Raw genomic sequence first — 144,179 nt, forward strand, 5'->3', positions numbered from 1 at the left:
ATCCCTCTCCGCCCTTACCCCCCGGGAACCATAAGTTTATTTTCTACATCTGTAACTCTACTTCTGCTTTGTAGATAAGTTCATCTGCACTGCGGTTACTGTGTGCATGTCTGTCTCCCCTACATGACCAGACAGAAGACGACCCCAGCGTTTCCACTGCTGTCAACACAGAGTCCAACTGAGAGATGCACACACAGCCCCGGCGCTGAGGGTCTCACACCACGCACCAAAACAGCTGTTAGACTCACACGTACCCGCATGCACGCCAGCAGGACTGTTCTTAGAGCTGTTTGGATTTTGTAATGACCAGGTATAATGATGACCAGTAGGGGCGAAATCCCCAAGGCTGGAGTGAGAAGGAGGAGCAGGTCTGAGCTCCCCTTCCAGAAGCTTCTTCCTGCAGGCACTTCGTTTATGATAACATCTTGAGCATTTGGCTCATGTGACAGGTCGGCCTCCTCTTTCCTCGCGACCCTGAATGCCCTCCAGGTCACTCCCTGCCCTGTATCGTGTACTCTGTTTATTCTCTGTGAAAACAGCCTTGCTGAACATAACGAACCTTCAGACGATTCTGGCAACTCTCACAGTCAGGCACGCATTTACCATTAGACCTGCAGACCTTGGCATCTGCTCTGTCCTTCTGTTGGGGTCACATCCAGTGACTCTGAGGTCAAGTTGGGGTGTATTTCCAGGCCACAGCTCAACGTTTTGCATAGTCGTATACAGCAGAGCAGACACAGCAACAATGAATTTTAACTCAGTGCCTCTAAAAACGGGAAACTGCCAAGTGGTGGCCCGAGTTGACTTGGTAGCAGCGTATGAAACCTGTAAATCTGAATGCCCGTAAGATGGACATTCCCCCCTCCATACCCCAAGCCCTAGCAGTCCCTCCCCTGGCCTTGCTCACCTATGAAACCTGCCAGGCCTTGAAGGTATGTGTGTCCACGAGGCCACCCACCCCACATACTGAAGGAGTTCCAAACAGATATGGGGGCTGGGACTGAGGGTAGGTCTCTGATGCATCACGGTGGCTGCTTTGGCTGCTTTGAAAGGACACCTTTCCTCCGCACTGTCCCATTCTGTCCACTTTGAAGGGTGGGGACCCCAGGGCCCAGAAGCCTAGGAAGGCGTGAGCCTCACTGTCACGGCGATTACAGGAGGGCGAGGCCTGAGAGCCCCATGCTGGTGAAGCTCTTCTCTGAAAAGCAAAAATTAATTTGGGGTGGGGTTGGAGTAGCAACTTCTGCCAAACAAGGGAATCACAGAGCCCCAGCGAGACCCAGCAGCTGTTCTTATATTTTCACAGCAGCTGAGAATGGCTGTCGCAGCGAAGCCTGCTTCACCCCGCCTGCTATTTTTAGCCCTCTCTCTGCCACGCTGGCGAGGCCGTGCTGCCACATGGCAGGGAATGGGATCCATGTGTGCAGACTGGACCACTTCCAGCGGCCGAGTGTTCCCTTAAAAGGCATGAGAATGTCAAATCCGACGGCTACAGGGGCAGGAGCGCGGACTCCAAGCGGACGGTGAATTTCCATCCTAGAGAGCTCTTTGGGGACCAGCAAACTAACAAGAGCCTGCGTGCGAGTGTCCTTTCAGCGAGGACGGCTTTTCATTTTGAAACTGAAATAAGGATGAGGATTTGAGCGGATATATGTTGCATTCTGGTCGTCCAAGGAAAGACTATCCCTGTGTGATTCATTTGTGGCAGGGACTTGAGAGCCGCTCATATAAATTCCCTTCAGACATTTACTTTACAAATCAAAGCTGTTGGGCCATTTGGTTAGAGTTTGATGCTAAACAGACCCAGTCTCAGCTCAAGCCTTTCCCAGGGCAATCCCACAGAAGGAAACAGTTTTCTGAATATATTCTATTATAGAATAAAATGAATAGAGTAAAGTAGAAGACAATAGAACAGAATTAGAATATATTCTAATTTAGGACCTTTATTCTGAATAGTATAAAGCGTGCATAAGTTTTTGTTTCTGGAAATGGTTAATACTTATTTTTATTATCCTGAGGTTGTGTCTTATCATGAGTAGCATAAATTCCCTTGATGAGGTGGGAAATCTAACAAACTATTTATTGTGTATAAATAAGGACCAAACACTCTAACACCGAATCCCTCTTTTGCCCCACTGAAGTAGAGAAAAACAAAGATGGAGAAATGTTTGAAGTCTTTTTTCACCTACTGTTTTCCAAGCATTACCATGGGTCACAAGCATTAGGTCTGGCGCAGGGATGAGTTAAGGCCACCAAAAAAATTCAGAAGGTGGGGAATTAGGCGTGGGCTGGAGTGTCGGGCACGGACCACTGACATCCACGTTGAGAGATGCAGTGAAGCAGCTGCCTTGCTGATACAGTTAAGTTGACAGTCATGACTTTTCCTGGGCCACAGTGAGGGAACCACAATAGACAGGAAATGTCAGTCAGCGCCATTAGTTCAAGTGCTTTCTTTAACGAAAACTATATAGCTTTGTTTCTGCTGTTCTATTTTGCTTTGGAAAATATCAAGAGTTAATTTAGAAGAATAAAGCTTACAGCACTGGGTGAAGTGCACACGGTTTGTTAAATGGTACATCGCTATGTCATGGACGCACACACACAAACCTATGCACGCACAGCAATGAATACACTCAGCCCCCATCCCCCTGACCACAGCCCCACTGACCTTCACATCCTGGGCCTAAGGGAGGTGGGCTTGTTTGTCTGGGAGTAATGTCAGTCATCTTGCAAATGATTGGCTCAGGGAAGGCCACCTCAGCCAATTCTAAACATTGGAATTCGGGGGGGCGGGGGCGTCTACTGGGGAGCTGCTGGGAAACACACTGTCACTCCCGAGAGAGCCACAGAAAGAGATGGTCTTCCTTTTCCATCAAATATTGCCGCATCCAAGGGAGGACCATCTCATTACCAACCTGAGGGTGGAGCCCACACTGAAAATAACACAGAGAGATGAAGAGAACCTGGTCTTTGATGACATCATTCAACCATCTAATTGACCGACCCTACAGCCCATGCTCTGGATTTCCTGTGGGGTGGGGATAAAAAATATCTTTATAGGCAAAGCTAATATGCTATGGGGATACTGTTCCTGGCTGCTGAGGCCACCTAATACACATGTCAACATCTGCACGAATCTTCTCGAGATTTCCCCTGCCTTCATTTCAGTAGCACTCAACACAGCTGAACATGCTTATTTTCTTGAAATAGTTTCTTTTCATACTCTCCAAGATACCATTCTCTCCTGGTTCTCTTCTATTTGCTGCAGAGGTTCCTTCTCAGACTCTGCCTGGGCCCATCTCCTCGGCTCACCGTCTAACTGTCAGTGTGCTGAGAGGTCTATTCTACCCTCCTTTCCCTTCTCTACCTATGCTCGCAAACTGGGTTATCTCCTTTGGACCCGTGGCTTCGAATATCATATGCTCTCCCAAAGTGCCAGCTCTATACTCTTAGTCCCAGTCACTGCCCTGAACTTCAACTGCCTTCTTGACATTTTGACTCAAAAGTTCCGCTGGGGCTTCCCTGGTGGCGCAGTGGTTGAGAATCTGCCTGCCAATGCAGGGGACACGGGTTCGAGCCCTGGTCTGGGAGGATCCCACATGCCGCGGAGCAACTAGGCCCGTGAGCCACAACTACTGAGCCTGCGCATCTGGAGCCTGTGCTCCGCAACAGGAGAGGCCGCGATAGTGAGAGGCCCGCGCACCGCGATGAGGAGTGGTCCCCACTTGCCACAACTGGAGAGGGCCCTCGCGCAGAGACGAAGACCCAACACAGCCAAAGATAAATAAATAAATAAATAAATTTAAAAAAAGATAACTCTTGTTTCATTCGAGTTTAAAAAAAAAAAAAAAAAAAAAAAGTTCCGCTGGCATCCCAAATTACGACGCACGGAAGGGAATTCTTGACTTTTACCACCCGTTTCTAAACAGAAGCAAATGGCACACCAAAAACACCATTTCTCCCTCATTTGCCCTCATCACAGTAAAAGGCATCTCATCAACCATTTACCTCCCTTTCCTTCCCTGTCTGTCTAATTCGTAAGTAACTCTTATTGACTCTGCTCCCAAAATAAGTCCAAACCCACCCTCTCTTCTCCATGTCCTCTGTCTTCTCCAACCAGGACTGCAATTCCGAACCACCCCTCCCCGGTCTGCTCCAGCCCCACTAGCCATCTTGCTCGTTCGCCAACATGCCAGACTCAACGTGTCAGACTCAGAAGACCCAGCTCTACTCCCAGCCCAGAATCCTCCTCCCTCAGGTCTCCCTGTGCCTGGCTCCCTCTTGCCTTTGGGGTTTTAACTTATAAATCAACTCTTCAGGGGGCGGAGTCAAGAGGGCGTACTAGGAGGATGTGGAATTCACGTCTCCTCGCAACTAAGGCACGTACCAGGCACCAGTGGGGGACCACGGACACCTAAGGGGATGGGATGAACCCCCAGCGACCAGCTTGTGAGATCTTGGTTCCCAGGCTGGAGGTCGGGCCCAAGCTCCTGTGGTGGGAGCTCCGAGTCTAAACCACTGGACTAACAGAGAACCTCAGACCCCAGAGAATATCAATCAGAATGAGGCATCCCAGAGGTCCTCATCTCAGCACCAAGACCCAGCTCTATCCAACTGCCTGTAAACTCCAGTGATGGACATCTCAGGCCAAACAACGAGTAACACAGGAATATAGCACCACCCATCAAAAAAAAAACATGAACCAACAAAAAAATATATTACAGACGAAGGAGCAAGGTAAAAATCTACAAGACCAAATAAATGAAGTTGAAATAGGCAACCTGCCTGAAAAAGAATTCAGAGTAATGATAGTAAAGATGATCCAAAATCTCAGAAACAGAATGGAGAAAATACAAGAAACATTTAACAAGGATCTAGAAGAACTAAAGAGCAAACAAACAGTGATGAACAACACAATTACTGAAATTAAAAATACTCTAGAAGGAATTAATAACAGAATAACTGAGGCAGAAGAATGGGTAAGAGAGCTGGAAGATAATATGGTGGATATAACTGCCAGGGAGCAGAATAAAGAAAAAAGAATGAAAAGAATTCAGGACAGTCTCAGAGACCTCTGGGACAATATTAAATGCACCAACATTCGAATTATAGGGGTCCCTGAAGAAGAAGAGAAAAGGAAAGGGTCTGAGAAAATATTTGAAGAGATTATAGTCAAAAACCTCCCTAACATGGGAAAGGAAATAGTCAAGTCCAGGAACCACAGAGAGTACCATACAGGATAAATCCAAAGAGAAACATGTCGAGACACATATTAATCAAACTATCAAAAATTAAATACAAAGAAAAAATATTAAAAGCAGCAAGGGAAAAGCAACAAATAACATACAAGGGAATCCCCATAAGGTTAACAGCTGATTTTTCAGCAGAAACTCTGCAAGCTAGAAGGGAGTGGCAGGACATATTTAAAGTGATGCAAGGGAAGAACCTACAACCAAGATTACTCCACCCAGCAAGGATCTCATTCAGATTTGGTGGAGATTACAACCTTTACAGATAAGCAAAAGTTAAGAGAATTCAGCACCACCAAACCAGCTTTACAACAAACGCTGAAGGAACTTCTCTGGCAGGAAACACAAGAGAAGGAAAAGACCTACAATAACAAACACAAAACAATTAAGAAAATGATAATAGGAACATACATATTGATAATTACCTTAAATGTAAATGGATTAAATGCTCCAACCCAAAGACATAGACTGGCTGAATGGACACAAAAACAAGACCCATACATATGCTGTCTACAAGAGACCCACTTCAGACCTAGGGACACATACAGATTGAAAGTGAGGGGATGGAAAAAGATATTCCATGCAAATGGATATCGAAAGAAAGCTGCAGTAGCAATTCTCATATCAGACAAAATAGACTTTCAAATAAAGACTATTACAAGAGACAAGGAAGGACACTACATAGTGATCAAGGGATCAATCCAAGAAGAAGATATAACAATTGTAAATATTTATGCACCCAACATAGGAGCACCTCAATACATAAGGCAAATGCTAACAGCCATAAAATGGGAAATAAACAGTAACACAATAATAGTAGGGGACTTTAACACCCCACTTTCATCAATGGACAGATCATCCAAAATGAAAATAAATATGTAAACACAAGCCTTAAATGACACATTAAACAAGATGGACTTATGATATTTAGAGAACATTCCATCTTAAAACAACAGAATACATTTTCTTCTCAAGTGCTCATGGAACATTCTCCAGGATAGACCATATCTTGGGTCACAAATCAAACCTTGGTAAATTTAAGACAATTGAAATCATATCAAGTATCTTTTCCAACCACAACGCTATGAGACTAGATATCAAATACAGAAAAAAAACTGTAAAAAATACAAACACATGGAGGCTACACAATACACTACTAAATAACAAGAGATCACTGAAGAAATCAAAGAGGAAATCAAAAAATACCTAGGAACAAATGACAATGAAATCACAATGACCCAAAACCTATGGGATGCAGCAAAAGCAGTTCTAAGAAGGAAGTTTATAGCAATACAATCCTACCTCAAGAAACAAGAAAAATCTCAAATAAACAACCTAACCTTACACCTAAAGCAATTAGAGAAAGAAGAACAAAAGAACCCAAAAGTCAGCAGAAGGAAAGAAATCATAAACATCAGAGCAGAAATAAATGAAAAAGAAATGAAAGAAGCAATAGCAAACATCAATAAAACTAAAAGCTTGTTCTTTGAGAAGATAAACAAAATTGATAAACCATTAGCCAGACTCATCAAGAAAAAAAGGGAGAAGACTCAAATCAATAGAATTGAAATTCATTTCTAATAGAAATGAAAAAGGAGAAGTAACAACTGACACAGCAGAAATACAAAGGATCATGAGAGATTACTACAAGCAACTAAATGCCAATAAGATGGACAACCTGGAAGAAATGGACAAATTCTTAGAAAAGCACAACGTTCTGAGACTGAACCAGGAAGAAATAGAAAATATAAACAGACCAATCACAAGCACTGAAATTGAAACTGTGATTTAAAATCTTCCAACAAACAAAAACCCAGGACCAGATGGCTTCACAGGCAAATTCTATCAAACATTTAGAGAAGAGCTAACACCTATCCTTCTCAAACTCTTCCAAAATATAGCAGAGGAAGGAACACACCCAAACTCATTCTACAAAGCCACCATCACCCTGATACCAGACAAAGATGTCTCAAAAAAAGTAAACTACTGGCCAAGATCACTGATGAACATAGATGAAAACTCGTCAACAAAATACTAACAAACAGAATCCAACAGCACATTAAAAGGATCATACACCATGATCAAGTGGGGTTTATCCCAGGAATGCAAGAATTCTTCAATATACGCAAATCAATCAATGTGATAAACCATATTAACAAACTGAAGGAGAAAAACCATATGATCATCTCAATAGATGCAGAAAAAGATTTCAACAAAATTCAACACCCATTTATGACAAAAACCCTCCAGAAAGTAGGCATAGAGGGAACTTACCTCAGCATAATAAAGGCCTTATATGACAAACCCACAGCCAACATTGTTCTCAGTGGTGAAAAACTGAAACCATTTCCTCTACGATCAGGAACAAGACAAGGTTGTCCACTCTCACCACTATTATTCAACATAGTTTTGGAAGTTTTAGCCACAGCAATCAGAGAAGAAAAATAAATAAAAGGAATCCAAATTGGAAAAGAAGAAATAAAGCTGTCACTGTTTGCAGATGATATGATACTATACATAGAGAATCCTAAAGATGCTACCAGAAAACGACTAGAACTAATCAATGAATTTGGTAAAGTAGCAGGATACAAAATTAATGCACAGAAATCTCTTGCATTCCTATACACTAACGATGAAAAATCTGAAAGATAAATTAAGGAAACCCTCCCATTTACCACTGCAACAAAAAGAATAAAATACCTAGGAATAAACCTACCTAAGGAGAAAAAAGACCTGTATGCAGAAAACTATAAGACACTGATGAAAGGAATTAAAGATGATACAAACAGATGGAGAGATATACCATGTTCTTGGATTGGAAGAATCAGCATTGTGAAAATGACTATACTACCCAAAGCAATCTACAGATTCAATGCAATCCCTATCAAACTACCAGTGGCACAGAACTAGAACAAAAAATTTTTCACAGAACTAGAACAAAAAATTTCACAATTTGTATGGAAACACAAAAGATCCTGAATAGCCAAAGTAATCTTGAGAAAGAAAAACGGAGCTGGAGGAATCAGGCTCCTTGACTTCAGACTATACTACAAAGCTACAAGAATCAAGACAGTATGGTATGGTATGGTACTGGCACAAAAACAGAAATATAGATCAATGGAACAGGATAGAAAACCCAGAGATAAACCCACACAAATATGGTCACCTTATCTTTGATAAAGGAGGCAAGAATATACAATGGAGAAAAGACAACCTCTTCAATAAGTGGTGCTGGGAAAACTGGACAGCTACATGTAAAAGAATGAAATTAGAACACTCCCTAACACCATACCCAAACATAAACTCAAAATGATTAAAGACCTAAATGTAAGACCAGACACTATCAAACTCTTAGAGGAAAACATAGGCAGAACACCCTTTGACATAAATCACAGCAAGATCCTTTTTGACCCACCTCCTAGAGAAATGGAAATAAAAACAAAAATAAACAAATGGGACCTAATGAAACTTAAAAGCTTTTGCACAGCAAAGGAAACCATAAACAAGACGAAAAGACAACCCTCAGAATGGGAGAAAATATTTGTAAATGAAGTAACTGACAAAGGGTTAATCTCCAAAATTTACAAGCACCTCATGCAGCTCAATATCAAAAAAACAAACAATCAAATCCAAAAATGGGCATAAGACCTAAATAGACATTTCTCCAAAGAAGATATACAGATTGCCAACAAACAAATGAAAGGATGCTCAATGTCACTAATCATTAGAGAAATGCAAATCAAAACTACAATGAGGTATCACCTCACAGCGGTCAGAATGGCCATCATCAGAAAATCTACAGACAATAAGTGCTGGAGAGGGTGTGGAGAAAAGGGAACCCTCTTGCACTCTTGGTGGGAATGTAAATTGATACAGCCACTATGGAGAACAGTATGAAGGTTCCTTAAAAAACTAAAAATAGAACTACCACACTGCCCAGCAATCCCACTACTGGGCATACATCTTGAGAAAACCTTAATTCAAAAAGAGTCATGTACCACAGTGTTCATTGCAGTACTATTTACAATAGCCAGGACATGGAAGCAACCTAAGTGTCCATCAACAGATGAATGGATAAAGAAGATGTGGCGCATATATACAATGGAATATTACTCAGCCATAAAAAGAAGTGAAACTGAGTTATTTGTAGTGAGGTGGATGGACCTAGAGTCTGTCATACAGAGTGAAGTAAGTCAGAAAGAGAAAAATAAATACCGTATGCTAACACATATATATGGAATCTAAAAACAACCAAAAAAAATGGTTTTGAAGAACCTAGGGGCAGGAGAGGAATAAAGACACACATGTAGAGAATGGACTTGAGGACACGGGGAGGGGGAAGGGTAAGCTGGGACGAAGTGAGAGAGTGGCACAGACTTATATACACTGCCAAAAGTAACATAGATAGCTAGTGGGAAGCAGCCGCATAGCACAGGGAGATCAGCTGGGTGCTTTGTGACCAGCTAGAGGGGTGGGATAGGGAGGGTGGGAGGGAGACGCAAGAGGGAGGAGATATGGGGATATATGTATATGTTTAGCTGATTCACTTTGTTATAAAGCAGAAACTAACACACCATTGTAAATCAATTATACTCCAATAAAGATGTTTAAAAAAAAACTTGTTTGAACTAATAAATAAATAAATAAGTAGACTTTTTTTTTCCCTCGAATATATAGAGGCTCCACCCGTTTTTTTGTATTGTCTCACTATTTCTTTGTCTAACCTCTCCTGGAAAATTTGTGCAGATACTGGAACTTCGGCATTCCTCTTGAATTCAAACATGCTTGGCTGGTTCTCTCTGCAGCTCCCCGAATCCCTTCCACTAGATGACTTTTTGTACCAGTAGCCTGAAGGTTTTCATAGACACCTCTGATTTAAGGCAGGAAAATCCTATGTACTTTCCAGGTTGAGTCTTACTTGGAAACTGTCACCCTTATGCACAGAGACCCTTCCTTCTTTGTTTCCCATTACCCTCTACCAGGTGTCTTTGGGCTGGAACAACTGGATTTTTAAACACTCCTTCTTCAGTGTTTCACTCTTGGGCAATTTTATGCCCGCCACGTGAGTCGCAGAATCAGGAATAGTGTGAAAAGGGATCTCTGAACTGGTTCATGCTGGGCCCCAGGACCTCTGGAGGACTGTCCAGCTCTGAAGTCCTGACTCCAAACAAACAGGAAGACCCCCTGGGAATCCGATGGCACTGAGAATAGCACTTCAGCACCAGGGAGAGACAGGAGGCACACGCAGCATCAAAGGTCAGAACCCTGAACTAAAATCGGAGAAGGAGCAGACCCCTGGGCAGCCCCTGGACCGGGGCCTAGCAGCTCAGCACCATCAGCAGACCCCAATTTCTCCAGAAGCCACACCCAGAAGGCTGGACTCCGAGAACCTGACCAACAGCCAGGTCCAGCTGGAAATCTGACAGCGAGGGAAATTTGGCAGCGAAATCTGAACCATTCCCTAAAAATGAATCACCTTGGGGTAGAAATATCAAACTGATCTTGAGGGTTCAGGATATTGGCTTCCTATAGAAAGACTGGCTCCTATTCACACTCCTTATGATTTTTTTTAATTATGTAGAAAGTTGTAAAGGGGGTGGGTGTGGGGGGGAGGAGTAGAAAGCACTTATATTCACAAATCCAGCAAAGCTGATGAAAGGATCGAAATGTGCTAATAGTACAGTCCAAACAGATGTCTCAATGACCTGGCCTCGGAGAACCAGGCACAAGCCCAGAATGGCTAGCTTTTCTAAGTCCTCCCCTGAGCAGCTCCGGATAATGAAAAAGAGATGGGAAAACTGTCGTTAAAGGAAAAGGAAAGGAGAGAGGGACTTTCTGCCCGCTGAGAGTTTCAGAAGGTCTTAGAAAGGGACTGGGTAGGGCGTGCTTTGTGCTGCAAGAAGATACGGAGCTTGAGATTAGATCCAACTTCCAGGGAAACAGCCCCTGGGGAACAGCAGTGAGGGTCCCACGGGAACCAGTACACATTTGGGAGCTCAGGGAGAGCTTCTGGGTCATGGTGACTTTCTCAGATACAGCCTCCATTAGGTCATAACTGGGTGAACTGGACCACTCTGACCCTCTGTTTCATCATCTAAAGAACTAGTATAGTGACCGCTACCAGACAGCACTGCCTGAGATAATGTGGGTGAAGCAGCTAGTACAGTGCCTGACACACAACTGCTACTGGGTAGAGGTAAATTGTGTTAAGATTCCACCATCTTCTAGAACAGCCCAAAACCTCAGTGCATTACCCCAGTGGAAGTTTAGTTCTTGCTCACAAAATTCAAAACAGGTGTTCTTTTCTGGCAAGCTACTTCCATGCACACAGCCAGGCTGGAAGCTGTCCGAGGTTGCCCCATAAAGCACCGGGTGGACCCTCGGGTCAGGGGCATGCCACAGTGCAGGCAAGGACGTGGAGACAGTGGCATCGTCTGACAAAGAACAGGTCTCAGAAAGAGGTCCACAGCTGTCTCAGGTCAGGAGTGCACTCAGACCACGCTTTGCTGAACACAAAGTCAGGACAGATGACCTAACATCTGTTTGGTTCTAGTTCCTTTGTGGAAATAATGTGTAAAAAACTGTACACAGATGTTACATCAATTCTTGCACATTTTAGACCAAAATGTACCCAGAGTCCACACTTCATTTCCTTTGCTGTTGCTCTGGTCTTGGTCACCATCGCCTCTCGCCTGAATTTCTTCCATGGCCTCACCACTGATGTCACCACCCCATCACTGGTGTCACCGCCTCATTGCTCTGAGGTCTTGTCCACACAGAGCAGCTAGTGGATCCTGTAGAGTTCAAGGACGTTCCTGTCGGTCCCTTGATGGAGCTGCTGAACGATGGCTCCATGTCACTGAGTAAAAGCCGGTAGATCGACCCGGGCCACCAACGACCCCTGGGTCCCCGCTCTCACTTGACAGAACCCAGCCCATGGCCTTCTTCTCCATCTGATGAACATTCTTTGCTGTAGGGGTCCCATCTGCCCTGAGCTCTCTCCTCAGTTTCCCTCTTGGCTCCTCCCTCACCATCTTCAGGTGTTTTTCAAACACTCCTTCTCAGCGAGGCCCACGGTGATCGCGCTACTGAAACGTGGTGGCTGGCCCAGCACAGCACTGCCTGCCCCCTGCCCCGCCTTCCCTGCCCCGCCTCCCCTACCCCACCTTCCCTGCCCCAGAGCCTCGCCGCCTCCTGCAAAAGCACGTCCACCATTTGCTGCTTCTTCACGGTCCTTGCATTCTCTCTGTCTCCCATCAGCAGAATGTAAGCCCCTCGGGGGCAGGGATCCTGTCTGGTTTGTTCAACACTTTATCCTAAAGGCCCAGAGGAACACATACAATGTGTTCAGGTGTCAAATGAATTAGTGTAACCAATTGTGTCCATTGAACAAGGCAGAATTATGTGGAAATGGGATCTTAGTGTGAGATGCAAAATCAGCCTGATTTTGCAGGGGTGGAATGAACCCATTAATGACTCCTCCACTCTATTTTATAACTAACATTGGGGTAAAATGCAACTTCAAGATTAGGGTCTAGACACTGGCAAGGGAAAGTGCTGTAGCTGGGTAGGGGACATGTCTGGTGGCCAAATGGGGTTTCTAGGACCACAGCCCTCCCTCCAGTGGTGTTTGATTCTGCACATCTGAGCATCCCTGTGTGTGGATGTAAGCTGTGGCCACAGGTGATGTGTGTGCCCTCAAGCTCCCCTGAAGTCCACGTTTTCTCTTCCTGGGGACCAGCACATGCTAACTGCACAAGGGCAGGGTAAGAAACCGAGGGAACTGGAAAGGCAGCTGCGGTTATTTTTCTCCTCAGCTCTCCCCACGTCTTCATGCTTTATAGATGCTTTTGTGTTGTCTGGTTCCCCCAGTAGGTCAGTTCCAGCAGAACTGCATTTCCAGTGCCTAGACCTGGATCTAGCACATGACACATGTTCAGTAAACACTTGTGGAACAAAGGAAGGAAGGAAGGAAGGACGGATGAGTGGTTAAGTACATCCACACAACACGGATTATAAAACAATTAAAATTTATGAATAGTGCAATTCGTATATAAAAATATCTTCAAGTTGAAAATAACTGTTTGATAAGGGTAATACACAGGTTTATTTTAGAAAACAAATTTAAGTGTAGGAACATTGAAAGAACGTTTAAATCACCACGCCAGAAACAACCACTGCTTAAATTTTGTTGTATTTGCTTTTGTTATTTTCCTTCACAAAAGGGAAATATATGTGTGTGCATGTGCACATATATATGAAACTATCATATTAAATATACAGATTTGTATCTTTTTAACATCATATCATATATATCAACTGATTAATGGCATCGACCATTTACCAGCATCATGATGTATTTTTTAATTAAATTTTATTGGAGTATAATTGCTTTACAATTTTGTGTTAGTTTCTGCTGTACAACAAAGTGAATCAGCTATCTGTATACATATATCCCCTCTTTTTTAGTTTTCCTTCCCATTTAGGTCACCACAGAGCACTGAGCAGAGTTCCCTGTGCTATACAGTAGGTTCTCATTAGTTATCTGTTTTATACATAGTAGTGTATATATGTCAATCACATTAACGGCTATGTTTTTCTTTTGTTGGTGAAGCAGGATATATGTAAGCATCCTTTTCTTGTTGGCCATTCTGATGATCTCACATTCATTTTTGTCATTGCAAATAAAGCCATATCCTTAAACATAAATTTCTGTGCATCTCCGATTGTTTCCTTAGGATACATTTACTGGGAGAAAAGTCATGATAACTTTAAATGCTGTTCATTTGCGCACACTGCTGGCTGGGGTTATGGGAATGATGACCATCATGAGTGTGGTGAGGGTTCTGTGCGTGTATTCATTTGTCAAAACTCATCAAGCAGCACACAGAAGTGGATGCATTTTACTGTACGTAAAGTAAATGTGATGGGGTGAACCGACCCCACGTGAACAGTGCAGGAAGCAAGATGCCCACCATTCCACCCTCTCTCGGGCTTTGGTTTTCCCAGTCGAAGTGCCCCCACCGGGGGGAAGACCTGAAAACTGCTGCCAGGATGGAGGGAATCTTAAGCAGCAGGGGGAAGGAAGAGGAGGGGAGACTTGAGGTCGCAGTTGGGGGAGAGGAACTTTGGGGCTGAGACAGCTTGTTAAAGGGTGTGTGTATGAAGTCAAACCGTGGACATGTGATGAGCCTTCTCCCCCATCCCTTCGAGGAGCCTTCAGTCACTAACTTGTGGTGAGGCAGACTCACACACACTAGTGGGGTGCCTTGGGGTGCCGAGGCTCACTTCTAAGAAATCGAGGGGCAGGAGGAAAAGCAGTGTTCAGCCTGCACTAGAGATCTGGGGCTCAGAGCTGTCACTCATCAAGTTCCTACACGAGGCTGGTGGCGGGTGCCTGGTGGGTCCTGTTTTCCCAGAGTTGACGGCCAAGGGCCCCAGCTTAGAGCACAGTAACCACTAATGAGGTAGGACAGGGCCAAGGGAGATGTTGCGGGGGTCTTTCGAGAGCTTATGAAGAGACCATGCTCTTCCCTCACCTCCTGGCGGGGGTGGGGAGGAAGGGATTCACTCCCTGCGGCGTCAGGAAGGGGCGTCCACTGGACCCTGTCCCTGAAGACAAAGAAACACTCAAGAGTTGGAGATGATGGTCTGAATCATTCCTTCCCACCACCACCAAGTCAGGGGCTGGAGACCAGCTCTCAACTGACCATGTTCCTGACCCCTGAACCCGCAGGACCCCTGACCCCTGGTTGAGTGGAAAGAGGGATGTGACAATTGATGTGGCAAGGTCATGAGCGTTTCCTATGGATTAAGTGACCCGAGAAGGTGGCTGGACTTGGGCCAACTGGCTTACACTGCTCTCCAAGAGGATGCTCTCCTGCGCAAAGACACCAGCCCCGAGGGTCTGCGAGGAGGACGACCTCCAGTAGGGGGCTGTGAGGGGAGGAAGAGGTGCACAGAACTGCCAGGCTCGGGCCCCCCAGGTTCCGCCAGAGAACCGACATACACCCCAAGAGAGTCAGCATGGGACCCTGCCACGGAAAGGAGTCAAGGAGAGAACAGAAACCAACAGAAAGTCAGCTCCAAGTTCACCTCTGGAGCCTGGGAAGTAGCTCCAGCCCAGAACTCCACAGGCTTGGGGAGTAAAAAGGAAGGTGGGAGGGAACAAGCCATGGGCTTCTCCACTCTAATCATCCAGTACCTGTGCTGGTCTCCAGGGAAAAGGCTCTGCACAGCATCTGGGATTTAAGTTTTGAAATGAATAGGACCCAGCCTGAAGATCCAGTAGTGATGGTTTCAATAACCAATGCCAACGAGGAAGTGACAGCATTCAGTTGAAATCTCTTAACTACAGCTGCTACCTTGCTGTTAACAGTGGATCGACAGATCAGAGTTTGGAACTGGTATTGGAAACCCTAAGACTGTGTTATGGGTTGAATTGTGCCCCTCCCCCCCAAAAGATATGCTGAAGTCTTAACCCCCAGGACCTCAGGATGTGACCTTATTTGGAAATAGGGTCGTTGCAGATATAGTTAGATAAGATGAGGTTATACCAGAGCAGGGTGGGTCCCTAATCCAGTTTGACTGGTGTCCTTATAAGAAGATGACCATGTGAAGACAGGCAGAGATTGCAATCACATGCCTACAAGTCAAGGAATCATGAGAAAGTAGGAAGAAGCAAGGAAGGATTGCCCTACGGGTTTCCGAGGCAGCATGGCACTGCCAACACCTTGATTTTGGACTTCCAGCCTCCTGAGCTGTGAGAGAATAAATTTCTATTGTTTTAAGCCACCTGGATTGTGGCACTTGGTTATGGCAGCCCCAGGACAAATGCACACAGACTGTCCCATCCACTACACCAGTGAAGCTGCCTTTCCCAATCCCCCTGCAAATGTTTCTCTGCTCCAGTGGGATGGGATGCACTTGGCTTGACCACCCACAGCCTGAGGGGAGGCACGCAGGCCTGTTTCTGTGGAAGGGGGCTGTTCCTGTGGGGCTGGAGAGAAAAATCTCTAAGAAAGTCACAGAAGGCACATTTCCCACCCAGGCTGAGTACCTGTTTGAAAGGAATTCATGACCATCACAGGGCTCTTGGTAGTTCCATTGGCTTGGCCTCATGCTAAAAAGGGGGCCTTTCAAAGGTGGGGAGGCAGTCAGCATGACCTAGAGGGCAGACGTGGTCCAGGAGCCCCCTGACTGTGAGAGCTTCTCAGGAGTCCTCAAAGCCATGCAATCTACCCCGGGCTGCCCTGATATTCAACCAGGCTCTCTCCATCCCGACAAGGTGCCGGTAAACTCAAATCCCCAACGTCTTGGATTGTGAAGTGCTGAGTCCTCCCCCAGATTCCTGCAGATTCCAGCAGAGGGGTCCTTTGCCCACAGCATCTTCCTTCCATCTCTGCCTTTGGCTACATTCTCTGACACACCGACTCAGGGACAAAGCTCAGTTCTTCCTCCAATTGCTATGCAGATGTGCTCGCTTTGAGCGCATTTGTGAATTTAGAAATTGCACCCAAAGATCTGGGTGGAAATCACAAGGAGTGGTCTCTGTGACTACCCAGCCTCTCCCCACCCATCTCCATGGCTCTACACACCCTCTCCCTCCTCCTCCCTCCCTCTGATCAATAGATTGACTGACAGATCCTTCCCCATCTTATGTAAAACGGTTCTGTCCACGCCCAAGGTCCCTAGAGCTCGGCCAGAAGCACTTGTCAGAGTAGATGTGTTTTATCAACAAATTCAGTTTCCTTCCCAAGTGGAATTCAGGTACCACCTAAATATGTATTTATTTGTTTCTTGTGTTATTCCTGAAGACAGGAGCAAAAGGGTCTTTAAAGAAAAAAGAAACTTTATGCTTCATCTTTGAGACTCCAGAAAGGGGACTGGGGAGTCCTTGGCCAATGACATCCCACCTCTCAGCCACTGTAGGCAAGAGCAAAGGGAACCCCAAGGAAACAATTATCTTAAAGAGGCAGGGAAGGAGGCCACATCTCTGGGACACAGCTAGAAGTTAAAGGAGAGCATGAAAGCCAGCCTGGTTCTTAAGACTAGGAAGACTCCAGGGGCCCTAAGCAAGGCACGTGACCCACCCGGCCATGGAGAGCTGGATCCACTGGGTTTCCCACTGTCGATAGAGCGCCCTTGCCCCTTCACTGGAAATCAAAGGGTGGTACCCAAGACTGTGGGCCTGAACGGACTCCAATTCCCCTGTCCTGGGGTGATTCTGACAACAGTTGCTAGGGAAACGACACAGCCAAGAACACCAAACCCACGACACTTTCAATATACTTTATTAAAAAGTTTCTTTGTATAAATTTCCTAAAAATTTTAAAATTAAAATTAACCCCCCCCCCAAAAAAACAACACAGACACAACATTAGAGGAATGCCAAAAAAATCTTCTCTATTGTGACTTTCTTTTCATTCTTTAATTAAGGCATTGGTCCCACAACAGTGCACAAAGATTAGGGGATTTTGCTTCCTTCTAACTAGATTGTTTGTTAGAAGCTCTAGAAAAAGGAAATTAGCTCAAAACCTAATCCAGGAAATTGGGGGGGAAATGGAAAAGTTAGACTCTTGTTTTTTCTCCATACATAGGCTTTCCATCTAAAGTCATGCTTAATTAACAGGGGAAAAAAATGAACCAAGCAGAAGTATATAGAGTAGCTGTGAAATCGGGGGTTATTTTCTAGATCTTACACTTGCCTGTAACAGGCATAACATGAAACTCCAGAGGGAATTTGAATTTATAGGAATGTTCACATAAACACCAGCAGTGGATAACTATTACACAACGTTCAAAGTATACGATGTAATTGCCCGGAGACAAAGAGGGTTGACTCCACAGACACATTTAGCACCATATTGATAGGTCATGCAGCAGACGTTTCCTCCCAAGTTCGAGTGTAAATCAAAGCATGAAATGGTACAGTGCAAGGGAATCTATACCCAGAGCTTCTACAAAGATGACTGGCGATGGCTGACTCCTTCTTCTTCAAGAGGTATGTGTCACTGGTCGGCCACGCTTAGGTCCCAATCGCAGCAATGACTCCGGGCTTGATAAGCACTGGGAGGCGGGTGAGGGTGGAAAGGAAGAGGAGGGGGAAAGTCACATTACTGACCCAAAAGGACACTGTATTTCTCATGAAAATACCCATGGCCTCTGGCTTCCATCACCAATCTCACTTTTCAGTTCACTTCCTTCAGTGGCTCCCCTGGAGCTTCTTGGCCTGGGGTTTGGGGCTCTCTGTGCCATCTGAGCCCTTTCTCTCCCCTGGCATCACTTGCCTGGCCTTTAAGCAAACCCAGGGCTCCCATTCTGCACTGGCCCCAGACTCTCTGTATAGCTGCTCTGATTTTATTACCAATCACGTTGCCCAGCATAATGGAGTTATTGCATGGCCTGGCGGTCAACATTATTATTTAGAGGAAGCAAGATTATTTAAAGATGAATAGACTATATAGCAGTTATTATTAATTGTTCATTATATTATTTTCCTAATAACCATGTCTGTTACAATATTTTATGAATAACAGAAACTTAGTAATATTTCTGAAGGGTGAGGAGTGGTCCACCATATGTTTCTTCATTGGCAAAAATACAAGTATACAAGTATGTTTTTAGGAAACCATAATAACTCAGAAAATTAACCCCACGTGTTTTATTTGTACACTTTCCTCATCTGAAAATCCAATTTATCTTCTTTTTCAAATCTATCATCATCATTATCATTCAAATATCTTTAAAAGGTGAATTATTGGCCTGGATCCCTTACCTGCAAAAACCACCAACACAAAAGAAGAATCACTTACCAGGAGGGCAAACCTTTTCACATTCATCTTGCGAATCAAATCTGTTTTCATTTCCACCACAACCTCCGTACCAGAATCTGGCGCAGCTTTCAGTAACGGAATCATAGTACCATTTTAATATAAAGTCCCTGCAAGTTCCTTCTTCTTTTGGCAACTTACATATATCTTGAAGAACAAGATGGGGAAAGAGGGTTAATGAGAATGTGTAAGTTACTGTGCTCCCAGAGTGAGGGGCTGAAGGTCTCATCACAGTGCTGTCAGAGAGAGAAAACAGAAGAGTTTCCAGGAGGAAAACTTCCTTTACCTCCCCAAGCTTCAGTTTCCTTACTGTCAAATGGACATAATAATAATCACCTACAGATCTGAGAGCAATAAATACAATCTTATCGATGAAAGGACTTCATAAACTACACTTGGAATCCCAAATGTTGGTAATTATTATTGGATGATTTCAGATTAAATGAACGGTGTTTTCCCCTTTCCAGTCACTGGGTCACTTAGTCTCCAGTTCTTTCAATGCTCAACCCCCGGAGAAGAAACCTAATTTTAAAACCTTGGAGTTTTCTACTCCTTGGCAAAATAGCAATTAAGTTCTGTCAGAATGTCATTCAAAAACAAGACTCTCCATTTCACTACAAGCCAGGTAGATTAAAAACAAAAGTCAAAGTGCAAAAAGAAAATCCTTTATGAATATGTGTGTAGGGACTTCCCTGCAGGCACAGTGGTCAAGAATCCACCTGCCAATGCAGGGGACACGGGTTCAAGCCCTGGTCTGGGAAGATCCCACATGCCGCGGAGCAACTAAGCCCGTGCGCCACATCTACTGAGCCTGCGCTCTAGAGCCCGCGAGCCACAACTACTGAGCCCACGTGCCACAACTACTGAAGCCCGAGTGCCTAGAGCCCACGCACCACAGCGAAGAGTAGCCCCCGCTTGTCGCAACTAGAGAAAGCCCGCACACAGCAACGAAGGCCCAATGCAGCCAAAAATAAATAAATAAATAAAATTTTTAAAATGTGTGTATATGCACACATGTGTTGTGTCTGTGTGTGTGCAGCTACTACCTTTGTGACCAGTCAAATTTAACAAGCCAGAAGAAGTGCTAACACTGATGCAAAATTCACAGAAGCAAAAATGTCACATAGCAAAGCTATTTTGAAGACAGAGAAGCATTATTTTTCCAGTTAAGGAAGTTTATGTTTTAAATGCATGCTTCTGATGCAGCCCAGCTGCAGAGTAAAAGCTACGTTCTCCACCACGCCTGGAGAGAAAGAAAAGTTTACAGTTCACACACAGTAAAACTTCTGTTTACAGTGTTTTCTGGCAAACTTTAGATCTGGCTGGAAAAGAGAAACATTAATATCAACTGTTATCTGAAAGTTTGAAAAACGTAAAACAAACCCCTGGAGTGGACAATGTTACATGTCTACGTGCGTAACTAACACCCGTGAATCACTGGCCCTCCCCACACAGGGCTGACATTTCCTGGGGCCTTTCCCCCAGCTCCATGGATGGCAGGGGTGGTAGGCATCTTCAGGGATGGTTGGTACCAAGAAGTAAAAGGAAAATCTAGGTCTTCAGGTCGAAAACCAAAGCTCAGGTCAACCATAATGGACCAGACTTCCAGGCACAGGACTGAGGCTCAGAATTGGTCTAAGACGCTACCTGGTGGCTCTGGGGAGGCTGTCACCCCCGCCTCCAGGAGGAAGGTGACCCCACACCTACAGCATCTCCGAGTTGCAGACACTTTCAGAGGCCCAGAAGGCCAGCAGTGCTACCAAGAGCTTTTGAAGACCCAAATGAGGCCAGGATAAAATGATGACAACTTACAAAAACAACTTTCTTCCTCTCAGATGTGCCAACGCTAGAGGAGAAGGCCTGGTGTGAAGGAACGAGGGGACTGAGCAAGGCAAGATCATTCAAGCACCAACACACATCCCTTGTTTACCGGTGGGGCCCCTGTCAGCACGGGAACCTGGCCAAATGGTCGCCTCATCCCCTCCCCTTTCTTCCCCAGAGCATCCCCCAGTGGCCCAGGTTGCTTCCACTTTGTTCCAGGTGCACCCAGTCCTGGCCATCTCTGTTTAGCGCTTTGGGTCCTACTCCCCTGTGCTCTTCTGAAGCAACAGAAGTCTCCCCAGACCCAAGGATACCCAGCCTGGAGGCAGCCCAGCAGCAGGACACTGCTCCCTGACCAACTGGCTTTTCCAACTTCCCTTGACTTTCACCTTCAGCCTCCGGTACCAAACTACGGCTCTTGCATTCTACCTCCTTTATTCCAGCAGGAGTCACTGCCAAGACCTTTAAGGTTCACTAATGCAATATAAGGACGCTACTACTCTGGACACGTAAATTCTTGGAGAACCAAGAGAAATATGTTAATGTGGGCCTCAACTTTATGCAAAGACAAAAGCCTGGGGTTCTCCATTTTATTTTATTTTATTTTATTTTATTTTATTTATTTATTTATTTATTTATTTATGGCTGTGTTGGGTCTCCGTTTCTGTGTGAGGGCTTTCTCTAGTTGCGGCAAGCGGGGGCCACTCTTCATCACGGTGCGCGGGCCTCTCACTATCGTGGCCTCTCTTGTTGCGGAGCACAGGCTCCAGACGCGCAGGCTCAGTAGTTGTGGCTCACGGGCCCAGTTGCTCCATGGCATGTGGGATCTTCCCAGACCAGGGCTCGAACCCGCGTCGCCTGCATTGGCAGGCAGACTCTCAACCACTGCGCCACCAGGGAAGCCCCTCCATTTTTAAAGCATCAAAATGGGAGGTTTTATGTTCTTAAGAAGAGAAAGTTTTAAACTCCCATCATTTGATTTCTGAGACCCATGCAGGCTGGGCTCACCCAAGCTATGCCTACATATGCTAAAACAACGGTTTCAAAGTCTACAAAATTAAAATGTCCTATAGTCCGAAGAAGGATGGTTGGAGCTCATTGAGTTTTTCCGTAGAACAAGTCTTTTTACATGACAGCTATTTATGTTTCCCTCCAGAAAGAGTTTTCCCCTTGGGGCCCAGCCCTGGGGGAGCCTGGGGTCCTTGATCCAAGAGACGTGTCTGGCTACACATTCATTGATTTTCTCCTCCTCATACTGAGAACCCAACCAGAGCCTAAGAGACCATGGGGAGTGAAAATTATCACCAACCTTTCCTGGTTCACTTTTGCCTAGAATAACAATGTAAATAAGTTTCATTTTATTTATTTTTTATTTTTTTATTTTTTTAATAAGTTTCAGTTTAGGGCTTCCCTGGTGGCGCAGTGGTTAAGAACCTGCCTGCCAACGCAGGGGACACTGGTTCGAGCCCTGGTCCAGGGAGATCCCATATGCCGCGGAGCAACTAAGCCGGTGCGCCACAACTACTGAAGCCCGCGTTCCTAGAGCCAGTGCTCCAAAACAACAGAAGCCACTGCAATGAGAAGCCCGCACACTGCAACAAAGAGTAGCCCCCGCTCGCCGCAACTAGAGAAAGCCCGCGCGCAGCAACGAAGACCCAACGCAGCCAAAAATAAATAAGTAAATTTATAAATAATAATAATAATAAGTTTCATTTTAAAAGAGAGACTTGAAAGGCTGCCTGATTCAGATCCCCATCTGGTGAAACTTCCTGGTGAAATAGTCAACGGTTACTGGTCTTCAGTGAGCTTCCAAATATGAGAGGAAACTACTGTAAGTGTGATGTCTGGAAAAGCCCTGTCCAAGGAATCCCATGTTCACAGAAACCACAGGAGCCAACCTACATTCTGGAACAACAGCCATGGGGTGGAAGGCACCCAAAGAAACACAGCCTACTTTTGTAATAAAGACATGTGTGTGTGCACATGTAATATTCATGGGAAAAAAACAGGAAAGATATGCATTGGATCATTAAATGGTGGTCATAAATGGCCATCAATACTTTGATTATGGGAATCATATTTTTCTTACATTTTTCTATATGTTCTGAATTCTTCACAATGAATATCTATTATTTTATTACTAGAAAAAGTGTTTGAAACCAAAAACATGTTGAAATGGAAAATCTTGCCTTTTTTATCAGTTGAGATTTGTATAGTGTCTAAAAGCAGCATATTTTTTTTAGTTCTGTGATTCTAAAATTATCATTCATTATTTATTTCTTTAAACTTCTTTTTTTAATTGGGGTATAGTAGTTTTACAACGTTGTGTTAGTTTCTACTGTACAGCGAAGTGGAGTTCCCTGTGCTATGTAGTAGGTTCTCAATGTTATCTATTTTACACATATTAGTTAGTGTATATATGTCAATCCCAATCTCCCAGTTCATCCCACCCACCCCCTTTCCCCCCTTGGTGTCCATACGTTTATTCTCTATGTCTGTGTCTCTGTTTCAAAGCAGCATTTTTAAAGGCATCAATTTGACATTTTCCAAACCAGCAAGTTATCAGTATTTAAGTTCTTTCTTAAGCAAAATCGTGGGAGCTGAGAAGAGAGGAAAGAGTTTAGGCTGCAGTTGTGAATATGTGTAAATATGTTCCTCATTAGTTTAATGGTTTCAAAACAAGAAGAAGGTTTAATTGCCTTAGGATCAGACATTGTTGACATGATATAAAGTGCTTCCAAACCTCTGAAGCAGATACAATTGGCAGGAATGAATAAAACTTTCCTATGTCTACATTTTGAGTGTGGATTGGCTCAAAAGATACCAAAGAAACTTTTTTTGTACTTTTAACTTTATTTTAAATGTAGCTGTAGTTGCATTTTAAATGTAGTTTCAGGTCTTGACCAATAGAGTTTTATTTCATAAGACTTTTATACTTCACAGTAAAAAAATACCAAATGCCCTTGGAGACCCGTCATAACCCAAACATGGTAGCTGACTTAGCTACATTCTCATGCAGCAATAAACACACAGCCTTGAAGATGGCTATGTCTCTTCAAAGTAGAGAAAACATTTGTAGCCATTTAATGTACCTCAACTTGTGGGGTTAAGTTAGTTCTTTAAATTATTATCAACATGAAGTCATATATTTGCCCCATCACATCATTTTGTGGCAGCCAATGCTGTATATTCATGGTGGAACACAGCCAAGCAAATACTGGATTTCATCAAATCTAAGATATCTTAATTTTATAATGTACTATTGTTTTATAATCCACTAAGTAAGAGAAAATGCTGCCAATAAGCCATGACATGTCATCAACTTCAAGTCACATTTCAATTTCAGAGGTACTACAATGGGGAAAATTGTACATCTTAGAATCGATAAAGTAAGTAAAACATTGGTGAACTTATTTCCTTCCGAGCTGTGTAACTGACCCAGGAATGACTGATCAGACAAAATATGGTCATTTCTACAGATTGCTAATTTCTAGGGTAAGTAAAAAAGAATGTTACACGTTGTGTTAGTTATTTTTATTCTCTTCTGCATTGAAACATTTCTTCACACATGGGTGGGCCAATAATTTAGGATTCATTCTTTAATATTGTAAAAAGTAAATTTTCTGAGTTAGTTTTTTTGTTTTTTTTTTGTTTGTTTTTTTTGCTGTTTAGAAACTTCAGAGTCTTAGCTTTACTAATCATATGCATGTAAAATATTCATCCAAGTCTTCTTTGGCCAAAAATGAGAAGGAGGATGAGAGAGATGGTAACAAAAACCTAAAACCAACATTAGCAACAACACAACATCCTCAAAACTAGCAGTCACAAAACATACTGCAAAAATGCCTAGCACAGTCAATGCACAGTGATAAGCACTGAAAGATTTGTTTAATTGCTGCTAACTGCCATTTTCAGGCAGCAAATGTATCTCAGAAAAGTGGGTGTGATTCCCTTAGGTGCTGAGGAAAGCAAAAAGTGGGGTGGGATTTTTCTTTTTGCAGGGCTTGTTTTGTTGAGGAAAATACAAGTATTAACCATTTAAAATGGAATCATGTAGTATTGCAAAGTCTGGAATCCTGAATGGTTAGTAATGATGCTATTGGTTTGCTGTTGTAATCAACCTTTATCTCAAGCTGAGGCCTTACTGCCACACCTCACACTCCGTGTGACACAGGGCCAGGCCTCAGCTGGGGGACAAAGAATCCCCTCACTAGGCTAGCCTCCCATTACATGCCTGTGTCAAATTTCTGGTAAAGAAGTACCTATTAAATGTGAATTTCAAAAGGGGCAAATATTAACATATGAAAACTCAAATATTAGTACTGCTCAATCTTCTCCCCCCTCATTGGATGCCATGAACCAAAGACCTTTTCATTTCACAGGATTTTTGCCCACAAATTCCTGCATAGATTCAAACACTGGTCACCATGTTTCCTAAACCCCAAGTGGTAAACTATGACAAAATTCAGTTCCTAAAGACAGAATCAAAATCCAGTAAATCTTTTATTCATAGAGGTAAAAAAGCAAAGAGAAGTGTCTAGGGAATTTCCTGGCAGTCCAGTGGTTAGGACTCGGCGCTTTCACTGCTGTGGGTCCAGGTTCAATCCCTGGTTGGGGGACTAAGATCCCGCAAGCCGCGTGCCGAGGCCAAAAAACAAAAATAGTATCTAGCATTTAAAACTAAGAAAGGAACACATCTCTGTAAGCACAAACAGTGTTTGTGCTTACAGAGATGAACTGTAATGAACTGGTGCTGGAATTAAACTGCATTCACATCCACATATAAAAGCTAGTTTTAAAACTTATTTTTGCCTGAATTGTCTAGAAAATACATCTTTGGAGAAATAATGCATATTGTGGCAATTGATATTTAGATGTGAAATATACATGAAACTACTGAGGAATAATATCGTTAGTATATTTTTTAAAGTTTCTTATAAACAATGATTTGTTGTTACTCCTTTTTCTATCTGCAAAAATATGACTATATTAAAATGTTTCACCCCCTGGAAAAAATTTCTAAGATGTCTTGATTATATGGGGGAGGGGTTGGGAGGGAAGAGGGGAAACAAGCTTTCATCTCCTAATTCTGTTTACCCATTTTCAATTTATACATTTTAAAGTAAATATCCAATTAATTTCATTCAAGAAGAGCTTTCAAAATGGTGTGTGTGTGTACACCTACATATGTTCATTTAGCAAATGTTTATTAAGCGACTTCTCTAGGCAAAGTGCTGGGTTTTTCTTTTTTTCAAAGCGCTGTTTTGTTACTTGAAGGCTAGAGATGAATTATGCAGAAACTTGTTCTTAAGAAGAGCAAGTAAGGGACTTCCCTGGTGGTCCAGTGGTTAAGAATCCACCTTCCACAGGTTTGATCCCTGGTCGGGGAACTAAGATCCCACGTGCCGCCACAATTACTGAGCCCACACGCCTCAACTAGAGAGAAGCCCCCGTGCCACAACTAAGACCCGACGCAGCCAAAAATAAAAATAAATTAATTAATTAAATAAACAAAAATTAAAAAAAAAAGAAGAGCAAGTAATTTATATTTTCAGGCTGACTTGAATCACTAGGGGGGAAATACACACACGTGTGTGCGCACACACAGGTGAAAGGGTGAAAGAACATTCAAGTCCTGGGTTTGAGGGCTCTGTACTGATCAGAAGGAAGGAGAAAGGTTTTGGACTCATTTGTATCTAACTACCACCCATCGCCTTGAAGGACACAAAAGCCCCAGTCTCAAAATCTCTTTTCTGTCTGTCACATGAAGAGAGGAGACCTAAGTGTTGAAGGTCTAGATTGAAAACACCTTCGTACGTCTGAATCTGTGACTCAGTCTTAAAAAACAAGACAGCCCAGCCAGATTCTTGTTCAAAGATTGTGTTGTTTATATTAACTCAACACTGTTTATATATTCTTATCCCCTCTGGACCATACATAAGAGAACCAAAAACATCCCCAAATCTCACTGTGTAATTTATTCCTAATCATTTTCTCTCAGTGAAGCACTGAATTTGCTAGAAGTTTTACTTTTCCCACACTCTGTGAGGGGTGAAGTTACCAGCAAGTGGCAAATAATATGCACAGATTTCAGGGACTTTGAAGTCAGAATGTCATCTGTCCTGACCCATATCTTTGGTGGACCTAGTAGGTCCATTGTGGCTTCTCTGAGCTCAAGCATCATGTTGGGAGGTGACTCAGGAAGGTAGCTGGGGTGCGCTAGGGCCTGCAGGGAACCCCCAGTGCAGGGGACAAAGGCGTATCCATTGTCCCTTGATTATGAGCAGAAATCAAAGGAGTTGAGAAAACTCTAATTAGAAAAGATACATGCACCCATGTTCATAGCAGCACTATTTACAATAGCCAAGACATGGAAGCAACCTAAGTGTCCATCAACAGAAGAATAGATAAGGAAGATGTGGTACATATATATAATGGAATACTACTCAGCCATAAAAAAGAATGAAATAATGCCATGTGCAGCAACATGGATGGACCTGGAGATTATCGTACTAAGTGAAGTAAGTCAGAGAAATACAAATACCCTATGATATCACTTATATGTGGAATCTAAAATATGACACAAATGAACTTATTTACAAAACAGAAACAGACTCACTGACAGACATAGAAAACAAACCTACGGGTACCAAAGGGGAAAACGGGCAGGGGAGGGATAAATTAGGAGTTTGGGATTAGCAGATACAAACTACTATATACAAAATAGATAAACAGCGAAGTCCTTCTGTATAGCACAGGGAACTATATTCAATATCCTGTAATAACCCATAATGGAAAAGAATATGAAAATATATATATATATATGTATAACTGAGTCACTTTGCTGTACACCAGAAACTAACACAACATTGTAAATTGACTATACTTAAATTAAAAAAAAAAGAAATTAAAGGGGTTGAGACTTGTTTTCTTCTCCATCCCAAACCACCATGCCACATCCTTACTGCCATTTTTTTAGTTTGAGTTACAAATCATAGCATTAAAAGTTTTTATAAAATCTTTTTATACAACTCTTAAGTTAAAACTTAATTACCCAATCTACCACGAATTCTTGAATTGTTCCCATAAATTTATGTCAAGAGGAGAGAATTTCTTGTTTTTCTGTCAATCTTTCCATTGGAAAGGCAAAAGGAGTCTGAAAAACACATGGCTGTCTCTAACAAAGACCAATTCTTAAACTTGTTTCTAAAAGTAAACTATTTTAAAAAATAAAAAAATAAAAAAATAAAAGTAAACTATTTTAAAACATTTTGCAGCTCTATAAGTAGTTGGTTTTTTGACCCTTATCACACATCTCTGTACGTAATAGTTTCAAAATTCCTGCATTGACTCATCGTCTTCTTTCTAGTAACTCCTGATGCCACATGTCAGTATGGGTTGTGGATGAATAAAGAGATGATAGATAGATAGATAAATAGATAGATAGATAGATAGATAGATAGATAAATGTAGATGTACAGATATAGATATACCATGTATACACGGACACAGGGAAAGTCCATCAATGGAATAAAATACTATTCCAGACACTATGGAGAACAGTATGGAGGTTCCTTAAAAAACTAAAAATAGAACTACCAGATGACCCAGCAATCCCACTACTGGGCATATACCCTGAGAAAACCATAATTGAAAAACAGTCATGTACCACAATGTTCATTGCAACACTATTCACAATAGCCAGGACATGGAAGCAACCTAAGTGTCCATCGACAGATGAATGGATAAAGAAGATGTGGCACATGTATACAATGGAATATTACTCAGCCATAAAAAGAAACGAAATTGAGTTATTTGTAGTGAGGTGGATGGACCTAGAGTCTGTCATACAGAGTGAAGTAAGTCAGAAAGAGAAAAACAAATATCGTATGCTAACACATATATATGGAATCTAAAAAAAAAAAACTGTTCTGATGAACCTAGGGGCTGGACAGCAATACAGACGCAGATATAGGGAATGGACTTGAGGACACGGGAAGGGGGAAGGTTAAGCTGGAACAAAGTGAGAGAGTGGCATTGACACATACACACTACCAAATGTAAAATAGATAGCTAGTTGGAAGCAGCAGCATAGCACAGGGAGATCAGCTTGGTGCTTTGTGACCACCTAGAGGGGTGGGATAAGGAGGGTGGGAGGGAGACGCAAGAGGGAGGGGATATGGGGATATATGTATATGTATAGCTGATTCACTTTGTTATACAGCAGCAACTAACACAACATTGTAAAGCAATTATACTCCAGTAAAGATGTTAAAAAAAATACTATTCTAGTAATAGAGAAGATTCCCTCTAGAAACAACTAAAAGAATCGAGAGCCCTGTATTTCCAAGTGGCCCCAAAGAGATGGGTGTGTGGAGTCGGAAACCACCCAATTTCATTTAAACACAGATGAGATACGATGCAAACTCTACAAAAAGGATGAGGTGGAGAAACAAGGGTCACTTTAAAACTTAAACTGGAAAGAGTAAAACAGGGAATCCTTGCCAACAGCTCAAAAAATAACTTGTTGCTGCTTCTGACAATGCAGGGCATATTGAGAAAGCACAGCTGCTTTTAAATCTAGCACTGTAGGAAAGCAGCTGGGCACCCGATATATGGCTTTTGTCATAATCCGTTACAGAAATTAACAATGTAAAGAGATATGCCTTCCTTCTCCTGACTGTGGCCAATATATCAAAAACTAATGAACTGTCCCTATAATTAGTGGAAACCCTTTGCTTTGGGGTCTGTGAACCAATAAGACATCTAAATACCCTTGACTGTGGAATTAGTACCAATATCTTTTGCAGAATTCCTCTTAAGCAAAGCATATCGGCTATTTCAATAACCAGTTTCCCACAGATGAACAATCATAGCACATGTTCCCCTGAAGGAGAGTTTACGGGTCCCCCAGAGTTCCACTGCCCAGGACAAAAGCAAGTCATAGCTGTCACTTCCAGAAACACGTCTAACTCATCATGGATTTCGCATAAAATGTGCACATGCTTGGGCTCAGACACATAGAGAATGGCAGGCTAGACTAAGCCAGGGTGTGTGCTTAGGAAATTGGGACCAGAACATTGATCCCATGGGTCACTTCCAAACCCATTTATTTCATGGATTCCAGTCTGAATTGTCTTGTATTCTTCTAAGCAGTTTTTTATTAGATTAAATCACCAAGTGGATGAAATCCTATGCTTCGTTGCATCACAGACCACAAATCAACTCGAGTCCCAAGATGAGGCACCAGGGAAATGACTAAGGGACACATGAGTTCCTGGCTACGGCCCCCAAAGCAGCCCTCATTCAACTTTTTCTAAGATCCTGGGGACAGGCAACTTGGAATGTGCAGAATAAGCCCAGGAGGGGCCACACAGAGCCACTTTGAAACTTTCTCCATACAAGTCACTCCTGGTCTGAGAATTAGAACCCCAGCAGATTAAACTGTTCAGAAGAATGCTTTCTTAGTGCTGCAGTGGACCTGATAGTTTCACAGCTCACCTGTTTTACTCCCAGCCAGCCGTTCTGCGCTCACCACTAGATTGATGGTTGAACTAGAAGCTGACCTCGCCGTTTGTGGAAGTGGAGGCTGAATTTTCTCTGTAAAAGAAAAAGATACACCACTAATAGGTAACTCAGAAAATGAAAGGCTTAGGAACCCTATGGGACTGAGGCAGGCTTGCTGTTCTGGGTCATGTCTTATGTAAGGAGGGGCCACTGAAACGTAGAGACCCAAGAAGTCTCTACACACACTGCTTATGTCTGTTGTCTGCACGTTTGATTCATCTCAACAAGCAAACAGAGGAAATTTCTGAACCTGGAAGAGATCCCCTCATTTTTCCACATAACATCTTCTGCTTCCTTCCAAGGAAGTAGAGCCCTGGGCTTGAAGGGTCTTTGGACTCAAATCTTCATGGGTTGTATGGTAACTGATGGGAATTGCCTTTCCTCAATCATAGTTCCTGGATATGAATAACTCTGGCCCAAGAGAAAAGAATGGGAGCCTCCCCTCCACGTCCCAGGAAGAGCAGGGGTCGAGAAGAGTCAGGGGTGGGGGTGAGGGTCCGGGAGAACTTGGGGAGGGGGCTGGGAAATCATGCAGGCCAGGCCTCGGGACAGCAAAGGAGCCACAGGGCCAACACAGCAGAGCGCAGAGCCTGAGCACGGTGAGACCACGGGAGGGAAACGCTGGTGCCCTTTCTACAGCGCCTGTGGACAACCTGTGGCCCCTGGGATGAGACTCCCTAAGGAGCCATGATTCAGTGGTGTTTTCTGTTCACTGAGCATGGAAACATGCTTCCGACACACGACATGGTGGGCAGCCGAGACCCCGCCAGCTTCCGTGGCCATATTTCTTCCTCCCTGGGAAGGGGCTGCACTCAGGCCACATGGATCTGGTTTCCTGCATCAAGTAGCCCAGGACCCCCAAGGCAGGACAACAGTTCGCAAGGAACCCATTTTCCATGGTGTTAAGTTATCAAGTTGGGTGCAACCGAAACACACAGGATTTCGTTTTAACCTCGTTGCTGTTTCAGAAAAAGGTCAGTGAATAAGCATGGTTCCCTTTATGGCCCCGTTGGATATCCCACGCAGAGATAGGTACCAACTTTCCTTAAACCAAAAGTGCACTTACTTGTGCTGAAACTGCCTTGGTAGATGGCTCTGACCTGAGACCTTAGGTAACAGATCACCGTGACATGGTACGTCTGCCCAGGGAGCAGGCCCCCGATGACGTGGTCCGTGACCGTGAGGTTCTGCTTCAGAACCAGGGACTGATCGTGGGCCGAGGTGATGGTCAGGTTGTATAAATAAGGGCTGGGGGGCTCGGGCCTCTCCCAGTGGAGTTTGGCGCTGTTCCCTGTGATTTCAGACGCGTGGACCTCTCGGGCTGCCTTAACTGCAAGATAGAGTGCTGAGAGCATGAGACAAAAAATAAAACCCTGGGCTTCCCTGGTGGCGCAGTGGTTGAGAGTCCGCCTGCCAGTGCAGGGGACACGGGTTCGAGCCCTGGTCTGGGAAGATCCCACATGCCGCAGAGCGGCTGGGCCCGTGAGCCACAACTACTGAGCCTGCGCTTCTGGAGCCTGTGCTCCGCAACAAGAGAGGCCGCGATGGTGAGAGGCCCGCGCACCGCGATGAGGAGTGGCCCCTGCTTGCCGCAACTAGAGAAAGCCCTCGCACAGAGGCGAAGACCCAACACAGCCATAAATAAAAATAAATAAATAAATAAATAATAAGTCACTTAGGCCTCCCTTTAAAAAATAAAAAAATAAAAAAAAATAAAACCCTAAATGACTGTAACACACAGGCCAGAGATGAACTCTAAAAGAGGTGTACCAGTAGACGGTCGATCTGAAATTTAGGTGAGGCAGACAACTAGTTTCTCTTTCAAGCTCCTGAGAAATATTGATCTTGTAACCTACCAGCATATGTGAAACATGAAATTCACAGTAATCAAAAATCTCATTGTTCATCGGCCAGGTACACAACTACCTTTTTTTTCTGTTGAAAATCTCTCTTATTAAGGAAATACTTTGAAAACGTGTGGTCCAGCGTGCTTAATTTGAAGCGTTCAAGATGGAATGAGGCCCCTAATTTAAAATGTATTAAATATACATCATGGAACTTTAGGGTATGACATGAAATTCTTTCAAGGAATCCCTGCTTCTCTCTCTTCATAAAATGAAGACAATCTCTATTTTTTCAGGAGCACATACATCCTGCCTTCACTTTTCTATACAGTTTGTGACTCTATAGGAACTTCTAGCATCTTCTTTGCAGGAAAAATAAAATAACACAGTCTGAGTCCCATTAAGCCCACCAACCCCCCACCCGTATCTAATCCAGCCTGGAATGCATTCTTCCCAGGGGCAGTACCAGCACGTAGTTCAGTCTGTGGGGACAGAACGATCGTCTGGGCTCTAACTTTTCAATCTGCTAAACGAAACGCTCCAGGGTTGCCACAGCACGAGGCTTGGGCCTCTCCTCTATGGGTACATGCTTCGCAGCGGGGACAAGACTTGCAATTACAAAGCTCCATCCAGATCTTCGGGAGTCATATTCTAAGGGAGGCGGGTCTGGCTCCAGAACAAAAGCATAGAAACATAAGCTTCACCATTTAAGAGCTGACAACAGGCTTTTTCTTTCTCTCTCTCGCACTCCCTCGATGGGGTCTAAAACCCTACGTCTACTTAGAGCTCATCCCTTTAACTGAAGACAACTGCATTTCCAGGAGAGCTGGGTGGTGGCCGCCCACGGACATCCCTGAGAGAATGTGCCGCTCCCCTGCTCGCCCCGATGGGGGTTCGGGGCTGGAGCGGGGAGTGGGAAAACGGGCAGCAGAGGCGGCGGAGGGGTGGGTATTTCACCTGCTCTTTGCTTGGAACTCACCAGCCTCACGGGGGGGAAGAGAAAGATTGCTTTCTAATATAGAAAAAAAGGGATGTTTTGGTAAGTCCATGCTCAAACCAGCACCTTTCAAAATACATCGTCTAGATGTCAGATTGCAGATCAAGAACCGTGTCTGGATTGCTTTGTAAACAGGCTTCAAGGGAGAGGCCCTGGACACAGTAAATGAGACATCCCAGGTAGGTGGCTTTCTTACCCATGGGCTTAGCAGTGGCTGGCCTGGTGGCGGCCAGTTTGGCTGCCTGGGGCCTGGGGGCCTCGGGCTTTGCGGCCATGGGTTTGGCAGCAGCAGGGGGTCTGGCAGGGGCCGGCTTTGCTGCTGCGGGCCTCGCGGCCACTGCGGGTCTAACTGTGGCCGTCTTCGAAACCTCAGGCTTGGTGGCGTCAGGCTTGTTGGCCATGGGCTTGGCAACTTCAGGTTTGGTGGCCTCGGGCTTGGTGGGCACGAGCTTGGTGGTCACAGGCTTGACGACCTCGGGCTTGGTGGCCACAGGCTTGGCCAAGGGCTTGGCGGCCTTGGGCTTGGTGGCCTCAGGCTTGGTGGCCATGGACTTGGCAGCCTCAGGCTTGGTGGCCATGGACTTGGCAGCCTCAGGCTTGGTGGCCATGGGTCTCCCAGCCACGGGTGTCTCGGCCACAGGTCTCATGGCAGCTGGCTTTGAGGCCGGCAGGTTTACCACTGTCATTGGTTTGGTGGTGTTGGTCACTGGCTTTGCTGTGGTCACTGGCTTTGCTGTGGTCACTGGTTTAGATGTAGGACTTGAAGTAACATTATTCGGAACATTTCTGTTAAAACATATTAAATATTATTTCAACTCATACATATTTTCTCCTGCTATCTAAAATAGACAAAGACATAACTCCATGCTCTATGCAAAATTTGCTATCTCACCAAAATGCACGCAGTAGCTTTTATATATTACATATAGCATTGCATATACTAAATTCCTTCCTTTTAGGATCTGTGCCACAGAAAAGACATTGAGCAGCATATAAAAAATAGAATTATTAAAAAGGAAGCCTCTATTGTACTATAAATACACCTGAAATCTTATTTTCAATTTATAAAAGCTGGAAGAGGGTAAAGAAACAGAAATAAATATTGTCATAATAATAATACTTATTGTTAATAATAAATAGTAAAAATAAAATATTTAAATAATGCTCTAATTATAAAAATTGACCAACTGAAACACATACACCAAAAACTAAGATCAGTTAATAGCTACGCTCGTTATAAGAAAGTAGCCACTCAACAAGATGCTGTGTTAAATGAAGCTATCTACGAAATAGACAGACATAGAGAACAGACTTGTGGTTGCCCCGGCGGTGGGGGCGGGGGGCGGTTGGGGGAGGGATGGAGTGGGAGGTTGGGGGTTATCAGATGTAAGCTGTCATATACAGGATGGATACATAACAAGGTCCTACTGTATAGCACAGAGAACCATATTCAATAACCTGTGATAAACCATAATGGAAAAGAATATTAAAAAAAGAATGTATATATGTATAACTGAATCACTTTACTGTACAGCAGAAATTAACACAACATTGTACTTCCATTAAAACGTTTAAATAAAAAAATAAGCAAGATGCTGTGTTGAGCTGGAAAATGATCAAGTCAGCATACACTTTCATTCCTAGGGCATATTGTGTATTTTTGTTTGTATTAATTTTTGTGTATGTGGTTGTTTTTCTCACAATTCTTGATTTACTATGAATCTCTAAAGAGAACAGCAACATAACCATCAGACATGGTAGCACAGACCCAATTTTGTTCATTACTTGCCCTGAGATGAACATTCATTATTTTATAGAAATGTCATGCTATATGGCATAGGCAGTATATTTTCAAGTTGCTATCATAAAACTTCAGATACTAGGTTGCTTTGTTCATTCTGTTTTCCTAAAGATAAAGTTGAGCCAACTTGACGGAATGTTCGAGGGAAATTATACAGATAATACAAGGCTAGAAAAACAGAACCTGTGAACCTAGATCAAGCAGAATGAGCATGATAGCACCAGAGAAGGGTCACCGCTGCCTCGGGAATGATTTTCAACTTACTAGGCTGAAATGTTAAGCATTCCCTCTGAGGACAAAGGCAAAAGCTGAAGGAGTTAAGGGGTATAGGGAGAAGTATGGGCAGTTGGAAGAGGTCACCCTGGGGCTCAGCCAAGAGTAAGGCAGATAGTCACTTTACAAGGATAATTCGAATCTGCATCTCGTCTGGATGCAACAGACAAAACCTCCCCTTCTCCCAAAGCATGATCCTCTGTGGCCTTCTCTTGAGGGGCACAAATTGCTGGTACAGTGCCTGACCTCAGTTCTTGCCACCATGTCCCCCTTGCCCAGCCCTCTGTCACACAGCCACAGTGCCCTCCTCTCTACTCCTGCAGTTGGCACCAACGATGGCGCTGGACATAAGGCCACGGAGCATGTGCCGAGCAGCCAGCATCACCATGGGCACTGCAGCCCCACCCACCTCCCAACCATCTCATCGGTCTTCCTAGGAGACCTTGCATGTCACCTCCCTTTGCTGACACCACCACCTGTGTCATTACAGCATTAATCATTTTGAGAGACGGGGAGTCCATTTTTTGCTTAATGTATCCAATCTTTCTGTATGAAATCATTGCACACCAGTTATAGTAGACTGTTGGGACATATGGCCCCAGTGGCCCATTTTCTCTGTACCCATGCCCTTTGCAATGTGATGTGGCAGGTCCCCCCCAACAAGCCCAGCTCCCCACTCTTGAATCTAGAGAGGCCAGCTTTGGACACGCTTTGGCCAATAGGATAGGGCACAGGTAACAGTGTGCCAGCTCTAGCCTAGACCTCAGGAGGCCTTGCTCACCTCCACCTTCTCTCACGGAACCCTCCCAGTCTCCTTGTGCACAAACCCAGGCTTGCCACATGGAGCCCAGATGAGCCACCCACATGAGACCACCCTAGACCACCAGTCCACAGCTGACCAGCAGCTGACCACAAACATGAAAATGAGCTCCGTAGAGGCCAGAAGAACTGCCCAGCTGAGCCCAAGCAAAACCCACCAGCCCACAGAATCTCAAACTACATAAACAGTTGTTACTGTAAGCCGCTAAGTTTCAGGTAATTTGTTACACAGCAAAAGCTAACGGATACAACAGACTCTTCCCCTGAAATGCTCCACGTGACATTTGGGAAGTCACGTTTTCTGGATTTCAACATCCTCACCCCGTAAAGTTAGGTGTTGGCTGAAGGACCTCTGCATTCCCTCTAGCGCTCTAATTTCTGAGGCAGTTATTATAATCACTTACATTTGTTTGTAACCAAACTGCACAAGATTCTTTGCTGGTTGGTCCCCTTGGAACCAATCACACTGTTTCCTGATATCTGGGGACAGGTAAAAAGCATTTTTACCTAGAGAAAAAGAGAGAAAGAAATATTCAAGGGCATGTGAACCACATGCAAATTAAAATCAATCTGCTAAGGAGTTAAATGGATCACGTATAGGTAGTCCGTGAATATTTGTTGAATTAATTCATTCTTCCAGACAATCTAAGTCCAGTGATTTGAAACATGAAGCATAATGGTACTTGATCCATAAAACATCTTAAGCCTGTATCTCCTATTTGGCAATATTTGGGTGATTAGGTTAAAGGTAACGCTTACTCAATGTGAGGGAAGACAGGAATAGAAGAAAAATCAAGTGCAGAATTTACCAAGTTCCAAGCTCTTGAACATCACATTATAATAGAATTACTTTGAGCATTTTCTCAATGCTGTTTAACAGAACTTCTGTTTTAATTTTCCGAAGACGTTAATAGTGGCTCCTGGATGAACTTGCTGGCCTACCCTTGCTTCACATTTTTCCCCTAAAACTTTAGGGGGACAGGTCATACTTTATAAATCTCCCTCATTTGTTAGATGTTTTCCTGTGCCTGAGTCCATCAAGGCAGTGATGGATGATACGCCTCCTCCAGGATGTGCAGTCTACTGGGACCACATACCCATAAATGAATGACCAACGGGCCATGTAATAGATGCGGTAAGTACAACATCCAGATTAACAATGCCCAAGCCTTGGGAGTGGGGACCATCGCAGTGAGCAGGGGCTCTGGAGATAATTTTTGAAGACGAATGCGGGTTTGTTGCTGAAGCAAGGGTGGAGATCATTTAGCGGAGGGAGACCCATATCGGGTAAAGGCTCAGAGGTATCCAAGTGTAGGGTTGGGGGCTAAGCCCAGATCAATGCTGCTCCTTCTAGAAGCTTCCCTGATCCCCATCAGGGCACACTCAATGTGACATAACAGCGCACTATGTCATGCCTAATAAATGTGCACTTGACCCCTTCACCCACCTAGACTATAAACTCCCAGGGACACAGTCCATGGCTGGGAGGGGTCTAGTCAAGTCTGGTTGAATAAACAAGTGAACAAGGGCAGGATTCCCATCTGTGTCAACTGCCAACCCCAGCTCCTAACAGTGTGTCTGGGATGTGGTAGGTGCCAGTATATACTTGTTGAATGAATGGACGGGTCAACACGGGCACACTAGCTATCATTCCCATGCCCACGGCCCCATCCCTGGGAGCCAAGCGTGCGCAGGACTTACTGCTGATGAAGGATGGCAACAGCCTCCCAAAGCGCATCAGAGGCTCTTCGTTGAGCTCAGTAGACTTGTCCATGTGTTTGAAGAAGACGTCGTTTGGTTCACTGGCGAAGCTGTACAGCTCCCTGACGTTCACCTTCCTACCAATGCCCAGGATCACGAAGAAGTAACCCTTGCATTTGGCCTGCAGGATGGCTCTCTGGGCCTCCTCCAGCTGCTGGTTCTGCACCTCGCCCGTCAGCATCAGGACCACGAGCTTCAGGTCCCGTGGGTTGGGTGCACTTTCAAAGATGTTCTCGATGGTATAGTCGATGGCACTGCCCAAAGCCCTGGTCCCCTGGAGCTGTGTCATCCTGCTGCCAAGGAAGGCCAGGAGCTTCTCCTTGGAGCCGTAGTCAGTCAGGGAGAATTCCACCTTCACGGGCGGCACGCTGGCGTTGCCCACGTACTCATAGGGTGCGTGCTGCATGACCGCCACTCTGGCAAAGTGCTGGGAGGCCTTGGGGTCCGGGCTCACGTCCAGCTGTTGGACCAGGTACTCTATGTACTTCCTCATCTCGTTGAACTGGAACAGAGTGGTGGACTCGGAGCTATCTAAGATGAAAGCCATGTCGATATCCACGTCACTGCCCGCTGCTCTCCGGTCCCTGAAGGAAGGCCTCCAGCTGCCGAATCCACAGGATGGGTCGATGTTGCAGATGTCTAGAAAGAAGTATGGCAGCACGTTTACTCTGTGACTCTCCTGGCGAGATACTGCACATCAGTCTGCAGGGAGTCTGGGGTCATTAGAATTGTCACATAATGTAGAAACCTATGTATACCTTGCTGACAATATCGTGGCCAGATTTCAGTTTTCATCACCTGGCACTTACTAGAGGAAACAAATCAAGCTGAAATCCTTGTTAATAGACTATGGCATTGGCATAATGAAAGAAAAGAAAAGAAAAGAAAACTACCTTACTTCTTTGCCACTCCTTGAAGAAATGTGTTCCAGAAACACATTACCAGAAAATAAAACAAAACCAGGTAATAAAATTCTGGACTCCAAGGTCAAAACATAAGCAGAGCCCACTTCCTCCTTTGTTACCTACAGAACTAATCATTCTCTTAACAAAGAGAGGCCCTGTTTGGGGGCAGTCAGCTTTAAGCATGGAAACTACTTACGCAGCATACACACTGGTAAATACAAGGCTATGTGAATCTTCATTTAACTCAAGCTCTTTGTACAGATGATGATTATTCACTCAAATGTCCCTCTGTGGATAGTATGTTTCGCAATTGCAGCCGGACAGATTTTTTCTCTTAGAGAAGCACCTTACCCAAGCAAACGTGACAAGTCAGGACGTTCTTCAAGAAGTCCGTGAGGTCTCCGCTAGCTGGTAGGATAAGGGCGTGACCCACCGCTGTGTTATTGATCTGGTTTAAACAAAAGGAAATCCTTAGTAGGAGTACACAGGATAAGTTCCCATTTGAAAATGTAGCCGAAGAATACATTAGAGTCACATCAATTAAATAAACCCCCCAATAGATCAATATCTTCTCTTTCTTGGGAAGCGGGGTTAGGAAGGAAGGCACTGATTATGACAGGAAAACATAGGTTTTCTTCCAATGAGATGAACCAGAGCTCAAATCCCACTCCTGCACTTTCTGCTGGACCTGAAGCACAATTATTTAACTTCTCTGGAATTCAGTTTCCTTAGCTGCAAAGTGAAGATAATGGTAGATTCCCATGAAGTTATTTGGAAGATTAAATTGGATAATGTATGTAAAGTACCTGGTATAGCCTCTACCAGACAGCAGGGACCTAAATGTCATTGTTATCTAGCAATAATAATAGCAACTAACAAATATTCACTCCGTCCCTCTCCCATGCGCCCAGGTCTAGAAAGGGATTTAACAACAAAGCAAGTTATGAAATCACTTCCAGAAGACTCAGAATGTCCTGCCCATCACAGCCCCTGGCATATCATCATTAAATTGAATAAATGAATGAATATTTGACTTTTTGAACTTGCTGAAACTATGCTTGTTAGGAAACGTGCGTGGTTCTGGATCACTCAGCCCTCACAAGGGGAGATGTATACACGATCCCCTAATAGGAACGTAAGGCTGGTAGCCCAAGCTGGAGTTGAAAGCCCAGTACTGTGTTCTCAAATTGGCCTGGAGTTTGGCAGAATAAACCCTAAGAGATGGTGCCAGTGACCCAATTGTCTCTTGCTGACGTGGCAGTGATAAAACCATAGAATATCCAGATTGGAAAGGAAGACGTTAGGGACCATCTCATCCACCAGCCTCTGTTACAGGTGAGAAATCTGAGACACAGAGAGGGTAAGTGACAGAGCCATGTTACTTTCGGTGACTTAAAGCTAGAAGGTGATCGTACTAACACTAGAGGCAAGGCCTCCTCACTCCTGGTCCCGCTGTGGCCCTTCCTGCCCATCATCCACCCATCCTGGACTGCAAAACCAGAATCAGCATAGAGTAAATATTAATTGACTAATTAATCTTTATATATATATATATATATATATATTATTAGTATGACAATTATACAAGTCATTCAAGCAAAGAATAAGGAAACACTTAGCTGCTTCATAGGCTAAAGCTAATGCTTCCTTGTCCTATGCTTAAATAACTTGTTTAATTGTTAGATGCCAGCCTGGCTGAGAAATGTTTGAACAGGGATGCAGCTTGGGTGTTGGGCTCGCTGATGGCTGGAGAACCTCGCTAGGAGACTGTAGGCCTCCAGGATCAGCCTGGGAGAGTCTCCTCCAAGAAGTGAAGAGGGACCTGGTGGGAATAAGTCATGGGCAATTGGATGTCCATCTAGTGCCAGAGCCATCAGGCTGTTCTGGAAGTCTCACAAGTGAGACCAGCCTCATCTAGAAGCTATGGGGTGCAAACCCATCAGGGAGGGTACAGTTGCACCCGAGTACCTTCTCAGAGTCAGAGATGCCCAGAGCACAGACCTGCAGGGCGTTGACCAGCTGCCGGTCCTCCTGGCTCGTGAGGAACAACGGTGTGATCCCAGCATCCGAGAGCTTGAGCACGGCCTCCCTGAGCTGCGGGGACTCACTCGTGGGTTTATTGCTGAAGAAAACAGCCACCTTCCTCATCAGGAATCCATTCCGCACCCGCTTAAACGTGTTTCTGGCCACGAAGGACATGGCAGTTTCCAGGCTCTGTTGCTTGGACGTCAGAGCCACCTGGAGGTTCTTGATCTTGTCCTGGAGAACGGACTTCTTCTTGGAGTCAGCAAAGCGGATCTCCGTGGTGACCTCATTGTTGTAGGTGACCACGGCCACGCGGGCCCCCCGCGGGCAGTTGCTCTCGGCGATGGTCAGGTCGTGCACGACCTTCAGGACCACATCCCTCATCCGGCTGAAGGTGTCCTGGGTGACCCCCTCGGAGGTGTCCAAGGCGAAGGCCAGCTCCGTCGGGAAGACGGGGCATTCCAGGGGCCCTGTGGGAAGGGGGAGGGTTTTCACAGACAAACTACTTCCTGGAAAAGGGGTCTTCTGCTTTCCTCGGAAGGAAGTCCAATTACTGAAATGACTTACCGTAGCAGCAAGCTAGAAGAGAACAGAGAGGAGAGTGAAAGCCTGGTCCACCGGGTGCGAATTTCACACATAAGGATAAAAATGAGGAACAGACGGCAGAAAATCGTGTACTTACGACATTTATCTTTGATGCTCTGGACCAGGGCACATTGCTGGAAAGGAAAGAAGATGTAAGAGAACAGATAGAGAAAGCTCACAGGGCAAGGGCTCGCGAGGCACACATGCAACTTACGTCCATCGAGTCACCTCTGCTGCCTTTGTAACCCTGCAAAACAAGAACGGGAGCTCAGACCTCGCAGACGTGAGGGCTGTGGAGCTTCCCGCCAAGGAACAGCCCGGGGCCCACAGACGCATGACAGAGGGAACAAGGTGGGCCCTGGCTGACCTTGATCATTTACAGGCTCTCCTTATAAATTTGATTTAACTGCTCGAAGAGCAAAGGAGAGACTTTGAGGACAGAAGTGTTTCCCCTGTAAGATAAATAGCTCCACGCCTTGGAATCCAGGATACTCATTGCAAATCAACGTAAATCACACATTTGAACTTGAGTCTAAATGCTGCTTCTCCCGAGAGAAGAGCTGCCTTTCCCCTGCTGGCTTCCTACATCCTGTCGCAGGAGGGACACCCAGAAGTCACTTAGCTACCCTGAGGCTCCAGGTCTAAGCATCCCGGGATTCCACCCCAGGGATACGCTCATGGCTGCCCTCGGCATCTCATCCCAGTGCGTGGCCACCGAGGGTCAAGCTGTCACCTCGTGGGCTAGCCAACGTCTTTCCATCCGGCTGCTTCTGTTCGTCCGTCCCCCGCTGCAACTGGACTAACCATCTCCTGTTAAAAGCTCCTCTCCAGATTAAACACCTGACTCTACCATCTTCTCCTGGGTTCAACCAATCCAACCATCTAACCTTTCTTTCTAAGGATGGTTTTTCCACTTCCTGAGTTATCTTTTCCATTCTTCTGTGAACCTCATCCATTTCAATGTCAGGAGACAGTACAGGAAGAAATGCAAGCAAGGAAACAAAGACATTCATGATGAAGGATATGGAAGGGCTGGAGAAAGGTGCCCTCCTGGCTCTAGGTCACTAGTGGGGTTTCAACCACTAATCAGTAGCTCCCTTGGGGATTTTATAGACCAAAGGGAATCTTCCCCAAACCAAGGTCTATACTATAATCCTTCCACAAGATGCAATCAAGAGATATTCAAACATTTTCTCTTTAGTTTGTCCTCAACACAAACCTCAAACAAACCTACACCAGGAAATTGTAAAGGCAAATTACGATACACCCTAGATTATAGAGTTCCATGTGAAACTTGCTTTAAAATTTTCTTGGTACTCTAAAGCTCAAAAGCTCTTTTCTCTACCGTGGTATCAGAAGGGAAGTGGTTAAAAAACAAACAAACAAACCACAACAACAAAAACGCAGACAGGTCTTTTGTGAGGAAAAGAGATAGTGGAAAGTTTTCAAGGAGGACCATGTATAAGGCATCCAGTCCTCGGGCAGCTTGATTGGAAATGGGTAGGTACTTACAGATGGCCCTGGGTAACCAGGGTCTCCCTTCTGGCCAGCTATCCCTGGAGGTCCTGAATTTCCCTAGAAGCAGAACAAACATTGCTCAATTGTGGCAGAAGATGGAGCATTCTCAGCTTCTGCAGCTGGAAGGGGTGGTGGAGGTGATCTCGTCTAATGTCCCCCATCACCACAAGGAATCTCTCACTTTAAGAGACCTTAAGTGTCTCCAAAATTCAGGTATAGGGACAAGTGGCCCTAACAAAACTGATGTGCATCTCCCACAACTCTGTTCTCTGGCAGGTCAAGGTGAGAGAGATGCTTGCCTGAGAACCTTTAATAAGACCACTATGGATGCATAAGAAAGCAGTAACTGACAATTAATTAGCTCACTTTTCGATGCAGATAACCAATCCAATGTTTTAAAACTCTACCGTGAGTAATAAATGATCTAGTTTGAATGTCCTCACTGAGAGAATTAACAGGATAATTACAATGAATTTCACTATATTTTAAGCTAAAAATAACTGTTAGAAGCCTTTACCCAATTCTAGGGCACAAGTTGCTAATTCAAGACTCAGGGTAATCTTAAAAAGATGAGTAAACATCCACTACAGAGGATAATCCAGAATGAAAAGTAGCTTAAGAAAGAGGAGTCTTTTCATGGTGGGGAGGCGAGAGAATACATGGTCTCAGCCTGGCTCGCCCCTGAACTTGGAACCCTGGTAAGCACTTCGTGCAGCTCATGAAATCCTGTCTCCACACCATCTGGTGGGCATGACCAAATATGTCTGCGCAGACTTCTGATGTCATTCATTGTGAGACTTGAGTCCCCCAGCACCATGCGAGGAGTGGACCATGGGCTAGTGACCTTTGAGACGTATTAGACGAGGGGGCCCTCCAGACCTCCCTCTAAAGGGAGCGTGACCAAAGGAAGACAGCACAGACACAACTGCAGGGTGTCCTGAGTACATCCGTCTAAGGCTTAGGATTCCTGTACTCCCACCCCATACGATCTCTGGCCAGGTTGCAAGTGAAGAAGGGTAACTTTCAAAGAAGCAGTGGAGTCTTCAGTGTTCAGACCCGCTACCAGGAAGGTGCAGGCAAACTTACCCTTCGGCCTCTGATGCCTTTGGGTCCCAGTGCTCCGTCTGTCCCCGGCTCACCAGGATTGCCCTGGGAAGAGAGCCAGGAAGCAGCACATTAAGCTCTGAGAGGCAGGTCTAGCTGAGGGTCCCCGGGGGCCTCTGTACCACACTTCCCAGAGCGGCCAAATGGCTCATTTTGATGGATTTTCCACCAAGTTACCGGCGCAGCTGTGGCATTTGCAGACTCAGTCTAAGCTTACTGAACTTGGACTTAGAACTTACATTAATGATGACATCATACAGATTATACCGGCATCTTAGGGTTTATAAAGTATTTTATTGCAGTGCCACTTCATTTAATTCTCACGAGCACCATGACAAGGGCACATTGTCATCTCCATGTGACTGATGAGGGAGTGTCTTGGAGAGGGTGGGCCTTTCCCAAGGTCACTTGATTAGTAAGTGTCTGACTGAAGACTAGACCCAAGATATGGCGACCTTCAGTCCATGGTCACATCAGACTCATCCTAAAACAATGCTGCTGTTTACCCCCTAGGGGAATATTTACCTTTGGTCCTGGGTATCCGGGGAATCCTCTTTCTCCCTATAAAAAATAAATGACTCAGTGTTTGGTCCCAACTTAAAGTCATCTAACATAAATTATTTTCGAGCAGAAAAAATATATCCGTAGCGTCACCAAGAGAAAAAATTCACTACATTACAATTCAATTTTGAGAGATAATTCTTTAAAAATACAGCATGTCAGAAGCTCAAGAATCCTCGGCAGACACATACTTTTTTGCCTCTGCGTCCTTCACTGCCAACTCCATCTCGTCCGTCATCTCCCTACGAGTGGAAAGACAGTGTTACTGCAGGTGCCCCTGTCAGGCACACCATGACCTTCTTTTTCTAAAGCCCTGAGCAGTGGGTCTTTGCATCCCTGGAATGTTCCCAGATCAAGGTACAGCTCAAGGAAGAGTCCCTAGTCCTATCCCACCTTACAGTGCAAACAAGACCGCGTCTGTACTAAAGAACTACTACGAGCTATTGGTAGAGATGCTGTTTGGATGTAGAATCAAAGACGCATGGAACCAGGGAATCGTAGAGTTGATAGGACTCTTGAAGGCCACCATGGTCTATGCATATATGAGTCTTTGATTCTACTTCAAAGCAAGAACGCAGGACTCAGTCTCACACCCTCCTGAGTCTTCTGTGCTCAGCCCTTACTCCCCTCTCCCCGGTGCCCCTTCCCTTCCTTCCAGGTCATGCCTCTAGACTGCCTTCCTTCCCCAAACCCACTTCCCTGTACTTGGAGATCTGTCCCTACCACTCTCTCCTGGGGGCTTTCCGAACTGGACACTGTTGATTATTTCAAAAGAATCAAAAGAATTTGCATGAAATATACATTAATATCTCTAAAACATGCACAGAACATGCTCCTTAGTTAATTTACAGTTTTAAACAGCTAAAGAGCTGTGGCCCCAAATTTATTGAAACAGAATCAGGAAGAGATTTCATTCAATGGTTTGAGTAGATTTTAAAGTCTGATTTTTTTTTTCCCCTCTGCTTCTGAGACAGTAACAGCAATGGATTTTTAAATTTCAGTTAGCTGTAGAGAAATTACAAACACAAGAAAAGTATTTTCAAGCTTTGGGATTGTGAATCAGATCAACCTGGTCCACTTATGTAGTTTTTAGGTGTAATGACTCATTTTACAGAAAAATTCCCAATGTGCTGGAGATTTCTTTTTCCTGGATAGAAACGTATGTTACAACATTATTGCAAGAGAGCAATTAGGGTGTTTTTAAATAACTTTTTTTAAATGAATTCTCAAAGTTAGAATTTCCGTTGCTGGGATGTCTCATTCAAAACAAACCGTTTCAATCTGAATTGAGATCTTATCAAAGCCCATTCCATTTTAAACCAAGGACATTTATTTCTTTGCAGAAAAACTCCATCTAGTTGAGCTCCAAAAGCATTTGCAAGACCTGAAATGAAGGTGGTTCAAGGGTCAGTAAACCCCCACATTCACGTCTCAGAAAGAAATCAAGAAAAAATGTCTCTATTCACTCCCCCTCCAGTGAAATAAAAATTATTTTGAAACTTATAAGCAGCAGGTTTCACTATGTTCAATCACATCCCCAGTAATATCAGAAGCAGCTACCAAGCTGTCTCTCTGTGGAACCAACCCAAGTTCCAATGACAAAGGCCAGCCCAGCACAGGCCATATCTCCCTGCTTCCTGAGCACCTCAGCAGAGTCAGCGGCAGCCTGGGCCCCGTGCACGTGTTGATCTTACCGTCTCCCCACGAGGGCCCCGGTTCCCGATGCTTCCCTTGGGTCCTGGATCTCCGGGCTCACCCTAGACATAAGAAACAGGGCTGAGACACCTGCGGGTCTGGGACGATTTAAAATGCGATTCCAAGCCTTGCCCTTGTTCTGGGTGACATCATCGGTAGGGTTGCCACAAGCTGCTAACTTCACCTTTCAGATGTTGATGTTAATGATTTTTTAAATTGCAACGTCCACGTGTGGACTCCTGGAAGAGAATCCAGGAAGGCTTGTGTTTGTTCTTTTCATCATCATGGCCCGGGGACGTGCCGACGGGGAGGAGAGAGAGACGGGAAAGAGGAAGGCGTGGAGTCGGCAGTGAAAGCCAGTGGCCCCACGAGGGGCAGAGAGGCAAGGCTGGAGTCACATGAACACACGGCTTTCCCTGAGAAAATGCTGCTTCTCAGACCGGTTATGACGAATAGTCGCTGTTCTCAAGGCTCATAGAAAGGCAGCCTGCACGGAGCAAGCTGCTGTTATCCAAAGCAGCCGGGCTCTGGGACCCTTGGATTAGCTGCACGTGGCCAGCGGGGCTGCTGTGCACAGTCAATATGCAGAGAATATTCAGCGCAATACGGAAGTGGTCCTAGTGCCGCTCGTGTGCTCCAAGGGCCCCGAGGATGCTGAACTGTCCTCACAAGCCTGGGCGCGAAAAGATACGGCAGTTCAGCAGCGGCTGGCAGTGCTGGTTATGAGAACGCAGGCCAACCCACAGCACACAGCCCATGGGTGCCCTCAAGGCGGGGAGAGTGATCCCACTGGCCCATCCACTGTCAACAGGGAAGGCCTGGTGGAAAAGACCAGAGGGGAGGAGAAGGGATGTGCAAACCAAGCAGCTGGACAGACTGACAAACGAGGGAGCGATGACATGGTGTCTGGCCAGGCCCCGGCCTGGGGAAACACGAGCTCCAGACAAACCTTTCTTCCCAGGGGCCCGGTTCTGCCACGTTCTCCAGGAGCACCTGCGGTCCCCCCGCTTCCCTGGAGCACGAGGAGAGGAGAGAGTCAGTGAAACATTCGCCCTCCAAGCCAAAGCGTCAGAAGCCTGCCTCCCACAAGCCCCACCCCACCCCCTGCTGCCCCCCTGTGGAGGTCAGATCCTGCAGCTCTCTGCCACTCTCAGCCCTGGAGACCCCAGTGCAAACGTGCACGGAGATGGCTTGTGCAAACCTAAAATATGAGTGTGACCAGTTTTCACAGGTGTGCACACATCTCAGTAATTAACGTTCACCTCCTAAGTTACAGACTAGGGGACAAACACCCGGATTTATATGGCTTTGCCTCCTCTCCCATTCCACACCTCCACAACGAGCACCTGACTTTACAGGTGTGGGAACCTATACACACTTTCTCATCGAGTGAGTGAATAAGTCAACAAAGGGACATAGCTCTTAAAATGCAGTGCAGCCTACAGAGCCCAGAAATGACCCTGACAGATGCAGCAAATCCAGATGGTGGCAGCTGTTTGTACTGTGAACTATTTGAAGAGCTTCAACTCACCCCGGCATCATCTTAAATTCTTGACTAATCAGAGTTTAAATAAATATTTAAAACAAAATAGGTATTTATCAGATTTCAAACTTGGGAAGGACTTTCCAAGCAAATAGGGACTCTCACAAAGGTCCCTCCTTCCCCTGTAAGACATTTTTGTGCATTTATGTAGCCTCAGGCCAGTTCATTGCCAGTTTATTGGTCATAACTAATTTCTGTAACAAGTTATAAGATCGCTCCCTGTCCCTGGCAGACCCAAGGGACACCAGAGTATGGGCACCCGGTCCTAGCTCAGCTACACCATGTTTCTGCTCATCATCGATAACAGCCAAGATAGATGTTGATGTTTGCAGTGACAGCGAGTTTAAGGAACATCTTCCATGTCGAACTTGAGGATGGGGAACTCCTTACACAAATACCAAACCACAGGGGCAATTTCCAGGGGCCAAATATGAAATAATACAGAGTAATCTGAGACTATTGGTCGATTCATCTGATTTCCTGCAGACCCACCCTAAGACTTCTGCAATGAGGCCCCTCCTTCCTTTGCTCACCCCCCAGGTGGCCTATGTTTGGAAGGGGCAGCATTGGGACTTAGCCCCTGGAGCATCAAGAAAAACGCCCTCTAACTTCCTCAGGGTGAACGAGCCAGTTGCTCTGAGGACTGAGGTTGGCCCCAGGTCTGTGCTGCCAAAGAGTCGGGCTAAGGGGTCTGTCTCCTGTCACCCTTCACGAAACATGGAACTCTCAGCCTGCTGGGACAACGTGCTATCCATTTAGCTAAAGAGAGGGGTGGGATCAAGACAGACTTACCCGAGGTCCAGGAATGCCTTGTTCACCGATCAGGCCTGGAGGACCGGTGAGACCAGGAGGACCCTGAAAAAGTCAAATGCCAACGTAAGTGCTGTGTGGAGGTGACACACCATGACCGCCATAATATCCACACAACGGAATATTATTCCACCATGGAAATGAACAAAACACTGACACCGGCTACAGCATAGATAAACCTCAGAAACATGGTGCTAAGTGGAAAAGCCAGACACAAAACCTATTAAATGATTCCATTCATATGAAAGGTCCAGAATATGCAAATCCACAAAGACAGAAAGGAAATTAGTTGGTTGTCAGGAGCTGGGGGGAGGGGGCATGACTGCTTAATGGGTACAGGGTCTCCTTTGGGGGACGATGAAAATGTTTTGAAACTAGATAGAGATGATAGTCGTGCACCATTGGGGATGTACTAAATGTCACCTTAAAAGATTAATTTTGTGTTCAGTTTTGTAAAAGCAATGGTCACCTCAATTTTTAAAAAATGGCAGGGCATCTGGGAACATGTCACAAGGCACGCAACCACACCGGGGGTACTGACCTGTGCACCTCTGGTCCCCTGCTCTCCCACAGAGCCCTGCTGGCCGGGACCGCCCTTGTTGCCCTTTGAAACAAGAGAAGATGTAGGGAAGGGTCAGCCCTCTGTCCTACAGTCACATCTGCACAAGGGTGCAGGGAGACAGTCACAGCTGTACCAGGGGTCAGAAGTGAGAGCACCATAACTCCAGGGAGAGACATTCAGTACTTGGAGCCACTTTTCACTCTTGGGATCGATTCTCACTCTTCCGTCACCTTTTCCTCAAGATGACTTCATGACATGAAGCTATCTCGGACCCAAACCTGTCTTGCACAGGTGAGAGGACAGAGCCACCAAGACATGTGACTTGCTGATGACCAGGTAAGTGGGCACGTTGCGGGCAAGAGGCCCCCAGGACGCTGCCTCCCCAGTCATCTCCCTTCCCTTCTCCCCTCCCCACTGTCACTTTCATGTTGATAATCATTTCCACCGCCATCATCGTTTTTGCAAGTCTTATTGAAGAGGCTAAATTTAAGGAGATGGTAGAAAAGATGGGAGCTACAAGCTTTGATGGCGAAGGAGAGAGTAATTTTTAATTTGTGGGTGGGGTGGGGACCATCTCCCGAGAGCACACAGTGACTGACATTGTGATGACAGCAAAGAGATGGTGACTTTGAGGCTTACCTTAGCTCCTGCTGGTCCCCTTCGGCCAAAGCCTCCCTGAGGAAGAAATTACACAAATGGTGAAAGGGAGGCAGGGAGGCTGGGGGAGGCCAGGCTCCCTGGGACTTAACCCGCACCTTCACGACACCCACTGGGCCCCAGACACTGTGCCTACCCAGCCCAGAGGAAACTCTCATGAAGGGACACCTTTTCTCCTGCCCTCCCCTCGCCAAAGTTTTTCTTCCACGCTGCCCTTGTCAGTTATCCACATAGAAGTTTTGAGGATGACTTCAGACCTGCCAACCAAAATAAGGACCCCTCGGACTGCACGGCCCTAGACAGTTCCAAGTAAGGAATGTGAAACAGGAATGTCGATCTGTCTATTTTTCTTCCATTTTCCTAACTGGAGGGAGAGGTAAGACGTTAATTATAATGGAAGGGAGTCCCAGACTCTCCACACTGTCCCGGCCAAATATAACACACACTCGGTTAAGTAAAGTATTCAGCGTGGGCATACGTGAACCTAAAAGCCCGGCTGTACTTGGTTTGGGCTCATGACTTGGCAACGTCTTCCCCGATGCTCCAGAAATGAACCTTAGTTCAAATAAACGTGGGCTTGCTCTTAAGTAATCCATTAATTCCCACCTCAAGATGGCTTCCTCTTCAGTGGAAAGGTTTGGGGTGGGAAACCATCCTGGATATATCTTTGCAAGGTTAGGGGTTGAATTCTGGAGCCTGTGACACACCAGCCTGTTACAGGCTTGGCCTATCTTCTGCATCCACCCAAGAACCACCTTCTCTGCTCCCAGTGAACAAGCTCCATGATCTTCTAGGGCCACCATTCTGCCCTGATTCACTATAATGGCAGCTTCTTTAATGGAAGACCTTGGCCTCCTTCCAGGGATGACACATGGACAAGAGGGGGAAGGGCGTGGCCAGGCCAGTCTCCACAGAGTAGCAATCTGCCGGCCCCTTCCAAAGGGGACCTCACAGAGTATGACCAGAGGCCACCTGTGCTCAGACCACATGAGGAGTGAGGTAGCCCAGGCGAAGGATGCCTTTCATCTGGGCGTGAGCCTGGCTTAGTGATGCCCTAAGGGAAGACAGCCCTAACTTGACCCCACTGATTTCAAACCCAAATTGATACCCTGTGCATAGAATTAACACGAACTGTATGCTTGACTGTATTTTAAGTCTCTTCATGGAAACAAGCTTTGGCTCTACTCACGAACTAAGTTGTTCAGCATATTATAACAATGGAGTGTTTCCTCATGTTTTTTTTTTTCATTGTAGAAATCAACAGCATTATTCAAAAATAATACTCAAAAGCTTTTAAGATAGCATTTTCAAAATTTAAGTTTTCTTCTGAATTTTAAAAGCAAGGTTATGCCCATAGTGTATCATTTGCCGAGGGGTGAGAGTGTTTCTTTTAAAAGCCCTTGTCAGCACATACCCTCTGATCGTCAACTACGGATCCCTAACCATGTGACTGCCACGGGGGAAAGGGCTGAGGGGGCCCCGATCTGGCCCCCATCCCCAGCCAGATGCTGAGCAGAGACACCTGTCTCAGGCACCCACCAGAGCCCTGAACTAGCTCTGAACTAGCCCTGAGAATTTACAGACGTCCAGACACATCTTCTCCCAGCTAGGAGGTCTGAGCTCTGTGTAACCCTGGGCCCTGGAAGCATTCAAACAGCTTCCCAAAGATCATTTATCTCCCTTTGGCTTCAGCAATTCTTCAACAAGACTCAAAGATGAGGCACGCACTGAGCGGTCTACAGCAGGCATTTCTGAAACGTCTTGAAAAAGCAATTGCGAGATGCAATTCACTAGGAAATTGACTCTGGTGTCACTGCTGGAGTTGCAGCAGTACCAGAAAAACAACTATCACACAAAACAAATATACACCTCATCAGCCTCCCCGCCCTTTATCCCCTCACTCCCTCTGTATTTGTGTTTCTGTTTAGATTTTTTTAAACATTCAGTGGGATAAAGCCCGGCCAAATATTTGAAAGCAGCAAAGATATTACTTTTAAAAGTGTCTATTCAGTATGTTTTGGAAGGGGAGGGAAGCAGGCTGGGGGAGCCCAGAGTGAATGATAAGAATGAAAGGTCTGCAGAAGCAGCAACACGTGGGGGACAAGGGTTTCCGAAATCACCTTAAATTCCCTAAATAAAAAGTTGCTGAGCAGCTCTGCCCCAAACAGTGTCTAGCAGAGTTAAGTAAATATCACCACAGAGCCCCCGCAAACCCCAAGAGGTACTCACGCTTTTCCCAGGTTCTCCAGGCCCTCCAGACACCCCATCTGCCCCAGGGAGACCCTGTCATGGGAAAGAAAATTAACGTAAGATTCTCGTCTCAAAGAAGAACTTGTAACTCAAATATCGCACAAGACGCTGGGGAAAAGGAATGGATACACACAGGGCCAGTCGCACACTCTGGGGGTGCCTTAGACCCAGGTGCACTCTGCCCCTCACAAGGCTTAGGCTTGATGAGCACTTTCTGGAAATATCTATGGGGCACAACTCTGCCGAGAGGAAGCCCCTCTTGGGAGGGACCGTTTCTGTCCCTCTTGGAGACCCCTTTGCGAGCGTGCACGCTGGCTTCCCGGGGCTTGCTGCTCCCAACCTCAGCCTTGTACATCCACAGCCTTAAAGACCACGTCGCGGCCTCCGGGGCTGGCAGTGAACCAGCTTGAGTTTAGTTTCTCGGGCTCTCGGCACAGGGGGAGTCTAGGTACACAGAGTGCTGTACCATGGGGCCGATGTCTCCGGTTTCTCCTTTGGGTCCTCTCTGCTGGCTGTCCTGTCCTGAGTTACCCTGAAAAGAGAACAGGTCCGGGAATAAGCCACGTGTGCAGGGAAAGCCGCTGCTGCTGGATCAGTGACCAGGAAAATATTAGTGATGGTTTGAATGCCAGTCGCTTTGGCCACATCCGATCCAGATAACGCCCATCCCACCCTGACAGAGCCTGACGTGGGGTCAGCAATCACTCTGAGCCCCAAACAGGGGGAGCTGGCTCTTCCTCCCCCAGGAGGATGGTGGCCAGGCTGACTCTTGCCTTGTCCTGGTCTGGACCAGAAGAGGCTGGCCCAGCGATGGTCACTTGTTGACAGGTTTTATAGACCCATAAAGCAAGAAAAGCTGCAAACTCTTCCCTTTTCCTAAAGCAAACTTAAAGTGTCCTGAGACCACATTTTAGGGAAACTTCTCGGGTCTTCACATAAGAGGCTTTGCAAAGACTTATCTTCGCAGCGAGAGAGCAAAGACTTCTCCAGCCACCCCAAAATTCTAAGAAAAGGGCTAACCACATATTTTGCCAACATGTTTTAAAGCAATTTCAAGAGTAAAATTCTTCCTTTCAACCCACTTCTCTCCACAAACCCCTTCCCCAGACTCAAGTCTCAAATCGGTGACAAGGATTTCCCCTTACCGGGTCACCTCTGATCCCAACATCTCCTCTTTCTCCTTTGCCTCCTTTGGGTCCTTTGTCACCCTAAATAAAAACCACAAGCAGAGACTGAGAATTAGATGAGTTTCACATATTTATCTCACCCTCAAAATTGTGTTCTTCCAATCACAAATCTTAAAAAGAACAGTGTTTCAGCATTTACCATTTACTCATTTGCCATGAAGGTAAAATTATTTCCAGATACTTCAGGCAACCCACAAGTATTTATTGGGGACCCACTCTGTGCCAGGCGCTGGGGATTTATTTCAACAAAACACACTCAGTCCTTGCCCAATGGGACATACTCTCCAAACAAGAAAATATAATGTAAATATGTCACAGCTGACAAGGGACATAGGAGATGCCAAGGATGCACCCCAGGAGGTCAGGGAAGGCTGCCTGGAGGAAGCAGTCTTAACATACACAAGTAAAAGAAATAATCCTTAAGTGAAATGTTCATAGTTTTTCCATGACAGTAACACTGCAGAAATATACTTACCCTTCTTCCTGGATTCCCTTTCTCTCCAGAAATACCAGGCAATCCTTTGTCTCCCTGCCAAAGACAATGATAAAATGTCATTCCTGGCACAGCTTCTACCACAGACTGAGGTGTTAGTCACTGGAATCTTCAGGACCAAAAGCAATTTGCACTTAGAGTGTAAAATCACTTACATCTTCACCGTCAAGACCATCCAGACCAATTTCTCCTAATTCACCCTGTGAGGGGACAAGACACACAGGTGAGTGTAAAATATGGCAAAACACTGGGAAAGTTTTAAATATAAAAAGAAGAGCAAGCTTAAGTACCTTCTCTCCTGGGAATCCACGAGAGCCCTAAAAGGGAAGGGAAAGAGGAAACATTAGCTCCTTCCCGGAGGCTGAATAGAATAGGCTAGAATAGGCTAAGGGCTCCCCCCTCCCCGTCCCCAACTTAAAAATCAGTGTCTGGGGCTTCCCTCTGGCTCACTGGTTAAGAATCCACCTGCCAATGCAGGGGACACGGGTTCGATCCCTGGTCCAGGAAGATCCCATGTGCCGTGGAGCAACTAAGCCCGTGCACCACAACTACTGAGCCTGAGCTCTAGAGCCTGCGAGCCACAACTACTGAGCCCGTGTGCCGCAACTACTGAAGCATGAGCGCCTAGAGCCCGTGCTCTGCAACAAGAGAAGGCACCACAGTGAGAAGCCCGTGCACAACATCGAAGAGCAGCCCCGCAAACCACAAGAGAAAAGCCCGCGCACAGCAGCAAAAACCCAACGCAGCCAAAAATAAAATCAATAAAATAAATTTATATTAAAAAAAAGTCAGTGTCTGAAAATTGACTGTTAGAGATTCGTCTGTTTGGCTAGCTCTCTCTCTATCACGAGGGGATCATAAAACTAACTGGCCTGGACCTGAGCACTTGGGGAGTGTTGGCTCTCCGGGCAGGAGGGCTGGGCGCTGAAGGTCAGGGACAGGGGCTCCAAGGAGGCCCCTCTATAACATTGCAGTGGCCTGTCTCTCAAACTGCAGCAAACTGAGGAGAAAGTTCATCAGCCCTTGACTCCAAGTATTTCACACACAGAACCTTCCAGCACATGAGTCCTTTCCCTCTGTCTCCGCCCCCCTCCACTTCCCTCACTCCTCCCAGGCCCAGGGGCTGAAGCTGCCGGGCACTGGCCTTCTCTCTGCCCTGGCCCACATTCTGTCTGTCCTCATCAGTGTGTCCTGACTGCTTCACATTGCCATACGAAACTGTTTCTCCAACCTCAGGCTCCCTTCCCGGCACGGTGTGCGCTCCTGAACCCGCCACACCCTGGGCTGCCTCTGTGCGAGGCCACTGGCTGCCAGCGCTGAGCAGAGAAGCCGGGGCAGGCATCTTGCTTCCCCAGGAGGCACTGGAGAAAGTGTCCCCCTTCTGCACGCGCCACCGACCGCCCTCTCCCCGCTGGGGCCTGGTGCTATGGTCCCCTCCCCACACCTGGCGTCACCGCACTGTACCTTTATGCCCCTCTGCCCGGGGCAGCCCTGGAAACCTTGCGTGCCGTTCACACCAGGCGGGCCGCGCTCACCCTGTCAGGAGAAACAGAGGCATTTCGCAAGTTGGAGCTTCTTGTCACGTGTCTCCACTGAGTAGGGAGCCCTGTGAACGGCATGCGTTAGGAAGCGGTCCACTGGCTGGCGGGCTGATCTGCCAGGCGGGGCCTCCAGCATCCCCGCCGCGGCCCCCGCAGGCCGACCTCTGCACAGCGCCTTGAACCTGCAGTTCCCTCCCCTGGAGGGGGTGGGGTCTGGGAGTGTCTGCAGCACAGAGGGCACCTCCTGGTGGGCGGAGGATAAGCAGGCCTCAGGGTACTGGGTCTGGGTGGAGGCTGGGCCCCGTGGAGAACCCTCAGGCTGGCTCTCCTCCACATGGTCCTGGGCTCCCAGCTCTCCAGTGGGGTCCGGGCCCAGCCCTGACACCCAGCACTGCCGGACGGTACCCTGGTGGCTTCAACTCCTCCCGCTGGGGCCCTCTCTCCCCATCCCAGGGCTGGGCCTTGTTCTAATGTCTCAAAAGTCCTCAAACCACTTCTGGGCAGGATTCTGCTTCCCGAAGGCCCTGCTTCAGGCTTTACCCACCCCCAAATGGACCCCTTGGTGACTGATAACCCATACCGGCAACCGCCCTCTGGGAGGCTGCCCTCAAAGGGCGTCACCGCTAAAATCCTGACTGGGTTTCCCCTGCACCCCCGGCTCCAGCGGCCTCTCATCTCTGCCTGGATGTCTGAATTTGGTAGATGCTGGGTTTGCCATCCTCAGTGGCCCTCTGTCTCAGAAGCCATTTAGTCCCTCCCTCGGAGATGGAACACATAAAAACCTGCACTTCCTACCCACATTTGTCGTCCTCAGACTAGTTTCCTTAGTGTAGAAATCTGAGTCAAGTTGTTACGAAAGTTAGAAAGTAATTTTTTTCTGGTGGAAAAGACTGGAAACAGAACAGATGAAGAACCCCACAATTCAATCCCAACATGTAAAGAACAAGGAGGGAACAAAGATTTAAGGAATAAAATAACTTTTACTTACAGGTCCACCCTCGTCACCAGGATAACCTCGGTAGCCATCTTCTCCAGGAATACCCTAGAACAAAGTAAAACGTTTCCTTGGTTAAATGCTGTGGATTTCTCTGTTTCTTACTTAAGCATCTCTTCACCCCCCCTGCATCTGGTAGAGCGGTGCTTTCGGTGTCCCTGGAACGTGACAGTTTCCTACTCATTATTTCAGTGCAATTGTTCTATCAGGATCTTTAAGGCTCTTGATCTACCAAGAAATCCTGTGCATTTCCTATAACTTAGAGGTAAATGTGAAGAATCCCTGCTGGCCGTCCTAGAGAGGCTGCCAGTCAATGATGCCACTGGTCTTAACATAATTTTATAAAATGAAGAACCAACGCATAAAAGAACCCAGTGGAAAGGGAGGAGGGAGCAGACACAGGGACAGGGTCTGCCCCTCAGATCTGTCCTACAGCACAGCTAGTTCCTTCTCCTCCCTTTTCCATCCCCCCACCATCATAGCAGAGAAATTCCCCAGCCAAAGTAATGACGGCTCTGAAATCTAGTCTCAGGCGTAAGAAAAGGGTAAAACCACCATACCTTTGGCCCAATGCTGCCAATGGGCCCTCGGTCTCCTCTTTGTCCAGAGCATTTGCAGGGAACCCCACAGCAGGCTTTCTCGGCAATGTTGTCCTACCAAGACAAAAAACGAAGTTCAGATCTCAATAAATGTCTAGAAAAAAGGCATAAATGTGCTGTCTGAGGACTGTGGCATCCACAGCGAGAGATAAAGTCACCTCCTACGGCACTCCCTTGAAGGCTTAGCCATTGGTGGGTAATAGAGTGTCACAAATGGACTCTGAAGAGCCACCAAAGATAATGGCGTCTTATTCACAATGTCACCTCTGGCTGGGCCTTATTTCTAGAAGTTTCCAACATAGATATTCAAGCTTCAGATATTAAGTATAGCTTACATATTTTTAAGCTTCAGAAGGCAAAACCTGACAAACCATTGCAGATGGCCAGGATGGAAGGTGGTTTCAGAGCAGAGACCATATGCCCTTCCCCAGAACCCTGGTCAGAGTCACGGAACACAGTGCCAGCCTGGAGGAGACCTGGGAGCAGCTGCGGGGTGGGATTCCTGCCTCTGAGCCACAAGCACCGCACCGCCCATCACCAATGATTCCAGCGCCCATCAGACACCCTGGACATTCCCTCCTATCCCAGCCCCTGGCCTTATACAGGGAAGCGCACACCCAAAGTACATTTCCACCTGCTAAACTCATGATGGTCAATGCCTTTTCTTGCTGTGAATTTCCTAGAGTTTTCACTTTCTCCCATGTCCTAGGTTTGTCAATTAACTCAACTTCCTTCCACTCAATAAAAAAATCCAAATTGCAGCCCTGGGAAGAAGGTCGGAGGGCAGGAGGGAGTCAGCTCGTCCCATAGGGCACCGCTGCCTCCGCCAAAGAACCTCTGAGTTGAACACTCAGCCCCCTCATGTCCCAAAAGCCCCCAGCATCACCCCCAAACCCAGGCTTTAACCCCACCTGCTGAGAGGCTGAACCCAAGAGGATTAGGAAGCCTCATGGGGCACCCTCATTTGCTCCAAAGGAAACTAGAAGAGAAGGCAATGGAAGCCCATTTCCACCCAGAAATAGTCTTTCGTTTCCTGCATATTCTTGTTTTCCCTGTTTCCTGTTTACAGAGGGAAGGGTCAATCTCAATGTTATGGCTTCTCAACAGTCTTATAAATGAAAAGAAGTCTCATTAAAGACAGCAGAGGAAACTCTAAGGCGACAGCTACCTCGACACCCATGCCCGGGTGGCCATCTTTCCAGTTCTCAGATAGCTCCGTTTCCATGACTCATGTTATGGCAACAAAGAAGGTCCCAAGTAAATTACATGAATTAAATTGCCCACCCAGTGGTCTCTCCTCCATTTGCCTGGTGATAGCAGACTGCGTTATCCTGAGATGCCCAATATTGTGCTATCTAAACCAGTTTGTGTGTAGATACATAAAACACTCACAAGTTGCTCCGCTAGTTCATAGTCTAGGTCCAGCAAGTTCAGTCTCAGGGGCCGGTTGTACATGAATCCTCGCCCAAACTCCAGTTGCATCAGCTGCTCCAAGTTGGCGACACGTTCAAGGCCCACCAAGATCAGAGCTCGGACGCCTGGGGGCACAGGTACACTTAAGAAGCCTCGCCTAGGCATTCAAGAGCCACAGCACTTTTCCTCCTGACTCTCTTTTATTTTTTAAAGAAAACTTCAGTATAAAATTTGGCCTTGAACTGAAACATGCTGAATCACACTAATTAGCTGCTCCGAAGAGTTGGAATACTGGAACTCTGGACTCCTCTGAGCAATTGTTTCTGATCTGTCAGTAAGTAAATGGATTAATGTAACTCTAGGAAACGACACCATGAAGTTTATTCGTACATAAATTCTCAAGCTCTGGTCTTACGTAACACAGGTATCCTGTAGGAAGAATTGAAATCCCACATCTCCAAAATCAGATGATAGCAGGTCTCATCTCCATTGCTCTGGAAACACAAGCTAATAAATAGAACATTCCTATGATAAATTATGCTTCAACAAATTCTTCTTAAACCTCTAGTGTTGACATCCACTTTTTTGATAGCCAGCGCTACCAAATTCCAAAACAGTTGAACAGTCAAATAGTACATCTGATAACAGGTATCCTTGCAAACCAGTCACCTTAAATTTGGAAAGTATGCTTTCCAAATTTTATGTGAAAGTGTATCTTTTCTTAACGTTGGAGTATTTTTGAGCTGTGATAACTGCAAACGGAAAATACAGCAAGATTTTTTGCTATAAAATTAATTCCTAGTTTATATAATACAGCCCAATGAATCAAAACTTCACGTTCTTTTACAAAAGCATCATGCTTTCTAGATGTTCTACCACAGGAATGAGCCTGAGACCCCATGGGGTCTGTGCCAGGACTTGGTAATAGAGCTGTCTGTGTAAGTATGGGATCCTTGCTGCCCCATCCTGTAGCCCCAGGCAGGCGACAGAGGACCAAAATGCTGGGATGAGGTATCCTCCAAGAGAAGCCGCTCTCCCAGAGGGTCCCTTAGCGGAGTCGTTTCTCTCTAGCCCAGCAGTGCGCCTGCCTCCCCCAGGTTTACTTCTCCCATAGAAAGCCCCAGAACCCACCTTCTTGTCGGAGTTCCTCCGACGCTCTTTGTAAATCAGCCAGATCTCCATCCACCCCATCAGTAAAATGAATGACCACCTGAAGATAAAAGATACATCAAGTGCCAGCCAAAAGTAAAAGAAACATCACAGACCCTTGAGAGGAGGATTAGCCAGTCCAAAGCCTCCACCTTACAGCAGAGGAAACTGGGGGCCAAGGCTGAGAAACAATCACCCCATGTTCATAGTTCCTTGATACTGTGCAATAAATGAGGTATAAAATAAATGGGTATAGGGTAGGACTTGATTTATTAAAAAGCACAATCAACAATAGAAATAAGAAGTTTATCTCATTCTCTTATTTAGGGGATGTAGTTTCTAGAAATCATGCGTATGCATGTGCGTGTGCATGCGTACGTGTGTGTTTGTGTGCCCGTGCTGTAGGCTCCAAAATTCATATTTTGAAGTCCTATCCCTCAGTGCCTCAGGGTGTGACCATGTTTGGCAATAGGACTTTTAAAGAGGCAATTAAGTTAACTGAGGTCATTAGAGTGGGTCCTCATCCAATACGACTGGTGTCCTTCTAGGATGAGGCGATTAGGACACAGACACACACAGAGGGAAAACCACATGGAGACAGAAGGAGAAGACGCCATTTCCAAGCCAAGTTGAGAGACCTCCAAAAAAACAACCCTGACGCCGCTCTGATCTCAGACTTCCAGCCTCCAGGACTACTGTGAGAGAATAAATTCCTGTTGTTTAAGCCACCCAACCTGTGGAACTTTGTTATGGCAGCCCTAGCAAACTGATTGTGTGTGTGTGTGTGTGTGTGTGTGTGTGTGTGTGTGTGTGTATGAACCAATACCGAGAAAGAGAGAGAGAAAAGTAAATACAAATAGAGAACATAATGCATTTAATGGGCAGGACTATGATTAAACATGAATTACCCACAAATTCAATGCATTCAAGCTTAATTACTGATTTCCAAGATTTTTTTTAGAGCTTTAGTAAAACTAGAAGACGATATCCCATTTCAGCCCAGTTGATAATAAAGGACTCTTACATATAGGCACCACCAACCCCATCAAACATGAAGAGCATCTATAGGAGAACAGTTTGGGGAGGGGGCTTCCAGGCATCAAGGTTTGCCCCTGCCCAGTAAAACCCAGAGATGGCACAGGAAGCAGAAACGAGGCAGCCGTCCTCACCTTCACACTGTCTGGCGAGGCCTGCCGGAACTTGTTCTGGTAGAGCTTCAGCGTGTCCGCAGTGAGGACGTAGGGGTGCTCGGTGCGCATGTTCTGGAACTTCTCAAACAGCTCTGGCTGGTACTCAGCGAAGTCAAAGGCCTCCACGGGGCCTGAGGGCGTGTTGGCCACCACGGACACCCGCACCGTGGGCAGCTGGCTGCCGCTGCAGCTGATTCTTTGCATCTGGCTGATTCTATTCAGGATGGTGTCCATCTTGGACTCAAAGCCCCTCTGAGCCACAAATACGTTCTGATCTCTTGAACCATCAAAGCCCAGAATCACATCCAGGTTACAGACTGTAAAGGGAAAAGCAGGCCATGAGCTCGAAGTCGAGCTGCCGAGATGTGTTCAACCTACAGGCACAGCTCGGGACGTGGACCAGGACACCACACTCAAGTGCAAAATGGGACCTTCTGTGTATGAGCGCTGAGAAGCAATTACATCTGCCTCTCTCACTGGGAAAACTCGTGCTGACTCTTAGGAGCCAAAATTGTTGGCCATTCAGTATGTTTGCTTTGCTGATATTCATCAGCTTTGGCATGGTATACAGTCAGTGTCTATCTAAATGCATCCCGAGTTTGTGCTTTAGACTAAACACACTTGAGAAGGCAAACACTCTGATCTCAAATAATTGATCTAATAAACCTACAAACAGAAACAGGCATCAATCAGTCTGAATTATTTAGGGGATTAAAGAGTAGGGGGTGGGGAGTAAACGTGGTAAGAGCAAGAAAGGACAGATGTCCACCCCTATCCTGGAACCACATACGATCACAGTGGTAGGTGACAACCAGGACCCAACCCATGCGGATGTCAGTCAATGCCTGACACACCAGATGCTATAGGAGCCCAGAGGCCAGCGCTGGGGATCTGGGTAACCAGGTAACTCACCAACATCGACAGGACATGGTTGAAACTATGCACCTAAAGGGCATTACCTTTGGAAACATCAGGCACACCAGGACATAAGGTTTCATGCATCGCGTCATGCAGAGTTTCCAAAACCTGCTCGCTCAATTCCGACAGCTCCTGGACGTTCCCCACTCGGAACGCCGTGGCACTGTTGGACGCGACCTTCCCAACCTCCTCTGAGTCGATGTTCCTCACGCCCACCGCAAACACTTTGACGCCTCTCTGGGTGAGTGCCAGGCTCACGTCCTGGGCATCCTCCACCGACCTTCCTCCGGTGATCACAAAGGCGATCTGTGGGACTCTCTGATCCAGGCGGCTGCCTGCCTCTGGCACGAAGTGATTCAGCCGCAGGTGCTCCAGGCCCACCTTGGTGTTTGCGTGCCTCCCCCCTTTGTAGACCACCTTGTTGATGGCATCGATAATCTGCTCCTTGGTGGAAAAGTCCTTCAGGAAGAATTCATCAGTGGGGTCAGAGTTGTACTGGACCAGCCCCACTTGGATGGAATCTCCCCCTTCATAAACCGTGTCCACAATTTCAGACACGAAACGGAGCACTTCCTGGAAACTGTCCCTCCGGAAATTGATGGAACCATCCAACAGGAACACGATGTCTGCTTTCTTTTTCTCTAAAGATGATTACAATGAAAAAAAAAGGAGAAATTTGGTTTTTATATCCAGAACAAAAACACAAAATGTAAAATGATTAAAATAAGGCATTCCTGTAATTCATTCACAGTGGACACCTTGGGCTCTATTCCATGCCTCTAGAGTTCCTGAATTCACAGTCCTCAAAACATGTTTAGGTGATAAATGATAAATCACCTAAACAAAAGGAAAGGAGATGTGAAAACTCAGCGGAACTGAGTCCCAGTTGTCCCGATCAAAATGAGATTATGCCATGGATTCAACAGTCCGTGATATCAGGGGTTTTAGGAAATGCCACTACACACTTTCCTCCTGGTCAAAAATAAATGATAGTGTCTGGAAGGAGTTGGGGGAGGTGTGCTAGAGGCGGGGAAAGGGAGGGCTGGGAGAAACAGATTGGAAAATGGGAAGCAGACTCCGTGCACCTTTGGAGGATCATCAGCCAGCATGCCGAGAGCTTTGTTGGAGCCTGTGAAACTCAATGACATTGGAGATAATTCCCTAATTCCAATCAAGGGATCAAGACTGGAGCAGAGAGAAGGGGAATCCGGAGCAGTGTGAGATGTTCCACCACCAGCACAGAAGGAAGACATGAAAGAGCTAAGTGGAGTGCAGATGCCCCATGGAAAACCAACCCTAATCATTTGCTCCAGATGTCTGAGGGGCTATCACCTGGGGTAGGAGCGAAGAAAGACGTGGACTGGTGGAGGGACTCAGTTCGCTCTTGGCAGCCCCAAAGGTCAGACCCAGGAGCATGAGGTCAAAGCTACAGGCGGACAGCTCTAAATTCCCGGCAATACCAGTCCAAAGAAAGAGGGTTGACTGGACCATGACCCCACCTAGGAGAGAGGCTGACTTCCAGTCATGTTCGGAGGGGTGTGGATTGAACAACTTCAAAGATGCCATTTTATTCTGAGAGCCAATGAGTCTGTGGCTAACCCTCAATGCACTTTTATAGAACCTTTCAATGGGGCTACGATTAGCCTCATGGAAACTCATGGAAGAATCAATGACCATATGCTTTCTGAGATGCGTTTCCTTCTATTCCTCCTACAATTTCAACTGAATTATTTTTCCCGTATTTAGTTTCTAATCGTATGGCAGCCACAACCCTGAGAGAAGAAAACTATTAAAATGAATGCTAATTGCTCTTTTTCAATTATAAAAAATAATTGGTGCCCCGCTCTGTAGTCATGGGTCCCACAGCTCATACCTGGCCGTGAGGGAGAGGGCGTGTCCACTCCCGGAGGTGCAGGGGTGACCTTGGAGGGTCCAAAGGAGTTCATGACCCTTTCTTCTATGTTGGGGAGCTCTCTGAACTCCCGAACCGTGAAGACTAGTCTGGAGTCGTTGGTGATGGTCTGCAGCTCCATTCTGTCAATGTTTCGGTCTCCTATCCCTAAACTCACAATCCCCGAGGAGCTTATCACCTGGGAATACCTGGTAACATCGTCCTGGGATTTGCCACCCAGAAACAGAACCAGGTGTTGGGGCACCCCGTCTTCTATCCGGCTCCCGGCAGACTTGACAAAGAAATTCCTTGCCACGAATTCCAGAGCTTTGCCAGTGTTCAGCGGAGAGCCCCCTTTGAACCTCAGGCGACGTATGGCATCCAGCACACTGGCCTGGGATTTATAGGTCTTCAGGTAAAACTCTGGGAAGACATCATTGCTGAACTGCACGACCCCAATTCTCACTTTATTAGGGCCAATGTTAAGTCTCCGCACGATCCTGCTAACAAAGTCCCGGATGTGTGCAATGCCGTCCGGCTTCACGCTGTCAGAGCTGTCAATTAGGAAGACGATGTCTGCAGCATCACTCTCCATGGCTGTGGATGAAAAGGAAAAAAGAAAACTCAGTACAAGACTGGCACTCATCTGGTTTCATTTCTGAATTTTGCTCTATGTTGCACCATAACATCAATTAACATGAAAATTATAAGCCAATGTGCATGTGTTTATCTCTTGGGCTTTTTTTAATCAATCATTACAAATTGGGCCTTTTGCATCAAAACAATTTCTGCTTCTTGAAATATTTTAAGTTCTCCAAAACTTTCTCTTTCTGAGTTTATTCGATTTTAATTTTGGCTTTGGGGTCTGGGTTACAACTCATTTCAAAAATATAAACAGCACTTAGAAACGAATCCTGGGTTACCAAAAATCTATGAATCGTGAGCTGTTACTACCAGAAGGGATTGAGATCACCAGGATCAACATCTTTGTTGTGCAAGAAAAGAGAGATAGCTGAGGACAAAGGCCCTCACTTCATCCAAGGCCACCACTTAGCTAGTGACAGCCCGGAGAATCCCAACTCGCTCCAGCAGGCCACACCATCGTTCCTGGTGTTTGATTCATAGTATTTCTTTTTCTCACATATCTCTAGCATTTATACAAAGTTTTTATTTTCACTATTATGCCCCTATTTTCTTTGCATGAATCCATTTTTAACTATAAAATTAATCAAAAGTCCTAGGAAAGATGAACCATGGCTTCCTATTAATTAGAATTCTAGGTACTTCTTGGATGCCGTTTATTAAATAGCTCATATCTTGCCTCTCAACAAATTCAACATTTGCCTCATAAATCACTGGCTGCTTATAGTGGAAACATAGCACAGCAAAAGCTGAGCAGGTCATGGAATTCAACCATTTATCTTGAGAAAGAGAAAAGCTGGCCAGGCACACACAGCCAGGACTTGGATTCTCCAGTGGCACATAAAAGATTTCACAGAACATCAGTATCAGAGACAGCCACGCCCTGATCATATCTGAACACTGACAAGAAGAAAACAAAAATCACCAGACACTCCTCATCCTGGATCATAGGCGTGACCACTGCTTCTGTATCAATTTCAGCTTTAGCTGTGAGATTTGGTAAGATACCCAATCATAAAATTACTCCTTCTCGACAGCATTCAATCCGGGGCAAAGTCCCATTTCCTCAAGCCTTCCACAAAATCATCTATGATGAGTTCAAATCCTATCATAAGCCCTTCCTAACACCCTCTGGCTGAGATGCCCTGTGGTTCACCAGCGTGTGTGTCCTTCCTCCCTGCCACAAGCAATAGACCCAACTTGTTCAATCTCAGGTGTCCCGTTATTTTAATTTTACCTGTGAGCACCATGGCCTTAGAGCCTGTCATTTTTTATATTTTTTTGAGAAGACACAACAAAGAACAAGAAACGCCCAGTCTTACCTGGAGGAGGGTAGCGCGTGCTGGCCAGGAGCCGCTGAACCTGCTCGGAGGTTAGGGTTGTGATGGGTGTCAGCAGTTTCTGCTCCAGGCTGGGCAGCTCCCGGAAGGTACTCACTGAGAACACGTATTCAGGGCTCAGGGAGATCTTCACCAACTGCTCCTGGTCTGCGCTCCTTGCGATTATAAGTGGCGCCACGCCAAACTGCTTGAGCTCTGCTGCTGATTCATCTACCTCATCATCAGACTTCCCGGAAGAAATGAGGATCAAGAACTGAGGGACACCCTCTTCAATCCGGCTCCCCAGAGGCCTCTTGAAGATATTCCTTGACACGTACTCCAGGGCGCTCCCAATGTTGATCTGCCTCCCGCCTTTGGGCCGCAGCCGCCTCACCGCGTTCTGCACCTCGTCCTTGCTGGAGTGGGCATTCAGCAGGAACTCCACCCTGGGGTCCTCGCTGAACTGGATGACCGCCACCCGGGTCATGTCGAAGCCCACATCCAGGTAGTCAACCAGCCTCTCGATGAGGGTACGGATGTACTGAAACTCGGGGCTGGCGCTTTGGGACCCATCGATGAGAAAGACCACATCCCTCTTGCCACCGACACCTGTGAATCAAACGTTATCATAGGGCTTCAGCTTCATGGACACCAAATTCTTAGTGTTAATGAACAGCCTCCCAATTTGTCACAGAATTGCCACCTGACCGGTAAGGTATCCTAATTCAGACTATTTGAGTTAGAATACCAGTCCCAGGAGAGAGTCCTGGGCATTTCAGTGATTACAAGTCAGAGAGAAGAGGAGGAACCAGCAAAGGGCAAGGAAAAGTAAGTCAGCAGGAGGAAGAACCTAGACACACAGGAGCCAGGTCTAGACCTAGTGGGGATGGGGTTTCGGGAAGGAGGGGATCGAACCTGTGACAGATGACACTCATAGGTCAAGTGGGACAGTGCCCGACAACTGACTACTGGGATTTGCCAGATGGAGGGACCTTGACCAGAGCACTTTCTGTGGAGCAGGGAGAGCAAACAACAGGTTAGGGTGTGTTCAGAGAAGAATTGTAGACAGCAACACTTTATAAAGGAGCCTGGAGCACTCCTGCAGGGGGGAGCAGCTCATCCAGGGAGAGTTTTTACGAGAAAAGAAAAAGCATTGCGTTTGTATCGTGAAAGGAATTACCCAGTACGTCAGAGAACTGGTGATGCAGGAGAGAGAAGGAGAGTTGCAGGTGACACCCTTGAGTAGGGAAGCGGTGAGGCTGCCCAGGGAAGCAGGGACACTTCATCCAAGTAACGGGAGGGAAGCCGAGACATGGACACTGATGCTGGGACAGACTGAGTATGGCTTCTGGAAGTTCTTTTTCGATTTACTTATATTTTCTCAGTGAAATTGGAATCAAGATCACCAGCTCAGAGTAAGCTGAGGGAGGAGAAGTGTAGAAGAAGCAGGAGAAGGAGAAGGTAGAAAACAGTCATCTTGAAGAGTGGGAGAGCCGATGGACCAGGAGTCGTACTGTTGTAGAAACATAGGCTTGTGTATAAGTAAGCTGCACACACACGATGACAGCATTTCCAAAGTGCCTTCTTGGGAGTACCAATGCACCGTAAAAAAGATGGAGGGGATGAGAGGGGCAAGATGGCGGAAGAGTAAGACGTGGAGATCACCTTCCTTCCCACAGATACAGTAGAAATACATCTACACGTGGAACTGCTCCTACAGAACACCCACTGAACGCTGGCAGAAGATGTCAGACCTCCCAAAAGGCAAGAAACTCCCCCCGTACTTGGGTAGGGCAGAAGAAAAAAGGAAAAACAGAGACAAAGAATAGGGACAGGACCTGCACCAGTGGGAGGGAGCCGTGAAGGAGGAAAGGTGTCCACACACTAGGAGCCCCTTCGCGGGCGGAGACTGCGGGTGGCGGAGGGGGGAGCTTCGGAGCCACGGAGGAGAGCGCAGCCACAGGGGTGCGGAGGGCAAAGCGGAGAGATTCCCGCACGGAGGCTCAGCGCCGAGCAGCACTCACCAGCCCGAGAGGCTTGTCTGCTCCCCCGCCAGGGTGGGCGGGGCTGGGAGCTGAGGCTCGGGCTTCGGTCGGATCACAGGGAGAGGACTGGGGTTGGCGGCGTGAACACAGCCTGAAGGGGCTAGTGCACCATGGCTAGCCGGGAGGGAGTCCGGGAAAAAGTCTGCAGCTGCCGAAGAGGCAAGAGACTTTTTCTTACCTCTTTGTTTCCTGGTGCGCAAGGAGAGGGGATTCAGAGCGCCGCCTAAACGAGCTCCAGAGACTGGCGCGAGCCGCGGCGATCAGCGCAGACCCCAGAGACGGGCATGAGACGCTAAGGCTGCTGCTGCAACCACCAAGAAGCCTGTGTGCGAGCACAGGTCACTCTCCACACCGCCCCTCCCGGGAGCCTGTGCAGCCCACCACCGCCAGGGTCCCGTGATCTGGGGACAACTTCCCCGGGAGAACGCACGGCGCGCCTCGGGCTGCTGCAACGTCACGACGCCTCTGACGCCGCAGGCTCACCCCGCCTCCTCCGTAGCGCTCCCTCCCCCCGCCTGAGTGAGCCAGAGCCCCCGAAGCAGCTGCTCCTTTAACCCCATCCTGTGTGAGCGAAGAACAGACACCCTCAGGCGACCTACACGCAGAGGCGGGGCCACATCCAAAGCTGAACCCCGGGAGCTGTACGAACAAAGAAGAGAAAGGGAAATCTCTCCCAGCAGCCTCAAGAGCAGCGGATTAAAGCTCCGCAAACAACTTGATGTGCCTGCATCTGTTGAATACCTGAATAGACAACGAATCAGCCCAAATTCAGGAGGTGGACTTTGGGAGCAGGAGATATTAATTTTTCCGCTTTTTCTTTTTTTGTGAGTGTATATGTGTATGCTTCTGGGTGAGATTTTGTCTGTATAGCTTTGCTTTCACCATTAGTCCTAGGGTTAGGGCCGTCTGTTTTTTTTTTTGTTTTTTTTTTTTTTTACTTAAAAAAAATTGTTTTTTCCTAATAAATGTTTTCTTAATAATTTTTTCCTTATTTTCTATTTTTAGAAATTAAAAAAAATTTTTAATAAGTTTTTTCATATTTTTTATTTTAAAAAATTAAAATTTTTTTCTTAATAATTTTTTTCTTATTTTTTATTATAAAAAATTAATAAATCTATTTTTAAAAATTAAAAAAAAATTTCTGAATACATTTACTCTTAATAATTTTTTTTCTTATTTTTTATTATAATAGCTTTATTTTATTTTATTTTATCCTCTTTCTTTCTTTCTTTCTATTTTTTTCTCCCTTATATTCTGAGCTGTGTGGATGAAAGGCTCTTGGTGCTCCAGCCAGGCATCAGGGCTGTGCCTCTGAGGTGGGAGAGCCAACTTCAGGACACTGGTCCACAAGAGACCTCCCAGCTCCACATAATACCAAACGGCGAAAATCTCTCAGAGGTCTCCATCTCAACATCAAGACCCAGCTTCACTCAACGACCAGCAAGCTACAGTGCTGGACACCCTATGCCAAACAACTAGCAAGACAGGAACACAGACCCATCCATTAGCAGAGAGGCTGCCTAAAATCATAAGGCCACAGACACCCCAAAACACACCACCAGACGTGGACGTGCCCACCAGAAAGACAAGATCCAACCTCATCCACCAGAACACAGGCACTAGTCCCCTCCACCAGGAAGCCTACACAACCCACTGAACCAACCTTAGCCACTGGGGACAGATACTAAAAGCAACGGGAACTACGAACCTGCAGCCTGTGAAAAGGAGACCCCAAACACAGTAAGATAAGCAAAATGAGAAGACAAAAAAACACACAGCAGGTGAAGGAGCAGGGTCAAAACACATCAGACCTAACAAATGAAGAGGAAATAGGCAGTCTACCTGAAAAAGAATTCAGAATAATGATAGTAAAGATGATCCAAAATCTTGGAAATAGAATAGACAAAATTCAAGAAACATTTAACAAGGATGTAGAAGAACTAAAGAGGAACCAAGCAACAATGAAAAACACAATAAATGAAATTAAAAATACTCTAGACGGGATCAATAGCAGAATAACTGAGGCAGAAGAACGGATAAGTGACCTGGAAGATGAAATAGTGGAAATAACTACTGCAGAGCAGAATAAAGAAAAAAGAATGAAAAGAATTGAGGACAGTCTCAGAGACCTCTGGGACTACATTAAACGCACCAACATTCGAATTATAGGGGTCCCAGAGGAAGAAGAGAAAAAGAAAGGGACTGAGAAAATATTTGAAGAGATTATAGTTGAAAACTTCCCTAATATGGAAAAGGAAATAGTCAATCAAGTCCTGGAAGCACAGAGAGTCCCATACAGGATAAATCCAAGGATAAACACGCCAAGACACATATTAATCAAACTATCAAAAATTAAATATAAAGAAAACATATTAAAAGAAGCAAGGGAAAAACAACAAATAACACACAAAGGAATCCCCATAAGGTTAACAGCTGATCTTTCAGCAGAAACTCTGCAAGCCAGAAGGGAGTGGCAGGATATACTTAAAGTCATGAAGGAGAAAAACCTACAACCAAGGTTACTCTACCCAGCAAGGATCTCATTCAGATTTGATGGAGAAATTAAAACCTTTACAGACTAGCAAAAGCTGAGAGAGTTCAGCACCACCAAACCAGCTTTACAACAAATGCTAAAGGAACTTCTCTAGGCAAGAAACACAAGAGAAGGAAAACACCTACAATAACAAACCCAAAACATTTAAGAAAATGGGAATAGGAACATACATATCAATAATTACCTTAAATGTAAATGGATTAAATGCTCCCACCAAAAGACACAGACTGGCTGAATGGATACAAAAACAAGACCCATATATATGCTGTCTACAAGAGACCCACTTCAGACCTAGGGACACATACAGACTGAAAGTGAGGGGATGGAAAAAGATGTTCCATGCAAATGGAAATCAAAAGAAGGCTGGAGTAGCAATTCTCATATCAGACAAAATAGACTTTAAAATAAATACTATTACAAGAGACAAAGAAGGACACTATATAATGATCAAGGGATAGATCCAAGAGGAAGGTGTAACAATTGTAAATATTTATGCACCCAACATAGGAGCACCTCAATACATAAGGCAAATACTAACAGCCATAAAAGGGGAAATTGACAGTAACACAATCATAGTAGGGGACTTTAACACCCCACTTTCACCAATGGACAGATCATCCAAAATGAAAATAAATAAGGAAACACAGCTTTAAATGATACATTAAACAAGATGGACTTAATTAATATTTATAGGACATTCCACCCAAAAACAACAGAATACACATTTTTCTCAAGTGCTCATGGAACATTCTCCAGGATAGATCATATCTTGGGTCACAAATCAAGCCTTGTTAAATTTAAGAAAATTGAAATCGTATCAAGTATCTTTTCCGACCACAACGCTATGAGACTAGATATCAATTACAGGAAAAGATCTGTAAAAAATACAAACACATGGAGGCTACACAATACACTACTTAATAACGAAGTGATCACTGAAGAAATCAAAGGGAAAATCAAAAAATACCTAGAAACAAATGACAATGGAGACACGACGACCCAAAACCTATGGGATGCAGCAAAAGCAGTTCTAAGAAGGAAGTTTATAGCAATACAATCCTACATCAAGAAACAGGAAACATCTCGAATAAACAACCTAACCTTGCACCTAAAGCAATTAGAGAAAGAAGAGCAAAAAAACCCCAAAGCTAGCAGAAGGAAAGAAATCATAAAGATCAGATCAGAAATAAATGAAAAAGAAATGAAGGAAACAATAGCAAAAATCAATGAAACTAAAAGCTGGTTCTTCGAGAAGATAAACAAAATTGATAAACCATTAGCCAGACTCATCAAGAGAAAAAGGGAGAAGACTCAAATCAATAGAATTAGAAATGAAAAAGGAGAAGTAACCACTGACACTGCAGAAATACAAACGATCATGAGAGATTACTACAAGCAACTCTATGCCAATAAAATGGACAACTTGGAAGAAATGGACAGATTCTTAGAAATGCACAACCTACCAAGACTGAACCAGGAAGAAATAGAAAATATGAACAGACCAATCACAAGCACTGAAATTGAAACTGTGATTAAAAATCTTCCAACAAACAAAAGCCCAGGACCAGATGGCTTCACTGGCGAATTCTATCAAACATTTAGAGAAGAGCTAACACCTATCCTTCTCAAACTCTTCCAAAATATTGCAGAGGGAGGAACACTCCCCAACTCATTCTACGAGGCCACCATCGCCCTGATACCAAAACCAGACAAAGATGTCACAAAAAAAGAAAACTACAGGCCAATATCACTGATGAACATAGATGCAAAAATCCTCAACAAAATACTAGCAAACAGAATCCAACAGCACATTAAAAGGATTATACACCATGATCAAGTGGGGTTTATTCCAGGAATGCAAGGATTCTTCAATATACACAAATCAATCAACGTGATACATCATATTAACAAATTGAAGGAGAAAAACCATATGATCATCTCAATAGATGCAGAGAAAGCTTTCGACAAAATTCAACACCCATTTATGATAAAAACCCTGCAGAAAGTAGGCATAGAGGGAACTTTCCTCAACATAATAAAGGCCATATATGACAAACCCACAGCCAACATTGTCCTCAATGGTGAAAAACTGAAACCATTTCCACTAAGATCAGGAACAAGACAAGGTTGCCCACTCTCACCACTATTATTCAACATAGTTTTGCAAGTGTTAGCCACAGCAATCAGAGAAGAAAAAGAAATAAACGGGATCCAAATCGGAAAAGAAGAAGTAAAGCTGTCACTGTTTGCAGATGACATGATACTATACATAGAGAATCCTAAAACTGCCACCAGAAAACTACTAGAGCTAATCAATGAATTTGGTAAAGTAGCAGGATACAAAATTAATGCACAGAAATCTCTTGCATTCCTATATACTAATGATGAAAAATCTGAAAGTGAAATTAAGAAAACACTCCCATTTACAATTGCAACAAAAAGAATAAAATATCTAGGAATAAACCTACCTAAGGAGACAAAAGACCTGTATGCAGAAAATAATAGGACACTGATGAAAGAAATTAAAGATGATACAAATAGATGGAGAGATATACCATGTTCTTGGATTGGAAGAATCAGCATTGTGAAAATGACTCTACTACCCAAAGCAATCTACAGATTCAATGCAATCCCTATCAAACTACCACAGGCATTTTTCACAGAACTAGAACAAAAAATTTCACAATTTGTATGGAGACACAAAAGACCCCGAATAGGCAAAGCAATCTTGAGAACGAAAAATGGAGCTGGAGGAATCAGGCTCCCTGACTTCAGACTATATTACAAAGCTACAGTAATCAAGACAGTTTGGTACTGGCATAAAAACAGAAATATAGATCAATGGAACAGGATAGAAAGCCCAGAGATAAACCCACGCACATATGGTCACCTTATCTTTGATAAAGGAGGCAAGCATATACAGTGGAGAAAAGACAGTCTCTTCAATAAGTGGTGCTGGGAAAATTGGACAGGTACATATAAAAGTATGAAATTAGAACACTCCCTGACACCATGCTCAAAAATAAACTCAAAATGGATTAAAGACCTAAGTGTAAAGCCAGACACTATCAAACTCTTAGAGGAAAACATAGGCAGAACACTCTATGACATAAATCGCAGCAAGATCCTTTTTGACCCAGCTCCTAGAGAAATGGAAATAAAAACACAAATAAACAAATGGGACCTAATGAAACTTAAATGCTTTTGCACAGCAAAGGAAACCATAAACAAGACCAAAAGACAACCCTCAGAATGGGAGAAAATATTTGCAAATGAAGCAACTGACAAAGGATTAATCTCCAAGATTTACAAGCAGCTCGTGCAGCTCAATAACAAAAAAACAAACAACCCAATCCAAAAATGGGGAGAAGACCTAAATAGACATTTCTCCAAAGAAGATATACAGATGGCCAACAGACACATGAAAGAATGCTCAACATCCTTAATCATTAGAGAAATGCAAATCAAAACTACAATGAGGTATCATCTCACTCCTGTCAGAATGGCCATCATCAAAAAATCTAGAAACAATAAATGCTGGAGAGGGTGTGGAGAAAAGGGAACACTCTTGCACTGTTGGTGGGAATGTAAATTGATACAGCCACTATGGAGAACAGTATGGAGGTTCCTTAAAAAACTAAAAATAGAACTACCATACGACCCAGCAATCCCACTACTGGGCATATACCCTGAGAAAACCATAATTCAAAAAGAGTCATGTACCAAAATGTTCATTGCAGCTCTATTTACAATAACCAGGACATGGAAGCAACCAAAGTGTCCATCATCGGATGAATGGATAAAGAAGATGTGGCACATATATACAATGGAATATTACTCAGCCATAAAAAGAAATGAAATGGAGGTATTTGTAATGAGGTGGATGGAGTTAGAGTCTGTCATACAGAGTGAAGTAAGTCAGAAAGAGAAAAACAAATACAGTATGCTAACACATATATATGGAATCTAAGGAAAAAAAAAAAAAAAGGTCATGAAGAACCTAGTGGCAAGATGGGAATAAAGACACAGACCTACTAAAGAATGGACTTGAGGATATGGGGAAGGGGAGGGGTGAGATGTGACAGGGTGAGAGAGTGTCATGGACATATATACACTACCAAATGTAAAATAGATAGCTAGTGGGAAGCAGCCGCATAGCACAGGGAGATCAGCTCGGTGCTTTGTGACCACCTAGAGGGGTGGGATAGGGAGGGTGGGAGGGAGGGAGATGCAAGAGGGAAGAGATATGGGAACATATGTATATGTATAACTGATTCACTTTGTTTTAAAGCAGAAACTAACACACCATTGTAAAGCAATCATACTTCAATAAAGATGTTAAAAAAAAAAGATGGAGGGGGGATAAATTGGGAGTTTGGGATTGACATAGACACGCTACTATATTTAAAATAGATAACCAACAAGGACCTAATGTATAGCACAGGGAACTCTACTCAATATTCTGTAATAACCTAAATGGGAAAAGAATTTTAAAAATAATAGATATATGTACATGTATAACTGAATCACTTTGCTGCACACCTGAAACAAACACAACATTGTAAATCAACTAGACTCCAGTATAAAGTAAAAACTAAAAAAAAGAAAAGAAAAGAAAAAGGACTTCTGTAGCCAAACAAGTTTTGGAAATGTTATGTTCGCTTATTGTACTGGGGATACACAAAACATATCAATTAGGGCAAAACCAAAACCAAAAAGACCCTCACTTCATTTATCCCACTGCCTTCCCAAATTTATTTGATGGCAAGCCCTCTAGAACATTCCAGGGAAGGCTTGCAGGGCGTGCTGCACTCTGCGTGGACATGAGTGAGGGGAAGCAATCCCTCTCTGCAGCACCATGCCACTCACCCTTCCTCCCTCATCCGCCCAGACAGCACTGTGTCCTGCATCGACTTTTCTCTCACTTGCTTTTACTCTTCCCTCCCCCTTCCCCACCAGCCCTTCCTATTTTCCCCTCCCCAAGCCTTGACGTGGATGGTTCTGTAGAATGTGAACCACACAGGAGCGAGGATGCATGTGCCTGTTCACCACTGTGCCCTCCCCACCCGAGTGTCCAGGGAGGGCAGGCCCTCTGTGGGCATTTTTGGAAGGGTGGGTCTATCTGAGTCCCCTTCCTTCTGAGTAAGTGAGGTTCCCTCCACTTTCCAGTTCATTGTATCAGGCCTAGGAAAGGGGAACAGGAAGGAGGAAATAGAATAAGCCGAGGTCATAACAGCCAGGTGGCCTTCCTGCCAGTTAAGACACTTACTTCTCAGCACCAAGCAAATTCAAAAGCAATCTTCACACGTTGGCTCTGGAAATAACAGTATTTCAGAGACCGTGCTCCAGCTTGATAGACCACCTGTGTTCAAACTCCCTCCTCGATCACAGGAGGCTGCCAGCTGGACCGACCGACCAGGGGAAGCCTGGACCCGGCATTGAACTGGAACTATCAATTAGATGGCCTGTCTCTTCGGTTAGCTATACAGAGCCTTTATGCAGAATTAGGGGTCTGAGCTGAAAGCCAAGCCTACGCCCATCTTTGAGACTTGAATTTGGCCAAAAACATGAACCTTAGCATCTCCCCAAGCCATTTCTGACACCGAGCCCACGTAGTTCCTGATTCTTCGCGTAACTCTGGTTTTCACTCCCTACAGCTGAGGAAACAAAACTGAGAATACTTTGTAACTCACAGTCCAAACAAGTAGCCCCAGATATTTCAAGGAATGAAGAGCCAAAGAATCTGCTCCTTACCCGGGCTCGTTACAGGGACCAGAGATGCCCTCAACCTGCCCAGCTCCTCGCGGCTGAGCTGGGTCACTCTGTCGGAGATGACCTGTTGGACGGTCCCCAGCTGCCGGAAGGTGGGAATGGCCACTGCGAAGTCCGGGATGAGGGAGATGGTCTGCATCTCGGTGATGTCAGCGTTCCCGATGCCGATGCCGATGGGCACGGCCCCTCCCCTCTTCAGGACCACCGAGGGGCCGCTCACATCATCCCCAGACCTGTCGGCCGTGAGGACAATCAGGAGCTGGGGGACGCCTTCCGCTATGCGGCTCCCGGCGGAACCAATCAGGATGTTCCTCAGGACAAAGTCCAGGGCGGCCCCGGTGTTGGGGGTTGGCCCGCCCAGCAGGGTCATCCCGCGGATGGCACCAACGATGCTCTGCTGGTCCATGTAGGAATTCAGGTAGAACTCGGGCCTGGTCCGGTCGCTGTACTGCACCACAGCTACGCGCACCCGGTCCGCACCCACGTCCAGGCTCTCCACCACTCTCTGGACAAACTCTTTCAACAGCGGGAAGCCGCTCCTGACACCCTCGGAGCCGTCAATCAGAAACACCACATCCTTTTCACCTGAAACTAGAAGGAAGACAGCCTCTGTGACTCACACGGGACACAATAGGGATAATTTCATACCAATTTGTGGTGGACCGAATAACTCCTAAGATATCCAACTCCTAATCCCTGGAATTTATATGGAAGAAAATCTGCAGGTGTGATTAAATTAAGGATTAGAGGGATGGGGAGATTGCCCTGGATTATCCAGGTAGATCCAGTGTAATCAATCATGTGTCCTTATAAAAGGGAGATAAGAGGATTAGAGTTAGAGGGAGAAGAGGTAAGGATGGAAACAAGAGGCCAGAGATACGAGAAGATCTGCTTTGAAGATCTGCTGGCTTTGAAGATGGAGGAGGGGGCCATGGACCAAGGATGCAGGCAGCCCCTAGACACTGGAAAAGATAAGGAAGTGGGTAATCGGCCAGAACCTCCAGAAGGAAAGCAAGCATGTTGACGCCTCGATTTTAGCCCAGTAAAACAGGTTTTGGATTTCTGACCTCTAAAACTTAAGATAGTAAATTCATTTTGCTTTAAGCCACTAAATTTATCATAATTTATTAAAGCAGGATTAGGAAACTGATGCACCAATACATACAGATAGCCCTTTTATTTTAGAACTTTTCCATGTTTGAACAGTATTGTTAACTTTCAACATTGTACTCAAGAAGAAATGTTCGGGGCAGGGAGAGAGACATGGTCGGCAGAGTCTGCACAACCATTAGCACTTTATAGATGAGAGGTTTCGAATGATGTACTGCAAGTCACAGCGGATCAATGGGGGAAAATGTAACCCAGATGTCCAGGTTACAACCCAAAACCAACAGCGAACGTGCTCAATAGTCAATGTAGAGAAGCTCTATATTCTCTATTTTCAATCAAAGGGATTATATGTGAAATTAATTACTCTTTTTGCTGCAGTTTTATCACCAAATGCAAAGTGGTTAAGCATGAAGTCATGGTAACAAAGATTAGTACTGAAAAACTTTAATGCAGCGTTTATAACGGGAACGTGCCTGCCTCTCTTCATGCTTTATGGTTTTCATGAATGCAGAGAATGAATTATGACCAGTGATACCCACTTAAAATAAGAAATCGGGGAAATATATGAAGATGAAGACCGTTTTAGCTCTAATGTAACCGTGTTATATGGCTTTTATTATATATATAGTAAAAACTGTGTTTTTTTTAAAAAAAAGGATTGTTTTTAACCACTGCTATAGCTAAATCTTTATAATGTATCCTACTACAAAACATTCTAGTGTCCTTAAAAATAATCACCCTGATTCTCCTGTTTTGCCCTAGAGAGCAGTTAGAGAGTCATCTCGGGGAAAGAAAAGTCATATTCCATTGTTCCTGCAGAAATCACCTATCTTTCTTGGAAACCCAAGGAGGGCTTCTACCCTGAGACCGGGAGCCAGCGGCCTACCATCAACTCAAGCATGGGACAATTGGGCTGCAGAAGCAACCAGAAGTTCTATGCCTTACCTGGTGTTGGCGCCCCATTTTGCACCGATTTTAAGAGGTTTACGATCTGTGGTTGAAGGTCTCCAATCTTGGGAAGTGACTCCGCAGCCAGGATAAAGGCGGGGGATGGTACTATCTGCTCCAACTCGGCAGGGTCTGCGTTCTTGGCCTGGAGGATGAAGGGCACCACCCCAGTCTGTTTCAGGTTGAGAGCTGGCCTGTCCACACGATCGGATGACCTTCCCGCCACCAGCAGCACCAGGAACTGAAGCACTCCGTCCTCGACCCGGCTTCCAGTGGACTTCACAAAGATGTACCTCTGCACGTAGTCCAGGGCATAGCCCAGGTTGAGGGCTTTGCCCGTCTTGATCTTCATTCTCTTCACGAGATTCAGGATCTCTGGCTTGTTCTGGTGCTCATCAAAACGGGACTCCACCCTGACATCATCGCTGTACTGAGCCACCGCAATCCGGGTCCTGTCAGGTTTCACATCCAGCTCATCAATGACCTTGTAGAGGAAGTCGCGGACAGCAGGGAACTGGCCCACGAGATTGGCTGAGCCATCAAAGAGGAACAGGATGTCTCGCTTGCTCTCTACAATGGAAGTGAGTTAGGACACAGTGAGGGGCAAGAACACAACAGGCACCAAACTGACCTGAGCCCAGAACCACCAGCTTTTGGTAAGGGGAGTTCACAAAATTCATCTGATGATCACTGTACCAGCAAGGGAAGAGAAAACCCACACCAGGTGTCTTTCAAATGCCCCCTTTCATCTATGCACAGGATTAGGACAACTAGATTGGTCTGCCCAACCTTACATCATGCTTCCTCAACAAAGCAGGCCAAAGAAAAGCCCAGAGGGTCCTGTTCTTATATCATGTGGCAACCACTCTAGGAGAACAGACAGTGTTTTCAAATTGTTACAAAGAGAACTATGGAAAATATGGTCCTGTTTTTCTTCTGCTTAAAAATTGATCTGTCTCTAGTGACAAAGGCTGATATGGGTTATCCACCTGACACATAGACATGCTCTAATTAGATTCTCTTTTCATTAAATTTGAGCTTATGGGTTAGAACCCAAAATAGTGTCCATTATCGGTCTGTGGGTCAGGATCTCTGTCAGTGATTTCCAATCTGCTGTGATCAGACAACAGAAAACACGGACATAGGGGGCTACAGCATGTCATGTGAACATTATTTTCGGCACAAACGGTTCTTAGAACTATTTTGATTATGTTTCAGCGGGATCTATCTTGCTACCCATCTGTGTGATGTCAGCCACTCGTAGATCTAAGAGTCTGTATCTCATCACCCTAGTAATCTGCAGTCATCATCACCATCCAGACTTCCTTTGGAAGCCGTTTTGCCATCACATAAAGATACAGCCTTCATTGGGTTTATGACAAATAACTTTCTAGATACAGCAGATTTGGAACATAAAAATATCATATCAGGAAAATCCTTTCCATTTTTAAATGCTCCCAATGCATACTCATGTATGAAAGAGAATCCATCTCTCTCTGTCTTTCTCTGTTTTTCTCCCATTTCCATCTGGATTTGCTCACCAGAATCTTCAGAGGCATTGGGGCAAAATAAATAAATAAGTAAAGCTTCTGAATCAAGAGTGGGATAACCTGGACAGAACATAAGCTGGATTTTCTAGACTTTCTTTCATGAACCAACACCCTTTAGACAGAGCATCTAAGCTTGCTGGTACAGTGTCTCAAACCCCCCTTCAAAATCCTTCAACCAAAGAGAGCCCATCATCTTTCTATAGCTTATTGCCACGCTCTGGAGTTCAGATCGGGCCATCTGCCTGCCAAAGTGGTGTCAGGGGGGAAGAGGGAGCCCGGAGCAGTCGGAGAGCGTTACCTGGCTGGGCGAGTGGCACTTCCTCCACACCTCCACTAACATAAGTGGTTAGGGGCTGAATCAGCTGCTGAGGCAAAGCAGGCAGGGAGCTGAAATCATCCATGAGATACACCAGGCTTGGGTTAAAAGCAATCTGCTCAAGCTCTGCCTTATTGGCCTGGCTAGTGCCCACACAAAAGGTCAGGATGCCTGCGCGTGCTAGGGCATTGGCAGCTTGCAAATAGGAGTCCTCAGACTGCCCGGCTGTGAGCAGGAGCAGGAGTTGCGGCACCTGGTCCCGGATCCTGCTGCCGCCAGCTTCGGTGAAGTGGTTGTCGTGGACATAGCTTAGGGCTGCGCCCGTGTTCCGGCCCAAACCCCCCTTGAGCTGCAGCTGCCTCACATGAGCTAGCAAATCTGGCTTGGTCTGGTAGGTGTTTAGAGAGAACTCCGTCACCGGAGTGTCACTAAATTGCACTAAACCGACACGAATATGGTCGCTTCCAACATCAAGGCTGTTAACTACGTTCATGACAAAGTCCCGCACGTAAGGGAAATTGGTCTTTCCAACGTTGAACGATCCATCCAAAAGAAAGATGATATCCCTTTTGTTTACGTGAACTGCAGTGGAGCACAGAAAACAAAGTGAGACATACACAACCGCAGAGGGCTTCCTCATGTGTGCCCACAGCCCAGGCACACATGCCAACATGTAGAACACAGAGAACATCAGTGAGGCCAAGCACGTCCATCTCGTAAAATATGGCAGAAAGCTGCATATTTTCCTCCAGTGGGGGCTGGTGTTTGTGAGGAGTATTGATAGCCGACATTACGAAACCAAGTTGGCTCACAGAGAGATACAGTGCCAAAAGCTAGAATGTTTACAACCAACAAAGGTGATCAGAATCCTTGAAACAGAACATTCCTTCCCTGGAAATGAATTCTGCAAGGGTGTTGCTCCTTTCTGCATCACTCGGCTTATGACCACGCTCAGAGCCAGGTTTACCTGGGCGAGACTGGGTCCCCCTGGGTTTCCCTCTGCACATTTACAGAGAAATTTCCACTTACAGATAGATTAGAAGGCTTAGCCCAAGTTAACCTGAGAACATGAGTTCCCTAAGGCTAAAAAAATCAACAAAATTAGGCTATTCTCATCTTGAAATATTCCTAGGGAGGCCCACTTGTCATTCTCTACTGAGACTCTTCCATAGGAGAGTCACGGCATTGCCAGGCAATAATCCAACAAGTGTCCATGGGGATTCCTCCTGAGTGAGATCACAGGATCATGGAAACACATTAAAATGCAAAGAGACTCTTTGCTATGCTTGGCTGAGGTTGCGCTCATAAAGAATCGAAAGTACAATTCTAAAATCAGAGTGTTTTCCCCAACACATGTCACCAAATTCTTCCCCATCTCTTCCCCGAGGTTTCACTAAAATTGAAGCCTAACAACTACTTATATCCTATGTTCTATCAAATTGAACTTTGGCTCTGAAAGTGTGGATTAGAAGTCTTAAGGAAATAAAAGAGAGAGAGAGAGAGAGGATTTTAGAAGATCAGAGAGCTTGAGGAGAAAGCATGCATCCATGCACCGTAGGTCATGCACCGAACATTCTTCCAGTGGTGAAGTTTGTGAGGCGGAAAAGCTTGTTTCTGTGATATCCATCTTCTTTAAGGACGGTGAATTGCACTGATTCAATTCGTAAGCTCATTGACCGTTATCCTGTCTTTAAAAATAACTGTTCAGTGATAACCATAATAAATGAGGGGTTTGGAGAACCACTGGGTTTTTATCTGCACACGCATCCCCTCACTATGCTTCCCCATTGAAGGAAATCCCTTAAAGAGAGAGGACAGAGGATGAATGCTCTATGCTGCTTAGGTTTGGACCATTTAGAAGTGGACTGTCTACTTGGGAAAGGAAGAGCCAGGCTTCATCTTGGTGGAGGGGGGAGGGGGCTGGACAGGAGTCACCAGTAGAGACAGAACACTGGGACCTCAAGAGGGATCAGAACAGAGAGATGATCTCCTCTGCCAGAAGCTTCAAAGACAGGTGGTCTCTGGTCCTATAGCCTGAGTCACACGATTCTTATTTTATGACATTTTAAGACATACAATTGTATCACATGGTGTTTTAAGTCATGTATTTCCCAAGTCAGGGTAAAAGGAAACCCGAAATAAATCTTGTTTGCTGCTATGGTTTCCATCATTTAAAAGGTGTCTCTCAGCTGAACACAAATAAAACTTGGGTTTGCTTTTTCCCCAAAGACTCTGCCTGGAGACAGCCCTCTTATGTGTCTGACACCCTCCACACCGCACCTTCAGTGGTTCCAGAGAGGGTCCTGAGAGGCGCCAGCAAGCCAGGCAGCACACCCTGCAAAGGGGCGGCTCGGAACTCAGCAGGAATGAACACCAGGGAGGAATCGAAAGCGATCTCTTCCAGCTCAGCCCGGTCGGCCGCCTTGTTCCCGACGGCAAAGGCCATGATGCCGCTTCTCTTCAGCTCCTGGGCAGGCTGGCTGACTTCATCTAAGGACTTACCACCTGTAATCAGCACCAAAAGCTTAGGGACCCCCTCGGCGGCCCGATAGCCGGCCGGCTCCGTGAACAGGTTGTTCCGAACAAAGTCCAGAGCAGAGCCTGTGTACAAGGCCGAGCCATCCATGGGCTTCATTTTCCTCACGGCGGTCATGACCTCCCTCTTGGTGGGGTAGGTATTGAAATAAAACTCCGGCCTCACTGTGTCTGCATACTGAGCCACTGCTACTTGGATATAATCCTGTCCGATCTCCAGCCTCTGGATGACCTTGGCAACGAAGTCGCGGATTGCATTGAAGCTGACCAGTCCCAGGGCAGAAGAGCCATCCACCAGGAAAACTATGTCTCTCTTGTTGATTTCAATGACTGTAGGTAGCAACGTGACAAGGTGAGTAGAATAGCCTTACACATCACATTCAGTATGACTCTCTACACAGCTAACACCACCCAAGGAGAGTTCCCTTTGCCCTGGCCAATGTCAAGTCCATGGAAGCCCCTGAGGAATTTGTCCTAACACACCCATTAGTTATAGCTGCGTTAGTTATAGCTTCCCTACGGCTGGCAAGTGGCGCTCCCCAAACCCCCACCCTCTCTTAGTACTTTTTACAAAATAGTTGCACAAAAATCAATGTAGGTTTATTTGCCGCTTATTTACCATATTGTCACTAAAAATGTCAGAAAGCTCTTTTCTACCATAAATCCATAGCTTGGGTTTTAGAGGTGAGAACGAAGCCGTAGCTCAAATAATTAAAGAAGCAATCAGTGTCTGCTCGGAGAGCCCTGTGCTTCACAATCCTGACTTCATGAACACCTATTGCCAAGTGCAAAACTTGAAAAAGCATAAGCACCTCTGTTCCTTTTGGTACTCTTGTCCATGCCTTGATTTTTTCAGGCAAGGGGAAAAAAACACCAATTATTTGGCATCATAAACTTATAAAAAGGAAATCGATGTCAAAACTAGCAAGTGGCCCAGAAGTATTTGTATTTAAGAGAGAGGCATTGTGCAGGTCCCACGTTACATGTTAAGGTTATGATAATCCAAAGACAAACCACAAAGCAAAAACACCTTAACAAGATCACTGCCTCCAAGTGACTATGAACTTGTGTCCACCTGCCATATCGACACCCAGGCAGCACACCTGAGTCTCGGCAACCGAGGCTCATATCGGACCACAGCACCCCATCCAGAAAACGGAGAAGGCTTCCAAGACTCGTAAGATCGTAAATGGTTCAAGCAGAGGCAGGAGTGTTTGCAATTTATTAAATGATCATCTGGATATGAGGAGGCCTCATTAATGCCTGCAGTCAGATGGACGGCACCTAACACTTTAGTTCACTTGACGTTTGATTATATTGACAGCATGGGTCCAAACTCTCCTCTTTAAGAGAAAACATGTTAATGTACCATAGATACAAAGCATTCAGGGACAGGCGCGTGGGGACCACTGCTTTGGCATTAAGTCGTGGTGTAAACAGTGAATTCCAAGTCCTCCAACTCTCCATCGAGGCCTGCAGACACGTGGATTCTCCCTACACGGGGGGGCTGAGAGACCCTGAGAGCCACACCCCCTGCTTCCTCCCTCTCCCTCTCTCCATATACACCTAAAAGCCATATAAACAGCTGTGCAGTTAACCACATGTGTGCTCTCTAGACACATACAAAGACAGCGAGCACACCTGGAAACACCCACTCTCACACACGCTCCTTCCATACCGTGGATGTAGGAGTTGAAACGATAAATGCAGAGCTTCCTGAATTCAATAAGGTGTATGCAACACATGGATAGATGGAGAGGAAGGCAGATCCCTTTCATCCCCTGGTCACTGGGCTGACTCACCCCCACCTTGTCTCCTCCCTCCCCCTCCAGTAAGAGTCCTCCTCTTCCTGCTGTGAGATGCCAACAGAGCCGTCTCCCCTCTTTCACACGGCTCTGCAGGGGCTGGGTGTGAAACCCCCTTACCAAGGGGACCCTGAAGGTCCTGTAACCAGTCGACTTCAGCCCTCACCTCCCTATTGACCCACAGGATGCCAAGTCCCCTGCAGCCCTGGCAAGCTCAGGTCCGTGGCAGTCCTCTCTCTCCCACGCTCCTGTTCCCAAGCAAAATCTCCTCCAGCAAACGTCCAGCCCCCATCGCCCTTCCTCGGTGCTGTCTTCCTCTGCACCCTCCTCTTAGGGTGACTCAAGGCTACTCTTAGGTGATTCTTCTCAGTGACTTGGGGACCCTGACCTCCAATAAAGCAGGTCTTCCTATCCCTCCAGCTTCACTGAAAAAAATAGAAGCCACTGGAGGACTTCACCCAAGCTGGTGATGCTCACGCCCTAAACCAGAGGCTTCTCCAGGCTTCCGGGCATCAGTGAGCTCCAGCCCCGCCTCCCCCGACAGTTCTGGGTGCGGCCAGGCTCCCTCGTGCTGCACGACTGACCGCCACGCCTGGTACCTTGTTCCTTCTGCTTCTCGTCTGCTTCTGCCCTGCAGCTCCTCACACCAGCCTTCCCTGGCCACCTGACCTACAGCTCTCTTTCCCCCTTCTTTCCACGACAGCCCCCTTTATCGTCCTCATCTGTCTCACTCTGGGAGTAGCTTTCTGGTCGCTGGTTCACGTTTTTGTGATCTATCATCTCCCCATTATTCTGCAACGAGCCAACGGCCACATCAGCCTGGTCCACCAGCACTGCGTCCCCAGTGCTTGGCAAGGTGTCCAGCACATACCTGATAACTAAGAATATCTGTTGAATATTTACAGACGAAGCACAAAGATTAAAGACGGTTTTGTAAGTGAGGAGTGAAAGTTAGCTGGGGAAAGCTGAAATAAGGGTCTGGACTGCCATAGATAAAAATGAACTTGCAACTTCTCCTGGAACAGAAATATCCTTTCATCCTTTGTCATCAATTCAAAACACTGGAGCCCAGAAAGTCTGTGTGGGCTGCCCAGGATCACACAGCTGGTTAACATAAGACCTAGGACCAAAGGCCCGCTCTTTGAACAGCAGCCGTGGTGCTTCCTGAGTGTTTACAAAACCTATGGAAGTCATTCTTTTGTTTCCAAAAGCATGCAAGCCCAGAGAAACCTTAATATTGATAGATTGTATTCCAATCAGAGGGAAGTCTGGAAATATCAAGAGAATTTTCCGGATGTAATTTTGCGTCAATTCTTAATTTACCCCACCCAGCAATATGCCTAAAAGCATTAATAATAAAATCCCTGACAGATGGGTGAGATCACCAGTGATGTAACCTGGTCCACCTGGATCTGCCAGATTTTTACCTGCCACAGCATCAAGCACCACTGGGTTCTTACTTAAATTTTTAAATACTCTTCCCACCTCCCATGTCCGTGAAATGTATTTTCTTATGTGACTTGATTAGCTTTATCTGTTTTTTTAAAATGACTCCAGTTGGGCTCTTTTGCCAAAGGCCTCCCATCTGAGTGTATAATCTCTCCGTCAACAGAGCTACCCTACAATTCAGTAAACACAGGAAACAAGGTTTTCGTAAACATCCCCCCAAGTGAGTGCTTTGTTATTTCTTACCTCCAGAAATGCCACTCCTGCTTCGCATCACAAAACTGACTTTGGGGAGACAGTTCTCACATGTCAGCACACTCTAACGGGCTGATTTTTAGAGCTCAATGCCATTATCCTGGAGTAACTGTCTCGGAACCGTAATGATCCCCTGAGATCCATTTTTAGGATGACTGCATTATAAGTAGGTCTTTCGACGATGTTTAATAACCTCAACGTACCAGGTTTGTTGAATTAGCCTTAAAAGCACACTTCTTGACAACTCATGCTCTAACAAGAACTTTTCACTCCATCTCAGGTCTCTGGGTTTTTTGGAACACTGCAACCGTCACAGACACCACATCCAATAACTAGCTCATCTTGGAAGGACTCAGCTGTGGGTACTTACGGGTTCTCCCGAGGCAAATCATTCTGCAAGGTGCCCCCCTGACTTCTACAGAACCACACACAGACACCCCACTACCACACAGATGGTGAGAAAAGCATACGTACCTTGGGTGACAATGGTTGGCGGTTGCAAGACAATGTGCCTTTGGGCCACGCCAACAATGTACGGCAGTAATTGCTCCTGGACGTCCCCAAAGCTACGGAATTCCGGGACAGTAAACACCAAGTTGTCATTGGTAGCTATGTGCTGAAGCTCTGCCTTGGAGGCGGCCTGGGCTCCGAGGCCAAATGAGAAAACGCTAGCCTGCTTCAGTGCTATGACCGCGTCTCGGATTTCATCACTAGAAGGCCCAGCACTTATGAGGACCAGCACCTGGGGAACCCCTTCCTCCACTCGGCTGCCCCCTGCCCGGGTGAAGTGATTCTCCACCACAAAATCAAGGGCAAGGCCGACATTGGCCAACTCCCCACCGATGAACCCCAGGGCTTGCACTGCGTCCAGAACCTGAGCCTTGGTGGAATAGCTGTTTAAGGAGAACATGGTTCTGGGCTCATCGCTATACTGGACCACCCCCACTTGGATCTGCTGAGTTCCAACTGAGAGTCTCTCAAGGAGATTTACAAGGAAGTCGCGAATGACTGCAAAATTGACACTTCCGGTGTTGTTTGATCCATCAATTAGGAAAATAATGTCAGCAGAGTCTTGTGCTTTAAAAGAGAGAAATGCAAAAAATGTGAAAGCATTAGAACAAGTGACCACATGCACCGTTCAGTGTTCTGACATGTTTCTTGGGAAACCAATAAGAAACACGAAATATGGACAAACAAAACACATGTTGATTAAGGAATGTGAAATTCTCTTTTAGTTCTGCATTCTGAATGGATAAGAGGCAACTTCTTAATAGAAATGATGGTGTTAAGTAGGGGCATTTAATATCAAATTTTCTTCTGTGCCATCTTTGTAGTCAAATTTCAAAACATATTCAACTTCTGGGTATATTCTGAAATTTTCTACTAAATTTGGAGGGAACTGTAGTTGCATGGAAGTATGCATTACCATACCTACAGGAGAAAGTAAAGGAGTATATTAACAAAGGTCCAAAGATGATTTCTAATTTGAGGACATTTCTCTTATAATCCTCAAGTCATTATAAGAATTTTCTTTGTCCAAATCCACAGCACAAAACAGAATCCCAGATTTAGGGTTTGGTGATTCATCACCCCAGTATGTTAAACACTTGATTCCTTGAGCAAATGTTGTTCCTTCTTTTTTACTTTAAAAACCAAAATGGCTGTGTATCTACCACTTTGGGAATATGAAAAGAAGAACTCACACAACATTTACAGTTTTGATTCAAAAATACCCTGATCCATTTTGGTTTGATTTTCGTTTCTCAAATGACGTTTAGTTGCGTGAAACTCAAATGCAAGTCTGGGATTCAGCTAAATGTTTTCTTCATTTATTTTTGCCATTGCCTCTATATTCAATCACACAATGCAGAACAATGTTAAGCAGAGTGATATGAAACCAGTCATGACATAATTATCCAACCTTATTTTTATGACATCCTAGACCGAGTGCCTGGCAGGACCATGGGCATCTAGTAAACCCTGAATCAGAATTAGCTCTGGAGTTATACAAATGGACATAAAAAGGCTGACCAAGATCTCTTTTCTCCTCACAATGGCAAACATGACACTTCCATTCTGTTACTGAGAATGGGAATTTCACAGAAGCACTGAGCAAGGAATGGCAATCAATAAACTACGAACCTGGGTGGAATATTTCAAAGGCTCATCTGCTAGAATGTTTAAATCAGGCTGATTTAAACGATTTGAAAAGCAAAATTATTCTAGCAAATATATTTTAATAACTTAAGTGTGTGTTAGGAATAGGAAGAGATTTTATGTGAGCATATATGGTATTTATATTCTGGATTTTAGGAAGCTATGTTTGGAGTATAATTGTAATATTATATGAACAATCATTCATTCTGATATTTTTAATGACAGTGAACATTTTATATGTAAAATTAATTTTTCCTGGTACCGACAAAATTGCTTTTATTTCCACAATGGAAACAGGATACAAATCTTGTCTCATGAAATTAAGGAATTTTGCTATAGTGAAATGATATTCTTACCCAAGCTCTCCCCTTGGGTAATCTGAGCCAAGGATGGCTGCAGTTGGGATTACTGGAATCAGAACTGCTCTCTTTCTCCCCTTACATACATGAAACCCCTAACAACAATTTTGCAGAGGAATTCCTTTCATAGGGAAAGATACTAATGTGAAAATATCTTATAAGGTTTTATAAGATATTAACTTAGCATTTGCTAAGAATTCCAAAGCATCTGCTACTCTTTAACCAAACCATAGGGTCCCTGAAGGATCTTATGGGAGGGTGCAGTGCCAGTAGTGTGAATTATGTTGCAAGCCATAGAAATAGCCCACACGGTGCCGGGAGCTCCAGGCTCAGCAAACCATACCACAAAATTCCTCAGCACTTCCCAGGCCTAAACCAATGACCCTGAGGGACAAAGGAAGATTTGCCCCTTACTCAGCAAACCGAGACCTTTAAAGGAAGGACTAATTCTGAACCTAAGATCAATAAAAGAAGAACGATCCCTAAATCACAGATGACTCATTCCTTATTAATTTCTTACTTACTTTTTGACTACGGTTCACAATAGAATAAATAAAATAAACAAACACTGAGGGAAAACCCTTGATTATTGCTCTTCTAAAAAGCTGAACCGCAGCAGGTCATAGAAAAATGTTGGATAATTTGTCATCACTGAAAAAACCACGTTGTCCTCTTATGCACACGATGATGGGACACACAAGGGCATGCTGTTATCCAGGAGAGCCGAAGCCTCAGACAGACACAAGAGACACCGGTTCTTGTGTACAGCAAGGCATACCAGGGATCAATATTAACTCTAAGAGGAATCAGATCTTTCTAAAATTTAAAATGTGAAGTTGTCTGGTTTTCTGCTTTTATGGCTCACGTATCACACCATCTGTGGCATTTTCTATGGAAAAGTTTTGAAACATCCATGGAAAAATCATAGGTTCCTTCAACATCGTTGGAAACACTACTTTCCTGAGCACATTGGTGTGGGCACAATGCTTTCCTTAGCTCATGGGATGCTTCCTTTTTTCAAGCAAAATTTAAAAGATCACATTTGTATTTCCTATGCAAACACAAAACTGCAGATAGGTTTTGCGAGTTTTCTAAATCTTTATATTTTGCAAAGAAAAGAAAGCTCATCCTCACTGATACATAGGTCAACTTTAGCTTTTGCTTTAGTAAAGCTTTTGTATTTTATATCCATTGATAAAAGGGATTTTAAAAAACACAACTTTCAGTGATTACTTGAGTACAGTTCATTTAGAACAGTGGCCCTCATATATATATTCATGGGAAAAAGTTACCTACCTAGTGGGCAGGAAACGGAAAGAAATGGCCCTAACTTATTAGCAAGCTCCATAATGCCTTCCTGACTACCTTTCCCAACAACTATAAGCAGAGAATTTTTATTATTTTATTTTTTTTGCTGTGGAACATGCAGTGGGACATGATACTGGCAGAATTGCAGAGTGAAGTTAATTAGAAAAGACAACATAAATGGATTAATATTCCACCCTGGTGCTGCTAGTGGCTTGGACACTAGAAGACAGAGATGTTTTCTTGGCATAAAAACAAAGGTTTTGTCATCTATGTGGAAACAGACTATGTTGACAGGCTCATTTAGCATTCATATGGTAATCTAATCGTTTATCCATTTATATAATTGTTAAACATAATGGCAAACTCGTCCACCCTTTTTCCTAAATTGGCCAAAACACCAATAAAGAGAAGATGTTCCATTTCTCTCCTGATCCCTTTCATTTTTTTGACATGGATGAGTTATTATCCCTATATTCAGAAAGGCAATGATTAGTGAATTATTGATGCTGAGAACATTGTAGCAAATGGAAAAGGTCATTAGAGCTGCCATCTTGTAACCTCCTTGTAAACTGCAGTGCCTGGTTTGGGGTGCTCTCAGGGTCCAGCTTCTTTTCCTGTAATTGGCAGGATCGATACTAGTGTCATAAGGCAGAGGTGAGACACATCATTTGAAGTAGGGAATGCTATTCAGGTTTAATGCAAATAATCCAGACTGTGCCTCACCCCTCTCTATTAGAAGTAGAACCACTGGTAGGGTCATGAGCCCTCCCACCCCTATCAAAACTGAAATCACGGATAACCATTGGGGAAACCATTTTATGAACAATCTCCTGAAACACCTTGGGGCTGGTTAGTCCTGAAACCCTTCTCTTAACCATGATCTGCCTGCCCGGCTCCTATCTAATGACATCAACTCATCTTGCTCCCCACTCCTCGTTTTCTGAATCTCTCTTATGAAAAACTGATGTCTAGTACTATTTGCCTAAAAATCACCATTATTCTGATCATAATCCAGAAAGCCTTTCTCTGGACTCCTCCTCAACTGCCTCTAAGTCTCTTCCCCCTCATCCTGGCCCCTGCTCCTCTGGCTTTCCAGAAGTCTCCCAGCCCCTTCCAGCTCTCATCTTCTTCCCCGCCCAGCCAGGTCCCCAGGGCAGGCTGTTTCAGGAATTTACTAGCTACCATCTTAGCAATGGTAAATTTCCTTCCCAAGAAGATCTTCTTGCCTCTCTACCATCCTCTCTTTGCAAGCTCCAACCTGGTAACTTTTTTCTTCCAAGAGTGCCTGAGATACCTTCAGAAAACCAGGGAGCCACGCTCATGGACAAGACCCCAGGCTGTGGTCTCTGACAACAACTGAACATCACTGCAAGTCAGCAGTTGCTTCTTGAACGTTTTGTGATCCTTTCCTCATAGCCCTGTTGCAGCTGTTCAAAAATAACTTCGATACTTCCAAGCTCCCAAGCACCACTGCTTCTCTCCCTCTGTCATCCTCTCTTATTGGATGATTGATGCCAACTCAACCTGAACACTCTCAACCTCTCCCCTTTCCACCTCAATATCTTAGAAATATGATCCCTTTCTCCTCCTTTCCCTTCATCTTGGGGGACACACGTCTCTCCTTCTGGAGCTCATCTCTCCCTTGAGGCCCTTGACGCCACCCTAGCTTTCTGCCCATTCTCCTAGAATTCTCTGCTACCCACTGTCAGTTGGCGACGTGGACTCATTTTGTGACACAGGGAGGTCCCTCTGTCCTGCCTATCGCTGATGAGGAAGCCTAGCCCTGGTCAGAATTGCTGTGGTGCAATACATTTGAAATTTACCTGTGGAATTCCTTCCCTATCAGTCTTTAGGTACTTAGCACTGGCAAGAGAGCTAATAGGTGTGACTGGTTAAGTGACTTGCCAGGCAATTAGTTCCATGCACGTCACCATGCACGAACACATCCATGTAAAGTCGCTGCATCATCAGTACTTCCAGAGTGGCACTGAAAAGGACCATTGGAATCAGAAGCATCTCTATGGGCACAACCATGGTGACAGCGTGGAGGAGAAGTGAGAAAACCCACTCCAGAGCCAACATGTAAGGGCCTCCAGCTCTAAAACTCAATTTCTTCAAAATAGATTTGGACTGGATCATCTCTAAGGCTTCTCACAATTCTAATTCCGTCAAATCTCTGAAATAAATCCCATAGAGTCAAAGAGAGGAGCTCTGCATGTTGCTTCACTGGACCCAAAAGTGGAACCCCCCCTTCCCCCTCCACTCAAGCTCTTTCAGCTTTCCTTAAAGGAAACGGGCTCTCTATCCCAGGAACAATGAAGGGATTTTTGTTAGATGCCTGCCCAGCCACGCTGAGTCTGTCTTGTCCAAGGAAGATAGAAGCAACTTCTTGTGGGGTCATAATATCAGGATGTGCTTTTTTAGAGTTAGAATATTAATTGTCTCAAAAGCAAAGAATTCCTCTTGAAGATAGGTGAATTGCTCTGTTTTGGAAGGAGACTACAGAGAATATTCAAACCTTTGTTTTTAGACCTGTGAACGGGCATCTCTTCCCTAATCCGCCCACCATCTTTTAGCCATAATATTGCCTTAACACCAGCGGTTGCCAAGTTTATCTCCAAAGAAGAGCGAGGCAGGCAGCAGCTTGGCGATGTTGCCATTACCTGTGATGTCTTTAAGGGTCTCTGTGCCTCCAGCCCTTTCTGGAGTCATGGATGAATGCACACAGGCCACTAAGTTTCCTACTATGTCATGAAGTGGGTAAAATTCTCTAGGTTGAAAATATGCATATTGAGCGGTTCACTTGCTATTTCTTTTAACGCTCCTTCATCTGCATCCTCAACTCCAATTGCAAACACTTTAACATCAGCAGATTTAAGTTCCGCTGAAGGCAGAGCAAGGGCATCCTTCGAGTGTCCATCGGTTAACACTACGATAACCTGAGGGACTCCATCACTGGCCCGGCTTCTGGCAGCCTCAGTGAGGTGATTTTGCATTACGTATTCTAATCCTTTTCCAGTCTGATTGCTTCCCCCAGTATAAGACATGTTGGAAACATGGGAGAGGACTTCTTGTTTAGAACGATGCGTATTTAACAGGAACTCGATATGTGGGCTGCCGTTGAACCAGACCAGAGCAAAACGGAAATCATTTTCTCCCGCAGCTAAAGATTTTATAACATCATATAGAAACTCTCGAACAAGTTGGAAATGTTCTTTTCCAATGCTCCAAGAGGAATCCACTAGAAATATTATATCGGCAGCAGCGCCATTTATGACATCTTTTAAAAAAGACATTGGTTTAGATGTTTCTCCTGTTCAAGAAATGACTTCCCATCAGTGCAAAGCCTTCCTCAACTCATTCAGTTTCCACTGTGCTGATACTAAATAATTTACACCTCATGTGTGAAACAGGCGGGGACGCTGACTTACCTGAGAAACAGGGACCTGGACACATGGACCCAACAGCTGCCGGTGCCCAGTCACTGGGCCAAGTTCCATATGCAATGACTGCCATACATGGACCAGTAGCAGGTTCCACAATGGGGAGAAACATTCCCTGGGGTGTCCTTTAACTCTAGATGATTCTTTGTGGTAGTTTGAACCCCAAGACCCACCTGCTCGGACAGGAAGGATATCCTATCACAGGTAACCAAGCATCATTTTAGAAATCCATTCCTCAGCTTTGGGTCTGAAACTTGGCCCTGACAAGATAGAATACTGAAATCTACTACTGTTTTACCTGAACTAAATATACTACTGTTTTACCTCCCATGCTTTGGGTAATTTGCCCGAAAAATAAATGTCATAAATACATCTTAAGTGAAGAAGACTTGTATAACTGTAGGGAAAGGCAAAGTCTCATTTTTTTCAGACTTTTTCGCATGAAGAAAGGTACCCTAACTCGTCATTACATTTTCAGAGCCATCTAAGCCCTCTTAGATGCTGAACAGTATTCATCTCTTTCAAAGATGAATCCAGTTCTCTCTCAAAAGTAGGAGCAGGAGACTCCAAGTGCCAGGCTGTGGGTGGCTGGGAAGTGCCCTTCTGCACTGGGCCAGGCTGGCTGCGCACAGCAGGGCCCTGGACTCTACTCACCTGGGGCTGACCCGATGCCCCAACCCATGCTCCCCTGGCATTGAGGTGGTCCTCACCAGGCCACCATCTAAGAACTATCAGGTCTGGAGGGAGAATCCCCATCAGAAGCTCAGCTCTCCAAGCAAAGGAGAGGGACCCAAGTCAATACTTCCCAGCTCACAATACATGAACCATTTCTCATTTTTCTAAAACTCTGTGAGCAAGTTCTTAATAGGATTAGTTGGGATCTATTTTTTGGGGGGGGGGGAATCTATTTTTAAGTAATTTGGGGAAACTGATATTTTAAAGATTTGATGATTCTAGATGAAAAATGTCTTTTCCTGTCCAGAGTGAGAAAGAAATGGTGACATTTGTGTTTGTTTTTGTCAGGGAAAATTAATTTTTTACTCTCAACCATTGTCTTCTCTGGGTTTTATGTGCTCAGACATCAACCAGTGCGAGAAATGTGGAAAAGCTCTTCAGATGGTAAAATATTTTTGACACAAACTTTCTGCTCACACCCAAGGTAAAAACAAACCACTTGCCAACCACCGCCAAGATATCAAACCCAAGTTTCAGTAAAAAGAATCTCTCTCTCACTGGATAAAGAGGAGCAAAAAGTCTGTAAAATAAATGAACATCCTGTAGTCAATGGCTTGGCTATCTCTTCAAAGCTTATCTAAGCTCTATATTCAGCACATGACGTCTAAGATCTAAAATCAGAGAATACTGTTCCTTTTAATGAAATGAAGAGATGTTTCTGGATCTTACCTGCTTGTTGTTGTGCACGAGTAAAGGAAAAGCCTGAGAAAAAAAGGCAAAAGGTGACCACGAAAGGCAAATGCCGATGCTTCCTCATTTTGATTTTGTCTAAGCACCAAGTGAGAACCTACGAGAGAAAACAGGACAAAGGAGAATGATCAGGTCTTGACTCTCCGATTACTAATGAATGAATCAAGGATTTATCCCTTTTATGAAAAATAGTTTTGACTAAACATAGACAGGAGAATCTTTGAATCTAGTGATTGTAGGACTTTGGCCATAGCTAAAAATTGTGCAGTTCAACATTTTTTCCTCTCAAATTGAGGCAGGCAAAAATAGTATATCACGAAACAAATGGCAGAATGAAAAAGGGTCAGGAGAGAAGGTGCTCAGAGGCACAAAGGAGCAGGTTGGTGATGCCCAGCCTAACTGTCAATCGTGTCTAAAGGAATCCCGCAGGGAAGCTTCGTTCAGGGAGGGAACGGGTTTCGTCCAAATCACAACGTGTGCAAAAACAACCATGGCAGCTGGGACCATTTCGAATCTTGCCCTCATTCTCTATTAATATTTAGCACTTTCCTTCCAACAAAAACCTGCTGTGTGTCCAACTCCAATCGCAGGATGGAGCACACCCTGGGATACTGAATTAGCAAGACTGAAGCCAGTCATGAGGGCTGACGGCCACATAGCGTGGTCTCCCATGCAAATTTTTTTTTAACATCTTTATTGGAGTATAATTGCTTTACAATGGTGTGTTAGTTTCTGCTTTATAAGAAAGTGAATCAGTTATACATATACATATGTTCCCATATCTCTTCCCTCTTGCGTCTCCCTCCCTCCCACCCTCCCTATCCCACCCCTCTACGTGGTCACAAAGCACCGAGCTGATCTCCCTGTGCTATGCGGCTGCTTCCCACTAGCTATCTATTTTACATTTGGTAGTGTATATATGTCCATGCCACTCTCTCACTTTGTCACAGCTTACCCTTCCCCCTCCCCATATCCTCAAGTCCATTCTCTAGTAGGTCTGTGTCTTCCAGCCAGCCTGGCTCAAGTCTGGATGGGCGCAGTAGGCTGTGTCACCATCACTTTTCCCTTCAAGCAAACACCACCTTCTCCCCATGCCACATCTGAAAGCACCCTGACCCACACCAAACCCTCAGGTCAGCATCTTCACCCCCCAGTCTCCAGTGAGAGCAGCTTGAGGGTCTGGGCTCTTCCTTATGACCCTCCAGAGAGCTGGCCTAGGTCTTCTCCATCTGAGCTTAGGTCCCCTTGCAGGACATCACCTCTTTTCTCTTCCCCTTGATCCAAGGCTCTGGTTTCCCCCAACTCTTTCTTAGGTCTTGGGTATATGACCTGTGCAGACCCACTAGACCCCATGCTTGATTTAATGATTTGTTGTTGCTGTCTTAAAATTCTGAATAACTTTTGGACAAGGACCCTTCATGTTCATTTTGCATCAAGCCCACAGATTCTGGAGCTGGTCCTGGCTACAGGTGTGCATGTGTATCAATGACTCTTCTTACCATTACCCAGACTTGGCAGGGGTTCCCTGGTCAGAGCCTTGGGTAACAGCATTAGAGAGGAGGGGTGTGCCGGTCAAAATTATTGGTTATTTTTTCTTGTCCTTAGTTTCAAGAAGTACTATTTGATATTGAAAATTATGTACGATAGACTACAGTCAAGCGAGAAATCCCATTTGGTTTAAGAAACCTAAATATTTTCATCTGGAGAGATTGGGTTACCATCATAATTTACAGTTCATTGTTAGGGTTTGAAGATTAAGAAGGCGGCCTTGGGAATTACAGCATGAAAAGGTAATCATCATCAGTATAAATAAAAATCAAAAACCTCTTTCTCTGGGGCATTTTTTGGTAGAAATAGAAAAACAAATCCTAAAATGCATACGGAATTTCAAAGGACCCAGAAGAGCCAAAGCAAACTTGGGAAAGGAAAAATAGAGCTGGAGACCTCATATTCCTGATTTCAAATCACATTACAAAACTACAGTAATCAAAACAATATGGGACTGGAATAAAGACAAACATGTCAACCAATGGAATAAAATAAAGATCCGAGAAACAAACCCTCAAGTATATGGTCAAATAAGTTTCTATAAGGGTACCAAGGCTACACAATGGGGGCAGGATAGCCTCTTCAACAAATGATGCTGGAAAAACTGTATACCCACATGCAAAAAATGAAGTTGGACCCTTACCTTACACCACTTACAAAGAACTAACTCAAAATGGATTAAAAATGTAAATGTAAGACCTGAAACTATTATACATTTAGAAGAAACTATAGGAGAAAATCTTCATAATATTGGATTTGGTAATGGTTTCTTCCATATGACACCAAAAGCACAGACAGCAAGGACAGACAAATGGTACTATATCAAACTTTAAAACTTTTACACAGCAAAGGAAACAATCAACAGAGTGAAGAGGCAACCTACAGAATGGGAGAAAATATTCACAAACCTTATATCTGATAAGGGGTTCGTATCAGAACACATAAAGAACTCCCACAACTTTACAACAAGATCTGATTTAAAAATAGGTAAAGGACTTGAATAGACATTTCTCCAGAGAAGACATACGAATGGCCAATAAGCATATGAAAAAACACTCAGCATCAGAGAAATGAAAATCAAAACCACAATGAGATAATTCAAAAAGAGTCATGTACCACAATGTTCATTGCAGCTCTATTTACAATAGCCAGGACATGGAAGCAACTTAAGTGTCCATCGACAGATGAATGGATAAAGAAGATGTGGCACATATATACAATGGAATATTACTCAGCCATAAAAAGAAACGAAACAGAGTTATTTGTAGTGAGGTGGATGGACCTAGAGTCTGTCATGCAGAGTGAAGTCAGAAAGAGAAAAACAAATACCATATGCTAACACATATATATGGAATCTAAAAAAAAAAATGGTTCTGAAGAACCTAGGGGCAGGACAGGAATAAAGATGCAGACATAGAGAATGGACTTGAGGACACGGGGAAGGGGAAGGGAAAGCTGGGATGAAGTGAGAGTAGCATTGACATATATACACTACCAAATGTAAAATAGATAGCTAGTGGGAAGCAGCCGCATAGCACAGGTAGATCAGCTCGGTGCTCTGTGTCCACCTAGAGGGGTGGGATAGGGAGGGTGGGAGGGAGACACAAGAGGGAGGGAATATGGGGATATATGTATACATAGAGCTGATTCACTTTGTTATACAGCAGAAACTAACACACCATTGTAAAGCAATTATACTCCAATAAAGGTGTTAAAAAAAACAAAAACAAACAAACAAACAAAAACCCACAATGAGATATTGTCTCACATCCACTGAGATGGCCACTATCAAACAAACAGTAAACAAGAAGTGCTAATGAGGATGTAGAAATATTGGTACTCTTAGGCACTGTTTGTGTGAATGTAAAACACTGCAACCACTTAGAAAACTGTATGGAGGTTCCTCCAAAAATTAAAAATAGAATTACTATATAAGCCAGCAATCCAGCTTCTGGGTATGTTTCCAAAATAATTGAAAACAAGATTTTGAAGATATATATATATACACCCAAGTTTAATGCAGCATTATTCATAATAGCCAAGACGTGGAAACAATATAAATGCCCCTCAGTGGATGAATGGATAAAGAAAATGTGGTATATACATACAATGAAATATTATTCAGCCTTAAACAAAAGAAAGAAATTCTGTCATAGGCTACAACATGAATGAACCTTGAGGACATCATGATAAGTGAAATGAGCCAGTCGCAAAAAGACACATACCGCAAGATTCCACTTACGTGGGGGATCTGAAATAGTCAAACTATTAGAAACAGAAAATAGAATGGTGGTTGCTAGAGGGAGGGGGAGGTGGGAAGGAGAGTTAGTGTCCAAAGGGTACAGAGGTTCAGTTCTGCAAGATGAAAAAGTTCTAGAGATCAGTTACACAACAAGGTACGTGTAGATAACACTACTGTACTATTCACTTAAAAATGATTAAGGGGGCTTCCCTGGTGGCGCAGTGGTTGAGAATCTGCCTGCCAATGTAGGGGACACGGGTTCGAGCCCTGGTCTGGGAAGATCCCACATGCCGTGGAGCAACTAGGCCCGTGAGCCACAACTACTGAGCCTGCGCATCTGGAGCCTGTGCTCCGCAACAGGAGAGGCCGTGATAGTGAGAGGCCCGCGCACCATGATGAAGAGCAGCCCCCACTTGCCACAACTAGAGAAAGCCCTCGCACAGAAACAAAGACCCAACATAGCCATAAATAAAAATAAATATAAAAAATGATTGCGATTTGCTCACTTGCTCTACTCTGGGACTCTTTCAGTCCTTTCCATCCAGTCATACCTTTCTTCCCCACACTCTGCTAGACCTATTCCTGAGTTTGTCCTTTGAAAAAAAAAAAAGCACATGCAATATTTGTGGTCTTTGTAAGTTTTCTTAATTGAGGATATACAGTTTAGAATCATGTAAATTCTATGTCATGTGTGTTTTACTACAATCTTTAAAAAGATAGGAAAAGTTACCTGAGATTTTTAAAAGTATGGGTTACTCCGTACACCTAAAATGTAGCCATCAGTTTAACAGGAATGGTATAAATGTGGCATCTTTTTTTTGAGGCATGAGTCTTTAAGAGCTAAAACAGGAAAACAATACAACTGCACATATCTTCTTAAAGCATATGTATGTGCCCCTATAATTAAATAACACAACATTTGTCCTTGCTCCTAAATAATATTTGGAAAGGAAGAAGAAAAGAAGTATTTGGCAGCAAAATATTAAGGTCTGGGGAAGAAAACTTCAGTCCCAGGAAAGTGAAAAAAATCTGACATGAACACTGAGATGTGGTACAAAAGTTATTTCTACCCCAACTAGTGTCATTAGAGCTACGAAATCAGCTCTGCCTAAGGCCTAGGCTTTTGTACCTGCTTGACCTTCCTACCTTGACCTTCCTCTCGCCATAGGCCTTCCACGGGCCTGGTGATTCTATTTGTGGTTGTCCGTTGTATATATAACTCAGGAATCCCATTTTCCCCACATTGCTAAGGAAGACAATGTTAAGGGTGGTCTAAGGTTCTCAACCTTGCCATCTAGAGCAACAGAAATAATGACAGCAAAGGAAAATCTGTCTGGCTAATTAGCGACCTGGCCTTGGCCGGGGACTAGTGTCTAGATGGACTTCTTAGCAAGATGCACGGAGGGCCAAGGAGAGCAAAAGGCAGCCCCTTATCGAAGCTGTCACCCAAGGACGTGGATGAAGTGGGCTCAGTCCCATGATTTTTCCTGCCAGAGATCAGGCCCGGAGGGAGGAGCTGGGGTCCAGATCCTGTGGCCCAGCTGTGAGGAACAGCAAGACAACAGAGTGTGGGCCCCAGGCCAACCCAGTCAGCCAAATTGGTGGGATAGAAAAAGACAAAACCATAAACAAGAGAATGGATTCCAAGACCCACTGTTGCTTTGGATTTTCCAGGGAGGTCAAACCAAAAGTATAACCTGTGATAAAACAAATTTACCCTGTGATTCAAATTCTGAGAGCTTGAAGATACAACCCCAGCACGTAATACAAAACCACTTGTCAATACAACTTTCTCTTGGAAATGTATCAACAGTGAGAAGGAAAGGTTTTTTTGATGATCAGAAGGCCAGTCATCAAGAGAACGTATTTCTTTCTACAATGAAGTGACAGCCAGTGGTGATAATGGTGACATTCCAAAAACACAGCCCAATCTTCTTGGCTTGAAATGGTCAACACGTGTTAGGCACGGATCTGTACGATATAGGAGGGCAGTCCTCAGCTCACAGCACTTTGGTTCCACAGTGCCCCCAAGTCCTGGTCAGTGCTCAAGGGAGTTCCCTCAGGCAGTGTAGAAACCCACGCTTGGCTGGTTGGTCTGTTTCCTTCACTGAGGATGAATGCCCAAGCCGCCGCCCCAATGTTGCCCCATTGCTCTCTAGAAATCCTGCAAGACCATGCTCTACTCTAGGAATCTTCTAGGCCTTTCCATCCAGTCACACCTTTCTTCCCCAAACTCTGCTAGACCTATTCCTGAGTTTGCCTTTTGAAGAAAAAAAAAAGCACACGCAGTATTTGTGGTCTTTGTTATTTTTCTTAATTGAGGATATACACGTTAGAGTAATGTAAAAGTACATCATACATATGCTATTCTTGATTCTTTCCATTAAAATTGAACATCAGGTTTCTTTACCAGCAATAAGCATCCTACTAGAAAACTATTTTGTGGGAAAATTGTACGCCCACATTATTTAAATTTTACTGGATTCTTTCCAGAAATATATACTGTCCTTTCCAAGACAGCCTGTAATATTCTAATTGGTCGAGAACTTTCTTTAAATGTGGGATCCACAGATTTTTTTTTAATATGGGATCCACAGATTTCAAAGGATCTGTCAACCTCCCCCAAAAGTGTACAACATTGTATCTGTGTATGTGGGAGTCTCTGGGGATAGCATCCAAGTTCACATGTGATTCTAACCGCCTCTATTCTAACTCCCCACTAAAGTTCAAGCACCATTCCTTCGAGAAAAAGATTTGATGCAACTCTTCCGGGAGGTCAGTTCCATTGTTTTAAATATTTGATCCATGCACAAGAGGCAGGATTTAAAGCAGTATTTTTGTTTTGGAATGAGGGCAAAAAAATAGTATAGGACCTCACTGCAAAGCATTGGACAATGTAATCCATGTGGAAGAAATAGGACATGACCACTGCTGAGTGTGGGATGGGACGAGCTTCAGGCTTCTCTGCAGACAACCTTGACAGAGAACATGGGTGAATCGTGCACTGAGTAGGTTTCACTGGTTTTGGTTTTGGTTTTGTTTTGTTTTTACTATCCCTATACTATCCCTATACTGTCCCTGTACTATCCCTATACTGTCCCTATACTGTCCCTATACTGCCCCTATACTATCCCTATGCTAACCCTATACTATCCCTATACTGTCCCTATACTGTCCTTATACTATCCCTATACTATCCCTATACTATCCCTATATCCCTGTGTGGGATCTCTATTAACAAATTCCAAAATCTGGTAGTCTTTGGTAGAGCTCAATAAAATCAAAATCATGATAGAACAAAGTCTTAATGTCTTTCTGAGGCATTAAGGAGTTACTTCAACTATTCTCTAAGGAAAATGAATTTTAAGTTGGTTGAAAATTATATGTAAAGATTTTTATTTCCAAGATCTTAATCTTATAAAAGAGTAGACCCCTAAATGAATTCTTTCTCATTGGGACACAAAGTAATGAAAAAACATTCAGTGCACTGGAATTATCTTTTCTAAAACCTAACCAGATGTTGAGGAAAGGGAAAGAGGGGAGAGAGGAAGCAGGGGAGGGGAGGAGAAGGCAGAGGAGGGCACAGGAGGGCAGAGGGGAGAAGCTCTTCCAACTCTGAAAGTGAAGGACAGAAAATGATGTTTGTTGGATGATGAGTTATCCAGGCTCCACTGATGATTAATGAACTCTCATGTTCAGTTGAGCTGAATTCCCAGGTGGGGAAAAGGCCTTTAGATCCACACACTTTTCCTGCCACAGGGCTTAGGAGCCAGTCATGCGGCTCAAGCATTCCTAGACCAGCTGGTGAATATTTGTTAATGTTTTTGTTTGCAATTAAATCTCTCCTAGTGTTTACCATGTCATGGCATCCCACTTTTTAAAACTGCAGTTTCTGGCAACAAAGCTTGGAGAATTTTTTTCATTTAGATTTAAAACATGTCAAATAGCATCTCCTCAAATGATCACCCAGTTTGTCCATTTTAATAAGGGGGAACAAGCCACCCTCCCATTACCCTTCCTTAACTCTCCTTCCCATCCCCAAGAAATAGAGACAAGAGAGCACAAGTCATATTTGTTGGGCCCCTGTCTCGTGGGTGGGATTTCATGCCCTTCTCCCAGTAACCCAATGGCTGCATTTTCCCCCATCTTATAGCTGGGAAACTGAAAGCAGGTGAAGCAAAGTGTTTTGCCCACTGCCACATTAAAAAATTTTTTTAAATTTTTTAAAAATTGAACCAGAATCCTAATGAAAATTTGTGTTTCCAAAGCCCAAGGGAAGAACCCCAGGAAACCCTAAGAGGATGTGTCAGATTTGGCCCCAATCTCAAGGAAACTCCCGACATCTTTCGGGGAAAAAATACACTAAAGTTCTTTGGTGGTGACAAACCACAGATTCTGCATCAACAGACTCCGTTTGTCTGCGGCTGTTCTTTCAAATACGAAAAAATTCAAAATTGGCTGCTTGAGACCCTTGTGTTGGGTGGGGTGTCAAGCTGCTTTGTGTCACAGATTCTGTCCTAAAGGCAACAGATTCAACCAGAGAACTTCATTAAATTCTTATCTTTCTATTGAGCATTAGTCATTCCTTTTTTTACTCGGCCTCATTCTGAAAAGAATTTGAGGTGCCTTTTTCCTTTTTGTAGCTGTCCGCTTGAAACTTAAAAAGATACCTCTTATTATGAAGACTGCTCTACATGGGCCTTCAACTCAAAATTGTATTCAGAGTCCAGTGACATTCCCCAGCCATTGTGCAATTCCATGAAATTAGTTTTCATTAAGTCTCCTCAGAAGCTTTTTCATTTTCCATGTCTGGAAATCTCTTTTAAGACAGAGACACACACATGCACACAAGGCAATCTTTTTCAAACAAAGACTTAAATACATCCAGAGCTCCCATTTTGAAGTCATTTATTTGGTCTTCTCCAAGCACTGCTTTTTAGAATCAGGCTGGTCCTCCTAACAAGTTCTAGGACTTCTGTTAACTCCTAACTGTCCCATTTTAAGTGGGAGCTGCAGAAATATTGGAAGACCACAGCGACAGAACTATGCCCACCTGCCGTGAAATGAAAAGTCACATTTCGGTAAACCCTAGGGGTCTCTAGCCTGCAGCCACCCTAGTTCTCTCTCTTTTTCTTACCCTTCTTCTCTTTCTTGCCTGAATCCTGGGAAAAGAGCCCCCATTCTTGTCCCCAGAGAGGAAGCTAAGAGAGGACTTATTCTTCTCCGGTTAGCGAAGGAGGAGAGTGGAATTTAACATGTTATTGCTACTTGAAAGAGCTTTGGGGGAATCCTCAAAAGCAAACAATTTGGAACAACTCTAAGAAGATTCCTCCAAAGAAATGCATCGGAAGCTGCTTTTTTACAGTTTATTTTACAACTTGAATCTCGCATTTCCATTCTATGAAATTGTGCTAGAGAAGAAAATACCAGCCACGTGTACACATCTGTAAACCATTATCTGCTTGACCCAGGCTCTGAAGGTGTGTTCTGTGATAGCAAAACTTAAGTCTTCTGATCCTGTGTGTCGACTTGGTCTCACTGCCACCTACTGGTATCCTTGTTAGACACTGAGTACTGGACCCAAGATCTTTGGCTCAAGTAAAACAGTGTCTGTTCATGTCTTGGCTATTATAGATAGTGTTGCTATGAACATTGGGTGCGTGTATCTTTTCAAATTAGAGTTTTCATCTTTTCTGGATATATGCCCAGGTGTGGGATTGCTGGGTCATATGGTAGTTCTATTTTTAGTTTTTTAAGGACCTTCCACACTGTTCCCCATAGAGGCTGTACCAATTTATATTCCCACCAACAGTATAGGAGGGGTCCCTTTTCTCCACACCTTCTCCAGCATTTATTATTTGTAGACTTTTGGTATTCATCAACAGATGAATGAATAAAGAAGTTGTGGTGTATATATATGTATACAATGGAATATTACTCAGTCATAAAAAGAATGAAATAATGCCATTTGCAGCAACACAAATGGACCTAGAGATGATCATACTAAGTGAATTAAGTCAGACAGAGAAAGACAAATATCCTATGATATCACTTATATGTAGAATCTTAAAAAATGATACAAATGAACTTATTTACAAAACAGAAACAGACTCACAGACATAAAAAACAAACTTATGGTTACCAGGGGAAAGGGGATAAATTAGGAGCTTGGGATTAACAGATACACACCACTGTATATAAAACAGATAACCAACAAGGATTTACTGTATAGCACAGGGAACTATATTCAATATCTTGTAATAACTTAAAATGGAAAAGAATCTGAAAAAGAATATATATATGCATATGTATAACTGAATCACTTTGCTGTACAACTGAAACTAATACAGTATTTTAAATCAACTATACTTCAATTTTTTTTAAGTGTCTATCTTGTTAATAAACAATGTCTGTTCAACAGCTCATGCATTAGAACAGAGCAATCCAGGAGGGGAGGGTTTGGCTGTGCCTTGGCAAGTTAGCCTGCTCCCGGAATGAGGTCACGTGAGGATGTCCCGTGCACCAAGCAGGGTTACCTTCCTTCTCCTCATAAAGGCAACTTGAAGAACCTCCAGATTAACTGCCCAGATATTTGGAAATTTATTTAAAGACATATTCCTAGGGTCCAAGATAATAAACATGAAGCAGAAAGTTCCATATCTGCTATAGTTGGAAAAGCTAGACACCACGATGCACATGTAAAAGACATTTTACCCTCTTAAATATAAGGCAGTCAGACAAAGCATTTCCTCCATTCTTCCTGCTAATTATAAACATTAAGCAGAGATTAGTTCAGATTTAATGTTAGGGCAGAGAATGCCTTAGAAGACGCTTCAAAAGGAATTGCACAAACACCCATTCCATTCCTGCCCCGTGACACACACAGTGCCGTCGGCTCCAGGGTAGATCCCAGCGTAACCCTCCCTTCCTGCCTTGGCCATGGACTTTTGGGGCTACTGGCCTCTCCAAAACCATGGTGTTCCATTGTAGAACTGTTCAAACACAGCGGCTAAAATGTCCTCCTATTGTAAGGAAAAACTAAACATTTTGTTTTCTAGTCTGATTCGTGATCAAGTCTAGAAGAGGAAATTATTTAAGAGATTTTTTTTAAAATTACATTGAAACATCAGATAAAATATCACCCACGCTGTATTTAGTGTAATATCTGGGAAAAATTCTACTTAGTTCCTGTCTCTATCAGTAAAGGTCAGTTAATCTCTCCCAGCCTCACTAATTTTATGTGTAAAATGTGGCTGATGGCCTGATGCTCTAACCGGCAGTGATTCTGTGACCGCTTTCTTTCATCTATTACCCTAGGCTCTGACCACCGGTGGGTTTCCTGCTGTCCCCACAAGAAACAGAGAGCCCCGCAGTGCATGGCGGGGCAGTCTGTGGGCTTAGCTGAGCTGGCTCTGGGTGCTGGCACTGCACTGCTGAATCAACTGATGAGGTTTCCAGAAGAGAAAAACCAGTTTCCTGGAATGGCTTCTCTTGAGACCTGAGTCATCTCCAGCTGCTGTTCAATTCTTAATTTTGAAATGCAACCAACCCACGAGCTCTTCCATCCAGTGGCCAATTCTCGATGCTCTGGGTCCATGAAAACTGAAGGTATGGGTCAAACCAGAGGCATCTGACAGAAACATTTGCCACTGTACCATTCCCTAGCCATTCCTACCTCGCAAATGTTTCTCTGTACTTCATGAGTCTTAAAATTCAGGAGAACAGCAGGATTACACTATGCAAAATGCAGCCAGACCCCTACAAAAGACTAACAATCTGCCTTTGGGAGAGGGTTTGGCAGAACTTTTCATATTTGTCCTATTTTTCTGCTTTGCTTTCTCTTTCCAGATTTTTTGAAACAACAATTACCTCTCTGCTAAACAAACTTAAAATATGCTACTCTATAAAAGACTGGTCGATGGCAAAGAGTGCCTTTCTTCACATGAAACTCCAAAATATACTCCTGAAGACTTGTACTCCCTTGATATTCCTGGCCTTAGACACCTACCTGTGAGAACACATGAGCATGTACAGGAGCGCCCAGGAAATGCTGATTTTGCTTTCCTTCTAGTACTGGGACCTCAAACTAGCAATTCACCTCCCTGTGTTCCATTTCTTCATCTGAGGTGTCAAGGGTGTGGGGAGAGCATCCACCAAGGTAGTAATTTGGGGATATTTCCAGTAGCCAAACGGAAATCATATATTTGCCAACCAGCGGGCAGGGCCTAAGTCTTAGTCATTTTTTTCCCCTCCCTTGACGCAAAGCTCCATGCCCTGGAGCACAAGGGGGTTTATTAAGCTTAAAGGAATATGAGACACATAGACCAAGGGCAGGTAAGGAAAAGTTTGGGAGTTACTGGATTAGTTCATCTTAACATCTCTTCCAGTTCTAAAATTCAAAACTCCTACAGGGATACAACATTGCACAAATAGGCAACCTTGCTCTGGTTCTGAAACACCTTTTTGTTCATTTAATTTAAACTTTTTTCTCAGTAGATATCAGTAAAATGTTTCCTTTAAAAGTCCTCACTTGGTTCATGCCCTTGTCATGAAGGTATTTTAGAAAGCAGAATGCTTCATTGCAAGCAGAAGTTCACCTCAATACATGCATACCTGAGCATAGGGAAAAAAATAAAATTCTAAATGTACACTTACTTCAGATATTACAGTCACATTTTTTAAAATTATGTATTGAAACAGTCTCCAGGTGAGTCCCAAAGTGACCCACAAGCTCTGCTGAGATGTGTATCAACAGATTCCCTGCGACCCCACCCCAGGGACTCCCTACAATGCACGGAGATTTTTCTGGAGCTCAGAGGGATGCATCTTTCCTCTACATTTTCAGGAAAGACTATACCAGGACGAAGGTGCTACTTCACAATTTCATCTCCTTCCTAAAATAGTCTGATGAGACCAGAAGGCACTAAAATTACGTTTTCAAAAATTAATATAATGAATTCCTGAAAAGAACCCCTCTTTGTAAATCAGGGTGCTGCAGGCGCTCCCTGAGTGTGAGACGGTCATCACCCATGGTTTAGAGGGGACAAGCAGTGTCTTTTCTTGAAAGGGCAGGATTACCTCCCAGATTTTTGGAAAGAGGGAATCCATATCTAGAAATGCGGATGAAAAGAACCTTTCCTTGTCTCACTCAAGGCTGTCTGAAGAAGCAGGAAATTTTTAAAGCTTCCCTACTTGAAAACCTGAATCATTTTGAGCTTTCCTTTCCTCAGTGAGAGCTACTAATAGGATTTTTTTAAATGCCAGGTCACTCCTCAAATCGTCAACTATTTATGTAGTAGTGGTGTGGTTTTTACAGCCTGCTTTCCACAGCTAAGACACCAAGAAAAGTTTGCTCCTGTGGGTTTCCGTGGAAAGGCTGCCCGAGACACAAAGTCTCATTCAGATGGGAACCAGCCCACGATTCTTCTCCAAGAGATAACAAATCCTCAGTTTCTTCCAAAAAGAACAGTGACAAGAACTAATTTTCAAATAAAACTTTTGCCTAAAGTGATTAGCATTCCTGCAAGACAGTCTCATGCAACAGAATTCGTGACCTGCCAGTGTATTTTAAATCCTAAATGTGGAATTTCACATAAAAGTGGGTAATGAGGGCTTCCCTGGTGGCGCAGTGGTTAAGAATCCACCTGCCAATGCAAGGGACACATGTTCGAGCCCTGGTCCAGGAAGATCCCACACGCCGTGGAGCAACTAAGCCCGTGCGCCACAACTACTGAGCCTGCACTCTAGAGCCCACGAGCCACAACCACTGAAGCCCGTGCACGCCTAGAGTCCGTGCTCCACAACAAGAGAAGCCACCGCAATGAGAAGCCTGCGCACCTCAAAGAGGAGCCCCCACTCACCACAACTAGAGAAAGCCCACGCGCAACAACGAAGACCCAACGCAGGCAAAAAATTAATTAATTAATTAATTTTTTTTTAAAAAAAGTGGGTAATGACAAAGACCCCTGTAACCAGTTGTCTAAATATTCTGAGCAATAGCACAGATGAAGCCTCCAGGGCAAAAGTCTACTAACTTTCAAAAGGGAAGGAGGTCTGATTTCAAGCTGGCTTTTAGCGGCGGCATCTGTAACCGCCTGACCTAAAACTAAGGTCAGATGGAGAGCCTCATTTGAGTCACGAATCCATCATCAATCATCAGTTGAAGAGAGGGGTTTCTTCCTACTTTATCATCAGTATTGTATTAGGTTCTAAGGCACAAAATCACAGAAGGCACTTATGATGACAGAATGAGATGCAGTGAATCCTCAACACTTTGAAAATAGAGGGATGTGCAGAAATAAAAACAATTCGTATTCAGAAAGATAGGAATTCTTCTTGCCTTACATCAGAAGTATCCTTAAGACCCCAAGTTTGGACATTCACCATACATCCCATCACCTAAGGACCACAAAGCATGGTGGGGTGAGGCACACACCCTCCCAAGTGCTGGAAGAGCCCGGGCCAAGGGCTAACATTCTAGAGACTTCCACAGCTGCCTCCCAGGAAGGTGGGAGTAGCTACACCCTCCAATTCCCCCACTGGAAAAGGGCAGGACACCCACACTCACCACCCTGCTATGGGATTCTTCCCCAAGTCCTCCTCTCCACCAGGTATCTTCTTAATGGTTTCCTCACTGCCGTGAGCGGAGAAAGAAAAAAATAAACCTTATGGTAATGGAAAACCCTTGCCTCCTCAAAGAAGAGATCAAGACCACAAGACCACTCGTATAGCTTGAATTCCTACAAAATCCCTCACCACCCCCCCCCACCCTTCTGCCTTCACCCTCAGCAAAGCCCACACAAGATTGGGATTGACATATATACACTAATATGTATATAACAGATAACTAATAAGAACCTGCTGTATAAAAAATAAATTAATTAAATTAAATTTAAAAAAGAAAGAATGAAGCAAAACGCTGGTGCCGTCCCTCCAGGCCCCCATCCCCAGAGGTGGCCTGGATGAGGGATGCCTGCTCAGCTCCGCTGGTCACAAAGCCAGTGTCGGTCCCTGGGCACCAGCTCTCTTCTCTGGCCTTTCTTTCCCCGTTAGTTGGTAGAGGCCCCGGGAAGCATAATCCAATTTCCCCATCGCTTTTAATAGAATATGATAGGAGGACGCTGTCTTCTGGGAGAACAAATCAAACAGTATGTTCCAAATCTAGATGTAAATTACCTCGGGATCCTCCAGTGCTGGGCCATCTGCTTTCCTGAAATGGTAAAGACTTTACTGCTGTCTGAGCCACCTACTGGCGCCCTGGCCTCAGCAAGTAATTGAGCATCTCAGAGCCCCTGAGCCTTCATCTTTAAAGCCAGGGAACCACACCTCAGTGCCTTCTAACCAAGAATCTCTTCCTTTATCTTTAGCCCAGCAAAGAACTCAGAAGTTTCAATACTGTCCAACAGCCAACTGGTGGTTTTCAACATCATTTTGCTTAGGAACAAAAAATACCTGATTTTAAAGCCACTTCAGTTTTTTGAAGTATTAAGAATGGGTCCCCTGGGAAGTTGGGGGACCCCAGTGTGAGAATAGTCTATCTGCATGAGCTCTGAGCACCCCTGCAGCTCAAGGACCCTACGGTTCTCGTGTGGAGGCAGCTGTGTGGAGGCTGGCATGGGCCAGCTCCTCTGAGTCCCCACTGGGGGGGGGGGACACTCCCCTCCGTCTACAGCAGTTTGTCCTTGGGGTTCAGACCAGCCTTTCAATTCGCTCCTTGGGCTGGCTGTGAAATGCCAGTTTCTGTTTACACCCCCCCAGTACTCCTCTGGGGCCTCCTAGGGACCCCACCCCTGCTTCAGTCCTAATTTTCCAACACGGTAGCCCCTGAAACAGGTCCCCAGAGTAGGTTGGCAACTGTCAGAGGACACTTTCCATCCTGGGCGAGGGGGCCGGAACCCCACCCTCCTGGCTGGGGAACGGGCTCCCGGCCTCGGGGCTTGGTACTTGCTCCACTTCTGGGCAACACAGGCCAGCCCGTGGCCCTAGGGGCCCTGCCCTAGCCACTGGGCATGCTGCCCAAACACCAAATTCCTTCTCCTCCTCTGACCCCTGCAGCTCCTTTAAGCAGCCCCAGAGGACTAAGACTCCAGCAGTAACTTCAGATTCCTGAAAAGATGGAGCCCTGATGGTAATAGCTGAGTAACTCTTGACTTGGCCCCGTTCCTGGACACCAAAGTCACCACGATCCCCTGGAGGTGACAGATACACCCAACCAGCCCACGCCCCAGGGACATGGGAGAACTCAGGGTCTCCCCAAGGTAGCTCTCGAATCCTCGGAAAGACACTTCTGCGAACAAAGCAGATTCTCAGATTCCAGCTGAGCTTCAGTTTATTTATGTCAAATAAATAAACCGTGAGCCGAAAAGCACCGCAGTCAGGAGAGCAGAGGGTGATGGGGGGGGGGAGGTAGCGGGGGGCATGGCACGACTCGTGGGCAGGCAGGGCCTTGGCCCAGCTAAGGAAACCCAGGGGGCACAAACTGAGAGAGAAAAATCGGCTGGGTCTTCCAGAGACCAACAGCGTGTACAGAAAACAGACTCTATGGGAGCGAACCTGAGAGCCATCGAGAAATGGTCAGCGGGGTTTAAAGCATTTCCCTCTGGCCACAAACCCAACACAGGGGGAACAGGGGCGAAGTGGCACTTACCCTGAGCAAACCTGGAGAAGTGTGTGTCCCTGGGCTTCGCTATTCAATTATGTGCGAATCTGACACATGTTTTTCCCACTGGCTGCGTCTCCTTTTCCTTCTGCAGGAGAGGGTACCCCGAGCAGGCAGAAAACTCCCCCTGTGGTCCTTGCAGGGGGCTGGTGAGCGGGAGAGCTGAGCGGCCTTCGGTGGAGGACTGAGCTCCAAACTGGACCGTGTCCAGGGATACAGCCAAGGCTCCCTCCAGCTCCTCCCTCCTCCCACCCCTCCTCCGACCCCTCCTCTCCCCCTCCCCACTCGGGCCTGCCCCACACTGTAAATGAAAACCAGACTCTCACTCTGTTGCTTCTGGCCCAGCCACAGGCTGATGTCACCTCAGAAGGCTGTCTTCACCCTACGAGCCCGTAGCTGGACGCCTGCAAACCTCGACTCTTAAAAAAAAAAAAATCCACCCCTTCTACTCATCACCTTTGGGGCTGGGTCCCTGGCCACAAAGAGAATGAATTTTGGAATGTTCCCGTGGGTCTCCATGGTTTTGCTGCAGTGTTTTCCAACACCATCTGAAAGGAAAACAGGAAATGCAGTCTCCCGCCTCCCCCCTCACCACGCCCTCCCATTTCTTCTTGAAGTTTCTGAATTGAGACTTCTCCTAATAACCTCCCCTTTCAAATATAAAAAACAGCCGTTCTGCTAACCAAAGTTCTGTTTGCCGGTGAGAAGACAAGGAAAAAAAAAGACTACTCTTTTTTTTGTTTGTTTGTTTGGTAATTCTGTATATAATGATTCTGATCATGAAGCTAATGGTCCCAATTCCAGGACACATGCAAGGGGAACAAGAATGGTTATTGTGCTCAGATTTATAGGAAAATTCTTGAGAAAGAACTTGTGTTTCGGCAAAGCTTTGTACCTTTCACAGCACTTTGATATGCATTATCTCTTGCACCAAGAACATCTCCACCTGTTAAAGAGATATGTGTCGTGTTTTCTTAAGTGAGATTATGGTCTCATTTTACAGATGAGAAGAATCTGGGTTCGTAGCAGAGCTCAGATCAGAACCCTGACCGTGGACACCCCCAAACTGCTCACTGCTCACCCATCACATGGCCCCCCCCTTGAAAATTCCATTCATGTGAGATATCAAGAGACATCTGAAGAAACAAACTTATGGTTACCAGGGGTTAAGGGGGAGGGAGGGATACATTGGGAGATTGGGACTGACCTACACACATTACTATATATAAAATAGACGACTAACAAGGAACTACTGTATAGCACAGGGAACTCTTCCCAATACTCTATAATGATCTATATGGGAAAAGAATCTAAAAAAGAGTGGATATATGTATATGCATAACTGATTCACTTTGGCGTGCAGCAGAAACTAACACAACGTTGTAAATCAACTAGACTCCAATAAAAATTTTAAAAAAGAGAGAGACATCTGAAGGATACTTTGGACTTGGAGATCCTTCCAAAGCCAAGTTTGAGGAGTAAAGGTATCATTAACTCCTTTGCACAGACGATGTCCTCCCGGTTTAGGGAGGAAGGGGAGATGGTACCTGCTCCCCTCCTGCAGCTCCAGGGCCCCCTTACTCATCCACAGGAAGACTCACCCCCTCTCTACACCCTGGGGGTTCAGCTCGAGGAATGGCAGAATGGGGATGGAGACCTGGATTGAGGGTTTCCCTGTCCATCACCTGTAGAGGAAGAAGACATGAGCAGAGGCTCTGAGAAGGAGCCACGTTGCCTGTGTGACGTGTGGGAAGACAATGTTCTCACGCAGGGCAGCTCGTCTCCCACCGGAGTCCCTGCTCCAGGCGGCAGGCGTGGACTTGGACCCGAGGAGCTGGGACACGTGCTGCCACTTCATCGGTTGGCATCTGCAAGTTCAGCTCTGGAGAGAACCGTTTCTCCGAGGCACATTGCCTGCTGCAAATTAAGGCAACGACTGATGACAACTTTCTGTTCCAAGCAGCTCCGCTCAGAGAGATTAATGGAACAAGCGTGGCCTATGTACTTCCATTCAGTGGTTCCTTTTCCCAAATACCAATACAACTATTGCTTTTCAAAATAGCTAGGAATACACATTCCTTGGTATTAGGAATTTCTACTATTTCAATGGCAAGGGTGATGCATCGTTTAGAACAAGACTTAAAGAAATAAAAACCCCTGCTCAAGCAGGAACGGTTCTCTGTAATATTTAACTGTAACTAATCATTGACAATCTAGACCCTCGCCAACACTGTCTGTGGCCTCAGAAACTTCTGGAAGCTGGCAGCCATTGGTGGAAAACCTCCCACATCCTCCCTTGAACTCACCAGAGAGAGCATTATGGCTCCTATGGTTTTCTCACTTAATCACTGGGATTTGGGATTCTCGGTGAAATGACCAGTTCCTCCTGCCATCTGGTCCCAAGAGGAAACCATCTCAAAGGTGAGAACTGACCTCAACATCAAGGGTCCTGGGTCTGGGCCTGGCCACCCAAGGGACCTTACAGAATCTCTCAGTCCAGTTTCTTCTTAAATGTTGTGTTGAACCTGGGTACCTCTTCCCATTTCCTTCTGCACAAGTTAGAAAGTTACAAACCCCATTTCCCAGGCTCCGCTGTAGTTAGGGCTTCCCTATGCACTGCTGTGATATATAGGAAGGTGGGGAGAGGCATGGAGATTTCTCTACTACTTTAGCTGGTCTTTTCCCTCCTGGCAAGTATAGTGCGGAGGTCCTAAGGGAGCCCCTCCCAGACCCCTTCCAAGGCTGGAACACAGCACCCTTTTTGGAGGACTGCTCTTTCCTGCTGGAAGCTGCCTCTTCTGGAGAGGCTGGGATGTGTGTGGTAGGTCTAAGGGAGACGCCAGCTTCCCAGGTGCTGAGGGTGAGTTGAAGGGAATTTGTGAAGGCAGTAGCGGCAGTCAGACCCCTCAGCCCAGCATCCGGGTGGTGGCTGGGGAATGCCCCTCCCCCATCTTCCTTCTCTTACCCCTGGATTGCCGCTGTGATCCTAAACTCAGGCTCTGCAGTGCAGCCCCATGCTTCCCACCCTCCCAGAACGGGCCAGAGGATCAAGCTGGGATGCCCTGGGAATTACTACTGGAGGCCCCGCCTCAAACCCACTCCTCTGGCCCTTCCTGATAATTCCTAGTGAAGAATTCCTTTCTGCTCACAGTAGCAAAAGCGGTTTCTGTTTCCTGCCTGGAACCCCGACTGGAACAGATGTATTACATCAGCTCTAAAGCTTCTTTCAGTTCCAACAGCCTGTGCTTATATATTTTATATGACAGAACAAAACGAAAATAGCACTATGCCCAAATGGGATTGTAGATGTAATATTGTATTAATTAGTCTCTGGCTCAGTCATACATAGATTATTCTGTAACTGGTGGCCTCTCTGCCTTTGGTCTCTTCCCTAGAAGACAGCCTTTAGGGACTTCCCTGGCGGTCCAGTGGTTAAGACATCATGCTTCCATTACACGGGGTGCGGGTTTGATCCCTGGTCAGGGAACTAAGATCCTGCATGCCGCATGGTGTGGCCAAAAAAAAAACATAGGAAACAAAAAAAAGAAGATGGCCTTTATTGTTCTTCTTGTACTTCTCTCTTGGCACTACTGATAAATTCTCTCTGCCATTTGCAGACTTCATCACACTAACAAACACATGGAGTCAGCCCGCATGGATACAGACTCTTACAATGAATTGCCATGTCTCAGCTATACTATCGTACATGTGGAAGTCTACACTTAAATGGAATTTCAGTACATTTTTAGAAGAAATGTGAAATGACTTCTCCTCAAGTGCCATCGCTTTCTTTTAATTCAACATAATAAGTCCATGATGATGGAGAGGAGAATGTACATACCACAACTCGCATGACCCTGAATTGTAACTTGGATCTCCATTGAGAAGGACCCCCAGGGAGCTCATGAGAATCTTAAGAAAGTTCCCTGGCAGATGCCTTGGGAGGAAGGGGTTGAATGATTCACAACCAGCTCACAGGAGTGAGCTTCTGGAAGTGCATGTGAGCTGAGCCCGTTTCCACTTTACATCTTTAATAACCCCCCTCAGATCAGTTCCCTACTGCCACCCCCAACCCCCATTGTCATAACAACCAGCATCCCATAATAGACACTGGTAGCCCTAACAGAGTTGATGGGAGCTGGAAGTCCGCCATTGTGACTTTGGTCTCCAGTTCAGAGATAATGTGATCCAGGGGCCTGGTCCTCTGAGCTCATGGTCCCTTGACAAGTCGGGAGGTGCCTCGATGGCTTCCACACTGGAAAGGCCTGTTCTGGGTCACAGCCAGCATCCCCGACTCCTCAGCCCCCAGGATGCTGCTCGAGACCAAAAAGCTCTTCCCAACAGGCAACCACAGCTTTGGCAAATAACAAGCAGACATGGAGACTACAGCACTGTGGGAAAAGAAGCATCCCAATTCTGCATAATTACGTCCCGATCTTAAAAGATCGTACGAATCCTAAACTAAAAGGAAAAGCACATTTTCACCAACCGCACATTAATTTTCACAGAGGCATTGCTATTTCAAGAGAAGAAGGATTGTGAATCCAACCAATGGGGAGGCTTTGAGGTTTCCACTCACCCTGCAGCTGGAGGGCGGCTGGGATTCCTCATTCCATCCCCATGCCGGTTTTCAGCCTCCATAAGCAGCACGGGGGAAAGTGGGCCGCCCGGCTAGGAAAGAGGCCCTAGTCCTTCTCTGCCACTAATGAACTGCAGGTCTTGGGCAGGGCGGCTCAGCTTCCTCATCTGTAGACCAAGGGCAGCTGTGCACCAAGGTGTCCGGGACAGTCCAGCATCAGCCCCTGGGGAGTTGGGGCTGGATCAGCACATTTGCCTCGGCCTGATTTCCAGCCTCTACTTCCTCCCTGGCCCTGGGCTGCAAACTCGGACTCTCCACCTCCAGATTCAGCCCCATCCAACCCCAGTCTCAGGGGCAAGGATAAAAACATGGTGGGCTCGCTGCCCCTTCTCCCTGCTCCCCGTGCACTTGGTACACATGCCCTGATGCAATCCTCCCATAACTCTGGTCTATTGTTCAAATAATGCTGTTGCAGCAATTTTTGAGTCTAAAGCTAAATGACATCTCACCTCCAATTACTAAAATACAGCAGGCTACCTAAAGAAGATATGGTACATATATACTTACTCAGCCATAAAAAAGAACAAAATAATGCCATTTGCAGCAACATGGATGGACCTAGAGATTGTCATACTGAGTGAAGTAAGTCAGGCACAGAAAGACAAATATCATATGATATTGCTTATATGTGGAATCTAAAAATGGTACAAATGAACTTATTTACAAAACAGAAGTAGAGTCACAGATGTAGAAAACAAACTTATGGTTACCAGGTAATAAGGGAGAGGGGGGTGGGGAAGGATAAATTGGGAGATTGGGACTGACATATACACACTATTATATATAAAATAGATAACTAATAAGGACCTACTGTATAGCACAGGGGACGCAATACTCTGTAATGGCCTATATGGGAAAAGAATCTAAAAAAAAAGAGTGGATATATGTATATGTATAACTGATTCACTTTGCTGTACACTTGAAACTAATACAACATTGTAAATCAACTATACTCCAATAAAATTTTTTTTAAATAAAAAATATAAAAATAAATAAAGTATAGCAGGCTACAAAGGAAAATATCTGTGGGTCGTGGAGGGACATCTGTTACGTCATTTGTCTAGACCAGCACTTCCCTTATTGTGGGAAAGGCCCTTCCCCTGCTTTCATCACGTGCTTCAACAGGGAGCCGCCATCTTCCTGCCGAACCTGCCAGCACCACGTCCGCTGGTTGATGCAGGGATGGGCATGTGACACAAGTGGTCCAAACAGCCCTTCCCCGGGGTTTCCAGCTCGCGCCTAGAGCCGGCCCATCTCGGGATCCCAGAAGCTGCCGCATTTCCTGCCGTGGGGAGGAAGGCAGCCAGAGGGAAGGAAGCAGAGAGGAGAGAAGGAGAATGAGTACCATCAGCTTCCTGGTTCCAGATGTCCCAAGACTGAGCCTACCCCCTTGTTTGGTCTCATCCTACACATCTCAACTCTCCCTTTGATTATGTGAGCCAAAACTTATTCATTTTTACCCTAATTCGAGTTAGGATCTCAAGACTTGCAACCAAAAGAGTCTTGCCTGATGCACTAATAAAAATTGTTCACAGGGCAACCTTCTAATTTATGTCCTAGGCTAGCAGATCAGTCAGACCGTTGCAATAATGACCATGGCAAGTCTATGATTACGTCTGCTGCAATAAAAATGTACCCCGTCTTTATTTTCCTTGATTTTTTTTTAATTAAAGTATAGCCGACTTACAATGTTCTGTTAGTTTCAGGTTTACAACAAAATGATTCAGATATATCTCTGAATATATAAATATTCTTTTTCAGATTCTTTTCCATTAATTCTTTGCTTTTTCTTAAAGCCATTTTTCTAATCAAACAGACAGAAAGTGTTGTCACTGAGTATCACATAGACTCAAAAGCCTGCCATGGAAACTAGAGATTCAGTGGATTCTCCAAAGCCTCCACCCAGCAAGACATGGGGGAGGGCTTTGCATCCTAAAGAGAGTTTTCAACTTTAAGTGCACGGGAAACACCTCGTAACAATACACGTTGTTGCAAAGAATTGCCTAACAGGAGGAATTTTATACTTACCTTGAATAAGTAACTTTGGGGGAACATGTTAACCCGCTCTGTTTGGGGGAATAAGAAGATGCACTGAGTAGAGGTAATCTGCCAGCACTGAGCCGGCTCTAGGAAAATCTGTGTAAAATTTCCCAGTTAAAATTATAGCATTCTTCCTAGAACTTCGTGAGCTATAAACCATGCTCAGCTGATTCATTTTAAGGATGGCAAACCCAACTGTGAGAGTGGCCAAGAAAGTTTTTGCAGCTGATTGGAATTCAAAAATTCTAGCAAGGAGATGTTTGGTCTTATAATTATCAGACGACACCAATTTTGACTCATTTTTCAAGCTTTGAGATATAAATTTCCATTCATAAAGAATGGGTGGATTGGTTCTTTATTTAACAATCTTAGCCTTAGTCATAAAGTCAAATGTCTCCTCATTTTAGCTTCAGGCCATCTCCATTCCTTCATTCATTCAGCAGACATGTACTGAGGGGCCTTTGTGTAGAAAAGCACTTTGCTGGGAGGCGGAGGTGAGCTGGGATTCATCCGACAGGAAGGCTTCCCTCCAGGATCTTATGGTCCAAGTGAGACCTAAAGGGAGCCCAGAGAAAATGCTTGGGGAGGCCAGGAGAGGGCGCCCTCATCTCCGTCTGGGAAGGTTCAGGGATTCCTAGAAGCTGTGACCTCTGGCTGCGGCCCTTGAGAACGGGACATTGGTGTGCAGAGGCAGGTCCTTCAGGAACAGGAGGTTCCAGTTACTTTTCAAGAGTGAGTTGAGGCTACTTGGGAGTCTGAGTGAGGAGGACACAGCCCCAGATCCCTGCCCCCTGAGACTCACGCCTTCCTCACCCCAAGAGGAACCGGAAGTTTAATTCCAAAGGCAATGAACTCCAGGTCCAGGGACACCGGGCACAGAATAGGGCAAGGGCGAGACCCTGAACTAGCATGAGGGGACGTGGTAAGTAAAGTTAAAACAATAGAGATTTATTCTCTCTCAGTTCTAGAGGCTGGAAGTGCAAAATCCAGTTGTCAGCAGGGCCATGGTCCCTCCAAAGCCCCTAGGAGAGGATCCCCCCTTTTTTCCTCCAGCTGCTGGTGCCCAGGCATTTCTCCATCCAATTTCTGTCTCTGCCATCACACAGCTTCTCCCTGTGTGCTTCTGTCTTCTTATAAGGACACCAGTCAAATTGGATGAGTCCCCCTTCTCCACTGTGATCTCATCTTAACTAATGACATCTGCAACAACCCTGTTTCCAAATAAGGTGACATTGTGAAGCAGTGGGGGTTAGGACTTGGACATCCCTTTTTTGGGAAACACAGTTCAACCCATTACACCCTCCCAACAGAAAACCGGAAAGTTCCTCCATAACTAAATTCACTGGACCAAGAAAAAAAGCTGAGAAGATAGGCAGGTCTTCACTCCACTGTGGAACCCATTATTCAACAAGCCCCTTACCTGAACACAGATAAATTAATTAAACTTATAGGAAACCAAGACAATGTAGGGAGCAGAGCAAAGTTTTCTACAGAGTAATGGTGAGCATTCATAGAAATCCAAGAAAAGATATTGCATCCATGAAACAAGAAAAGGATGCTACTTTTTAAATGAGAATATTTAATATTTACTGGTTAAGAAAGCGTTTAGTAGTTAAAAATACCATAGCAAATTTCACTTATATGTGGATTCTAAAAAAGTTGACTCACAGAAGCAGAGAGTAGAATGGTGATTTCCAGAGACTGGGTGTTGGGAGAAATGGGGAGATGTTGGAGAGATATTGGTACAAATTCAGTTATAAGTCAAATAAGTTCTGAGGATCAGAACACCATGGTGATAATAATTAATAAAACCGTATTGAAAAAAAAAAAAAAGGAGAAAAATAGCTGAGGTCTATTGAAACACATTAAATCTAAAACGCTGTGAATCACAGAGCATTCTAAAAACAAACAAACAAACAAACAAACCATATTGGACACTTGAAATTTGTTGAGAGAACAGATCTTAGGTGTTCTCAGTACATACACAAAAAAATGGTAACTATGTGAGGTGATGGATGTGTTAATTAGCTTGATTGTGGTAATATGCAAAATAATATCATAGCAAAACTAAAAAATTCGATAGAAGTTGTTGGACAATTAACAAGAGGGAATCCCTCAGCTAGTATGACAAAAATTAAAGAGAGAGAAAATAAAACAGGAAAGACAAGAAAATTATAGGCCCATCCAGGAGGCCCAAAATCTAAGAAATAGAAGTACAGAATGAAAGAACAGAAAACAGCAGGGAGGAAATTATCAAATAAATAATATGAAAAAACTTCCCAGAATTGGAGGGTCTGAGTTTCTGGACAATGAATGAAACAACGAATGAAGAAAGATCCTTGCCAAGGCACATCCTTGCCACATTTCACAAAACGCTGACAATCAAGAGAAGATCCTGAAAACTTATAGAAAGTCAAAAAGGAAAAAAGATTGGGGGTTTACACAAAGGATTAGGAATCAGAAGACCTATCAGACATTCTCAAAAATAATACCAGAAACAGGGACACAATGGAGAAATGCCTTCAAAAGTCTGGAAAAGGACTTCCCTGGTGGCACAGTGGTTAAGACTCCGCCTGCCAATGCAGGGAACATGGGTTCGAGCCCTGGTCTGGGAAGATCCCACATGCCACAGAGCAACTAAGCCCGTGCGCCACAACTACTGAGCCTGAGCTCTAGAGCCCACGAGCCACAACTACTGAGCCCACGAGCCACAACTACTGAAGCCCGTGTGCCTAGAGCCCATGCTCCGCAACAAGAGAAGCCACTGCAATGAGAAGCCCGAGCACTGCAACAAAGAGTAGCCCCTGCTCGCCGCAACTAGAGAAAGCCCACGCGCAGCAACAAAGACTCAACTCAGCCATAATTAATTCATTCATTAATTAATTTTAAAATTTAAAAATTAAAAAAAAAAGTCTGGAAAAAAATAAATATTTCCATCCCAAAATGCCACACCCAACTAATCAAAGGTAAGAGCAAAGACACCATTAGGTGAGATTTCAGAAAATTATTTTCCAGTACCTTTTCTCAGGAGTCTACTAAAGGATGTGCTCCACCAAAATAAGAAAGAAAACCAGGAAGAGGGAAACAAGGGCTCTGGGAGACAGGGATCTAACAGAAAAGTCAGGAAAGGGGCATTTCCAGGTAGTTGGTGTAAAACAAGAGCTTGTAAAACCAGCTTGGAAGTTAGCGGGCCAGGACCAGAACAAAAGGTGGGGTCCAAAAGGGAGGCCCCCAGGAACTTAGGAAACAGATAGATTCGTGTTGTGTTGGGTGATTATTGAAAGGAGTCTGGGGAAGAAATACGCATAGGTACGGAGACCAGCACAACAAAGAAGAGGTCACTAGTAACTCTCCTAAAAACATAAACACAGAAGAACTGTTTAAGCAAAACACATGATAAAATTATCAATAGGGCGGGGGAATGGTGGACATAAGAAAGCTGAGTACTCATTTCCACGGAAGGAAGTCAGAAGATACCTGTGACTGAAAAAGCTGAGAAGAACAGTACAAGTATTACACGTAGATGGAGACAAATATCAGAAGAAAGAAAAAAAGAGTTAAAATGGTTTCAGGAAGGGTAGGACAAAGAGTTGCTGGGTTTAGTTTGTTAAAAAAAATTTTTTCTCTCCCCTTTTTAAAAAAGAGAGAAAAACAAAATCAGGAAGAAAATCAAATAACTTAGCTCTAGGTTTAATACTTGGTTTCCAAAATTTCTGAAGATGATTAAAGGGTAGAAAATTCTGAGCAGGGTCCCTAACAACAGCATCAAGTTTATATGTCCCAAAGTACTACTTTTTGATTTGGAGGAATGGATTTTTTGGCGTAAAGTTCAAAACTTCGGGGCATAAATTTATATACACATTCCATCATTTAAAAAAAGAAGTGTTGACACACTTTCTTAAAATCCAAAACTCAACACCCTTCATAAACAGCCTTAGCAGGTAATTATGAGTAATAACCTGAACATAACCAAAGGATGCTTTACTGTGCCTGAGGTCTCAGCTTCAAGGATTTGTCCTACAGGAGGCTGAAGCAAGGAGAACCTCCATCTAAAATGCTTTTCTCTCATCTCTTCTTCTGCAACTGAGTCTCTGTCATGATTAAAACATTGTGTTTTGTGAAACAGAGTCCAACCTCATCACAAACCAATAGCAAACCTCCTCCCTGGTGATCTGAAGCGAATGTTCATGGCGTAGCGTGGGATACTGCATACGGAGCCTGGCGGCGTGCCAAAGAGAGCAGGGCTGTTTACAACTCACGTCTGGTATTTACATGGACTGAGACGTTTTAGCTGTGACATGCCATTTTGTCTTCAAAAAGTGTCTTTAATCACTCTTCTAAGACAAAAGGCTTATTCAGGGAAGGGTTCCAGACCCTTCTAAACATTGCTATAAATATCTGGTTTTCATTAATTCTAAATGAACTGCCATTTCTGTGTTCCAAGGAATTTTCCTTGCTGAGAAAAGAAGGTCAAGATGTAATCTTGAGAGTTGCTCCCCAAATGTACCTTGTTTTATCATTGAAATTCACTGCAGCTTCTGTGTTTCAAAATATTTGAAACAACACACATAAAACAGCTACTAGTGATTTTCTCGAGTACATCTGTATTGTGTCATTATTTAACTCAACAAACGCTTAGTAAGCAGTAGGTACTGCATTAAATGTAAGGGTTCCATCTAATGAACAGCCCACTCCACCATCTAAAGTCTATCTGAAATTCCCAGTATTCTCTGTTTTTCCCTTGTTTACAAGAAAGAGAGGAAAACATGCTGGGTGTGGTAGAGTATATAATTGTCCCCCTAGTATTCATCCTCTTCCCCAGTAGAAGAGTATGCGTTCCCTCCAATGGTCATTGATTTACAGCATCTACCTTCCTGCAGATTATAATTCTCATCCCATTGTCAAGCTAGACCACATGACTAGCTTGGGCCAGTGGAGTGTGTGAGGACATGATATAGAAGAAACGCCTCACAGATTTCTGCAGCCCTCTAACTCTTTTTTCATCGGCTACAAAACCCGTGTGTCCAAGACAGGAGCTGCTTCTCCAAGCTAGAGGACGCATGGAATAGAGCTGCTACAGCCAACCCATAGCCACTTTTATGCAACATGACAAAAAAATTAAACATTCAATGTTGAAAGCCCTAAGATTCAGGGATTGTTTGTTATCACAGCAGAGCTGACTACTAGACTAGGATAGTAGTATGACTGCAACAGGTATGTACTCCAAAGATGGTGGAAGATAGTCTGTGCTTTCTCTTTTCCTTAAATACGTCCAATTTTGTGTCCCTGAGTCATCAGCATATGCTGAGCTCTCTGGGTCGCTGTTGGGGGGCCCAGTCTCTGAACAGTGGGGCTCGAGGTCAGGAAGCCTAATCTGCTATAGGGTCTGAGAGATCTGTGGGGATGTCTGCACCCTCAGGTGATAATGACCAGCATTGAACAGACCCAACGCCAAGGGCATCACATGCTTTGCCTCCTCTGACCTCATGACAGCCCCAGAAGATACCACTGTCATAACTGGCATCTACCGATGAAGAAACTGAGGCTTGGAGCAGTTAAGACATTCGCCCAAGTTCACCCTTCTAATAAATAGTAGGGCACAAATTTGTACCCAAGCAGTTGGCCCCTATACGTTCTTCCAAGGGGGGAGATGAAGAAAGACATCAACTGGATCCAGAGTTTAGTCCTAAGGGTGCTTTGGAATCAGACAGACAGAGTCCCACAGCCCCAGCCCCTCATTGTGCTTTCTTCCTCCATTCATAACTTTTTCTCAAAACTCCTCCCTTCTCCCTCCTCTTAAAATATCCTGATGTCTGCTGAGATTAGTTCTGGAATAGAGCTGGAAGAAAATCAAGCTTCCTCAATTCCTGGTGTGCAAACGAATGCCTTGCCAAACAAAACCTCTTCTCCTCGCAATTTAATTGGATGCTGTCAGTCAGCAAAGGAGACAAATGCTTACACTCAACTTGCTCTTCAGTCTAGTCCCATGAGTCTGTTCAAACCACTGGTGCAACAGAAAAAGGAAAACCTCACCTCACGTCAAAACGTGTCAATCCATAGCATTAGGGGATTTGAGAATTGAAGGTCTCCTGAAAGAGCATCTAACACAAATTCTTCATTGTACAGGTGAGGAAACCGAGGCCAGAAAAGACTCGTCAGGCCACAGGAAGATCTGGCTGCAGAGCCAGCTCTGGAACTCAGGCTCCAGGCTCCCCAGCCCTGCAGGTCACAGGGTTCCTCTTGATGACTTTCTCATTTTTCTGCAGTTCTCCCTGTGGGCTGATACATTCTCTCACCCTTAACCACAAACTGCCTGAAAAGAACATGGAGTTTTTCTCTATCCTGCCTATTTTCAGCCTCCAAATGTAGACAGCTTTTCACTATTTAAATCTTCATCAGAAGATACACTGTGGTGAGATTTTTTTTTCACAGAACAACTCAACCCTGATTTTTCCCTCATGTCATCTGCAACACCTAAGTGGCTCTGAGTCACATCCCTGCAATGCTCCTGGGAAAAGAAATGAGTTTTTTTGCCTTTCCTTGCTAGCTTTCTAGCCCTGGGTTCATATCCAAGAGTAAGACATTTGAAGTTTTGATGCAGCTTTTAAGAAGATCGTTTGGGGTCACAAGTCTCCCAGGTAATGAACATGTAGGTAGCCCAAGTCTGATGTACAAAAATTAAAGTCAGAATAAGTATAGAGTTGGAACCAAAATTCTTCTCTTCCATTAGCCCCAAAATAAGCATGAGTTTGTCCCAAACTTGGCAAGAACTTTTAGCAAAGGCTGCTGAACAGCCCCATAGGACTCTGGGGGTTGTCAGTACCCTGAATTCACCCACATCCCAGGAGAGAAGCACCCAACAAAGCAAACTTGGCCCCATGGCCCCACTGGAGCCCATAACCTCAGACTGCTGTGCTCCATCACCTCTAGCCCTTGCTCCCCATTCCTCTGTCTCCATAGTACCTGGCTTTCTTAATGTTCTTCCAGTACGAGCCAGAGATTATCCCTTGGGCTTAATAAGGCCAGGATATCAACAACTTGTTTATTCATAAAGGAAGGAAGAGTGTCAGAGAAAGAACAAATGTAAGTAAAACAAACTATTTTATTTTTCTTATTCTTAATGGATATAATAGATAACTGCTCAAAGTAATAATTGAAACAATATATTAGGTGGTTATAGCATATGGATGTGAAATAAATAACAGCAATGTTATAAGGGACAGGTGGGAGGAAACGGAAATACTCTGTTATAAGATACCTGCACTGCCTGTGAAACAGTATAGTGTTATTTGAAAGTGGACTCAGATTATTTGTAAATGTGTACAGTGAACTCTAGAAGAACCAGTAAGTCTTTTTAAAAAGATGTGTAACTGATATCCTGAAGCAAGAAAGTAAATTAAATTATATAAAATTCTTAATTAAAACCAGAGAAGGCATAAAAATGGCCGGGGATGGGGGTGGGGAGGAGAAATAGAAAACAAGTGCAGTAAATAGGAAACAGTTACAAACATGGTAGATATTAATCCAGCTATATCAATAAATGGGAATAGTCAAATGTGCCAAGTAAAGATAAAGATTGTCAGAGTGTATTTTTAAAAAAGACCCAACTATATATTTTCTATAAGAACCCCAACTTAAATATAAAAACAGGTAAATTGACAGTAATAGGTTAGAGAAAGATATACCATGCTAACATTTATCAAAAGAAAGTTGGGTTAGCTATATTAATTTCAGGCAAAGCAGACTTTAGAACAAGAAATATTATTAGGAATAAAGAGAGGCATTACATAATGATAAAAGAGTCATTTCTCCAGGAAGAGATAACAATCCTTAGCATGTATGTACCTAACAATAGTGCATCAAAATACACTAAGCAAAAACTGATAGAACTGCAGGGAGAAATAGACAAATCCCCTACTATAGTTGGAGACTTCAATTCCCCTCTTTCAGTAATTAATTAATCAATCAAATAGGTGAAGATACAGGTAACCTGAATGTCACTATCAATAAACTTGATCTAATTAACATTTATAACATGCTCTATCAAACAACAGCAGAATAAACATTTTTCCCAAACTCACATGGAATATTCACAGAGATAGACTCTGGGCCATAAAACACACCTTAGCAAATTTAAGAGAATAGAAATCATACAAAGTATAAAATTAAACTATAAATCAGTAACAGAAAAATAGCTAGAAAATCTCCAAATATTTAGAGATTATACACACTTCTAAATAACACGAGTCAAAGAAGTCTCAAGAGGAATTTAAAACATTTTAAACTAAATAAAAATGAAAGTATAATTTATACAAAACTGTGCAATGCAGTGAAAAGCAGTGCTTAGAGGAAGATTTGTAGCACTAAATGCATATATTAAGAAAGAAGAAAGATCCTAAATCAATAATCTAAATTTCCACCTTGGAAAAATAGAGAAAGAAAAGCAATTTAATTTTCTTCTTAAGTAGAAAGGAAATAATAAAAATTAGAGAAGAAATTGATGAAATTGAAAACAGGAAAAAAATAGAGAAAATCAACACAAAACCTAGTTCTTTGAAAAGATCAATAAAATTGATAAACTTCTAGCCAGCTAGAAGCTGAAAACCAGGAAAAAAGAGAGAATACACAAATTACCACTATCAGAAATGAAAGAGGTATCATCAGTACTGATCCCATGGACATTAAAAGAATAATGAAAGAATACTTTGAACAACTTCATGTCCACAAATTTGATAACCCGGATGAAATGGACCAATTGCTTGAAAAACACAAACTACCAAAACTTACACAAGGAGAAACAGATCATCTGTATAGGCCTATATCTATTAAGGAAATGAAATCAATAGCTAATTACTTAACAAAAAAAGAAAGCACCAGTCCCAAATGCTTTTACTGGTGAATTCTACCAAACATTTAAGGAGAAATGATTCCAATTCTCCACAATCTCTTCCAGAAAATAGAAGCAGAGAGAATACTTCAGAACTAATTCTATTAAGTCAATTCTATGGATCCTATTACCAAAACTAGATAAAAACATTATAGGGAAAACTAGAGACCAATGTCTCTCATGAACATACATGCAAAAGTCCCCAACAAAATATTAGCAAATTTAATCCAACAGACTGAGTGAACTGATGAGGATGATTATAATTTTTGTGACTTTCTGTTTGAATTAAAAAAAAAAATCCCACAAGGACTCAGAGGCAAAGAATATACAAATCAATTTTCACTGCAAAGTAAAGGAGCTGTTACAGTGGAGGATTACTGTACTGAATGTCAATATTATGACATAGTATGAGTGTGTTTCGTGTTTGGTAATTGCAATCATTGTTGCTTTTGTTGTGGTCATCCATTTACAATGCTTGGTGTCAGTCTATTTATCTCTTGTAAAAATAAAATACAGTGTATGTGTGTGAAAATAAATAAATAAATAAATAAAATAAGACAAACGGTTCTGCATTAAAAAAAATATTTAATGCAACAATATATAAAAAGAGTTATACACTATAACCAAGTGAGATTTCTTTCAAGAATGCAAGTCTGTTCAACATTTGAAAATCCATAGGCTAAAGAAGAAAAATAATATGATCATACCAATTGATGCAGAAAAAGCATTCAATAAAATCCAACACTTATTCATGAAAAAAAAAACAAAAAAAAAGTCCCAGCAAATTTGGAATAGAGGGAAACTACAGAAAATCTACTGCTATCATAATCAGTGATGAAAAACTGGACATTTTGCCCCTATGATCAGGAACAACACAAGGATGTCTTCCTTCGCCATTCCTAACAACATCACACTGGAAGTCATAGTTAATATAATAAGACAAGAAAAGGAAATAAAAGATACACAGATTGAGCTGGAAGAAATAAAACTGTCTTTGTTCACAGATGACATGATTAGCTAAGTAGATAATCCCAAGCAATCAACCATAGCATCAAAAAGAATAAAATACTTAGAAATAAATTTAACAAAAGGAGTACAAAATTTGCACTCTGAAAACTACAAAATATTTTTGAAAGAAATTAAGGAAGAATTAAATAAATGGAAAGATATCCCACATTCATGGATTGGAAGACTCAATACTGTTGAGGTGGCGCTGGTCTCCAAACCAACCTAGTGCAATCCCTATCAGAATCCCGGCTGACTTCTTTCAAGCAATTAACAAGCTCATTCCAAAATTCATAGAAATTTGCAAGGGACCCAGAACAGCCAAAACCATCTTGAAAACGTAGTACAAAGCTGGATGACTCACTCTTTCTGATTTTAAAACTTAGTACAAAGCAACAGTAATCAAGATGGTATGGGACATGCATAAAGATAGACATATAGATTAATGGAATAGAATGGGGTCCAGAAATAAACCCTTAACATTTATGTTCAATTGATTTTTAACAAAGGTGCCAAAACAATTCCAAGGGAAAAGAATAGTCTTTTCAATCGTCAGTATTAGGACAACTGGGTATCCACATCCAAAAGAATTAAATTTGACCCCTATCTCATATCATATACATCATACACAAAAATTAACTCAAAATTAATCTAAGAGCTAAAACTATAAAAACTCTTAGAGAAAGACTAGGGGTAAGTCTTCACAAACTTGGATTAGGTAGTGGTTCCTTAGATATGACCAAAAGAACAAGCAACAAAAGAAAAAAACAGATAAATAGGACTCATCAAATTTTTTAATTACTGTGCTTCAAAAGACATCTTCAAGAAAGTGAAAAGACATCCCACAGAATGGGAGAAAATATTTGCAAATCATAAGGAATGATGAGGAATTTGTATCTAGAATATATAATGAACTCTTAAATTCAATAACAAAAAGACCATCTAAATTTTGAAATGGGAAAAGTATCTAAACAGGAATTTCTCCAAGGAAGATATACAAATAGCCAATAAGTATATAAAATGATACCCAGCATCACAGCCTTCAGGGTAATGCAAGTCGAAACCACAATGAGATACCACTTCACATCCACTGGGATAGCTTAGATGATAAGTACTGGTTAGAATATGGAGAAAGTGGAACCCTCATACACTACTGATAAGAATGTAAAAATCACCAATTTATTGAACACTTTGGAAAACAGCCTGGCAGTTCCGGAAAAGGTTAAACATAGAGTTACCATATGAGCCAACAATTCCATTCCTACAAAAGACCACATATTGTAGGATTCCATTTATATGCGTTGTCCAAATAGGCAAATCTATAGAAACAAGAGTATTAGTGGTGGCTTAGAGCTGGGGGGAGGTGTGGGAGGAGAATAGAATAGAATAGAATAGAATAGAATAGAATAGAATAGAATAGAATAGAATAGAATAGGATAGAATAGGATAGAATAGAACAGAACAGAATAACACAGATCCTGTGCATCAGCCAAGCAACCAGTAAGTGCGGGGCAGAGCGCAGGGCAGTGGCACCACCTCTGGCTTGAACAAGGGGGCTTGGATGGTAGACGTAGCTCTTCACTGTCTGGCCACAGGACTTTGAGCCAGTTAACCCATCTGAGCTCCAGTTTTCTCTCTGGTAAAATGAGAGTAATTGTCCCATCTTTCTGGTCTCACAGGGTTATCGTGGCGGGGGGCAGTGGAGAGGGGTAAATGAAAGAGTTTCAAAGGCCCCAGGACGTCGTAGCAGATGTAACAGGTAACAAGCTTTTCCATTTCACAGCCCCTCATACTGTCCTCTCTGCCTTTGATGGTCACTTCCTCTGGGCAGCCATCCTTGCACCCCCAGAGCACCCCGCCCCTAACCGGGGGCTGCCAGTGGGTCTGTGCTCAACTCCCAGCGTTGTCACTTCTGTGCCCTGGACACGGGCTCTCCCCTCTCTGCACCCAGCACCCTGCTGACAGACAGCGCTGGGAGCGGGGAGTGCCAGGCACCCTTTAGGGGGAGGCTGGAGAAAGATGGGAGACCACGGGGAGAAAGGTGGGCTCCCCGCCCCTGCAGAGGCTGTCGCAGGACCAGGAGACCGTCAGCAGGTGGGTGGGGACACCGGAAGGTGACTGGGCAGTGAGTAAGGGTGGAAGCAAGCAAAGGAGAGCCAGCTCACCTCCCACCCGCCCACCGCAGCCACAGACCGGGAGGGGCTGAGTGCCGGGTTGGGGTCGATGAAGCATCTGGAGCGGAACAGACAGACAGACAGCCGTTCACCAGAACTGGCACAGGCACACCGTTTCAGTGCCCCCTCAGCCCTCCCTCCAAGGCAGAATGAATGGGCTACTCACTGAGGAAGCCGTTGGCCAGAGCGGCCACTGATTCATGGTTTACAGGCAACGGTGAAATCCTTTTTCCACTGGCTGCTACAGCCTAGATACTGTCAACAGTCACTGTGATCGTGCCCGCGGGTCCCCACCTCGCCCTCTCCTCACCTCACGCCTCCAGCCGTGAGCTGAGACGATGCAAAAGCTGCCCCGCCACTCCTCACCCGCACAGCAGCCCTGCCTCCTAAGGAAACACACAGGGAACACTTGAAAAGATACACGGACGTTCATGGGATCTCCCAGCCGAGCTCTGAGAGAGGGGGTGGGTGGGCTGCAGTCCTGCCCAGAAAGACTGAGAAGGGGCAGAAATCAAGACCTTCCCCCCCAGCAGCAGCACGGCCAGACCTGATGGCAACAAGCCTGGAGGCGTTGCTTCATTCACTCATTCGTTCACTCATACAAGCAAGCTGTTCCTGAGGGCTTGCCTGTGCCAGGACCTGCCAGGGCTAGAGACACTAAACATAGACAAGGCGGTCCTCAGCACAGAGCAAGGGCTTGAAAAGTCTCAGGACATCCTTTCATCACCTTCTAATTCCCTCCAGGTAGCAGTAGAGAGATGCCTGGTGATCAGACCTACTGTTGGCTGCCACAGTCAAGATGCTGGAGCCCAGGAAAAACCCCAGAAGCGCTCCCCTCTCAAGAACTGCGCCGGCCAGGCTTGGACCTGTTGGGATGGGTGACACTTCTTTGCAGTGCTCAGCGATAAGGGCTCTTACCGCCACACCTTGGGCTCCCTGCCCAGCCCCTGGGGTCCCTGTGTCGGGTTGCGGAAGCCCATCTCCCAGCGGCTGCAGGTGTGGCTGAGAAAGGTTCTCTCTCACCTGTACCTCTCTCTGTCCTGGATTAATGGGAGCCATCTCCCCAGAAGTGCCAGGAAGTTGTGCCCCTCCACCCCACGCCTGAGGGGAGGCCCAAAGCCAAAGACCGACGGAGGCAGGGGTGCAAAGTGATACAGGACAGATTCGACGGTGAAAGCCCGCGCGGCTGCACGTCCCCGAACCCACCGAGGCTTCCCTTCCTCCCCGGTCCCCTGCTTCCATCCTCCCACCCTCACATGTGTCCCCTGGGCCTCCCCTTGATCAGTCATTTGCAGGAGAATCCATCTCAGTCTCTGTTTCCAGGGAGCCAGCCCTAAACCAGCTGGGAGCCCCAATGTCTGTATCAAATCCCAGCTGCACCAAGCCACATGGGGCCAGGTCTTGACCCTCCCCAAGTCTGTTTCCTCCTCTGTAAAGTAGGGATGGGGAATACTTGTCCACATGGGTGTCGTACAGATTATGTGTGTCGCACAGATTATGTGTGTGCGTTAACACACCCGCAGGCTGGGACACCCCCTGCCCGAAGAAAGCCCTTGTGGTGCCCATTGATGTCCACTCTGTGTCATGTAGGCGGCCTGCTCTGAGCCATGTGGCAGACACCAAATGTCCATCCATTCGCCTCCTAGAGACCATCACAGTCAAACCAGCTAGGTACCGATTTTTCATGTCCAGAATTTTCATTTGGGGGTGTCTTATCCAGTACCTGAGGTTGAAAGTTCGTTTCCAGGGAGAAAGTTTGAAGAACTGATTAAGTCTATCCAAAAAATAAGTATATAAATGTGAATCGCCTTTGCGGGCAACTTTGAGCAGGGCAGCGATTATAAACCAGGCTGTACCTCGGAATTACCTGAGAACTTATTAAAAAGGCTAGCTCCCCTCAAGTGCCACCCGCCACCCCTAATTCAGTCATTTCTGGGACCTGCATCCTTGACAAGCCCCCAGGGGGGTGGGGTCATAAAAGCTTTCCTGGAGAAGATACCCGAACCGGGTCTGGAAGGATGTGTAGGAGTTTTCTAAAGGGGGAGGCAGTGCTGAGAAGGGCACCCCAGGCAGAGGGGACAGTGCGAGCAGACAGGGGCCCTGGAGCTGCATGGTGGGTGCAGAGGTCTATGAGCATTTCTGCACGGCAGGGACGTGAGGGCGGTGGCAGGTCCTGGGATGAGCTGGACCTGGAATAAGTGGCTCATGGTGCCCAGGATGGCCGTGCTTCTGTACCTGCCACACTTGGAAGCTCTCACAGCCCCTGGGGATGCTCCCGTCCTGCCAGCTGTCCCTCATCCTTGTCTCTTCTTCTGTCCCCACATCACCCAGGAGATAACAAACGAAGCCCTGCAGGGGGACCAGGCCTCACGAGTCGTCTCCATCAGGCCACTGGAACCTAACAGTGACTCCAAAGACCTCGGGGTGTCTTCTAGAAGCTTCCCTCCCTGCCCTCCCTCATCCCATTAGGAGCCTGAGGGGCTGTGTCTGCCGGACAAAGGTGGAGGCTGCTTCCCTCAAGAAGGCAGGCCTCACACCCCAAGGCGGGCATGTCCTGCCCTCCCCAGACCCTCAGAAGGAGTGCGGAGAGCTGGCACCTTCTCCAGACACCACAGCTGCTGAGGTCATTCGCAGGAGGGATCCTTGAGAGGAGGGGTCCAGGCAGGTGCATCAGAACGATGCGTCGTGAATCCTTAAGTATTTACCAGGCATTTGCTATCTGCCAGTGGCGGCTCGGAGCTGATGACACGGCCCCAGCCCCGGCAGAACTTAAAATATAATAAAACACAAGAATAGACCCAAAAAAGTGAGTCTGTAATTTGGGTTATTTTTGTCATACATCTCTGTTTTAAGTTAGTAGTGTCAAAATGATTGGAATTGATCTGCATAACGGAATGCTATGGGCATGTAATGGTGATATTTAGATAAAAATACTACAGCACCCGTAGGGGAGGGAGGGAGGGAAGGAAAGAGGGAGGAAGAGCAAGGAAGAACAGCCTTTATCCAGGGAGAGCCCTTCTGTGCCCCCAGACCAGGGTTGCCCATTGCCCTTGGCCAGAGAGGAGCCGAATATGCCAGCAGAAAAAAGAACTTCCAAACTTCGAATCACTTTCAGCGTCAGCGGTTCTGCTGATTAGATTTCCTCATCACAGCCTCCATGGTACAGAGAGCTTTCCTCCTGAAAAGCTCACAGCTCTTCTTTCGTGGAAGATTCCATCCTCCTGACAATCCTGTTAGGAAATGCATCAGAAAGAGGTATGGAACCAAAACTGAACGAGGCCGACGGTGAAACCTTAACGTATGTTATTCCCTTAACTCTGCCATGAGTTATGGCAAAGTGCGATGAAATGTACAGGTTTTTAAAAATCACTTTCACTATCCCAACCTGATAAAAGGAACTTACGGTGGCACGATAGGCTATCCCCTCTTGTGATCCTTCAAGCCACCTGATGAGATCAGACGATTTCAGAGGCACCTTCTGAGGGGTGACGGAACTTGTGGCTCTTCAGTCTGGAAGCCCACCTTCACCTCCCCCCAAGGGACAGAAAGCCACCTTCCTGGACTCCGTCAGCCTGACCCCACCAAGAGCCTTCTTTACCATGCCCTCAGCAGCTTCAGGGCCCAGCTGCCAAAAGGCATCACTAAGACCCTTTGCTACAGACTGACACTTCAAGAATTTTGTCTCAGAAGCCATGTGATTAGTTCCTTCTATAACTAATTTTCAAAAAAAAATTACCTCTCTTGGCCTTTATCTTGTAACCCTTTTTTCCTGCTGATCTCGCCTTTTCTCTTATTTTAAATGCTTTCTATAAAAGGATATGTGTGTGCACACTAAGGAACCTCAATTGCTTTAGGAAAAAAGTCAGGATATAAATGATCAATTATTATATTATTATATATTATACATAATAACATACAATACAATATAATATATATACAATATAACTTTATACTATATATTATACAATTATAAGTGTTAAATATATATTATTATATTAATCGGTTTATTGTTTAATTAAATATAGTAAGTAGTTTCTCAGAAAGCAGTTCTGTACAATCTTTACTGGGATGTTTCCTCTCTGGAAGTGCTGGTCGAGGTATCCATAGCTTTCTGGAGCCCTGAAGGATTTCAGGCCAAGGCCCAGCTGCTGCGGCCTGGCCATGTCCTTCCTTCCCCACAGGTTCCATCTAGCACGCCAGGGGGGTTAAGGAGATCACCCTCAGCTCTTCTCGCCCAGGGGGTCCACACACCTGAGCCCAGGTTCCCAGGCAGGCTCCAGATATACCAGTTATACCTGCAGGATAGATAGATAGATGCCAGATAGATAGATAGATGGATAGATAGATAGATAGGCACACACATAGACAAACATGAATACACATATATGCTTGTGCATCCGTATGAACGTCCACGTGCAGTACAAACCTCCCACGGACAAGTCTGGGGTTCCTAGATGCTGGCCTCCCTCTCTCTGGCTCCACCCCTCTCCAGAATGCTCTCCCACAGCCCGGTTCTACAGTTCCATGTGGTTAAGGCAAGGTGGGAACCAGGGGACCAAAGGAGACCATCCCACTGCCTTGCATGGGTGCTAGCCCCATGTGGCCAGAACTTCTAGGTCTTCAGGAGAAGCTGGAGGTCTCGCTCTGTGTGACATCTGGATTTTTAAAGCTTGGGGCACATTTTCTTTGAAACGAAACACGTGCTTCAGGCCTCCGGTTGTGACCTCTGTTGCAGAAGGGGGGCGGCTGGGATCCTGAGACCTGAGGCTGGGTCTCGGTTCTGTCAGCAGTCCTCAGCGTGGGGCCCCCTTCTCGGCTCCTCACCAGCAACGCGGTGGGGCCGGGGCCGGGGCAGTGGTCTTCCAGTGCCCCTTCAGCTCCACCTTAATGAGTCTTCCACTCCTTCCACCCCCCCAAAAAAATTTTTTTCTGACAAATTTTATAACTGCCTCATGGTGTAATTTATTTGAGCATCAACTAAAGTATAAATGTGTCTATTCAAACAGGGCCTGGCCAGTGAAATTTTAACCAACAACCAGATTTCCAACTGTTTTCCATTGACCCATATATTAAAATAGTAGAAGCCGTTGGTCTCATGAGGTTTCTGGACAAGCCTGAATCCAGCAGGAATGACGCCCCAGTTGTGGAATTTCACTAAGCAACAGGCCCCAAACAGAAAATGTCAGCACTTCTGAGGAATAATGCAGTGTTTCTGCTCCACTCTCCCCCACCCCTTTTCTTTATCCTGTTTCTGCTCTTTTATTTCTACCATTCCTTTTAAGTGTTCACATGTGTTTTTATTACTATAATTTAAGGAGTACTTACTTCCCTAAAAGGACCCTTTTTGACTGACTACACGGCCTAAACTTATCGTGCTGGCCCCTTCTCTGGAGGAAGGCTCTGCTCTGTTGAAATGCCCACCTTGGAAGGGCAATGAACCCATGCTTCCTCACTGGGATCTGGGTGTTCAACAAGTGACCCATGGGGATATCAAGGCATTGCTTGTTGGCCAGACAACTGGTCAACCCCAGAGGATGGCCAGCCCAGGAGGGAGAAAAACCAGTGTCAAGGTCCAGCCACAGGTCTGCAAGCCTGGAGAAGGATTCAGGCACCAGCATCACCCAAAGGGAGCCATAGAAGTATATCCAGGAGAAGCTGGTCTGCCACTGTACCCACTCTGTGCCACACAGAATGTAAACACCTGCTGAATGAATAGAAATTGAAAGATGCCCCCTCTTTCACACAGTTTATTATTCCTCCTTGTAGTGTCACAGAGCAGAGTGGCCCCCGGAGATGCAACAAGTGGCTGTGTCCCTTGCCTTCCTCTGTAAGACTCTGCAGAGAACTCACTCTCCAGGGATTTAGGCTGGAAAAGGGGATGTGTTGGAAGTTTAGGGAGTATACTGGGTTGAATGGTGTTTCCCCCAAAAGATATGTCCATGTCCTGACCCCCCGGACCTCAGAATCTGACCTTATTTGGAAAAAGGCCTTTGCAGATGTTACTAAGGATTTTGAGAGGAAAACGTCCTGGATTCCCTGCGTGGGCCCTAAATGCGATGATCAGTGCCCTTATAAGAGATTGACGAGAGACACAGGGAGAAGGAGGAGAAAAATGGAGGCAGAGACCAGAGTGACGTGGCCACAAACAAAGGAGCACCTGGAGCCACCAGAAGCAGTGGAAGCGAGGAAGTCTCCTCCCCTAGAGCCTCTGGAAGGAAATCCCTGCTGACGCCTGGATTTCAGTCTTCTAGCCTCTAGAACTGCAAGAAAGTTAATTTCTGTTGTTTTAAAACCACCAAGTGTGTGACGATTTGTCACAGCAGCGTCAGGAAACCAATAGAGAGAGCTGCCCTTGGAAGGGGTTTCATGGGCCCCCTTGTCCAGTTAGGGCGTGAGCCCGTTTGGGGAGTGGGAAGGTCAGCTGCAGAGACAGATGGGGGGGCTGGTCTCTAACCAACACACTGCTGACCTCCAGGTCACCCATACACAGGGACCTTCCACCAGCATCCCGAGGCCCCAAATTTAAATATGTGCCTGCACGAAAGTCAAAGACCAAGGAAAATCAACAAATGTAGAAAAAAAGGAAACAATAAAGAGAGAAGAATTAATCTTTGGAGAAACCATATTTGAAACCTCTGAGAAATAAGACGAAATAACGTATTCTTAAAATGAGACTTTTTAAAATGAGACAGAGAGACAATGGTACCCTACAGGCAGTTCCCTCCCAGAGGGAGAAAGATGGGCTGCCCGGCCCAGTGACCCTCCCAAATTTACTGGTCAGGAGAGTCGCTACAGCAAAGAGAGGAGGACGCTGGGAAGCAGGAGGCCACAGTGGCCGGTCCATCAGGAGCAGAAAGTGCTGCCCCCTAGGGGTCTCTGAAACTGCCCATCAGGCGACGTACCTACGAGACTGATCCTTTGTGGATCTTCTCCCCAAATCCCTGTTCCTTGTCTTTTGCACTATTTTCCAGGACATTTCTTCTAATTCTAACACTTGAATTAAATGTTTTCCTATATTTTAAATCTTGCAGCACTCTCTTGCTGTGACTGTTCTCTTCTCATAGCCCTGTGCTCCTGTTTCATGGATGCATTATCTGTTTTGTAAAAACTTCACTGAAAACACTAATGAATCTGAGTTTGGGTTTGAGTTTTTGTTTTATTTCTTTTTACTTGTTTTGTTCTCACTGTTGTGTTTTGTGTTTTTTCTTTGATTGTGTCAATTGGATCATCTGCAAAGCAGAGGAAGATGGAGTTAGAAGGTACTGAGACTTGTTGGCAGTAAAGCCTGTGATGACGAACTCAAGGGATGCAGAAGCATTTCCATCTTGCCTCCAGATGCCAACCCACCCATCTGTGAAGCTGGGGCTTCTCCCTGCTCCTCCAGCAGGTCACATGGCCGGAGATGCCCACTGGGCTAGGCACTGGTCTATGTGGTGGGTGCTCTGGACACCTGCTCACACCACTTACTCATGACCTCTGGTCCCACTCACGCTCCATCCCAGCTGTACCATCTCCATGTTAAAAAGGACCACCCTCGATACACCCAGCTTCACAACTCGGTGGGTCATAAACAGATATGAGTGGGACCACCGACCCTGTGTTCTTAAAATTTTCAAGGGCAGCACTGATCATGCCAACCTACATGCCTTCCACAATGTGATACTAATTTTTCTTGTTTTGTTTTGTCTTTTTTTTAACATAACAAAACAACCATTTTATTTGCTCATAATTCTGTGGTCAGGAATTTAGGCTGGACTCAGATGGGCAATTCTTCTGCTGGTCTCACATGAATGCGACACTGTTTTTGATTCACACTCTTGGCTGAAGTGGAGGAAGGGGTAGCTTCTGAGGTTTCTACTTGGTCTTCTCTTTTCTCTACACTCCGAGGACCCAGCACATTGGTTATACCACCACCAAATAGATGGGTCTCAATGACATGATGGGGGAGGAATGTAGTATTGAATGCAAGGCAGTCATAACCAGCCATTTCCTTTGTCTTCATATGCACTGTTGCCTCCCTATTTTCAACAGACTGGATCATCACACTAGTCAGGGCATCCCCTCACGGAAACATTCTCCAAAGTCACCACCATTGAAATTGTTGGCATCTGGGCCACCACCTGTGCCAGGGACTATCCACAGCCCACATACAACTTGGGATGGGGTCTCCCTTGCCGGCCAGGTTGTGAGTGATCTAGTCCCAATTCTTGGATCCTCTGCAGAGCAGAAGCAAAGGCAGACAAGAGATTTATTGGGCATCACACCTGTGAAAAACAAGAGGGAGAGGGAACGGGAGGAAGCAGGAGCGCCTTCAGATGGTGACACAGGTCTGGCTCTTGTGAAAGGAGAAGCGGAAAGGAGGAAGACAGGGTAGGAGAAGCCCAAGACCACCACGCAGCTCTGAGGACATCTCATCCAGCCCATCAGGGAGCTCGGGGGCAGACATCGTCTGGTATCCCACACTGGCCAGAAGCGGTGAGCTTTGTACCACCGCTGTTCTTCACCAGCTGCAGGTGCCAGTGAAGCACAGAGCATCAGCTTGAAGGTGGCGCAGGGCCTGAAGACTCCCAGCCAGAGCTGTCGGCGAGCTGCCATCTTTCTGGGAGGGGCATCAGAGTGGCACCCCTCTACGGCTGCCACGTCCGTCTCTGAATGCTCTTTTCTTCTGCATTGTTTTATGAGTGTTTTTCTTTGTTCCTCTTCTTCACGTTGCCAGCTTCCCTTAAGTTACTGGCTTGTGTGTTCATTTATTGGAACAGGGTGATAGTCGCTGCTTGGGAAAGGGGCTGGCAGCTGGCAGACTTCACAATGGATGATCAAGTTGGGGCAAACGCTCCCTCAGGACCTCGGGAACGGGGTCCGGAGGAGGGATCAGTAAATGTCACATTGCCAGGGCTTGGCTCTGGGGTACCCAGCAGAGGCCATGCCAACTTCAGTTCTCCCAAAACAACTCATTAAATTTCCTTAGAGCAGAACCCATGGTCGATGGGTTGGTTGGTTGCTTGGTTGGTTGAATTTGCAGGGGGAGGTGGGCTGGTCTGGGAGGGGAGCAGTGTTAAATGCCAGGTATTCCAAGGAGCGGGGATTAGGGGTGCACTTCCATTTAACCCCCCTGTTTCAGGGCTGTGGTCTTCTCCATACGGGCACCCTGAGTCCTGGGCGTCTCCAGGCTCCACGGGGCTGACACCCCTCCTTGGCTCTGCCCCCTGCACCAGACACCTCCCCCCTCTCCACCATCCCCAAGTGTGTTGAAATCTCTCATCCTCTGAAGGCTCCCCTCCCGTTCTCCTTTTCTTTGTGAGTGTATAACTTTTAGCCATCCCTTTACTATTGTTTAGTGGAGCTGTAGGTTGGAGACGAGACAAAGGCGTGTGGTCCTCCATCATCTCGACCTGGAAGCCTTGAACTAGCTTGGTTATCATAGGTCATCGCAGATCTTGTTCTGGAAATAGACAAGTCATACTATTTCTATTTCTTCGCCTGCGATGGTGAAGCTTTCATACCTTTCTCTCTTCTCGCTGCTTCCTGCCTCTTCCCTCTTGACCCTGAGCTCCCATCCTCACAATCAGCCGTCTTCCTTCTGATTCTAAAGCGGGATTGGGAGCCTCATGCACACAGTTCCACCCGCAGTCTCATCCAAAGAGAGGCCCCAGCTGCCAAGACGTTCCTGGAAGCAGCAGTGACAGTCACCTCTGGGTCTCTCCAAACCGCTCAGCTCCCACAGAACTCCCTGCAACAGTGGCTTAGGCTGGCCTAGGACAGACCCTGGCCACCCTAGGGTCTCCTGGACACAGTCTCTCCAGCAGCCTCCCTCTGCACCACCGCCACCTCGGGGCTTGCCTCCGGCTGGGTCATCACCCCTCCCAGCTCAGCAGCTGGCCATCCACTGACCAAGCATAGACACCGAAGCCAGCATCTTCCCGCTTATCCCCGAAAGGCAGCTTGGCTGGGGCACCTCGGAGACACCAGACATGGCAGAACCATTCTGACCCCTACAGCTCTCCAGCCAGAGGCGTCCAGTGGGGAGAAAATTGACCAGTGTCCAGAGGAGAGGGCTGTGCCAGTGGAGGAGAGGACAGTGTCCAGGAGAAGCCTTAATACGCACTTGGAGGCCGAGCCTGGGAGAACAGACCAAAGGGGCCAGGGACACCCATACTTGGCACTGCCCCATCCTACACGTCCCTCCCCCATGGTCAGTCCAGGTAGAGGTAAGATTCACACACATTAAAAGTTCAACGCATTAGACTTTTTCATGCCAGCACTGAAGGGGGTTTCGGCCCGATACTTTCCTAAGCTCCAAAATTTGCATTTAATTATATGCCTAATTATACAGCATACAATTCATTCCATCACAGGAAATGAGACTTCAGTGAACATTTGAGCAGCGCCATCAGATCCATGATGCAGGCATTCGAGAGGAAAGGGGTTCATAAAGCCACTGCTGGCTTGGTTCTGGACCATCGGTTTCTTCACCCACCCCACTGCCCCTACCTTTCACACGCCAGCACCTGCTGCCGGGGCTTCCCTTTCTTCTCACAGAGAAGTCTGTGTTGTTGCGTGGGAGTGCCTGAGGCCCCCTCAGGGGAGAGGACGTCTCAGCCCCAGGAGACAGGGCACCCTGCATTGGACACAGTAGCCACCCAGGACGGGGCGCTTCCGTTTGGGGCTTTGCTGTCATCGCCAGGGGAGCGTGATGTCTGTGTGGGGTGACCCACAGCTGGAAAGAGGTCAGGGGGCAGGGTGGGCAGATCCTGGCCAGGCCCTCCAGCACCTGCCCTTGCCCAGGCCTCAGCGCAGCTGATGGACTGAGCCCTGTGTGGATTGAATTCCTCGGAGAGGAAACACACTGAATTTTTTCCACACATTGAGCAACACCCAGTTCGGATTCTCCAGCTAAGATTTGCACACACGTTCATTTGGGCTGGGTTGTTACAATGTTGCAAAGGCAGCTGAAATGGAGCAAAGGTATTCAGGGGATGGGTAGAGGCTGGTGACCCTACCAAGAAAGCAAAATACAAATCACAGGGAGGCAAGCTTGGCCAGGACCCTGTTTCCTGCTGGGAGAGAGAGGGAGGGAGGGAAAACACTCTGTCAGGGTGTCAGCTTGACAATAAGATGAAACATGCAAGCAGCCTTGAGCAAACTTGGAAATCAATAGGGGTCAGATGTTTCCAACCAACGGTGGTAGTCGTTTTTATGTTCCTGCCATGACGCACTTTTTAAATATTCATATTTTATCCTAACAGGCTCTGTTGGTCCAATCCTTTCAAGAAGCTGAGGCCAAGAAGAGATTACATGTTTAGGAGTCACTGGGGGACACTGTGGATGAGGACAAGGGGAGGGGGCTGCGGGAGGTGGGGCCCCTGCAGGCTGGGATGCTGGTCTGACACCTGTGAAAGGAGAAGAGGATGGAGGAGCCTCCAACTCCAGCTCAGTTCCAAGAAAGTTTCAGGCAGACCGCCGGGAAGTCTGAGAGCCAAAGTCTCCATTGGAGAGGGTCCCACAGCTGCAGGAACAGGCCTGGGTCAGGACCCCACGTGCTCAGCCACTGCCTGCGAGCAGCACATGGTGTGACCTTGGGGAGTGAGACCCCACTGCCCTGTAGGAGGGACCCGCCCTCCCATCCCAATTGCCAGCACATCACCTTCTCACCTCAGAGCACTTATCACTATCAGAAGGTATCCTCTTGATATTGTAAGAGGGAACAACAAATCTGACTCCATGTTGGATCTATTTCTTTTACTTTAAACTTTGGGCTTTGTTGCCTGTGCTGAGTCAGGCTGGCTCTGCACCTTTTGTAAAAGTATGTTGCCTAGAGCCTGAAATATGCAGGAGAGCCCATTCTCAAGGCTCTGATCTTTAAGAGTGTAACACTTTTCCACTCCTATGGAGATAAAAAGGTGCAGAACAGAATATAACATTGGTTTTGTTGGAGGTTTACAGGAGCACTGTGACCTGACCTAGGGGAGCAGCTGCAAGAACAAAGGATTCCGGCACCAAGAAGTTTGCAAGGACCAACCATGCCCCTTCCCTTTTTAGTATAAAAGAAGCCTGAATTCTGACTGGGATAAGATGGTTCTTTGAGACACGAGTCTGCTGTCTTCTCGGTCTGCTGGCTTTCCAGATAGAGTCACTACTCCTTGCCCCAGCAACTGGTCTCCCAAATTATTGGCCTGTCCTGTGGTGAGCAGATGTGGTGATCAAAACAGTTTGGACTCAGTTGCAATGCATTTGTTTCTTTGTTTTTCTTTCTCCTCCACCAGAATATCAGCCCCCCTACCCAGGGCAGGGACTGTCATCTGTTGTATCAACCTCTGGCCTCTAGCATGTGGCTAGACACTTAGTAGGCACTCAAATATCTGTGGAAGGAAAGAATGCATGGAGGGAGACCTGGGCTTGACAAATTATTGTATTGAAACTGGGATTTTGAAACTGTGGAAGATTAACTCATCAAATTAGACTAATAAATATTCAGATTTTTTTTCTTGATTGATATCACAAAAAAATCATATGTTTGTTCAAAAAATAAAATCCTCTCTGCACTCGTGATGCTTGTAGGCTTCGTAACCCATAGTGCTGGGGACTCCCTCAACTTTATTCCTTTCAGCAGAGCGTTTGTGATACGCAAAACTACATGTGGTTTTGTTTTCATCCCTCTGTTAGGCTTTCCAAATAAAAACATTCCTTCCTCAGGGAGGAGGAAAAAGAAATTTTATGGCAAGCCATGCAGGGTAATTTTTAGCTAATGATGTAGAATTCATATAGATGAAAGCTTAATATCATTGCATATTAATTGCCTCAGTTATGAAAGAGTGTTCAATCTCCACATAAAACCGTTTTATCTTATATTGTTTTATAAATAGAGCCTCTTCACACCAGAGCAAAGTATAAAGATAAACGTTCGGAGCAGAATAACTAGAAAAACCTGAAATCATTATATTCAGAAACAGCCTCTGAAAGTGCTTAATTTCCCGACAATGTTACATTATGGTTTTGTTGGGGTTTTTTCATTTTTTTGGGCCGTTGCCATGCAGCATTTGGGACCTTAGTTCCCCGACCAAGGATCGAACCTGTGCTCCCCCGGCATTGGGAACATGGAGTCTTAACAACTGGACCATCAGGGAAGTCCCTGTATTATGGGTTTTGCCAAGAGGCTTTATTTTTTCAAATAAGGGGGAAAAAAATGCGAATGTGTGTGTTACTAATTCTATCAAAGTTCACAGGCTTTAATGACACTTCAGTATATTAATTATTCCCAAGGTGACACAGAGTCCTCGAAATGCAAACGACATGGGGAAATCCAGATTACTGAGCCGAGGGAAGATTATGCTTTGGAAGTAAATGATTTTATGTGTGTCACCAAACGTCAGTTCACGTGCCCGACGCACATTGAGGCCAAACAGCACTGAAATGCTGGAGTCTGGAGCAGAGAAAGGGTTACTGCAGCGAGATGCAAGGAGACAGGTGGCTCATGCCCAAAAAACCCCCAACTCCCCGAAGGTTTCAGCAAAGCATTTTTAAAGGCAATGTGAGGGAGGGGCGCGGTAGGCCAGGTCACGATGTCCCTGTAAACCTCCAACAAGACACATGTTATTCTCCGATCCGCAACTTTTTATTTTTATATGAATGGAAAAGTGTTACATCCTTAAAGGTCAGAGCCTTGAGAATGGGCTGTCCTGTATATTTCAGGCTCTAGGCAACATTCCTGACTGGAAGCAAAAGCAACAGAATACAAAGGTTAAAGTAAAAGAAACAGATCCCATGTGGAGTCCGATTTGTTCCACCCTATTCCTCTCTACGCGTGTCAATTCCAAAATGGGAGACAGAGCAGAGGGGGCCTGATTCCCTGACGACCTGCCCCCTCCAGGCACCCCCCCCCCCTCACCACCGCCCACTCTGGCTTCAGGTGGGCTCTGCCGACACCTCCCGGAGGTTTCCTGGGAGACTGTGTCCCAGCTCCCTTGGCTCCATGTGTTCACCACCTTTTCCACCAAGAAACGTCAGCAGCCCTGGGTGACTGATGACAGTGATGTGAGACCCAGCCCCGCTACCGCTTCCCTGGTGAACAACAGATAACCGTGTTTACTTGGCCCATAGCCGCTTCCGCACCCCGACCCCCGGAATCCCTCCCCCGACGCCCTCCAGCAACAGTGATGCCGCCGGCTGTTGTTCCCACCGTTTCCCAACAGGGAAACTGAGGCCCGAAGGTCAAGCGGGACGCCTGGAATCAGTGGCTGGAGGGAGGCTGAACTCCAGCTCCCAAGGGATTTTTCTTTAATCCACACTCCTTTCTTTTAGTCTAGACTTGCTTTGGAACGGGAGGTGCTGGGACATTGTTTACGAGTCAATCCCACGAGGTTTGAACTGTTCTCATCCCTGAGGACACACGGGACAACCAAACGGGGAAGATCCCTGCCGCCTACCCACCCGCCACGATGGCGTC

At 45.1% G+C, this 144,179-nt stretch overlaps 1 protein-coding gene and 1 pseudogene across 12 annotated transcripts; both read right to left on the minus strand.

Moving 5' to 3' along the window:
- Positions 1-17,524: 17,524 nt before the first annotated feature.
- On the minus strand, positions 17,525-111,216 carry COL6A3 (collagen type VI alpha 3 chain). Of its 12 annotated transcripts, none has more exons than XM_057551152.1 (44): positions 110,980-111,216; positions 108,901-108,966; positions 94,523-94,640; positions 86,326-86,928; positions 82,091-82,675; positions 79,793-80,392; positions 77,942-78,514; positions 75,869-76,477; positions 65,519-66,124; positions 63,537-64,151; positions 61,705-62,304; positions 60,725-61,062; positions 59,538-59,616; positions 58,386-58,531; positions 56,955-57,047; positions 56,389-56,442; positions 55,324-55,395; positions 54,150-54,176; positions 54,015-54,059; positions 53,842-53,895; positions 53,325-53,387; positions 52,646-52,711; positions 52,159-52,212; positions 49,912-49,947; positions 49,252-49,314; positions 48,693-48,755; positions 47,307-47,369; positions 46,357-46,419; positions 44,854-44,904; positions 44,627-44,662; positions 44,084-44,146; positions 42,992-43,054; positions 41,694-41,726; positions 41,577-41,613; positions 41,462-41,473; positions 40,871-41,364; positions 39,221-39,317; positions 37,905-38,603; positions 36,608-36,710; positions 33,507-34,096; positions 31,536-31,799; positions 30,404-30,502; positions 19,064-19,228; positions 17,525-18,317 (listed from the first exon to the last, which is right to left on the minus strand). In XM_057551152.1, exons 3-44 carry the CDS (start codon positions 94,608-94,610, stop codon positions 18,277-18,279), a joined length of 9,105 nt encoding a protein of 3,034 aa, XP_057407135.1. In that variant the 5' UTR covers positions 94,611-94,640; positions 108,901-108,966; positions 110,980-111,216; the 3' UTR covers positions 17,525-18,276. The 12 variants fall into 12 exon arrangements, with proteins under 12 accessions (XP_057407135.1, XP_057407131.1, XP_057407133.1 ...); XM_057551148.1 differs by having other exon boundaries at positions 31,536-31,814; XM_057551150.1 differs by lacking the exon at positions 110,980-111,216 and adding an exon at positions 109,509-109,529 and having other exon boundaries at positions 31,536-31,814.
- Positions 86,935-94,509, minus strand: LOC130708688 (collagen alpha-3(VI) chain-like; annotated as a pseudogene).
- Positions 111,217-144,179: the final 32,963 nt, after the last annotated feature.

Source organism: Balaenoptera acutorostrata, chromosome 8 (genome assembly GCF_949987535.1).
Source record: "Balaenoptera acutorostrata chromosome 8, mBalAcu1.1, whole genome shotgun sequence".
Taxonomy (NCBI): Eukaryota; Metazoa; Chordata; class Mammalia; order Artiodactyla; family Balaenopteridae; genus Balaenoptera; species Balaenoptera acutorostrata.

Excerpts from the sequence above, each read along its gene's own strand:
- COL6A3 (XM_057551149.1), bottom strand. The coding sequence starts at position 94,610 with ATGAGGAAGCATCGGCATTTGCCTTTCGTGGTCACCTTTTGCCTTTTT. Across the intron at positions 66,125-75,868 it reads GGTCCCTGTAACGAGCCCGG|GTGTCGGTGGCAAGAGGGAT; the intron begins GTAAGGAGCAGA and ends TTTGATTCACAG. Across the intron at positions 55,396-56,388 it reads CTGGTGACGAGGGTGGACCT|GGTGAGCGCGGCCCGCCTGG; the intron begins GTAAGTAAAAGT and ends TTCTCCTGACAG.